At 47.0% G+C, this 133,614-nt stretch overlaps 1 protein-coding gene across 2 annotated transcripts; it reads left to right on the top strand.

Moving 5' to 3' along the window:
• Positions 1-25,897: 25,897 nt before the first annotated feature.
• BLK (BLK proto-oncogene, Src family tyrosine kinase) lies at positions 25,898-97,127 on the top strand. Of its 2 annotated transcripts, none has more exons than XM_036092353.2 (13): positions 25,898-26,265; positions 73,871-73,979; positions 76,548-76,599; positions 78,407-78,500; positions 79,459-79,557; positions 80,719-80,822; positions 85,523-85,669; positions 86,119-86,271; positions 87,541-87,720; positions 88,926-89,002; positions 91,739-91,889; positions 93,088-93,219; positions 93,907-97,127. In XM_036092353.2, exons 2-13 carry the CDS (start codon positions 73,872-73,874, stop codon positions 94,110-94,112), a joined length of 1,503 nt encoding a protein of 500 aa, XP_035948246.1. In that variant the 5' UTR covers positions 25,898-26,265; position 73,871; the 3' UTR covers positions 94,113-97,127. The 2 variants fall into 2 exon arrangements, with proteins under 2 accessions (XP_035948246.1, XP_035948247.1); XM_036092354.2 differs by lacking the exon at positions 25,898-26,265 and adding an exon at positions 69,036-69,210.
• Positions 97,128-133,614: the final 36,487 nt, after the last annotated feature.

Here is a 133,614-nt window from a genome sequence, read left to right as displayed (position 1 = left end):
GAGTGGGAGCTGGTTAGGAGAGGTTTTGGGGAGACCTGAGGTGCAGTGCAGCAAGAGAGGGAATCGTGTGTGCAGGACAGAAATGTACTTGAACAGACTACGAGAGGGCATGATGGGCCCAGAGAAGGCCTCTGGACACGATCCTGACGGCAAGGGGTTAAGAAGGGAGCGTGTCATGGCTTTTGTTTCTCAGAGAGGCCGAGTGGATGTGGGGACCAGATAGGAAGCAAGGCGACCAATAAAGAGATTGTTTCCATTTTACTGGCCCTAAAAGTCTAGACCCACGGCAGGGAGGGGCTCACTGCATTTCCCGGGTGAGGATGGGTGATGGGGAAAGTAGCACGGTGAAGAGGAACTGTCTGGAGGCAGGCAGACTCAGAATCATTATCTAAAAGATGCTGCAGAGAGTATTTCTAGGCCCAGCACCGGCACATCCTAGTGACGACTGGAAGGAGGCCTTCCTGGGCATGTGCAGCATTTGAAGGAAACCCGAAATGATTCCACTAATATGGCAGTGAAGCAGCCCTGATGGGCAGGGGAGAGCCTTCTAGATTCTTCTAAGCGTTACCTCACCCAAGAAGCCTGGTTCCTTTGAATGATGGAAAGAGCTCTGGATAGGAACCAGGAGATCCAGACTCCAGTTCTGGATCTGTAACCATGTAGACATTTGTCAAATCACTTCACACACCCCCTCCCCTCCCGCCCCGCATTGGATGGTTTCCTTCTCACCAAAATGAGGGGTTCAAGCTCTGGCATCTTCTGACCCGCCATTCCGTGATACTCCCCACCCATCTGTCATGCTGGGCAGTGGCAGGGGGCAGGGCCAGAAACTGCAAAGTGGGAGGGTCTGGCAGATACCGCATGTCTGGGCCAGCAAGGGGTCCAAGCCAGCTAGACAGAGGCTGGGATGACAGCTCGCAGGTGAGGCACTCATGAACATATCCTGAAGGAGAGCCTACTTGTTCTCTGCCCTGCTTTTAAACTGGTTGGGGGGCTGGGTGGGTGATGAGGTGGTCACAGAGCCACAGGTGGAATGAAGATGTCTAGGGCCTGCCCAAGAGCTCCGCCCCTTCAGGAAGAGAGCAGAAGGATGCCCAGCTGCTTCACAAACTGAACGTTGCGCCCAGCGGCCAAGCCAACAGCTATTGCTGATGAGTTCATTCTTTTCATTTCCACCAGCCAATGTCTGATGGTACCAGAGGCCAGGGGTGGGTGTCAGGAGGAGACATTGTCGCACACAGACATGAAGTTGGACTTAATCATTCTGTCACCAAGAAAACCTAGACCATACGCATGGGCTCTCCAGGCAGATCCAGACCTGCTCACGGAAGGTAACAGAGTGCTGGTCATCGGTCACAGAGCACGGGGGAGGGATTCTAGGGGAAACTGGTCTGTGGGTCTTCATATTCAGCCCCTTTCCAGGAATTCTAGCCGGGGGACAGAACTCCCTACCTGGGACCAGAAACCCCCTTATACTTAACTGCTTTCCAAACATCAGCTCAAATGGACTGCCCCCATAGGTGTGAAAGCAAGCCGGATACACACTTCCTCTCCCACCCCATCCTGACCGGTGAGGTTGGAAGGAAGTATATTGTGCACGGTTCAGGCTTTGGGGACCCTGGGTCTTTTCCTGGCTCTGTCACTTGCTGTTGGGCTGCTTGGGGCCAATATTTAACCCTTCGGAGCCTCAGTTTCTCATCTACACTTTGGGGGTACCAGTATCTTCCACCGTGGGTTATCGCGAAGATTAGAATTAATACCTATAAAATGCCTGACATAATGCTAGGCACAGAGTCCGCACCCAGGAAATGACGTTTCTTGTGTTGTCTGTGTGCCAGCGGATACTTCCATGGTGTCCCGTCTGAGGTGAGGCGTGCCCGTAGCTCTTTCTAGTCTAATGCACAGCGTGAGCCAACGGTAAACAATCAAGCCGGCCATCCTCCTGAATATCTTAGCTGCCTTGTTTGTCTTCTTTGGACATGAGCTAGCTCTGTTTGGAATCTGACATCAGGAAAACAGGACGGAGCTCGGGGCAGACAAACATGCCCCATGGCTGGACCACAGTTTTCAGGCCCAGACTCAGAGCGCTTTCTGGTGGGGGATGTAGCAAGCCACCTCAGCAGGGTCGGCTGCCATTCTAGTGACTGGCGTGTCATGACGAGGACTGTTCCTGGTTCACAGAGAGAAGCGGGTGGGAGACAGAGAGAGAATAGAGGCAGGCACACAGAGAGGGGCTTGCTTACTGCCCTCCAGGATGGGAGAACCCAAGGTGCAAATGGCAGATTGATGAACACAGAGAAATCACTTCTGCGGGGTCCCCCTGATAAATCATTTTCAGGCTCATGTTTCATGATCGGCTCAAAATGTTCAGCAAACCGAATCAGCCCTCCTTGAAAATGGTTGTTTGTGATGATGTCATAAGCCTCTAAGAAGGAAGGGGAGAGTAAGAGAGAGACAGAGAAACAAAGGTGGAGAGAGGGGGATGGAGGGAGGGAGGGGAGAGGGGGAGAAAGAGAGGGAGAGGGAGAAAGGGAGGGAAAGCGGGGGAGAGAAGAAGAAGGAGAAAGGAAGAAAAGGAAAGTGTTCAGAATGGTGCTATGGTCTGCATGTGTCCCCGCAAAATTGAAACCTGCCCCACAATGTGATGGTATTCGGAGGTGGGGCCTTGGGAGGGAATTAGGTCATAAGAGTGGAGCCCTCATGAATGGGATTAGAGCCCTTATAAAGAGACCCCTGAGAGCTCGCTCCCCCCTCCTCCCATGTGAGGACACAACGGGAAGACAGTCAGCCATGACCCCGGAAGTGGGCTCCCACCAGACACTCAATCTACTGCTGCCTTGATCTTGGACTCCCAGCCTTCAAAACCGTGAGAAATGCATTTCTGTCGTTTACCAGCCACCCACCTTGTGGTATTTTGTTAGAGCAGCCCAAAAAACTAAGACAGTGGGGTACATTCTTCCTCAGTGGCCTGGTCTCCCGGAGTCAGGAGCCTCTGTAAGTGAACACGACACAGCCAGAATGGGCTAATAACCTCCTCCTGATTCTTCCCACTGCCCCTCTGATGAAGGCCTTGGTCCATGTAGGCCCGGGTGGTCTAACTGTTGTAGGAAGGGCTGAGTCAGCCCCGGGGCTAAGGGTTGTGCCGCTAAGCCTTAGCCACAGTATACGCCCACCTCAAGACAGCCTCACCACGCCTTCTCTCTGTAGGACCCACTCTGTTCTCCTTGAATCTGATCTCCATTTCAAGAGCCAATTCCCCACATGGGCCATTTCTGCATCCTTGCAAGTTGGGGCTCATGGGGCTGAAGAGGTTGGGTTCTCTTAGAATTTTACCAATGGGATGGGGATGACTTGTTGGCAGTAGGGATAGAAGAGCTGCTTAGAGCGACTATACAAAATCCTCTCAAACCAGCCCCCCCACCCTCCCCCACTGGCCCTTCTTACCCTGAAGTCCAGCTGTGCAAAAGACCCAAACCTGTGCAATCTCAGTGGCTAAAAGAAATCAGATGGAGCCCAAAAGGAAGTAGTCAGAGACCAAGTTTAAAATAAGACCCAAACTTTAAACATCATCGTCCTTCTGAACAATGTCTTTACAAAAGACTTCTTGCCATCAGAAGAACGATGAGATTTTTAAAACCCGCTCACATAAAACGTGCCCATGCAAATATATCTTGTACCTGCAAAATACGAGGTTCTAGGCTATCTATACTTGTGTCATCTACCTTAAGTGTTAGAAGGGAATAGAGATGTTTGTTTAATAAATCTGGTCAGTGCACCTATTTGCAGATCCCAGAATACATAGATTCTCCAGTCTCTCTCTAAATGTATTAATTCTGCTTCTCTCTTCCCCCAAGATCCGCCCCTCTAACTGGAATTGGTGCCCCTCATCTATGCTTCCCTGTCACCCAAGGCAAACAGCTACCCTAAGACTTCATCCTGAGGACACGGGTCTCTTGTGCATAACTCCTGTAGATCCCAAGCCCTGTGAGGTGAAGGATGGTGTCTTACTTCTGTTCCCAGTGCCTGGGACTGGGCTGGCACTTGGTGGGCCCCTAATCAGTGATGCTTGTGTAAGTGAACAAATGAATGAATGAATGAATGAATGAGCGTGTGTTCTTATAAAGCCTTGTGCTTAGTCTCCTCTACAAAGAAGGAATGGGAGGGAAATGAGCTAAGTCATGGATGCCAGGAATGTTCTAGATGGGCAGCTGGCTATGGGATGGGTGGTTGGAGGGCTAGGCCATTTGTCCTCTCCCACCTAGGAATGAGCTTTCTGGGACTCCCTTAGTTCATCTCAGATGTGGTCTGGCCACCACCGGCCTCACCCACTCTGACTCAGGGAAAGACAGGGAGGGGTCTCTTCCCTGTTATTAATGGACCTGTGTGATTGCTTCTCTTCCTAAGGAGCTACAAGGAGGTAGTAGATTACTTCATTTCCTTTTCCAGGAAATCAGCAAGAGGCAAACTTTGCCATGTCCTTTCTGCAGATGGAGAGGCTGAGGCTAGAGAGAGGTCACTTCCCAAAGTGAAGGGAAGCTGGCCCTTCTCTAGTCCTGCCGCTGGTCCGGGACTTACTTCCCCTCCAGCCTTGAGTTCGAGTAAGACCCGACCCCGGCAATGTTTTCCATTCAGGAGTCACCACCTGGGAAAATTCCACAGCTTGCCCCACCTTCCCCCCAGGCCCAGGCAGCTGAGGTATTTGCACCTGGGTATCTGAATGTTCCTGAGCCAAACAGGGGGCTGAGCAAGGGAAAGCGGCCCCAGTGTGTTTCGGGCCTCGAATTTATTCCTGTGATGGTTGTCCCGCCTGATGGCTTGAGCCAGGCAGTGGGAATTTAGGCACCCTCAGGCTTTAGGCCCTTGTAGGCCGGAAACTCTCCTGTGTGTTTGGGACACTGTTTGGGGCTGGAGTGTGGGGCCCAGGGCTGAGGCCAGGCCAGAGTTGGTGGGAAAGAAACAGGCTAGGTTGGACGGTGCAGTGAGGGCAAAACAGTGGCGATCCGCTTCTTGAGAGGCCCGAGGGGAGAAGAAGTGAGGTCCAAAGGCCAAGGCAGCCTGGGTCTTCCTGCTGCTCACTCTGGGCCCAGTCCTACCAGACCCTGACCTGCTGGGGTCACCACAGAGACACCCCCGTTCCTGGGGTAGTCCAGGGACAGAGGTTTTGGGGACTTCGGTTTTAGTTTTGGCCCCATTTCTTTGCAGATGTGGGAAATTTTAGAAATAAGGAAATCAAAGGGTTCAAAAAGAAAAGAACAATTGTATGTATTTCCACTACTCATAATTATTATCAATATTTCAGCATGTTTGCTTCTACATTTCTTCCATAGTATATATTATCTTAACAAGTATACTAGTTGTAAGTAGGTCGATTCTTTCTTTTAAAAAATTGGAACATTACAGGTAAGGCTAAGTCCCTTTTGACCAGCTTCTGCCACTTGCCTCTCCCCAGGACTATTTCTCTCCCCTCCTCCCCAAAATAACCACTGCCATGAGTTTGGGGTACATTTTCCTTATTCATGGTTTTACTTTTGTACACATATGTATACAAAGCACACACACACAGTTTCATTTTGTTTGTTTTTTCCCCAATGGCATAATCCTGTAGGTATTGCTCTGCAATTTGCCTTTCGCCTCCCCAGTAGGGTTTGGTGATAATACACATGGATCTGAGCCACTTGGATCCACTCCCTTCCTGATGGATATTTCCATTGTTCCCCATCACAAGAGTGCGGTATCATCCTCATCTACCTGTGCTGCTCCAAAATAGGTCCTTGGGGGTAACATTGTGGGTGACTAGGCCTTTTCCTTTTTGCTAGTCTACGCACAGATTCTCCTCCATATAGGGATGTAACCATTTACATCCCAACCAGTAGGACCCATTTACCCATTAACTAAGCCAACCCCTGGTATGGTCTGACATTTTTGTGTGTGATGTGAGAAAATGGTATCCTGCTGTTAGTTTTTGTTTCTCTGGTTACCACTGAGATTGAACATACAGTTTTTTTTTTTTTCCCCTACCTGGATGCCCAAATACTCTAACACTATTTATTGAATCATTTATCCTTTTCCCACTGGTTTAAAAGGCCAACATTTTAGTATAGTTTATGTTCATATATACACAGATCATTCTAGTCAGTTCTACGGATCAGGTTGTCTAATCCCAAATCAATCATTGTCACACTGTTTTAATTATAGCTTTATTATATTCCGGTATCTGTCTCAGTCACTCCGGGCTGCTGTAACAGAACACCATAAATTGGATGGTTTAACAATAAAAATTTACTTCTCACAGTTCTAGAGGCTGGGAAGTCCAAGGACAAAGTGCAGTAGATCTGGTGTCTATTGGGAGTCCTCTGCCTGGTTTGCAGATGACCACCTTCTCGTGGTGCATGATGGAGAGAGAAATAATCTCATGTTTCTTCTTATAAGGGCACAAAACCCATTCATGAGGGCTCCACTCATGACTAAGCCCCTCCTCCCAAAGGCCGCATCTCCTAATACCGTCACATTGTCGGTTAGGGTTTCAACATATGAATTTGGTGGGGGATGCAAACATTTAGTCCATAACAGTGCCAACATTAGTTTGCTAATCCTCACAGAAATTCTGTGAGGGTCATTATTTTTCTCTTTTTATAGATGAGGAATTGAAGCCCAGAGAGTTAACATGATTTGTCCATGGTCTGTCTCATGGCTGACATGGGCTTCAAATGGGTTTCTGTTGATTCCTCGGCCTGTTTTCTTTTCCTCAGGCTTTACCACCCTTTGGTGTGACCTGAACTGACCACAGTGCACAACAGAAAACAGCCTCATCCCTGAGCTTTTGTGAGGAGCACTGAGGAGTTATGTCCTACATTATATAGTGTTCTGCACCCCACTCATCCCAAGAGGACCCACCAGACAACTCAGACAACTCTGGAGCATTGGGTGGACTTTTTTGTGACCTCAGCCTCAGAAGAACTGAGCTTCTTTGAGCCGCTGGTTTGGTTTTCTCTTTTGGACATTGTGATTCTTGAGTTGTAGTGCTGTGTTCTTCACTCTGGGTTCTAGAAGACTCAGAGCCAAGTGTGTGGCCCTCCTCAGCAAGTGGGGAGGACTTCATAGTAGGCTTTGGGCCTACTGTCCTCATTCCTGGCTCCATCTTACTTTTCTACTCATTCACTCCTTTGACCCATTCTTCCCCATCTACTTTTAAAATGTTTTATTTTAGTATATTGTTGATGTGTATCTTTTTAGTTAGATTGCAGTCCCTTCTGGAACAAAGTAGTAAGGTGATCTATAAATGAAAAGTTAAAGTAATTCAGATAGAAGTGGGAGCTATTTGGGACCTGATCCCAGTGAGTCAGAAGTTTCCAAAGTTGTGTCAGGCCTCTTCCACCTCAATGGGGAAAATTTTCCAGATTCCAACCCCTGCAGCCACTGAGTCTCCCCAGCCTTGGCCCCAGAGCTGGCCTGTCCAAGGCTTGGTCTGTGTTCCACTGAGTTGTCCGTCTCTGTCTCAGCTTCTGCTTACTGCCCTGTGAGAGGCCAGGGCCCTCTTGGGCACTCATCCCTGAAACAGCTTCCACTGACTCAGCCATGACTCACCAGCAGCAGGACCCCAGCAGGCCTGGGGGCCCCTGGGGGGTGGTTTGGGAGGGCCAAGAGTTGCCAAGCTGCAGACGTTGCTGACCTCTCTTTAAACTACTGAGAAAGTCTGATTTGTGGAAGCTCAGCCTTCGGGGTTTGAAGCCCCTGGAACATCTCCTCTCAACTCAAACCAGTCATTAGTGGGATTGTGGAATGGAAGTCTGGGAAGAGTTTTCTAAGCAACCAAGTGTTGGACAGAAAAGAGGACTGGACTGTGGGTCATGAGACCTGGAGTCCAGTCCTGGTGTTACTGCTTGCCAGCTTGCAGCCTCGAGCAGATATCTTTCCTTCTCTTAACCCTGTAAAATGGGGATGATAAGACCCTGATGAGGATTCCTTCAATTATTCAATAACCATGACCAAGCACCTTCAGTGTGCTAAGGACTGTTCAAAGGGCTATGGATACAGCAATGGATGAGAAGGTAAGACCCCTTCTTGTGGGGCTTACCTATACCCTAGTAAGTGAAGACATGCAGTAGCAACCAAACAAACCAATGAACAAGGCAACTTGGGCTATTGCTAAGTACCATCAAGAAAATAAAGTGGTGGCTCAAAGGAGAATCCTGGGGAGAGGGGAGTTTAAAGTGCTCAAAGCACAGTTTAAAGTGCCAGAGAAGGCCACTGATGCTTTGTACTGGAGTGATAGCCATGGGGGTGAAGATAAATGGGCAGATTCTAGATCACATTGGAGGTAGTGCCCATAGGATTTGCTGATTCGGATCAAGAGGATGACTAATAGACATTTTAGATTGAGTAACAGAGTCAGTGATGGTATTGATTCATCGAATGGGAGAAGTGGGTCTGGAAGGGAAGATTAAGAGATTGGTCATGGACATGTTAAGTTGACACCCAAGTGGGGATAAGATAAAGGTAGTCAAGCACCCTATTTCAGAGTGTGGTGGAGAGATGCAGAGCAGATTCAAAGGGCTCACACATGGTGAAGGGCTAGCAGAAGTGTGGGTGCAGGTTTCTAGGGCTCTTTACATATGTCCCACCCATTCCATCCCCTTTCAAATGTCCTCTCACTGGCCCCCTCTCCCAGTGCCTCAGGCATCCCAGTGCTGGCCCCAAACTTCTTCCGTAGGTGGCTCAGGGGCTGTTCTCACTTCTAAGCACAAGATCCACACCTGTTACATCCTGGGCCCATAGGCCCAGTTAGCTGACAAGTAGGAAAGCAGCTACTGACTACCTTTTGCTGAAGATCAGTGACATTGGGCATCTTTTTCTCTGGTAGGGTATTTTTTCCCTCTCCTTTTAGGGGTGTCGGGGGAGGGTTCATGTAGGGGCAAAAGAACAACGCCCCAATCCAAAGGTATTATTGATGAAGTTGTTAGGATGTTTTAGGTCGGGGCCTGGCTTTGAGCAGTTCAGTACCCTCTGAGACCTTAGGATCTCCATATGAGGAGCTTTCTGGGGCAGGGGAAGGCTCTCTTCCCTGAGAGAACTTTAGAAAACAAAAAGGCTGCTGGCTCCTGGTAAAGGGGTGTCCCAAAGACCCCACATGGCAGCTCTCATCCTTGCATCAGGCATGGAAATTATAGGTCTGGTTTCTGGTGATACAGTTAAGTCAGTGAACTCTGGGATAAAGAAACATCTTAGCAACTCTACAGCTAATAAGCTCCATTGTTTCCAGGTTATACTAAAGTGATAGGGGTGCCCAATGAGCATCTGCTCCTTGCCCAATATGAGATCCTCTTCCCTGTCAGTTCTTTTTAAACCCTATAATCAGTCTGTTCAGTAGATATTGGCATCTCTATTTACAGCTGAGGGGCAGGATGGCTGATTAGGAAGAGACCTGGGGCTGTTGACTAGTTGGAATCTTTACCTCATCCAGAGGGCAAGGCCTGGGATCTTTGCAAGAGGGCAGGTGAGCTTTGACCTGCCCAAGGGTCCAGTAGAGAACAGTTCATGCTCGGGGACTGAGATGGGACTCGGGGGCCAGCCCCATCTCAGTGCTGCCAAAGGAGGCCAATGGAGAGTAGGGGATGCCAGTGTTATTCCATGGAGGGTGATTTTCAAGTACAGTGCATCTGCTGCCTCATCCTTTGGGCACTATCACGCTGAATGACCCAGCTTCTTTGTCCTCTGCCTGGTGGGGAAAACACCCACCCAGCATCCCTAGCTAAGTGTCCTCTGCAGACAGCATGGGTGTTAGAGCCAGACTCTCTGGGTATCTATTTAGCTCAGCCTTTTGCTAATCTTGTGACTTTGGGTAAGTCACTTAACCTCTCAGGGAATAGTGAAAGAAACCATCCTATAGAGCTATTTGAGAACTAAAAGAGATAATATCCATATAGGGCTTAAAACAAGAAGTGGACATAGTAAGGTGCAATCAAAGTTAGCTGTCATTACTGTTATCTCTACAGCAATCAAGGGGCTCTTGTTGGCCATGTTGGCATCTAAGACCAGTCCTTGTTATCAGAGAGGTAGGGTATTAGGGCTGGTCAGGCCCTGGGTCGTTGCCCTCCTCTGTGACCAAGGAGCATGTCTCCTACCAGAAGTAGAGGGATGGGAAATTTTGAGAGGCAGATAGAAAAAGCCAACAGAACAAAACAAAAACCAAAGCAAAACAGAAAACAACAACTTCTACAATCTTCCACAGATTGCCCCAAACTGTTTTGCCTGCTGTCTTAGAGAACAGTAGTTAACTTAAATGGACTTTTCAGCAGCACTTAGCCTGTGGCTGTCGGTCCAGAGTTAAGTGTCATGGAACTCTGTATTGGTTGTCTAGGGCTGCCATATCAAAATACCACAAACTAGATTGTTTATACAACAGACATTTATCTCAGTTCTGGAGGCTGGAAGTCCAAGATTAAGGTGTTAGCAGGTTTTGGTTCCAAGGCCTCTCTCTTTGGCTTGCAGATGGCCACTTTCACATGACCTTTCCTTTGTTCATTTGCATGTCCTGTGTCTCTTTTGTGTGTTCAAATTTCTTTTTTTAAAAAATATTTATTTATTTGTTTTAGAGACAGAGAGAGAGCATGAGCATGTGCAAGCGGGGAGAGGGGCAGAGGGAGAGGGAGAGAGAGAATCTCCAGCAGACTCCCAGTTGAACATGGAGCCCAATGGAGGCTTGATCCCAGGACCCTGATATCATGACCTGAGTCAAATGGATACCCAAGCGATTGAGCCACCCAGCTGTCCCTGTGTGTTCCAGTTTCCATTTCTTATAAGGATACCAGTCAGATTGGATTAGGGCCCACCTCAGTGGCATCATCTTAACTTAATCAGCTCTTTAAAGGCCCTGTCTCCAAATACAGTCACATTCTGAAATGCTGGATATTTGGGTTTCAACATATGAATTTAGAGGGGGGCACAATTCAGCGCAGAACTAACTCCATCCACAGAATTCTGAGATGTACAAACTTTAGGAAGTCTTCAGAAATCACCAGCAGGAACTCAGGAACAGCCAGATGGAAGAGATGCATAGGACAAAGTATGGTGAAAGGGGTTGGAGCTTCCATGCCTCTCCTGACGCAATACTCTCCCCAAATCTCCATGTGTTCATTTACGGAGAAAGACTCAGAAGTATGTCCTTTTGTTTTTTAAAAGAGATTTCCTTACATAGACATGAATGATTAAATCATTGGCTATTGGTGATTGAACTCAATCTTCAGCCCCTCTCCACACCACAGAGTTTGGATGGTGGGACTGGAAGTTCCAACCCTGTAATCACGTGGTTGGTTTCCCCGGCAACCAGCTCCCATCCTTTGGCTATCTAGGGGCTTTCCAAAAGCCACCTTATTAACATAACTAAAGACACCTTTGTCATCGCACCACTTAAGAAATTCTAAGGATTTTAGGAGCCCCATGCCAGAAACTGGGATGAAGACCAAATATATATTTCACAATATCACATGAAGTCTTGAACATCTGCCAGCCATCTTTATCCTGTGTCCACCCCCAGCCCCCCACCACCCCTGGTTTGTTTTGTTTTTCAGTCAAGACTTTCTGCTGCAAATAACTGAAAACTCAACTGGAGGAAATTTACAATCTCACAAAACGGGAAAGTCTAGAAGTAGGACAGACTTCAGGCTTGGTTTAATCCAGCAAGCCAACAACATTGCAAAGGACTGGTTCCTTTACACTTTTCTGCTCTTCCAGCTGCAGTGTTGGCTTTTTTTTAATCTTGCTCCTCTGTGATCTGAGGGTAGCTACCATTAGCTCCCTGACCACATCACAGAGAGAGAGAGGGATAATTAGAGAAAGTAGGAAGTTCAAATCAAGCTCTCCTATCTTATAATTCCAGACGAGAGCTCTCTTATTTACCCTGGTTGGAACCACTTAGAACAACTTCTGCCATTTAACCAATGGCTATGGTCTCAGGGATGGGATATACTGATCAGTACTTGGGTAGTTTGGGGCCAGATTTCTTCAAATCACTTGGACTTGAAAAAGAGAGGAGACGATCCCTGAAAAGCTGAGTTTTATGAAAAGGGGGAAGCAGAGTGGATATTAGCTAGGCAACCACAGATCTTATGACATTTTCCAACTCTCTCAGCCGCTCACTCCTGGTAGTCTGGCAATGATGGGAGTCCTCACCCCTGTCTTTTGGGTGTGAGAAACGTACAAGTGCAAAATTTGCTCCAAACCCTTCTCGGTTCTCCCTAGCAGACATCTTTGATGAATGTCTTGTATCTACACCTGCCACTCATTTCTTGCCTGGTTCTGATGCTTGAGTGGGCCAACTGCCCAAATCCATACTGTAGTTCGGATCCTAGGACATTCTGAGTGCTCCGAAAATCCTAAACAACCACATCAAGGCTCTGCCCAGCCTTGTTTTTGCATATTACCCCAAGTTGGGTTCTACCTCATGTTCAGCTCTCACCTCTGTAGCAGGGAGGGCCAGTCTGAGGGTGTTAAGAGGTCATTCTGAGCGAATAGGTACAAGTACAGTGCTTTTAAAAGATTTAACACCAACAAGTCAATATAGAGTTTGGCTGCAAACCTTCAGTGCAGCTGTGCATGGATGTGCCAAACGTTTAGTGCTCCCTGCCCCCCTTGGGGAAACTTGGATCCACCCTCAGTGTCACTTATTTCATAAGTCCAGCCAACAAAATTACAGTGATGATGGTCAACTTCTATACAACCTTCAAGTGTTGTTACCATGGTGATGATAAATGTCTACACAGTATTCATGTATCGTTACAGTGATGATGGTCAATGTCTATACGGCATCCATACGTCAGGAATCATTCTAAGTACTCTGTACTATCAGCTCATTGAATCCTCACAAAACCCTCAGAGACCCTAAGGCATTCTAAGGCAAAGAAACTAATCCCCACTAGGTTAGACACTTGCCCAAGTTCTCAGGGCTGTTAAGTATCTATGGCAGGGTTTGACCCAGGTAGTCTTGCTCCAGACCCCAAGGTCTTAACCACTAAGCTATTTTAGGGATCTATGAGACTCACTTGTAAGGGCCCACATTCTTGGGGCATTGTGCCTTCGATTTAAAACAAAAGATAATGAATGTTTTCTAAGTGCTTTTTGAGGGCTAGGTACTTTGCATATCTGCACCTCAAGAACCCTCAGGGTTGGGTTTTGTTAGTTTAGTATTCGAGATGGCAAAGTTGATGCTGGGCGCAGTTAGGTGACACGATAGATTCTCACAGCCAGTGAGTTTATAAAACTGGGATTTCACCTCCAAGCTGTGCAGTGGTGAAGCTTGTGCTCTTCACTCTGGATCCAGTTGCTTCCTAGGCTCCCAAAAGTCCCTTCGAGGTGCTTTATGCCAGTGTTTTGGCTCTGTGGGGCTTGATGACTAAATGGTAGTGAAAATCAATTTAGTACGTCAAAACCAGCATTTAAAAAACTGAAATAGGGGCGCCTGGGTGGATCAGTTGGTTAAGCGTCTGCCTTCAGCTTAGGTCATGATCCCAGGGTCCTGGGATTGAGACCTGCGTTGGGCTCCCTGCTCAGTGGGGCCCCTGCTTGAGGATTTCTCTTCTTTTCCCTCTGTTCCTCCCCCGATTCATGTGAGTACACACTCACGTACTCTATCTCAAATAAATAAATCTTACAACAAACAAACAAACAAACAAATAAACCACCTTTACTTGCTGCCGCTCCCATCCAGCACTCTGAGATTTTTCTCAGAGCCACAGTCCCAGAATCTCCTTCGTATCTGGGCTCTATTCCACCTGTGGGCAGAGAATGTTTCCTCCCCATATCCTGGGTCATCCCGTTCTCTCTCTCAATTCTTCTTTTAAAAAGATCTAGTTTTAGGGTCTATCAAGGTCATACATGTATGTGGTTTAAAGACTCAGAGACGCTTGCTATGAAAACAAAGGGCTTTCTTTGCCTCTGCCAACTGCCTGCCCTTTTCTGCTTCCCAGGGCCTTAACATTTCCAACTGATACCTGTGACATTTACCTCCATTTCACCAAATAACACGCTTAGATTGCTTCTTCTTGATTTTTCAGTTTTAGACAAGATCTCTTTCCTTCTTACTATAAAATAAATTTAGCTCTCTTTCAGTCTCTCTGAGACACCCTACTTATCTTTCCTGTATAGCTATACAATAATTTTTATTAGATATATGTTCATTGTTTGTATTATGATTATAAAATCTACCATAGCTGAAAGATATATTATACTATGTTTATTTTTTCAAACACATATTAAGTTTTCCCTGGATATAATTGACTTGATTTTTCATTTGCTTAATTATCTGTATTTATCACTAATTCACCCCCCTGTCCTAAACCAGTTGTCCCTAGCTGTGTAAATCTCTTCTCAACACATTTAGATACAACAAGCAATGTGGTAATACCACCTTACTGAGGACATCCCCCAGAGGCTCTGACCTGCTCCAAAGTGTATGGGTTGCTTCCTAAGCATGCTTCACAGCTGCGCCTCTCCTAAGAATCAATATTTTAGGATGTTGCATGCCCCTTAAATGTCTTTATTCTACTCTCACCCTAATTAATAGTTTGGCTTAAGACAGAATTCTAAGTTGGAAATAAGTTTCCCTTAGAATTTTCAAGACATTATGACATTACTTTCTAGCTTCTAGCATTCCTTTGAGGAGTCTGAAGCTGTTTTGGCCATTGGTCCTCTGTTCACTGGCTTTCTCTCTGGAAGTGTGTGGATATTCCTTTTACTTCATTGTTCTGAGATTTTATGCTGCAGCGGCTTGGTGTAGGTTTATCTTTATCCATCGTGCTGACCATTCAACGGGCCTCTTCAATTTGGAAACTTACATCTTTCAACTCAGACATTTTCTTTAACTAGTTCTTGGATAATTTCCTCCTTTCTGTTTTATTTTTCTATCTATGTGAGGTTTTTGTTCTTGTTTTATTTAAAGGTTGGAACTTTTTGATGGTTAATTTTCATTTCTTTTCTCTATCTCCTTTCTCTTTTTCTCTATTTCTTTGAGATTTCTTCAATTTTATTTTTCAGTCCTTCCATTTCTTTGTTGATCCCTAAGACTCTTTTTATTTTTAAAGTCTCTGTTTCTTCTTTCTTAAACATCCTGTTTTTCTTGTTTCATAGTTCAATATTATCTGCTAACTCTAAGAATATCAGTAATAGTCTTTTTGAACTTGTCCTTTCCTGTATAGGTTCTATTTCTTCCGAGTTGTTTTTCTCCCGCTTCCTGTTTGCTGTAGTAGAGGCTTTTTTTCAAATACTTATTCTTGACTGGTTGCTCATATTTCAGAGTGGTGTACTCAAAAACCTTTTTGGAAACTCTGAGCCCCTGGGTGGGGACTGTCAACTGTTCTCCTTAGAGAGTGATACCACGTGAACTGTTTCCATGGAAACTCTCATGCTCGCATCTTTAGACTCTGGGCTAGTCAGAGTGCCCACAGAAGAGTTTTCTACTCTCCAGCTTGGAACCACAGGCCTGGATGCCTGTGCTTTGGATGCAGAGTTGGAAAGAAAGCTGAGGTTGGCAGTTCTCAATCCTTCGTAAACAAATTTTCACTTGCTCCTTCTGAGATGGGTAGAGAGCTGCATCTTCTGTTGTGCCTGGAGTCTCCCGGTACAGATCCCTCTGTTGTAACCTCGACCGCGAATAAACCTCCAGGCTTCTGCTGGGATAAGGAGGGGCAAATGTCAAGACGTGCTGAGTAGGACACAAAAAGCAAGGGGGTGGAGTCTAACTGCTATTTAAGTAAACTTTCATCAATTATTCTGTTTTTACCATCCTTTTACCCTCATTTTAAATTCCTGAATCTTCTGGAGATTTCTGTGTTGAAAATGGGTTGAAAATGGGGTCTTCTCTTTTCTTTATTGATTGGTTTAGCTAAAGGTTTATCAAAAGTATCTTTTTGGTTTCATTGATTTTCTCTTTTTATTAGTTAGTTTGCCTTCTATTTCTTAGATTCCTACTCTGATCTTTATTATTTCCTTTCTTCTACTTACATCAGATTTGATTTGCTCTTCTTTTTCATTGATTTTAGATATTTCTTTTGTTCTTTTCTTATGTTGACATTTAAAGCTATAAATTACCCTCTAAGCACTATTTTTGCTGCTGCCATAAAATTTGATGTGCTTTTTTAAAATTTTGATTTAGGTCAAGATATTTCCTAATTTCCCTTCTAATTTCTCTTTTTTGAGGTTATTTAGAAATGTGTTGTTCAATTTTCACATATTTGGAGATTTACCAGATTTATTTCTATTATTGATTTCTAATGTAATATCCCTCATGGTTGGAGAATGTACTTGTATAATTTCATTCTTTGCACAGTCATTGGGGCTTCTTTTAAGGCCTACCATAGGGTCTATTCTGGTAAATGTCCCATGCAGACTTGAAAAGAATGGGTATTCTGATGTTGCTGGGTGGAGTGTTTATATGTCAGTTAAATTGATAGCATTTCTCAGATCTTAAAACTTACTGATTTTCTTTCTACTTATTCTATCAGTTCTTGAAAGAAGACTATCAAAATCCTCAACTATAATTTTTGGATTATAAACCACACTTTTTAAAAAGATTTATTTATTTATTTGAGAGACAGAGAGAGAGAGAGAGAGCATGTGAGTGGGGGAAGGGGCAGGGGGAGAGGGAGAGAGAGAATCCTCAAGCAGACTCCCCACTGAGCATGGACCCTGACGCAGGGCTCTATCCCAGGACCCTGAGATCATGACCTGAGCAGAAATCAAGAGTCAGCTGTTTAACCAACTGAGTTACCCAGGTGCCCCTAAACTACACTTTTTAATGCTATCAGCTTTTACTTCATAAGCTTCAGGGGTTCTGTTGTTGTTTTAGTGCATACACGTTTATAATTTTTTACATCTTCTAGCTTTATTGACCTTTTGTTACTGTGAGATAATCCTCTTTTCTCAGTGCTAAAGTCTATTTTGTCTGATGTTAATATAGATACTCCAGTTATATTTATTGTTAGCATCATATACATTTTTCTATCTTTCACTTTAATTTATTTGTTGGTCTAGCTTTAATGTTGGTCTGAATTTATTTATTTTTAAAGATTTTATTTATTTATTTGAGGGGGGGATGTGGGAGGAGCAGAGGGAAAAGGAGAGAATTTCTAGCAGACTCTATGCTGAGTGCGGAGCCCGATGTGGGGCTCAATGTCATGGCCCTGAAATCATGACTTGAACCGAAAACAAGAGGCAGATGCTCAACCCACTGAGCCACCCAGGTGCCCCTAATGTTGGTCTCAATTTAAAGTGTATGTTTTGTACCCAGAATGAGGTTGGATTTTGCTTTTTTTTTTTCAGTCTGAGACCATCTTTGCCTTCTGATTGGAGTGTTTAATCCATTTATATTTGATGTAATTATTTATGTTTATATTTAGATCTTTGACTTTACTATTTGTTTTCTACATGTCTCATCTCTATTTTGTTCTTCTGTTCATCCTTCATTACCTGCTTTTGTATTAAAAAATATTTTTGGGTATACCATTTTAATTTTTTAAATGTTTACTTTTTCCATCAGCTTTATTTAGCTGTTTATTTATTTATTGCTATGTTGTCACAAATGGCAGGATTTCCTTCTTCTTATAGATGGAATATTATATATATACACACACATATATATAATATCCCGTCTCTATATATATATATATTTTTTTTCTTTATCCATTCTTCAGTTCAACAAACACATTGTTTCCATATCCTAGCTATTGTGAATAATGCTGAAATCAACATGGGAGAGAAGATCTCTTTGAGATACCAATTTCATTTCCTTTAGATATATGCCCAGAAGTGGGATCATAATGTAATTTCATTTTTTTATTCTTTGAGGGAACTCCACACTGTTTTACATATTGCCTGTACCAATTTACTGTCTCACCAACAATGTACAAAGATTCATTTTTGGGAGCACCTGGGTGGTTCAGACAGTTGAGAGGCCAGCTCTTGATTTTGGCTCAGGTCATGATCTCAGGGTCCTGGGATCGAGCCCTGAGTCGGCTCTATGCTCATTGGGGAGTCTGCTTGAGGATTCCCTCTCTCCCTGTCCCTCTGCCCCCCCCCACTCACTCTCTCTCTCTAAAATAAATAAATAAATAAATAAATAAATAAGTAAATAAATATCTCTTAAAAAAAGATTCCTTTTTCACCACATCCTTGACAACTTGTTATCTTTAGTCTCTCTGATAATAATCAGTTTAACAGATGTGAAGTAATACTTCATTTTCTTGATGACTAGTGAAGTTGAGCACATTTTCATGTATCTGTTGGCCATTTGTATGTCTTCTTTTGAGAAATGTCTTTTCAGATCTTTTGCTCATTTGTTTTTTGTTTTCTTGTTTTGTTTTGTTATTGAGTTGTATGAGTTCCTTATATACTTTGGATATTATTCCCTTTTCAGACACAGTTTGTGAATATTTTCATCCATTCCATAGGTTGCCTTTTCATTTCACTGATTTTGTTCTTTGCTATGCAGAAACTTTTTTCATTTGATGCCATCCTATTTAGCATGTGTTCTTCCATTCTGAAGAGTTGGAGCATTCCTATAAGTCATGTCTAGTGGTGATGAACTCTCTCAGTTTTTGTTTGTCTGGGGAAAACTTTAACTCTCCTTCACTTTTAATGGTTACTTTTGCTGGTTATAGTATTCTTGGTCCACAGATTTTTCTTTCAATACTTTAAATATATTATTCCAGTCTCTCTGGAGAAGAGAGAGACTACTCCAGAGTTATGGGAATGCAAGGTTTCTGCTGAGAAATCCACTGATAGTCTTATGGGGATTTCCTTATATGTGGTGAGTCTCTTCTTCTGTTGCTGCTTTCAAAGTTCTCTTTGTCCTCGATTTTTGACAGTTTGATTATACTATGTCTTGATGTAGTCCTTTTTAAGCTAATCCTATTTAGGAACTTTTGAGCTTCATCAATCTGGATGTCCTTTTTTGTCCCAAGATTTGAGAATTTTCAGCCATTATTTTTTAAAATAAGTTCTCTCTCTCCTCCTTCCAGAAATCCCATTATCCATAAATTGATTAATTTGCTAGTTTCCCATAAATTGTGTAAGGTTTCTTCACTCTTTCTCATTCCTTTTTCTTCTCTAATTAGATAATTTCGAATTGTTGAGTCTTTGAGTTTGCAAATTATTCTGCTTGGTCAAGTCTGCTGTTGAAGCTGTCTATAGCATTTTTCATTTTATTAATTATATTCTTCAGCTTTTCAGTGTTTTTCAATGATTTCTCTCTCTTTGTTAAACTTCTCATTTTATTTATGTGTTGTTTTCCTGATTTTACTGAGTTATCTACCTGTATTCTCTTATGGCTTCCTCAAAACAATTATTTCATTATCATAGACTCATAGATTTCCATTTCTTTGAGGTCGGTTATTGAGAAATTTTTGTGTTCCTTTCATAATGTCATGTTTCCTTGATAGTTCATTTTCCTTGTAGCCTTGTGTTGTTGTCTGTGCATTTAAGGAAGCCACAACCTCTTCCAGCCTTTACAAACTGGCTTTAGTGGGGAAAGAGCTTCACCTGTGGGTGGATTCTAGGGCACTGGCTAGGTAAGGGTCTGTGGCTCCAGCTCCGGGAGGCATAGCTTTAGCTTAGATCTGGGGAAGGCACAGTGGTATAGTGTCTGTGCAGCTCGAGCAGCTGAGGTCAGCCGTCAGCAAAGACTGTGGAGGTTCTTGGCAGCCAAGGCTGCAGGTGTTCCCAGTGATGGTGTTGTGTCCTTATGTGTTGAGGTCCCTGTTGGCAAAGGTTGTTGGGATCCTCCTGTTTCTCTTTATTCCCCACCGGGGAATGTTGTGACCAAGATCTTTCTTGGTGCTGGATTTGGCACGTGGTCGTGCTCACTCTAGTGGTAGCACCAGTTTCTGAGTGCAGTGAAGTGGTCATACTGCCGGGTCTGGGGCACAAGCATGTGTAGGGCAACTGTAGCTCCAGAGCCGGGGCTGCAGACGTGCTTGGTGCAGCAGGAGCACTTGTGTCTAAGATGTAGGCAAATGTCAAGTGACCATAGCTCTGGGATCAACACAGAGGTGCACTTGTGGTGGTGGTCATGCCATTGTCTGGGGCATGACTGTACACAGAGAAGCTGCTGAGCTAAGGTATGAGGCATGTGTGCTGTGGCTGGGGAGGGCGAGTGGCGGAGGTAGGGCTGCTCCAGCCCTGGGGGATGCAGCAGCCGCTCCTTCTCAGGGCAGGGAGCATGGCAGTGGTCTTGGGGCAGGAGGAGGGCATAGCAGTGGCTTCTTTGGGTGGGGGGCACAGCAGCATCAACTCCAGGGAGCTTCATCATCTGAAGTCAGCACCAGTAAACACTGTGGGAGTCTTTGGTGGTGAGAGCTTTTGGGTATCTACCAGAGGGGTGAGGGCTGCTGGGATCCTCTTGATCTCCTTTTTCCCCATGTGGGGAGGTCATGATGAGGGAATCTCTCTTGGTACCAAGTTATATCAGACTGGGGCATAGGGTAGTCTAGATAAGATACTTTCTATGCTTTTCTATGCAGCCATTCTTGGTTTGGGGCTCTACTGAGTTGCTGCAAGTTCGTCATTTTATTCCAGAGCTCTCTCGGTGCTATTTTCATCTGTTCATAGTCTTTATTCATTACTTTTTTTTTTAATAGGAGGGACAAGCACTAGGACCTCCTAGTCTGCTAACTTGCTAAGATCATTTCTCATCTTTACTTTTCAACTAAGTTCCCTTGAGGGATGCCTGGGTGGCTCAATCAGTTAAATATCTGCCTTTAGCTCAGGTCATGATCCCAGGGTCCTGGGATGAAGCCCCGCATCAGGTTCCCTGTTCAGTGAGGAGGCTGCTTCTCCCTCACCCTCTGCCTGCCCCTCCCCCCAATTCATCCTCGCTCTCTCTCTCTCTTAAATAAATAAATAAAATTTTAAAAAACTAAGTTCCTTTGAATTTTTTTTCTTTAGTTGTTGCCTTGAGGATTACAATATGTATCTTCAATTTATCACAATCTACTTCAAATTAAAACTGATTTTTTTTGTGAAAAAAGAAACTTTGCACTAGTATAGCTCCATTTCTCATCCCCCCCACCATGTTATTATTATCATATACATTTATATGTGTTATAAACCCCCAGTGTGATGTTATCATTCTCGCTTTGAACAATCCTATGTGTTTTTAAAAAGTTAAGAGAAGAAAAGATAATATATATTTATATTATTATATATGTATTTTTTATTTACCTTCATGCTTGCCATTCCCAGTGATTTTCATCCCCTTTTATTAACTGGTTACCATCTGGTGCCATTTTCTTTCAGCTAGAAGAATTTCTTTTCTTTCTTTCTTTCTTTCTTGTGGTTTAAGTCAGATAAAAACAAATTCTCTCAGTTTTCTTTATCTGGAAAAGGATTCATTTCACCTCCATTTTTAAAGATAGTTTTATTGGATAATAAATTCTTAGGTGACAATTTTTCAGGTTTTTTTTCTTTTAGCACTTTAAACATGCATTCCACTCCCCTCCAGCCTCCATTGTTCCCAATAAGAAGTCAATCTTATTGCTGTTGCCATATATGTGATGCATTATTTCTCCTCTCGCTGCTTGCAAGATTATCTCTCTTCTTTGGTTTTCTGTATTTTGACCATGATGTCTAGCTGTGGTTCTCTTTGTTTTATGTTACCATAGACTCGGTGGCTTATAACAATATAAATTTACTTCCCATTGTTCTAGAGGCTACAAAGTCCAAGATCAAGGTGCCAGCAGATTTGGTGTCTAGTGAGGGCCCACTTCATAGGTGGTTATGTTTTCACTGTAACCTCACATGGTGGAAGGGAGGAGGGGGCTCTCTTGCGCCTGTTTTATTCTTGGGCACTAATTTTCATTCTTTTCCAGATAAACACTACTGAGAGAATTTGATTCTATCCAACTTACATGAGGCTCCACTCTCATGACCTAATCACCCCCCAAAGGCCCCATCTCTTAATATCATCATTCTGGGCATTAGGTTTTACCATATGAGTTTTGGGGAGACACATTCAGATGATAGCATTGACTCTTTAAGCTAATGTTATTTACTATTGATGGAGAATTTTCAACTATGTTTTCTTCAAATTATTTTTCTGTGCCTTTTCTTTTTCCTCTCCTTTGGGGCTCCTATTATATTTATACTTGAATACTTTACATTGTCTGGCAGATCTCTAAAGCTCTGTTCATTTTTCTTAGCTTTTTTTTTTTTTTTTTTTTTGCTATCCTTTGGATTGGATTACTATATATTGCTCTATCTTCAAATTCATAGCTTCTTTCTTCTGCTGTTGAACCCATCTAGTGAATTTTCAATGTTAGTTTTGTAGTTTTCAGCTCTAGAAAATCCATTTGATTCTTTTTTTTAGAATTTCCATTTCTCTGTTGAGATTCTGTTCTTGTTGGCTCATTAACGTAATTTCCTTTCTTTTTTTGAGCATATTGTCCTTTAATTCCTTGAACATAACTGTAATATTTGCTTTGAAGTCTGTCTGCTAAATCCAACATCTGGGCCCATTTGGAATCAGAATCTAGTGACTTTTTTTTTTCTGGTCACAGTTTCTTGTCTTTGCATGTATGATAATTTTTTAGTTGAAAATTGGATATTGTAGTGACTCTGAATTCTGTTTTATTTTCCTGAAAGTTGTTGATTTTTGTTTGTTTGTTTTGTTTTACTAACTGATCTGCACCTAGATTGTTTTCCTCCATGGTGTGCAGCCACTGATATGACTGTGCAGTTTCTATCTTTTAGTATTCTGCTTTGTGTTTTAGTCTGGCTTTCTAAGGGCACCCCTGTTTCTGTATTGTTTAATGGTCAGGCAATTATTTAACAGAAGTTATGCTCAGACACCTTGAATAAGTAAACCTTCCACCTTCTGCTGCCCCAGCTTTATGTGGTTGGAGGAAAATATTCAAATCTACAGTAAGCCTTTAGGTTTCCCTTGGTTTTCACTTTGTGCTTCACTCTCTCAGTTCTTCCCAACTCATGCATATTATATCAGTCAAAGAGGTATGGGGTGTTTATTAGCTCAGCCCTTGCATGGTTCTCTTACTTCCAGGATTTCCCCCATTACCTTTCTGGGTGATTTTCTGCCCACTCTGAACAGAGGCTAAAACCTGAAGCTAGTAAAGCTGCAGATTTTCGCTTCCTATCTAGAACTGATTCCATGACCTTTAACTCATAAAACTGCAGATTTTCATCTCCCCATCACAGACCATATCTGTCACCACTAGCTGGTAAGGCTACCGGTTTTTACTAACTAACAGCTCTCAAACCAAGCCCACTACTCATTCCCACTGGAAAAGCTGTGATTCTCACCACTCAAGCTAAGGGATGGGAGGTGGGGGGTAGAACCTGTAAGCAAGAACACCACAAACTCATGGTCATTCTAATGCAGTAGCAGTTTTTCAAGATTAAACACTTCTTAATTTGTTGTTCGTCTTTGGTCATTTTCTAGTGCCCTGAAATGGTTGGTTTTGACATCTTTGTCTAGTTTTATGATTGTTTTCTTCAAAGGGAGATTGCCCAGATTCTCACACCACCATTCCTGCAGTGAATTTTTGACTGGATTATTTTAATGTTTCTTCTACTCAAATATTTTATTGCCCGCAGGTTTTGATTTTGATCAGAAATGTACTGGTGTCAGGAGGTTGGTGTAGATACATGGAAGGAGAGCTCCAAATTTTGCATAAGTCATCTCAAAAGTGCAAAAATAAATGGGGGAGCCAATGAGGCTGAACACTAAACTGGGGGTTTCAGAGTCCAATCTCAGTGCAGCCATAAGAGCCCTCTCTGAGGTTCTCTAACAAACATGTCTAAAAAGGATACTCCTAGTCTCACCTAACATGTTTCACTGCTTCCTATCTTCTCCCTTGGGTCCTGCCCCCATCTCCCCTCTGCCTTTCTCATGGATTCTATGACTCTTTGAGGGTGAAAATGGCTGAAATTAACTTTCACTTCTGCTCAGACAAGTGAAACCCAAGAGCAAGGTCATTTCCTCGTTCTTTTCTGAGTGGCTGCTAGGATCCATTTTTGTTTTTTTTCCGACCCCTGTCTATTGGAGGTGATAGAAAGGTGACATTTTTTTTCCAAACCACAAAAAGGTCAGCTTACCCTCCCCTCCCTGCAGACACTCACCTCCCCTTGCACTCCAATTTTAAACAGATGAGCCAGAGTCAGAGGAAAATAGATTTTCTCCTTAGGAAGGTAGATTTCCTGCTCCCCACTACACTTTTGATATCCTCAGGTGCCAGTATATAAAATTTGTCTAAAAGTCATATATTTAGTCATTTAATTAACTAGACATAATGGGACATAACTCAGGCAGCATCATTTGGATGTTTGTTCAGTAAAAGATTCAACCTAAGTATCTGCCTCTGAGAGTTTGAAGGATTCTTAGGCACAAATCATGTTCAAAGCCATCTGCTTGGTAACTTCCTCCAATAATCCCTGATGTTCCTATTGCTCCTGCCTCTGTTCTAATACTGTGCCTTGCTGGGCTTCTCTGGCCACATTTCCCACACCCCATTATATAATGTCTATCTACCAGACACCCTTCCCAAATTCCGTAGGCTGACTCCTTCAAAGGTCATGCTTATTTATACCTCTACCCTGAGCCTCTGGTGTGTGCTTACCACAGAGCAAACATTCACAAAAATTTGTTGTGTTAATTGAATTGAAATAACAAGGCTAATCTCATCTCAAGTCAGCAAGTCTTTAAGTCATAACTTTAAGGAGTTTGGGATTCTTTCAACTTGTATTTAATGCTTAGATCCAACTCTCAGGTGCCAGGAGATAAATATAATAATAAATTAATAAGAGCTATGATTCGATGAGCACAACTGGTTCAGGACACTGTTCTGGGCTCTTCACTAACAAGGCTAGAAGAAGACAAAGGAGTGTTAAGGATTAGATTTGGGACTTAGATTTGGCGTATTCACATTAGCTACCTGTTATTTGGAGTTTATTATGTACTAAACACTGTAATACATATTTTTAATGCATTAATCCATTTACTGTCACAAAAACCTTTTGGGGAAATCAGACAGATTGTTTTCAAGGAGGCTTAGAACCCAAAAACTCCATGTTGCTGATGCTATTGCTATGAACATCTGCAGAAAGCTCTTTCTTACCCCAAACTCACAGCAAATTATTGTCTTAGTCCTAAAATCCATGAGGAAACTGAGATTCTGGACAGTGGTTCCAGGCCAGGAGTAGAAGCAAGCCTGTCTGAACTCCATCCCTGCCAAGGTTCCCAGACATAAAGGCAGGACAGGAGAGTGCCCATGGGTTCCCTTTGGTCCCTGGATCAGAAAGCAGGTGACCAGTGGCTTACCATATCTGGTTGGACCAGCAGGTCTCCTGAGGTTGTCTCAGCAACCTTCTTGGTCCTGTTGATCCCTCGGCTGGTGTAGTACAGGACTGCACCTCACCACTCCAGATGATAGGGTCCTTTCCCCATCCACTTCTATCCCTGAGTTTTCAGAGCCAAGTGAAGCAGGACAATGGAAGAGGCTCTGTGATCAGAATCAATGACTGGCTAGAGTGTTATTTTTTTAAAAAAAATGAGAATTAGCATTTATCAAGAGCCAATTCTGTGCTCGTCACTCACACCCATTCTATCATTCGTGCCCATAGTATCTCTGGCTAGGTATTACTGGCACTATTTGGAAGACAAGACAAAACCAACAAGGCTGAGAGAACAGCTGCCCAGTCTCACACAGATGGCACAAGGCAGCAGAGACCAAGCTCTTTCTTGTCTTGCACATAAATGCTGCAAGGCAGAGTGAAATACCTTGCAGAGTTAGCTTGGAGGTTTACTAACTCTGCCAAGTTTGGTGCAGGAAAACACCACCCATGTTATTAAACCAAAACCCCATGAGAAAACTTTCTAGTGGCAGAGGGTCATTGGAACCAGTGTGGCCCAGGGCCTGAGAAAGACCAGCTAGCTGCTTGTGGTCTTTCCTCCCAGGCTTTTCTGGGTCAGCGGTGCCCACTGGACCCAGTGAACCCACAGAAGCCTTCAAAGTGCTCCGTGGGAGGGGCGGGGCTCCTTGGGGGAAGCTGCTGAAGCTCTGACCACAGATCGGGGAGCCTGCCACCTCTGCCTGGTGCTTGCCACCAGCAGGAAGCCACGAGCTCCGGGAACCAACTGAAACAACCAGAATGGGCTTTTTCTTTGGGATTCTATCAGGAGTTGCTGGTTATCGCTAGAAGGCGGCTGCATCACAAGGGCGCTGGGATTGAAAAAGCTATGGTGACAAGCTGCTGAGCATTATCAAGGTAAGGCTCTGCATCTTTGTTTTGTTTTTGATTTATAAAAGCTCATCCATCCAGGGAGATTCTGCTTCTTGGGCTTTCTAAGCTGGAAAAGCCAATGACTGCGCCACAGAGGAAAGATAGGAGAAGACTGTGGGGTGCGAATGGGGGTGGGCACACGCATGCCGGCTGTGGGGCTCCAGGCAAGTTACTCAGCCTCTCTATAAACAAGGGTAATTGTCCCTAAGGGGCAGACAGGGCAGAGGTTAGCAGTGATGTATGGGGAGTGTCTGGCTCAGGGCAAATGATTGGTTGTTGCCCTTTTAAAATTTTGTTTGTTTTTAAGTAAGGTTTTCCACTTTTCAGACATCAGGGGGGAGGGCGATGGAATAGGTTTAATGATAACTTTTGGGGCTAAGAGATCAGTTTCTGAAAAGGAATGAACAGTTGATAACATATTTTGAGAGGAGTTTTAAAATTCTAGGGTTTTGGCAACAGTTCCAGTCGTTTGCTAATTGGCCATTACTTTCACCCTCAACTATCTACATTACGAAGGAACTAAAGAATTGTTATCATCGTGCTGCCATAGTTAGAGAGAAAAATTGTGCATGATATATATAGATACTTCTCCTTCCTGGATGAGCTTGATTCCCCTCACCTTCAGTGCCGGAGGGACTTAGAATGAAGTATGGAAAGGGAAGAACAGTAACTCCATAGTGGAGAATGCTGGCAGACACCACCTCAAGCAGGTGAATCAAGGTTAATGTCTCGAGGGATAAGTCGTGTTGTATTATATAACTTTCGCTATGGTGCAAGGAGAAAGGACTTCCCCTCTGTGCTGTTCTTCCCCCAAACCCTTAACCCCAGTCTCATCATGAGAAAACATCAGACAAACCCAAAGTGAGGGACAATCTGCAGAATACTTGACCTTTGCAACTGTCAAGGTCACAGAAAATGAGGAAAGATGGGGAAACTGTTACACATCAGAGGAGAGTAAGGAGACGTGACAACTAAACTCGGAACTCACATCCTGGATTGGAGTGGGTCTTAGGGGGAAAAAGGATTTAATGAAGAATAGGTGAAATCTAAATAAAGTCTGGAGTTAAATTAATACCATTGTGCCAATGTGGATTTCTTCGTTCTGGCACATGTACCATAGTTAGGTAAGACGGTAATATTAGGGGGAGCTGAGTGCAGGGTATATAAGAAGTCTCTAGACTATCTTTGTAACTTTTCTGTAAACCTAAAATTATTCCAAAATAAAAAGCTAAAAAAGATTATACTCATCCTGCCTTAGAGCAGACATGGTCAAAAGGTGAGCCTGCTTGGGAAAACTGGAATCCATGGCGCAGTGGTCCCTGCCCTCTCTTTGAACTTTCTGGAACACAGGAGGCGTTTTGCATTTTTTTTTTTTTTAACCATTTGTCTCTCTCAACCCCCACCTTAGTCCCAGAAAGTTCTGTATTTCTCTCTCTTTTTTAAAGATTTTATTTATTTATTCGGAAAAGAGAGAGAGCACAGAGGGAGAGGGAGAAGCAGACTTCCCGCTGAGCAGAGAGCCCGACGTGGGGCTCGATCCCAGGACCTTAAGATCATGACCTGAGCCAAACGCAGAGGCTTAACCGACTGAGCCACCCAGGCGCCCCTATATTTCTCTCTCTTTGTGGCATTTTTCATCATTCATTTATTCTTTTATTCAGCACACATTTTTTTGAGCTCTGTGTCAGGGGCTTTAGGGCTAAGTACCCCAGCCTCTGTCTGCCCAGCAGCGCTCACTGTGCTGGTTCAGGCTCGCAGGCCTCCAGGTGCATGCCCAGAGCCCCAAACCTGACCCTCTCCCTGGTGAGGAAGCGGAAGGCCCGAACAGAGACAAGTGAGGGCCCTGACCCTGCATGGAATACCAGGATGGAATCTGCCATCGTCCGGGCCCAACTATCCCCACAGAATCTGTGGACAACCAAGTGGCTGTGAGCCGTGCTGGGAACCAATTCCCTCGGAGCCCCGCTGTGGCCTGAGGAGTGTGGCCTGGGAGCCCATTGGGCCGCCCTCCCTCGAGTCTGCACCAGCCAGACGGAGCCACCAGGGGCCAGCATCCTTGCTTGTAAGGGTCGGGTGTGTGGGGAGGTAACAGGGGAGCTGGAGTGACCTGACCCCACCCGCCCCAACACGTGCACACACACATACACGCCCCCCCCTGCCCCCGCACGCCTCCACCCCCTGCCCAGGCCCAACAGAGCGGGTGTGCCCTGGTTGGAGGGTGAAGTCCCAGCCAGATTAGAGAAAGAAGAAAGAATCGTGAAGCTGTAGGAAGACAGCACTTAGATGAAAATCACAACAGTTAGATGAAGATCAGAAGTGAGAGCAGCGATTACCACTGGGCCTCGAGTCCTTTTCCTGTCACAGCTCGAGCTTCCCCCACTGCCAACCCGCCTGCTTGGACTAAGCCAGCCCCATGCTGCTGTGGAACGCTCTAGGCCATGCCCCTGCTGCTCCCTCAACCTGGGCCCCCACCCCACCCTCCCATCCAGGCGAGTCCCACCTGTTCTAACTCCTGGACCAGGGTCATTGCCTTCTCTTCTGTCCCCAGGGCCCAAATCCATCCCCATGTCCCCGTGAACCTCCAACACATGCCGAGGGCTCCCAGTTTGCAGGAGTTCGGGATCTGAGCTCCCCCGGGATGGGGAGCTGGCCCCCTTACATCCCTCTCTGGGTCTCAGCACTCAGGATGGTGTCTGGAGCAGGGTGGGTGTCCTGTGAAATGGTTCTTGAGGGAAAGGAACAAGGGCAAGTTCTGGAATGCCAGTGAAGATTAAGACAGGAGGAAGAAAGCTTGAAGGCAGGAACGCACATAAGATTTAATGACCTCCCTTAGCCACAGCGAGCTTCGCTGCCGTCGCCACGCCCGGGGTTTTAATGGGGGCCCTTGTGGAAGAAGGTGGTTGTCACTAGGTCTCTGGTGTGTTCTGCTCGCTGCAAGGTGCAGTATCATCCAGAGGAAGATGCTGAGCCTTGGGGCCAGCCCGTTCTGCCCTAGGACCTGGTTCTGCCACTTCCAGCTGGACAAGTATGAGCGAAGGACCCAGGTCTCTGTAAGATGGGAGCAGGTACACCCAGCTTCAAGCCTGGATATGAGAACTAGATTGAGCAGGGTGATTGGAACATAGGAGAAGCTGTGCCATGGTCCCTGCTGACCCTGCAGGACCTCTGTTCAACGCAGGACGCTGTGTGCTTTCTCACCAGAGGGCTGATGTTTCCAAAACCATGTCGTAGAAAGAGGTTCTCTTGGGTGCCTTGTCCTTACCTCTCTCTGCTGGCCTCCTCGCATACCTTGATACCTGAGTTGCTAGGCTAGGACCAGGGTGAGGCGAGCGAGTCACCTGGGGTGCAGAGTTTAAGGAGGCCCTCACTCTCAGGTAATGTTTGCACAGGTTTCTGTGGTGTCTACAAGGATATGAGGTGGTCTGTGTTTAATGGATGAAGCCAGGCATTCCGACCTCCGAGACTGCAGACCCTTGATGAGTTTCATGGGGTCTAGGAGCTCTCTGAACTTGTCTGCAAGCTTTTGTGAATGTGCATACTCCCACACCGAGCGCTCTTGGCTTCTATCACATTCCCAAAAGGATCAGCCAACCGCAAATATTTGGAATCACCAAGTCCAATATTTAGTAATGATATTTAATTGTATCTCTGTGTTGTGGATCCCAGGAATTAGAAAGAACGTGGGCACAGGAGTACAGCAAAGCGGCTGTGGCTGAGAGGTTCTCTAGCATAGAGGTTGGATGGCCAGCCTGTGGACCAGAGGGCTTGAGTTTAAGGTGTAGCCCTGCAGCTTTCTGACTATGTGACCTTGGGCAAATCACCAAATGTCCTTGTGAAATAACAGTAGTTTGACCTCAGTCTATACTGACATAACTCAGGTAGGTTACTTTTACCCTGGAGTCTTACTTCTTTATTTGCTAGTAACAGCACATCACGGCGTTATAAAAATTAAACCCCAAAGCCCTAATTCTTAGGTGGGTTGCAACTGAGAAGTATACAATATTTCCACCTAGATTCTACCCAGTTCTCCATGTGAGAATCACCAGAGGAGTCCCTGTAATTTGCAAAAAGCACATTACATATTGTAACTTTTTTAAAAAAAGATTTTATTTATTTGACAGAGAGATATAGCGAGAGAGGGAACACAAGCAGGGGGAGTGGGAGAGAGAGAAGCAGACTGCCGGCCGAGCAGGGAGCCCCATGCAGGGCTCCATCCCAGGACCCTGGGACCATGACCTGAGCTGAAGGCAGACGCTTAAGGACTGAGCCACCCAGGCGCCCCTGCATATTGTAACTTTTTAAATTTGTTTTTATGCACAATATTTATTTTGAAGTCTCAAGAGGAAGACCATGGTTTTGTTATGTTTCTCAAAGAGGAAATGCGTTTAATAGGACTGAGAAAAATGAATCCAGATATTTTGGGTGTGCTCCCTCCCACCTTCGCCACCAAGCTAGTCAGTCTACATGCTGTGTGTCTGGATCTTGATGCTTGGGGTGTTCAAGGGATTGCATTCCAGAGTCAGGTTCGGGCACCCTTTCCTCGTGAGGGCATGTCATCCTACGCTCGAGCTGAAGGTTGCTATAAAAAATAAGGTCATCATTACTGTGATGCCACTGAGACTGATGTCCACCATTCCACTCAGGACCACCCTAGGAGTCGCAGGAGAATTCCTGTCCGGGTCCAGACCTGGGAAATCCATGCTTCTCTGGAGCAATGGATGTCCTAAAGACCCTGATTCTATAAACCGATAATTTCCCATGTCCAGGACGCTTAGAGCCTACTTTGCATCTACCCACTAGGAATTGGGGAGCCCTATCTCATGGTCTGTATTTCTGTGTAACCAGCTTTACCTTCAAATTTGTTTTTCTACCCTAATCTACCTTTGGTTTTGATTTCTTCGTCTCTTTTTCTCTCCTATTTATTTCATGTTTGCTTTTATAAGTAGCTTCAAATCTTTTTGGAAGCCCCAGAAAATAAATAAGTAAATAAACCAAAACAGAACAGCATTTTTGAAAGAGCTTGGTGTATGGTGTGGGTGCTCAGTAAGAGTTAATTCCCTTTCTGTGTACAAAACAGAGACCAATTCTTTGTGTTTGTTTTACCAAGGGGGCCACCCTATGGTGAAATGCTCAGCTGTGAGTCTGTTATAGGTACATAAACAGCTTGTTTCACTGCCTATTTTTAGATATTCCACCTTGTATTGTTGCAAAGATCATATATAGTTATTTCATGTTAAGTTTCCCTTTATTCCCACCATATCTATAGTACAATCAGATTTTTTAAAAGAAATTTATTTATTTATTTATTTATTTATTTATTTATTTATTTAGAGAGCACACAATCGGGTTGGGGTGGGCACACAAGTTGGGGAGGGGTGAGGTGGGGAAGGGGCAAAAGGGGAGGGAGAGAGAATCTTAAGGAGCCTCCATGCGCAGTGTGGGGCTGACATGGGGCTTGATCTCAAGACCCTGAGATCATGACCTGAGCAGAAATCAAGAGTCGGATGCTTAACCGACTGAGCCACCCAGGCGCCCCCAAATAAATTTATTTTTTTTAAGTATTGCATTTGGAGATGGGATCAAAAGTAATAATCCGTTTCATGATTTTGTTTGGGCGGCTTTATGGGAAAGGCTCAAATCTCTTTTCCCTATGCATTCATGTGCAAAGGAATCATTTCCATATTGTGCTATCTGTCTGTCTGTCTGATGGACTCCCTGGCACCTGTCAGTGCAGCAGGGAGGGGGAGGGCGGGGACGGGGGCAGGGGTGGGGGAGGTTAGGTTAAGATAGGTATCTTCTAGACTGACAGCAGTGGGGGTAAATGTTCAACAACCAGCTTTCCGGGAAACACATGTACACACATATACACACGTAAGTTTATTATAAACTGTACTGGTATAAAGAATATGTAACACATAATTTACAAATAATAACAAAATATGTAATATTCTTTATTATAAGTAGATAGCCATAGAGGCATCGATTCTCCATAGAGTGCTTTTGTGGACTTTTGCCAAGTTCTTGTGTCCACGGTCAAGCTATGGCCGTGGACTGACACACGAGTGTAGGGGTGACACGGACATCGTTGATGTCTTCATTTATGTTAACAAGACCAAAGTGACAGAGACGTACCGGCCCCGCACGCTGCGCGTAGGCAGTGACGTCACTGACTTCTTTGCTAAATTGGCTAATAGTTTTTAATTACTCAAAAAACTTTTCTCAATTTTTTGTGCTATTAACGGCTATAAACAGGACACATTTTGAAGTTGAACCTACATTATTAACATTTCCTCCATCACTGTATTAAGTCCAGAAAATCAACAAAGAGGCAAATCGGCCCCAGGTTTGAAGCCCTCGCCTATTCCCGTGGTGTAAACACCCCTAGAGAGCCAGCTTCAAGCTGCCCACGTGACCCGGCTGCACACAGGGCTGGGAAGAAACGAGCAATAGCGGACGATTAGATAGCATTTCCACCACACAGATAACCTCAAGAACAGAGATAGTAGTGAAATGTGGTGAAATAACTAGGGAATGATGACATTTGAGTGTTTATTACCTTCATTTTTAATTCATTTAATTATATTTTATATAATTTAATTTTTATTTTATATAATTTTAATTTTGTATGGTTTAATTTTGAATAGTGATGTGCTTAGCAAATAGCTCACAAAATTCCCCCAAATTTAACAATTGACTCCCACAAACCTGTACAAGTTGGGCCCGGCACACTGCTGATGAGAAGCAGAATATCTCAGTTTCAAACCACAGATCAGCGTCCTGTCTGCATCTGGCTTTGCAAAGCAGGGACAAGGGGAGCATAGCCTGTCTCCTGGGATTTCCTGAGTCCTGAGCCTTGCAAAGGAGGCCTAGGTACCCAGGGGGTCCTGCTGTGTGCTTGGTGGCAGGAGGGGTGTGCGTGGTCCTGGGTAGAGACCCTCTCTGCACCAGTTCCTGCTGCTGGTGACCTAACTTTCGGAGACCATAGACCTCTGATGAGTTTCCTGGAGCTTATGAGCTTCTTAAACTTGCAGGCAAGCAGGGTGCCTGAGTGGCTCAGTTGGTTAAGCGTCTGCCTTCAGCTCAGGTCATGATCCCAGGATCCTGGGATTGAGCCCTGCTTTGGGCTCCCTCTCCGTCTGTCGCTACACCTGTTTGTGCTCCCTTGTGCTCTCAAGTAAATAAATAAAATCTTAAAAAAAAAAAAAAAACCAAACTTGCATGAGCGCTTTTGTGGAGGACATGGGCAACCCTCTGCAAAGATCATTTCTGGCTTTCGTCAGATTTCAACAATTCAGGGGGGGTTGGGACTGCTAGCACAAGAAGGATTGGCTTCTGATTAACTGCCAAGGGGTGAACGTGGCTTTTCCATGTCATGGGAACATGGGTCAACATGGGATTCTCTTCCTGCTCCAAGAATCACTCCTGGGAGGCCTTCGCCACCAGTGTCAGCTAGATGTACAAAGCAGAGATGTTTTCTCAAGTGGATTAGGGCTCAGTGAAGTACGGAGTGCTCGTTGTTGGCAACCGTCTGAGGCTGAGATTGGCAGGGCAACACCTGCTCCCGTCGGTCATGACAACCAGGCCTGGAGACTCTATCACAGGTGTGGAGGAGGTAAAGTGGGGTGTCCCTTGTGCCCATATTTCTGCCAGAGCCTTATCTTAGCTGAAGCTGCTTGCCTCCCGGGCCGTCCGAGAAAATAGCCAGCTTCCCCCTTGTCTTCAGGGTCAAATAAATCTTCCCAGGTTCCTTTGCTCCACCCTGTCAACCAAGACAAGTGGCCTCTGAGAACCAGCAAATGGGAAGTGAAAATAATACCCCAGAGGGTATTCTGGCTCAGACATCACAGGGGACGGGCCCTGTGACTGACGCCTTCCTCCGAGCTAGCACCCTGGCCTTCAGAAAGATCTCATTGGCTTGAACGACAGTTTCCTTGCAGAAAGGTCACACTCCTTTGTGGCATAGGAGAAGGGTTTAAAAACTTCCTCCAGGAGGCCTTCGGTGAGGCTGAGCATGGCATACAGGGAATGCAATGTCACATTCCCTGGGTTCCTGACAAATGACACTGCAACATTCATCCCAGTGGGCTTGGAGCCTTCTGCTTTCAAATCAGCTTCCTCTAATTGCTGCCTGCACGTAAAGCCACTCTCATGATGTGCACTCCACTATCCTCCCCATTCATTCCCCTCCTCTGATTCATTTGTGGGTTGTCAAGCCCGCCACGGAAAGCCAGCCTGCGTGTAAGCCAATTGACACCTCTGTGTTTGCTCCTTCTCTTCCTGTTGATCGGAAAGCCCCTTGACAATCGAATGAAGAAAAGGCATGAACAGAGTGGGGAAGAACTACGAGCCCTTGGAAGCTGGTTTTGTCCATATATAATGTCATAGTTTGCTATTTAAGATCCTCTATGAATCTTCATGGTTACATACCTTCAGCTCCTTGCTGCCAGCCGGTCTCCACCAAGCATGTGCTTGAAAAGGTCTCCAGTGTGGGGGTTTGCTGTCGGAGGTCGGCCTGAGTGACTAAGGGTGTCCTGCTCCCCACCCCGTGAGGTTTGGCCTGAGAAGGGAGTTTTTGTGGTTTTTGCCTTGGCTATCCTGGAGCTCTCTGGCATGTGCTCTTTGGGGGAAGCTGGTCCATTTTGGACTCCATTTTAAGGATTTTATAACTAGAAGGACAAAAGGAAATCTCTTCAGGGAAGGAGGTTATGGGTGTAGGATATGTTCTCTGTCTGTCTCTCACACGCACGGACACACAGACACACAGGCTTATGCACACACGTGGACACACACACACACTCACACATGCACGGACAGACGCAGGCACACACACATACCTATCAACAACAAAACATCACAAAACCCACCATCACAAATGCCACTGCAACAAAGTGAAGGAATAAAGTCTGCCCCATAAAGAGATTCCCAAGTTTCATCCATGCTGCAGAAATCCAGTTGCTAAAGCACCATCCTCCCTAAAGTTCTTCTCGTTCATTCTTTTCATTGTACAAAGTTTTTTGCTGTCAAATGGCAAGCAATGTCTGTCTTCTAGTCTGAGCAGGTCCTGAGAAGGGAGGGAGCATCCCCATCCTACTCCCCTCACCTCAGAGCTCAGACTGGTGTGTTGGTGGTCAGCAGCTCCACAGGGCCACTGGGTGGGGGCGAGGGGTGTCACAAGAGGGGCCACAGAGCAGTAGAGGAAGGAGATGAAGGAGGCTCCAGGTCTGCCTCTTTCCCTGGGAGTGGCCTTCCTTTGCCTGACTTCACACTGCAGAGGGAGGCTCTGAAATCCTCAGGATCTCTGCCTGGTCTTTCACCATCCTGCGAAGGGTGACTAAGTCCCCTGGCATCTCTAGGAGGAGGCTCTGCTCCCCTCAGAAGAGACCTAAAGCTTGGGGAAAGTAGGAGTCTTAGCAAAGGCCAGAGGGTGAGCTAGAACATGCACTAGTTTCCCTGAGTGAGGGCAGCACTGTGGTAACATCTGTCCCCTCCTTTCTCAGTTCTGTCCCCATATCTCCACTGCTTTAGTTCAGGTCCTTCCTGCCTTTAGACTCGATGACTGCCACGTCCTTAGAGCTCCTGTCTCTGCCTGCAGTGACCCACATCGCAGTCCGTCCTCTGTGTGGCCGGCAAGATGTGTCTGAAGCTCAAATGTGGCCCTATCACCCCCAGGGTAAAAATCTTCATTGACTCCTCAGTGCCTGAGAAAAAAGCCCAGGCCTCACGGGACCAGATATCTGGTCTCCCATCCCAATTTCCCTCCCGTCATCCTTCTTCAGGCTCGTGGGTCCCAGTAGTCCTGTCCCCTATGACTCCCTGTTGCCCATTACACCTCAGAGCTTGTGCCGAGCCCTCTTCTCTGCTTGAAATGCCCATCTCCCCGAGGAGAGATCCTGGGCATCCTTAAAGTTCTAATCCCAAGGTCTCAGCCTCCACGAGTCTTCTGTGGCCCGGCCACTTTGACCCAGACACCAGCAGGCATGGCTGACCACTTCTGCCACTGAGCCCAGCAGGGGGCTAGGGTAGCAAGGGTCTTGAGCTTCATACCAGGTGAACACAGCTCTCTACCCTTGTTCTCCAGGTGCACCACCCGGTTGTATCCCCAGTTCCCAGTGGCACACCCAGAAGGCACAGTCCATTGTCTGTGGTCACACCGAGAAGCAGCAACCACCTGGCTCTCAGGCTGGACCTCCTAGCTCCTCACTCTGCTTGGCCACACCATGGGGTGTCTCTCTAAGGCAGTTGTGAAACTATCTTAAAGGTCTCCCATGACCCCTTTGCAAACTTAACGGTAGACAACACACTGCTGAATTTATCCCTTGGCTTTATTCTCTTTTACCTTCCCAAGGTCACACTCAGGAATATGTATTTGGCTCATTTATCATTCATTAAAAAAAAAAAGAAGAATGTTCTATTTGTGAAAACAAAGAGGCTGTTGAAAAGGACGCCAGCTTCATAGAAGGTAGAAGAGTGGGTTGAGGGAGTTTATTACAAAGGTGGTCTTAGCCTCTGGAAGAACATCTGGAGGGCTCAGGGAAGTCATGACAGAGTAGATTCATGTGGGGTGAATATGAATCTCGGTCCACACTCAGTGTGCAAAAATAGAATATCTAGTCTGAGCATCTTGATTTCTGCTGGATGTTGGGAAATAACCCCAGCGAACTCAAAGCTCTCCCCCCTTCTCCAGGGTTGGGCCCCAGTTCGGGGGAGTGGGGTGGGGCTCATGGGGTTTAGGACTTTGGGGCAGCCCATCTGGTCTTCATCAGCAATCCACACAGGCTGCTGCCAGCATGCCTTGTGCCAGCCTCTGACCTGGGTCAAGCCTTACCCCAGAACTTCTGTGCCACATCATGGGGTGGGGGAGTCATGACACCACTCCCATGTGACTCTGTACTGAGAGACTCTCTGTGAGACCCCCTGGGCTCCTGTCTGCCCAGACTGACTCACCGCATTTCTCTCAATCTGAGCCAAGAGACTTCTCTTGTTTCTACTTTATTTCCCTGTGGCAATGGCTTCAACATGGGTGAGGAACAAAATAATAAGTGAATAGAAGAAGAAAAAAAATCCATTCACATCTCAAAAAACATGTATCTGCTCTACCTGCTGACAGAAACCTTGGCAAAGGAACACTGGACTTGTTGCTTTGATTTTTTTTTTCAACACAGAGTACAGATGTAAACCATGTTTCCAAACTGTGTCTACAAACCTGGGGAGCTGTGAGAGCTCCCACGGATCGGGAAAAACAAGGGGAAAGGAATTGAGGCAGGCAGAGGGAGGAAGGACGGCTTGCCAACCAGTTCCAGCTGTGGGAGGAATGGACACAGGAACTTAGAGAGAAGAAAGCAGAGCGCCCTGCCTTCCTACCTGTGGCAGACCACCTCACCCCTGGGAATGATCCAAGATCTGTTGAGTGTGGCCTAGACCGCAGGAGGATGTCGAGATGCAGGTGGGTGCTGATGGATCCCACCACGGTGGGGCCTGTCGCTGTCTCTGAGAAGGGCAGATTGCCCTGATTGGAGGGGAAGACAGCACCCACGACTCGGCTGCTGGGCTCCGTCAGAGGAAGGGAAATCAACACTCTAAAGAAACTTTAAAGGGACAGAAGCCTGGTGACTCCAGGGGAGATAAAGGATCCAGCTCAAGGGGCCAGCTAGTACTTGGAATCTAGAAGTGGCCAATCAGGGAATTCCAGTGGGCAGACTTGAGAGTTTGGGGAGGGGACACAAGGATTCATGTGAAGACAAAGGTGAAAGGGTGCCAGAGTTTCCAGGCATTGGGGAGTGGGGTGCAGATGACTTTTGTAAGACAGGACGGTGACCTCAGGTGAGGACTGGAGGAGGAGCCTGAGACCAAGAGGGGAAAGAAACCAGGAGAGATGAGAAGAGAAAGGCCATGAGTACCAGCCTGTACCAAGCTAGTTCTGTCCCTGAGACTGCGTTTCTATAACTGGGCACTGGCCTCGCCATCTTGGCTGTGGGACTTCTTCTCTCTGGGCTTCAGGTTCTGACTCTGCCAAACGAGGGGGTAGGCTAAGTGGGCTCTGAGCTTTCCTTCTAGTCAACCCTTTGCTTGTCTACTTGCCTATCAGTCAAACGTGGAAGAGCTGCCGATACTTGAGTGCTAAGAAATGTGTCGGGGGCTTTGTGCCATGATCTCACTTAATTCCCCGCAAAAAGCCCTGTGACGTCATCAGGAACTCATCAAGGGCCCCGGGGGCGGGGGGCTCAAAGGCCAAAGCCCAGATCCAGACTCAGGTCTGTGCGACTCCAAAACCAGGGCTCTTAGCTCTTCATTATTTGGTCTATCAGCTGCCCACTGTGAGCAGAGCCCTGACCCAAGCTTACAGTAAGGACAGGAGGAGCTTAGCACCCGCGTCAAGGCAAAGGCTAAATGCAGGCTGTCAAATTGCAGCTTGCAGACCCACACACAGCAACTGAGCAGAAATGGACAGCCAAGGATGAAGGAGCACAAGGTGGCGCTCCCCTAGCATCCGGGAAACCTCTGCCTGAGGAGACATCTAGCATCAGCTTGCCTGAAGAAATGGCCCTCCCGAGATGCCTCTCTTGTCCTATGGGCCGGGTCAGCACCTGCCAACTTGCCTTTTCCCCCCATCTGGGTCAGCATCACCCCTGTCCACCCAGTAGCTCAAGCCTCCTTGACATCACCCTTCATTTCTCTGTTGCTCCCCACATCTGTCCGCCCTTGGGATCCGCCCTCTCCTGAAACTCCCCCCGCCCCATTGTCTCTCTGCCCTGGAACTGTCAGTTGCCCAGCGTTACTTATAGTGACATGTGCTAAGTCAGCCAGACACGTGCTAGGCCCCAAGGACACAAATGAGAGTTGCTCAAGTCAGACACGTACAGCCATCCTCCCTGCCCCAGTCTGTCTGTGACGGGGCTGTCACTGAGGTCCTGCCACGCGCTTTGGGGCCACCCGATGAGGGAGCCACTCATTGATCCACGGGCCAGAGAGCCATGGAGGAGCTTCAGGAAGAAGGGTTTCACAGGGCCCAAGAGACCAGGCCCCAGCTGAGTGCTTTGAGAAGGAAATGCTGGGTGTGCAGCGCGGGGGGGCGGATTGCTGCACCTACTGCTCACGTCCCCCAGCTGCGGGCGCCTACACGGCAGAGAAGCAGTTAGACACTTGACCTAGGAGAAGTGAGCCAGAGCACGCGTGCTGCTTTTACTTGGGAGGCTCGGTCCTAATGAGCAGTGTGTGCTGACTGTGACCTTTAAGAAGGTCGAGTGGCCTCCTGATGGCTGGAGCTGCGGCCCCTCCAGCAAGCTGCACTGCGGGAAGCTTTTCTTTCCTTTCCTTCCCTTTTCTTTCTTTTTTTAAGATTTTATTTATTTATTTGAGAGAGAGAGCGAGAGCACAAGCAGGGGGAGTGGGAGAGGGAGAAGCAGGCCTCCCACAGAGCAGGGAGCCCGATGTGGGACTGGATCCCAGGACCCTGAGATCATGACCTGAGCTGAAGGCAGACGCTTAACCGACTAAGCCACCCAGGCGCCCCCAGGAAGCTTTTCTATAATCGTCTCTTCATGTCTGTTGTGAGAACAGCCAACCTCCCAGCACCCATGGGGACCCCGTGTCTGTTTCCAGCGCCAGCAAGCATCAGACACGTCATTTACCTCTGACTCTGTGGGTCAGCCCACTTGCGCATGGCATGAATTGGAACACCAGAGGCTCACATGGATTTAGACACGAATGTCCTCGGGCTGCATGCATGAACCTGTCTCCCCATTGGTTAGACTCAGATGCCGAGGACCTACACCTTGGAGGGCCCACCAGCGTGGTGCTGCGGGGTGGGAACAACGAATGTGCCCTCTCTGCTCTTTCAGTGGCAGGCTTGATTGTGCAGGGGAGCCTGGGGGAGCTCTGACCCAGTCTGCCCGCCCTGCCTGCCTTCTCAGCCTGCTCTGGAGGGAAGCCACAGAACGAGCCGCTGCCTGGGGGCAGGACAGGGCCACAGCCATTTGGAAGAACAGGCTGATTTTGTACAGATTTATCATTTATCTCCTTACTTGACAACTGTAAACATTAGATAATACCCCCAAAATTTGAAAACAGATACAAACCATCAATAATTCTACTAACCTCACATTTTTACCCAAAAGCTACTTATCTTGTTCATATGATACAGTTTTTAATGTCTGGAATCATAAGGGGCATAGCAGTTGGGATTCTGCTTTTCTTCCTTCCTTCCTTTTTTTTTTTCATCGCAATGTAAGCGTCTTTTCTGTGGTGACATGTCTTCACAATGATCATTTTTGTGGCTCCGTAACATTTCATCGTGTTAACTCTACTTCACCATTTCAGCTGGACATTTGGTTTGCTTCTTCTTCTTCTTTTTTTTTTTACATTATAGAGGGCTATGATTAAAAACAATATAACATGTAGTTTGCAAAGCCATGCTGAGCCCACGACGCAGCTGAAGGCTATTCTTTCCTAATCCCTCCAAGGAACGCCAATCATCCAGGGAGCCGAAATGCTCATTTTGAGGGTGGAGTCGGGTGGACTTTGAACTGCATTTTACGTCATGGTGATAGTGGCCTGAGTGCTTCATCCCCTCCCATCCAGCTCCTTGTGGTGACCGATGTGGTCTTTGGCCAGAGAACAGGCTTTCCCCTCTGTGAAAGGAAGTGACTCATGAAGAAACAAAACCGGGGTGCCTGGATGGCTCAGTTGCTTAAGCTTTGGACTCTTGATTTCGGGTCAGGTCACTATCTTGGCTCAGGTCATGATCTCAGGGTTGTGAGACGGAGCCTCCTGTCGGGCTCTGTGCTCAGCGGGGAGTCTTGTTTCTCTCCCTCTCCCTCTGTCCGTACTCCCTCCCCCACTCTCTCTCGCTCAAATAAATAAATAAATCTTAAAAAAAAAATGAAGAAACAAAACCCAAGGCTTTGGTCTCATCTGTCCCAAGGTTCTTAATTAGAGGTCCGTGAATTGCTGTGGGGGCTTTCAGGGGGAAGGGTGCTGGAACTGGGCACATGTATGTACAAAAGTGTATTTTCTGGGGAAAATCTGTATTCACCAGATTCTCAAAGAAGGCTGTGACCCCAACATTGTTTTAAAAGACAACTGATCTCTCTCTCTCTTTTTCCCCCCACCCCACACACTCCCTATAGCTCCTTTTGGGAGGCTGGGATTAAAATGAAAGAATCCTAAAGATCTGTGTCTATATACAGAGGTCCAGTCATGGGATGGAGAACATATTATCCCCATTTTAAGGATGAGAAAACCTAAGCTCAGAAATACTTCTATGGGTTCCCCACAGCTAGCATGTGGGGGAGCCTTGGATTCGAGCCCATGTCTGTTTTAGCAGCAAGTCTGTATGTGCATACCCATTAAGCTAAGGTGCCTTATGGTTAAGAGAATCGTTTCTATTTTTATTTCTTTAACCAAAGCTAATTGCTAATGTGTTAAAGTGAGAGATTCTGCTATGATTGTAGGCCATCCATGGTGCTTAACTAAAGGAAATATTTTGGCATTTTTTAAAGCCTTGCATTTTTCTCCAGGGAATCAGGCTGGTACAGAAATATTTGTGGTTGGTTAATTGTTCTTTCCTGCTACAAGCATTAACCATAGGAGGTGAGCTGTGTTTATCAAACTGAAATGTTGTCACTCAAGGCTTAAGGAGCCAAAGAAACTTTGAAATCCAAGAGACCAAATCTGACAGTTCAACCCAACGGGTGGGACCCACGATTCCCTGAATATCACTGGGCCCTTTTCAAACAGATGTTTTTATTAACAACAAACTATTTGGCACCAATAAGTGACTTTGGCTTCCTAAATGTGTTTGATTTCCTTTCTCTTAGTATTCCTGTGCTAAATCTCCTTAAACTCTGGTGCATACCTTGAGGCAAAGGAGATGGAGCATAATCCAATTTCACTCTCCTTGCTTCCTCTGGCAATCTCTGCTAAATTAGCCACTTATTATTACTGAAAACTGGCCGCCCTTAAAGGGGAAAGACTTCCTCAATGATGTTGTAATAGCATTGCATGGTGGCAGACGGGAGCTACACTGCTGGTGAGCACGGCAGAGCACAGAGTTGTCTAGTCACTGTGTTGTACACCTGAAACTAATGTAACATTGTGTGTCAACTATACTTCAATTTAAAAAAAAAGAGGTGGGGGCGCCTGGGTGGCTCAGTCAGTTAAGCGTCTGCCTTCGGCTCAGGTCATGATCCCAGGGTCCTGGGATCAAGCCCCGTATTGGGCTCCCTGCTCAGCGGGAAGCCTGCTTCTCCCTCTCCCACTCCCCCTGCTTGTGTTCCCTCTCTCGCTGTGTCTCTCTCTGTCGAATAAATAAATAAAATCTTTAAAAATAAATAAATAAAGAGGTGAGGAGGAGACTTCCTGAAATACGGGAAATAATTATGCAATAAAAGAAAGGAAATTATAATTTAATTTCGGGCATCTTAGATGTAATACATTAAACATTAGATCAGTGTGCTTTCTTGGTCCCAAAGTGTTGGTTAATGATCAATAATCGGTATTTAGAATAACACTGGCTTTGGTATAAATGACACCTTTCTATCATTGTCCTGGTAAATTGAACTGTTTACTCTTCATGGCAATGGGGTACTGCGTGGGGGATAGATAAAAAGGCATTTTCTGATGTTTGGGTTTCTCTGATTAATTAGTTAATTCATCCATTCATTCAAAAACAAGAGAAAGACTTACTGCATATCTCATATGTTCCAAATGCTGAGAATGGCCCTGAAGATACAAAGATAAAAAAAAATACTCCCTGGGGCACCTGAGTGGCTCAGTTGTTGAGTGTCTGCCTTCGGCTCGGGTTATGATCCCGGAGTTCTGGGATTGAGCCCCGCATCGGGCTCCCTGCTCGGCCGGAAGCCTGCTTCTCCCCCTGCTTGTGTTCCCTCTCTCGCTGTCTCTCTCTGTCAAATAAATGAATAAAATCTTTAAAAAAAAAAAAATGCTCCCTTCCCTTGAGGTACTCACAAGGAGTCTCATTTAGAAGATGGGCATTAAACTGAGGGCCAAGTATACTGTGGTTGGTGCTGTAAGGAGTGCTGTGGGCGCAGGGGAGGGGTGAGGGGACAGAGTGCCAGGAAAGGCTCCCCAGAGCTGGTGATGCCTGGATTAAGTCTTAAACGAAGACTCGTTCTTCAATCAGACCCAGGGAATGACACCCAAGAAAATCGTGGTGGTGTTCTTTAGCTCTTTTCCAGAACCTATTATCATTTCTTAATGTGGTCTAATCAAGATCATTAGCATGAAATCCTCATTCTAAACACTGCACTGAAATCAACCTGCCAACACGTCAGTTACCCGACAGGGATGTGGATAGTCCAAAAACTGACGGTTCTGATCTTTTAGGCTTTGTAACTGTGGTCTCAGCAGAGATTTTTCTATGGTACTTTATAGTGTACAAATTACTTAATGATTTCATTTTATCCTTTAAGGCAAGCGGGGAAACCTAGTCCTAGCCCCATTGTATAGATAAAGCAATCTCTGAGGCTCAGGGAGATTTAAAGATCTCTTCCCAGGGGTGCCTGATTGGCTTGGTTAAGCTTCCGACTCTAGATTTCATGATCTCAGCATCACGAGATCAAGCTCCACATGCGGCTTGTGCTGGGTACGGAGCCTGCTTAAGATTCTCTCTCTCTCTCTCTCTCCATCCCTCCCTCGCCCCCACTCATGCTCTCTTAAAAAATAAAAAAAAAATCTTGTCCCAAATCACACAGACTTCTAAATAAATAAATATGATAATTTCTTGATGGTTTGGAGTCACTACTATTATTGTGCCATACAAAAATAATAATAATAATAATAATAACTGACATTTATTTAGTGCTTACTATGTGGCAAGGTACTATTCTAAGTACCCTACATGTTTCATCTTATTTAATATAAAGTCATTCAGGAACTTCCCTTCATAAAAGCATTTTTGGCTTTTTTCCCTTTGCCTTATCTTACAAATGAATCCAGATTATTCACTTTCAAGGTTTTTCTGGGCAACATAACATGATTGCCTTTCTAAAAAATTATTTATTCAAGGAAGGCTGAAGCGAGTTTCTCTCAAAATTTTTTGGCCCTCAATAGAGTATTTCTTTTCATGTTTTATCACAATCTGCCTCATCTTTACCTCCACACCCACCGCCTGGATTAGCCCCTGATGTCCACACCCTGGGCCTGGCTGAGGCTGCTGATGACACTGTGTGGCTGGTCCAGGAACCAGGACTCCAAATCTTAGAGTGAGTGTCAACAGGTTGGAAGGTGAAGCTGCCCAAGGCAGGGGAGCGAGCCGGAGGGCAGCAGAAATGAAGACCGTGTGATTCGTGCACCGTGATGGGGGCAGTGGGAGTTGAGAGGGGAAGAGAAACCAGAGAACCATTTCCAGTGAGATCTCTGAGTCACCACCTTGGGCTCCAATGGGCGATGAGAACGCAGGGGCTGGACCATCTCTGTATTCCAGCCTTGTTCTTGGGAGCTCTTAGCAGAGCCCGGGTTCCCCCCAGCCCCCCTGTTTCTCTGCACCTCCAGAAATCTGCAGTGGAATTACAGGCCCATCACATGTTAGGGCTGAGGGCCACGTGGTGATCATCCTTCTAAAGCCCTCGTCATACGGATGAGGAGGTGGAAGCAAAGAGGTGAGGTGACTAGCCGGAGACTGCGCCATGAGTCACTAAATGGATACTGAATGACCCAGAGATGCTCTGAAGGCATTATAAGATGCTAAAGTGCCTTCTGAATACTCAGAAAGAGGTAGGACATGCTTGGAACAGGTTGGGAGCATTTATTAAATTCCACGTTATTTAAACTTGGTCAGTTGGTAGACCGAGTATCTTATATTATATGTGGAAGCTGTGTGTGAGCCCAAGCTGGGTCTCAGAGGTTACCAAAATGGAGAAGCCTATGCCTTGGAGGGTATTTAACTCGTTGGCATTCTGTGAGGGAAATATTCAGGATTTTTAGGAAGATTTTATTCATGTATTTATGTATGTATTTATTTACTTATTTAGAGAGTGCAAGTGGTGGGAGGGGCAGAGGGAGAGAGAGAATCTCAAGCAAACTCCCTTCTGATGTGGGGCTCGATCTCACAACCCTGAGATCACGACCCAAGCCGAAATCAAAAGTTGGACACTTAACTGACCTCACCACCCGGCGCCCTTAGCATTTTTTTTTTTATTGGTCATAGTGGCTGTGACATTTTACTATATTGAACCTGATGAAACCTGGTCTGTTGAGCTATCTGGACTTTTCCCATCTGGTATAAGGGACCATTTTGTTTCAGCAGCTCAGGAATTTTAAGGAAAATCCTCTCTTTACATGAATAGGGTCTGGACACATTCTCTGTCCCTGATCACCTTCACTGTGAGCTGCTAGTTGCTGAGTCAAGCGGTCATTCCAGCTCAGCTGAAAAACACAAATAATAGGGCCACAGTCTGTCCACAGGGTTATCCCATCACTGCTGAGTTCACTTTGAGAAAAGTCAGTTGTCCTTTTGTGAAGGGTGCATTCATGTCTCGGTCCCACTCTGAAGCCATAGTCATAAGCAGAACTAAATGTCGGGACAAAGGTGTCTGAGTGCCATAGGTAGGAGACCTGCAGTGGCCTCCCTCAGGGTGTCCCCAGTTCTTGCAAGTTCTCGCAAGCCCTGAAGAGCAGAGTGAGGGCCCTTCCTGAATGCTGAGCTCTGAGGGGTGGGAGGCGGAGAGAGGATAAGGGTGTGGGAGGTGCGGGGGGTGGGGAGCAAGCAAGCCTGAGCAGAGACACTCCTGGCTGCCCTGCCCTGGGGGCCTTCTCTGCCCCCCTCAACCCCTGCAACCTTCCCACCCGCCCACCTCTGGGCTTGAGTAGCCCCAGGGCCACTGAGTCCCGGCAGCTTTGCTGGTGAATGCGCCTGCACAGCTGGACGCACACAGGGCTGGGGGACTGGGGGACTCGGTGGCGGGTGCTTTAAAAATACAGATTCTTGGCCCCACCTCAGACTCTCTGCATCATGTGGCGAGCCCAGGAATCTGTTACGGTCCCAGACGGCACCTAACACAACCAGCCAGGACGCTCTGCCTGCACAGGAATGGGGACCCACTGACCTCACCTCTGCGCCACCTGTTCTGGCCGCCTCCCATTCCAGGGTCACTCACACGTGGCCTCAGCCTCCTTGGGAATCTTCCCACCGCTCGTCCATCAAGTGTCTTTTCTGGGCATCCTTCCCCTGTTTGCCCCCTATGGGCCCAGCAGTCACCACAAACACCCACAATGCTCAGGCATGTGTCTTCAGGGTTTTACCATCTTGTCAGTAGGCACCATGAGGAAGAGCTCCCTCCCTGGGCCGGCAGCGGAGGTGACCACAGCAGAGGAACGAAGGTGGACAAGCCCCAGTTTGCAGCCCTGCCGGACTCCACACCTGGCTGAGGGATCGCAGGCAAATTTTGCCTCTGTCATCCCCCTTTTTTAAAAATTTATAAAGTGGGGTCATCAATGCCTGCTATGCAGGGGCGAGCGAGGGGGTGTGTGGGTGAGGATTAAATGGAAGCTGGAACGTAGTGTGAACCAGGGAGCTTGCCGGTGGCTTAACACCACGTCCCCAGGGCCTGGATGAGTGCCCAGAACAAGTAGGTCCCAGGCACCCATGGGTTCTCCCCTTGCTCCTTTTAACTTGGCATCTTTCTCACAACATGACTTTCCTCTCTGTTGCTTCTTTGTTTCCTGTTGCCCTAATCTGTGCATTTTGTTTTCTCCTCCCATTTTCTTTGACTTCATTCTTTTCCTTCTTACCTCGTTCATCTGCAGGTCCTTGCTTTTTCTAATAGTAGTGTATGCATTTAAAATATAATTTTTCCTTAGAAGGACAGTTTTAGCCCTGACACTCCTTTCTACCTTGTACTCTATACGGTCATGTTGTAAGAGGCAGGGAGCTGGTGGGACATCAACTCCCGGAGCTGCTTCGTTCACCTCTCTTTTCTTCAGAGCAGCGGTTTCAAACAAGGAATCAAGCCCTTTAGTTGTTCGTAAAATCAATTCAGTGGATTGTCACAAGCCTTTAAAACATGAAATATACAGAGACTAGGAGAAATTATTTACAAATCATCTTTCTGGTAAGGGATTAATATACAGAGTATTTAAAGAACTCCCACAACTCAACAACTAAAAAAACCAACCTGATTTAAAAATGGGCAGGGGTCCCTGGGTGGCTCAGTCATTAAGTGTCTGCCTTCGGCTCAGTTCATGATCCCAGGGTCCTGGGATCGAGCCCCGCATCAGGCTCCGTGCTCCAGGGGAGGCCTGCTTCTCCCTCTCCCACTCCCCCCACTTGTGTTCCTGCTCTAGCTGTCTCTCTCTCGCTGTCAAATAAATAAATAAAAAATCTTAAAAAAAATAAAATAAAAATAAAAATGGGCAAAGGACTTAAATAGATGTGTTCCCAAAGAAGATATACAAATGGCCAGCCAGCAAATAAAAGATGCTCAACATTACTAATCATCGGGGGAAATGCAAATCAACAGCATAATAAGATATCACCTCCCACTATTTAGGATGGCCCCTAACAAAAAAATAGAAAACACGTGTTGGTGAGGATGCGGAGAAGGGGAACACTTGTGCACTGTTGGTGGGAATGAAAAGGGGTGCAGCCACTCTGGAGAATAGTATGGCAGTTCCTCAAAAATTAAAAATAGAACGACCCTATGATGCAGCAATTGCATGTCTAGGTATATGCCCACAAGGATTGAAAGTGGGGTCTCAAAAAATGTTTGCATATTCATTTTCATAGAGGCATTGTTCATAGTAGCCATGTTTGAAGGGATGAACAATGGGTAAGCAAATTGTTGCATATTTGTACAGTACATATTTGTACAATTATTCAGCCTTAAAGGGAAGGAAATTTAAACACATGCCGCAACCTGGATTAACCTTGAGAACCTTATGCTAAATGAAATGAGCCAGTCAGAAAAGGACAAATTCTGAATGATTCCACTTACGTGAAGTATCTACTGTAGTCAAATTCATCAAGACCGAAAGTAGAGTGGTGGTTGCTGGGGGTTGGTGGAGGGGGAATGGGGAGTTGCTCTTTAATGGATATAGAGTTTCAATACTGCAAGATGAAAAAGTTCTGGAACTGGTTCCACAGCAATGTGAATCTACTTAACATTGCTGAACTTCACACTTAAAACTTAAGATTGTAAATTTTATGTTATGTGTATTTTACCACAATTAAAACTTAAAAAAAAATAAAGTAGAATAGACTAGAAAATGTCCAAGTACACAGCTTGAAGTAAGGGTAAAAAATGTTTCCTGAACTTTTGTTTCATGGTGCTGGTGGGGAGTGTGCGTATGTTCTAGCTTACAGATGTACAGCGTTTCTTACTGATGATCACGGTGAAAACGGAAAAGAATTTGGACAAACACTGCCAGGGACACCCTCAGACCACACAGCGCGGGGAGGGCACCAGCAGTCTGTGGGGGGAGATCTCCCCTCCCTGTGTGGTGCAGCAGAGAGTCCTCAGAAGAGGGGCTGCTGGTGACCTTTTGTCACTTTCCAGGGGCTTCCTGATCTGCTCAAGAAACACTTGTTGATGTCTGTTGAGAAAGAGACAATCTAGTAGGTCTTATACATTCTTCATTTTCTTCCATTTTTCCCAATAACTAAAATCAGAACACTCAATGGGTGTGCAAGGGAAAAAAAATGACAGGTATTTAGCAAGCTCAGTAACGGTGGAAGGAGGGAGGGAGGGAGGCATCACAGAAGGAAGGAAACAGGTGGGAATAAAGATGGATTGGTCTAGATGTCCCAGGCTTGCAGATTTTGTGTAAAACCCTCTGTACCCTCAGGAAGCTAAGAGTCTCATTGGATGCCGTCCCAGGGGGAAGGGGAAACAGGGGTCCGGAAATCTCAGGTCTGGTCTGTAGAAGCGACAGGGAGAAGCACTCCATGCTGCTGGGTCTTCAAGACACTAGGTCTCCTCTTGGCAAAGGAAGAGTGGCTAAGAACTGCCCTACCAGTGTGCCCAAAGGGAGACATTCTTTCTCTCTAGCAATTATGGAGGGCAGCCTATTGAAAGTGTAAGTGTGGAGCGTGTGTTTAATAAGGGAGCTACCGTCAGCACGTGGTTTATAACTTCTGTAGCATGCTGCACACAGAAGATGCCGGAAGCTCTCCGAGTGGCTCCCAGATGAGCAGAGCACAGTCTTGCAAAGACGCAGAGCTGTGGCTGAAATGCATTCGTTGTGATTTACAATCCCTACTCTTCCTGCTACGGCGGGAAAAGTGACAACAGTGGTCTGGGCCATGAGGTGAAGAGAAAAGGCAAGGACTAGAGTGAGGGGGTGGGATTCCTGATGCATCGTCACATCACCCCAAGCTCAGCACCCTCCCTTCCAAAACCTCACAAGGCTGCTACGAAAACCAAATTTGATGACACGTTTGATTGCCACCATAGATATTAGGATGGGTGCCATGTTTGAAGAGGGGCCGTCCATTCATTCACTCAGAAACATCTGTGCATGGATACTGTGTGCAGGGAATGGAGTTACGTCCATGGGCAAAACAAAGGCCTACCCTCATGGGGCTTACTTTCCAGTGGGGGAAGAGAATACTGAACAAATTAGTAAATACACAGTGTCAAGGGGCGATCGGGACTATGGAGCAAAATAAATCTGAGTGAAGCGCCTGGGTTGGGAGTGGATGGGGCTTGTGTTATCTTCAGAGGGCAGGGAAGGTCCCGCTGCTACTCAGGGCTTTTTGAGCAGAGCCAGAAGGAGGTGAAGGAGCCAGCAATGTCTGGGGAAGGATGTCATAGGCCCAGGGAGAACGAGTGCAAGGACCCAAAGGTGGGAGTGTGTGGGCTTGTTGAATGCCCAGGAGGGAAGCCAGTGTGCTGGGAGCAGAGTGGCACAGGGAGAGTGGAAGGAGACCGGGAGGGAGAAGAGAAGGGTGTGGATCATGGGCTTTGTCTGACATCGTAAGGACTTTGGGGTGTGTGTGTGTGTGTTTGTGTGTGTGCGCACACGCACAGTAAAATATACATCATATAAAATTGACCATTTTAAGTGCACAGTTCAATGACACTAAGTACATTCCCATTGCTGTGTGACCCATGATGATCATGGACCTCCCAGCCTCCAAGCACACCCGGACCTTCCAGACACCTCTAAAGTCTGGAGAGCCTCCTGCTGTCGAAGCTTGTGCCTTGCTCTTCTGTGCCTCACCTACTTTCAGAGTATATTTGAAAGAGAGTTTTTCTTGGGCCTGTGGGAGTGAGTGGCCCCTTGTGGGGGCAGAAGCTTGCCGCCCAGCTCCTGAAGACCATGCTCCTTGCCCGGCCGAGCTGGCAGCCCAGGAGTCTCTGCCTGTCATCGGGGGCAGCCTGGTTCTGCAGTCAGAGCTCTTGGCCCGGCAACATGGTGGGGTCCTGTTCCCCAATGCCCCAAGAATTGGACCCTGAGTCAGGGCCCCCCCTCTCAGAGCTGAGAGTGACTCCTGAAAAGCCAGAGAAGTACCTTTTCCCTGCATTTCTCCATAGAAGCAGTAGCCAGAGCAGCCCAGCCTGGTGCCCACAGTGGAGGTTGGGGGGCTAGGAAGGGAGCCCCAGGAAGGGTCATCAGAAAGATGTGGGAGCCAGGCATCCTCGGATGGCTGACTGTCAGTGAGTGCCATGGATGCCAGGCTCTCAGAGCTCACTTCACAGAAGGGGAAACAGAGGCCAGGGGAGGGCCAGGGAATGTGCAGGGTCCATAGCCCTTTGAAGGTGGCGTCAGGTCTAGGACCTGGTTCTCCTAGGTGCCGCGGAGCTGGCAGCCCCCCACTGAGCAGCCCTGTGGCTTCACGCAGGCACCGGGGGGCCCTTGAGCCACAAGATGCAGACCAACTTTCAAATTCAGGCTCCAGCTAAGGCTTTAGATCGGCTTCCCAGATCAAGTACCCACTTTCCCGTGTGTTTATTCAGGGCGTTCAGTGCTTAAAAATGGACCTGTCAAATCCCTGCTGGACACTGGGTTCTGCTTCTGAATGCAGACGCCCCACAGCAGGGGGCAGGGGTGCAGCAGAAGGTTCTAATTCTTCAGGAGGTTGGAGGGGTATCTCTTTCCTCTCCCCTCCCCACCACATCTGAAGGTCCTCACCTTGTCATTAGCACCTCACCGTTTCTATGCACTCCCCCCATTTCCACTGACAATACCCCTGTCCCACTACTTGTCACCATACCTCCTGGGTGGCCTCCTCCCTAGCGACCCTGCTTCCGGGCTTCCACCCCACAATGTCCTCCACACAGCAGCCGCAGTGATCTTTCTAAAAGGTAAGTCAGCCTTGCTTAAAATACTTTAATGTGGCATTTTGAAAGAAAGCCCAACTCCTTCTTCCTCTGCCCCCCTTCTTTGCCTTCACCTCCCTGGCCTTCCTGTTCGCCCTGTTCCAAGCACACAGACCCTCTCCCTCCCTCCCGCTCCTAGAATATGCCAAGTGCACGCCCTTCTCAGGGCCTTCCCCGCTGCTGTTCCAACTGCCCTTCCCGACCTTTGCAGAGCGGCTGCCTCAGTTTAAAAATGTCACTCCCTGGGAGAGGCCTTTCCTCATCGTCTGAATAGCCCAGTGCCTCTGAGGTAATTCTGTCACACCGTCGTCTACTTTCTGCCCAGCGCTTACCTCTTTTGGAAATGATTGGCCATTTACTTATTTGTTCTCTGGCTTCCCCTTTACCGGCCACCTGTCAACTAGAAAGTGAGCTCCGGAGGGGGAACCCGGACTGTCTTGTTCCCACTCTGTGTCTGGCGCTCACCCCACAGCGTGGCCCAGGGTCTGTGAGGAAAGGTATTTACTGGGGGGGCAGAATGAGGTCCTCACAGGGAGGAGAGATGGTTCTGGGCTGCCATGAGTGCCAGAGGTGGGCTCATTCTCACACGCAGCTGCTGGGAACCCACATCGTCACAGTCTTTCTGGAAAGCAATTTGACAGTTTGGTTCAGGAATCCTGAAACAGTTCCACACAGTGTTGGTCCAAAATAGTTTTCCTTTTGAGAGCCTAAACCAAGGGGGAAAAAATCTGACATGTAGGCAGCAATTTATGCACAAATATTAGATAAAGCTATGTATGTATGTATGTGTGCACACACATGCACTAGGGGGAGATTTTAAAATTGTGTTTATTGTAAGTTTGAATGATGAGAAAAGCCTATGGTGTAGTATTCAGTGATAAGAGGAATACAAAAGTCTATGTACAGCTGGATCATGGCTAATACGTATTTAGAGGCTATTTGTGCCAGGCACCGAGGACTTTACTTCTATCTCCTGCCTCCCTCCTCTCTCCCCGTGAGGCTGTTATTATTTTACTGCCTGGGAAAATGAGATTTCAAAAGATCAAGGATATTGATGAATGTGGTGTAGTTTATAAATCATAAAGTCAGGATTTAAATCCATTTCAAAGATTCCATTTTCAACCATGCTGCATACTGATTTCAGCTTTGGAAAAGCTCCCTCCCCCACACCCACAAAAGACTAAGATGAAATACACCAAAATATTAACAGAGGTTGCTTCTGCATATTGGGATTATAGGAAATTTTCTTCTTTGTAACTTTTTATATTTAAATTCATTGCTATAATGAGTACATACTATTTTCATACAACGTTTTTAGTTTTATTAAAAAATAAGTTGTCACATACAAAGCTATAGATAAATTTGGCTTATCAATATAGAAGCAAAAATATTTTTTAAAAAAGCGATTTGAGTCAAATATGATATTTAATATATTGTGACTAAGTGGAGTTCATTCCATTGTGAAAGGAGAATTCAACATTAGGAAAAATATTAATCTGTCACATCAGCAATCAAAATAGAAACGTAATTGTTGATAATTGTCCTGATAGGTATTTTGAAAGACATTAAACAGAATTCAGTGACATTCCTGTGAAAGCTTCTTGTAACCTAGGGGAAAGGAAAACTTTCCAGATATCTATTGAAAGCCAACAGCCAAATTCAAGATAAATGAGACATGCCTAACGTTGATATTATTTAGCTTTGTTTTGGGAATTTTAGCCTGTGTAATATAATAAGACAAAGCAGTAAAACTATGTATTTAAGGAAAAGACATAACAGATGATATATTTGCCTTCCTGAGAAATCTAAGACAAGTAATTGAAAAACTATCAGAACTAATATAATAACTCAAATATACAATATACACCAATAGCTTTCTTTTTTCAATAATAACATTAGCAAACTCATTTTCCAAAAAATAATGCATGGATTTAAATGTAACACCAACAAAATTATTCTTAAATTATTCTTAAATTATATTAGAAAAGTGAGTGAGAAAGAATAATAAGGTCTTCAAAGAAAAACTTGAACTGCATTATTAAACTGGAGTAATTAATATGTGTGGTTCTACGCAGAACAACTGGAGTCCAGAAATAGGTCCATGAATATGTGGAAATTGAATATTGGACAAGCAAGCATTTCAAATCATTGAGAAAGATGGGTTCTTAAAAGTATTTATTTATTTATTTATTTATTTATTTATTTATTTATTTGGAGAGAGATAGAATGAGAATGCAGGAGCAGGGGGTGGGTGCAGAGGAAGAGGTAGAAAAAGAATCCCAAGCAGACTTTGCACTGAGCCTGATGTGGGGCCTGATCCCACCACCCTGAGATCATGACCTGAGCTGAAATCAAGAGTCAGGCACTTAATGGACTGAGCCACCCAGGTGCCCCGAGAAAGATGTATTTTTTTTAATTTATCATATAGTATTTGATTTGTTAAGAAAAATATTTCTCTTCATTCCTGAAATATTCTATATATTTTTCAAAAAAGTTTCAATTTTTGTCCTTGACATTTAATTCTTCCATCAGTTTGAATTGGATAGTTGAGAGCAATTGTAAGGTAAGGATATAATTTCATGTTTTTTCTATATGGAAAACCAGTTGTCCTAGCATCATGCATTGAATGGCTCGTCATTTTCTTGGTGATCTTCTGTGTCTCTTCTGGAATGTACTATTTTCCACGTGGGTGAGGGTCTGGTTGGGTCTCTCTATTCCATTTCCCTGTTCTGTCTGTGCACCTCCACTCTTAATTGCTATAGCTTTTAATAAGCATTGGTATCTCATAGGGGTCTCCTATCTTATTCTTTTCCTTCAGGGATATATTTTCTGTTCTTGGGCCTTTGCTCATGGGTAAAATTTTATGTATTTATTTATTTTAAGATTTTATTTATTTATTTGAGAGAGAGAGAGAGAGCACAAGCAGGGGGAGCAGCAGAGGGAGAGAGAGAAGCAGGCTCCCCGCTGAGCAGGGAGCCCAATATGGGGATTGATCTCAGGATGCTGGGATCATAACCCGAGCCGAAGGCAGATGCTTAACCGGCTGAGCCACCCAGGCACCCCAATCATGTGTAAAATTTTAGAACCAGCTTATAAAGTTCCTCAAAAACAATAGTTAGAATATTGACTGAAAACACATTCAATTTTCAAATGATTCGGGAAGAATGTACATCTTCAAGATATGAGTCTTCTTCATCATGATCAATGTGTAGCTCTCCCTTTCTTTAGGATACTTCTTTAATGTCTTCCAATAAAGTTTATATCATCATACAAATTTGCCCATTTTTGTTAGATATATTTCTAGGCAATTATATTTTTAGTTGTTATTAGAAATGAGTTCTTTTTTTAAAAAAAAAAACCTGTCTTTTTCTAAATGGTCAAAGGATATGAAGACCATACACAGAGGGAAGACCCATAAACGAAAAACATCTCAAAAGTAATCAGGGAAAAAGAAATTAAAACAAAAAGATTCCATTTATCACCCATACAATTATGAAAAGTAATGCCTGATAATAGGTTTGAGAATATGGAAGAAATGGGAACTCTTAGGTATTGCTGATGGGCATACAAATTGGTACTCTGGAGACCATTTTGGAAATTCACAGTAGAGCTGATGGAGCTTGCCTTACTGCCCTGTAAGTCCACAAAGTCAATTAAAGCTACGTTGTTGAGAGAAATTCTCACAGATGGGCATGAAGGGACATGCTCATCACAGTGCGATTTGTCATTATGAAAAAGTGGAGACAACCGCTCTTTAGTAAAAAATGAATAAATGGATATATAAAATGAGGTTTATTCACTTAATGGAATAAGATAAAAAAAATAAAAGACCTAGAGATCTATGTAGCAAAATGAACAAATCTTAAAAACACAATTTTGGGTAAAAAAAAAAAGCGCAAGTTGCAAACAGGTGACATGCATTATGAAGTCATTTTTGCAAAACACACCAAGCAAAAATATATATTGTTTGTGGCTCTTTATTCATATGTCACAAACGTACAAACTCATACATGGTAATAGCACTCACTAACTTCAAGATAATGATTAGTTTTGGAAACAGAGGAAGGGGAAAATAATGATCAAGCTTTAGTTTTATCTGTGACATAAAGAGAAAGGAGAAAGAAAAGGGAACTGAAGTAAATGTACATCATATAAGTATCTGTTTGATATTATTGCTGTTACATTAGTGTGATTTTCATATATGTAAAATATTCCTAATTAATAGTGAAAAAATTTTAAACTAGTTGTATATTTCTATCATCTTGGGTGGGGAAGACATTTCTAAGTGTGAACACCAAAGGTAAAGATTGGTAAGAAAGATTAATAAATGGGCTAGATAAAGATGATACCCTTCTATGTACAATAAATACCATAAATAAAAAAGCAAAAGATAAGTCGAGAAAAATATTTACAATATATATGACAAATTAATGTATGAATTAAATATATTTATCATAGAAAGGGGTCCTGTATATCATTAAGAACATAATAAACATCTCAATGTAAAAATGAGGAGAGGATATGGACAGCCATTCATCACATGAGAAATACAACTGGTTGATAAATACAGGTTAAATATTATTAGAAAATGAAATTCAAACTATGTTATCACTGTGAGTTGAGCAGGTTGACAAAGATTTCTTTAAAATTTGATAGAAGCCACTGACGAAGGGCTAGACAAATGGGCTTCCTTCATCGCTGTGAGAATGTAAATGAGCATTACCTTTGTAGAGCTCAATCCAGCATCAGAAATGAAGATCCTTACATATGTGCATCTTCTTTGACTTAGTAATTCCACTTATAGAAAAACAGCTTTAAAAATATTGGACCAATGACTAAATATATATTTTACCAAGATGTTTATTACAGGTTTATTTGTAATGGTCAAAGGTTGCAAATAACTTATTTGACCAATAGTGGTTAAATAAATTAATGTTGAGTCTGTACGATGGCATAAAGTTAATAATATTGGCTCCAAAATTGTATTTACTTATATATAGTTTACTGTACTCTTTATTGAAATAAATATAATACTGTATATACTGTTTGGCCTCATTTTTTTTACAAGATTTACTTATTTATTTTTAAGAGAGAGAGAGCGAGTGCAAGAGCATGCAAGCAGTGGGAGGAGCAGAGGGAGAGAATCTTCAAGCAGACTCCCCGCTGAGCACGGAGCCCCACATGGGGCTCAATCTCACGACCCTGCAAAATCATGACCTGAGCAGAGACCAAGAGTCAGATGCTTAACCAACTGAGCCACCCAGGTGCCCCGATCCCAGTTTTAAAAAAGTGTATATGCATCTATAAAAACTCTGGAAATTCATCACTAAGGTGTTCATAGTGGTTCTCTGTATGTGGTGGGATTACAGGTGATTTTTATTTTGTTCTTTGCATGGATCTGAATTTTTCTGACTTTCAACATGCATGTATTACCCGCTTATGAAAAATTAGGTTAAAAAGTAAAAGAGAACTTTTTAAAAATAAATTAACTTAGTATAAACAGAATAATAACCTTTATCAGAGAAAGTACAGGGAAATACATACTCATATACTGTGGTATGAAATGCCTGAAGGCTGATTTGGCAAAATAGATCAGAAGACTTCAAAGAGTTATGGTCTTGCGCCTAGCAGTTCCACTTCTAGGACTTTTAATCTCGGCCAAGATTAATGGGGAACACGAACAAGGATAAGTACATGAGCAAAGGGCCTCCCTGCAGCATTCCTTCTGATACTAAAAGATGGAAACAGCTTGGGTGCACACCCAAAAGGAATGGGTAAAATAAGTATGGTACAACTTACTGATAAGATGCCTTGCAGCCTTGCAATCTGTGCTACAGGCAAAATGGGTAATGCCAGGAGCAGATGGCCATGATACATTCTTTTTAAAGCAGGTCACCAACAGGATGTAGATAATGATCCCAGCTTTGCTTTTTTTTTTAAATGGCAATGGAAAATTACGTACCAGAATGTTAACAGTGGTTATCTCTCTAGATGACGGTGTTGTAGGTAATTTTTGTCTTCCTCTCTACTTTCTGTATTTCCTGTAACAGAAGCAGACTACTTTTATAAAGAGGAAAGCATATTTGATGTGATTCATAAGAGGAGGCCGAGTCCTCCAAGCTTGGATGGAGCACATAAAGGATAGAATTCCGTCACCTCGTTCATCCTTTCCAATGTTGCTCAAGGGTACATGTCCCCATTGGCTAGTTTCTTCTTTTTTTTGACTTTACATTTTATTTTAAAATGATATTTTAATTTTAAATTTAATTTTAATTTTAAAATGATATTTAATGGTATTATGTATTTAAGTGTATTGCTTTGTGTTTAATCCAAACTGCACTGAGGTATGTAGAGCAAAAATGTAGTCTGGGGCACCTGGGTGGTGCAGTCAGTTAAGCCTGGGACTCTTGGTTTTCGGTCCTGAGATCGAGCTCCCTCTGGGCCCTGCACTGGGCTCCATGCTTAGCGGAGTCTGTTTGAGATTCTCTCTCCCTCTGCCCCTCCTGCTCATGCTGTCTCTCTAGAATAGATAAATAAACCTTAAAAGGAAAAAAAAAAACCTCAAAAAAAAAAAAAAAAAAGTAAAGTCTTCCAATCTTTTGGCTTGTGAATTTCATTCTCAAGAAGTGGCTCTGTTAGCAGTTTCATTTATATGAAGGACTTCCAGACATTTTCTTTTCATTTGCAAGTATATTTATACACTGAACAAGGAGCCTGATGCAGGACTCAATCCCACGACTCTGGGATCATAACCTGAGCCGAAAGCAGATGCTTAACTGACTGACCCACCCAAGCACCCCTAAAGTGTATGGTTTTATATTCTAAAAGATTTTTTACCTAAGCCAAAATCACAAAGATTTTCTGCTGTGATCTTTTTCTAGAAATATAATGTATCTATTTTTTTAGCAGCTTTTAGGATTTTTTTTCCTTTATGATTGGGTTTCAGCAATTTGATTATAAGATAACTTGATGTCATTTTCTTCATACACGAGGTTGATTGACTTTCTTGAATCTTTGGGTTTACGGTTTTCACACATTTGGAATTTCCATCTTTCATATCTTCAAACATTTCTTTTTCTCTTCCAGCCCCTTTCTGATAGTCCAATTATGTTTTTTGACCACTTAATACTGTCTCATTGCTCACTATAGCCCAGTTCCTTTTCCCCAGTTTTGTATCTCTCTGTGCTTCACTGTGGATAGTTTCTATTGCTATGTCCACAAGCTCACTGATCTTTTTTCTACAGGGTCTAATGTGCTATTATCCCTTTCTAGAGGCCATTTTTTGTCTGTTTTACAGATCACATTTTTCATCTCTAGAAGGTTGATTTAAGTCTTTTAAATCTTTTTTTCTCTTCCTATTCTATTTCATGATTTTCAATTATACACTTGAGTCTATTTATATATGTAATGGTTGTCTTAAGGTTCTTGTTGACTAATTATACAGGCTGTAATTTCTGGTTCTGTTCCTGTTGATTCACGTTTCTCCTGGTTACAAGTAATGTTTTTCTGTTTCTTTGTATGCCTAGTAATTTTTTTCTTTTTTTTAATTGTATAATTAACATACAGTGTTATATTAGTTTCAAGTGTACAATATAATGATTCAACAATTCTATACATTACTCAGTGCTCATCAAGAAAAGTGTACCCTTAATCCTCATTACCTATTTCACCCATCCCCCACCCACCTCCCCTCTGGTAACCACCAGTTTGTTCTCTGTATTTAAGAATCTGTTTTTTGTCTCTTTTTCCCTTGGTTCATTTGTTTTGTTTCTTAAATTCCACATATGAGTGAAATCATATGGTATTTGTCTTTTCCTGACTAATTTATTTCACATAGCATTATACCCCCTAGGTCCATCCATGTTGTTGCAGATGGTGTGCCTACTAATTTTTATTGGATGCCAGGCACTGATTTTTATAGTGAATGTTGAATGTTGTTGTTTCTTTAAAGAGTGTTAGGCTTCATTATGGCACACTATTAAGTCTCTTGTGGATCAATCTGATCATTTCAAGGCTTGTTTTTTTTTTCTTTTTAATTCTTGGAAATCATATCCATGTACATCAGTCTGTTTTGGACTCCTCAGCTAGCATTAAAGATAGAAATAAAATCATTAATTTGAACCAAAAAAAAAGAGTCATCACCAAGCCCAAGGTCAACTGGATTTTCTTCTATAGTATTTTCTAGGAGTTTATAATTTCATGTTTTATATTTAGGTCATGATCCATTTTTAGCTAATTATAGTGAAACATATAAGGTCTGTGTATAATTTTTTTTGGCATGTGGCTGTCCATTTGTTCCAGCACTGTTTGTGGAAGAGGATATAATTTGTTCATTGAATTGCCTGTGCTCCTTTGTCAATGACTAGTTAGCTGTATTTGTGGCAGTCTATTTCTCAGCCCTCTGTTCTGTTCCATTGATCTATGTATCTACTTATTCACCAATACCACAGTATCTTGATCACTCTATTTTTATAGTAAGTCTTAAAGTTGAGTAGTGTCAGTCCCCTGACTGTTCTTCTCCTTCAATTTTGTATTGGTTATCCTGGGTCTTTTGCTCTCGAAATAAACTTTATTTTTTATCTTAATTTTTAAATTTAAATTCAGTTAATTAACATATAATGTATTATTAGTTTCAGAGGTAGAGGTCAGTGATTCATCAGTCTTATATAATACCCAGTGCTCATTACATCATGCCTCTCTAAATAAATTTTAGAATCAGTTTCTTAATATTCACAAAATAACTTGCTGGGATTTTAATTGATATTGTCTTAAAGCTATAGATCAAGTTGGAAAGAACTGACCTGGTTATAATATTGAGTCTTCCTGTAATTGTGCATGGAACATATCTTTATTTATTTAGGTCTTCTTTGATTTCTTTCATCAGAATTTTGTAGTTTTCCTCATATAAATCTTGGTCACATTTTGCTCAATTTATACTTTAGTCTTTCATTTGTTTGGGATAAATGGTATTGTGTTTTTAATTTCAAATTTCAATGCTTTATTGCTGTTATATAAGAAAGCAATTGACTTCTGTATATTAACCTTTATCCTGCAACCTTGCTGTAATCACTTATTAGTTTCAGGAGGGTTTTTTTGTTGTTGATTCTTTCGGATTTTCTACACAGACAGTCACGTCATTTGTGAACAGTTGCCTTTCTTCCTTCCCAATGTGTAAACCTTTTATTTCCTTTTCTTGTCTTATTGCATTAGCTCAGACTTACAGTATGGTATTGAATAGGAATGGTGGCAGTGAACATTCTTGACTGTTCCTGATATTATATATTAGTCTTTTAATGCTATTTTCTAGGATATCAACATATTCCTTTTAAACTTATACAATATCCTGTATAATCTCTCTGAGGACACTAATTAAAGGTTTTCTTACAAGTTAGTTTCTGCACTCTATCTCTGCTTTCTCCTGAATTATTCTATTTGTTTATTTTTAATCCTCTCTTTAATATTGCTCATTTTCTTCTGATTCTTTTGACACTTGGTTGACTGTTTATATTTATGCATAAAGGACATAGTTCTGTATGGATAGCTGATACAGATTTCCTCTGCAGCTATGTGAGACTGTTTCCCCATTGACCCCTTCCCTAAATAGAATGACAGACTGTTCATTTTGAGTAAGTTGTGTGGGCTCTTCTGAAGGTGTGAGAAATAAGTAAGAAGGTAATAAGATTGGCTTCCTAAAAAAGTGATACAGGTTCATAAAGCTAATTGTAGTGCCTGGCACCAATAATCATGTTAGTTGCTATTATTGGCCATAGTGGTCATGATGGTGGTTGTATCCAGATTTGTGAACTTAATACCTACTGGCACATCTAAGTCTTTTCCAGGCAAAAATTGCTACTTTTATGAACCACAGTCTACATGCCAACCTCTTATATACTCTATTTATTCCTTATAGTAATTATGCAAGGTAAGCATACTATTTCCATTATGCAGATGAGAAAACAGAGGTTTGGAGTAAATAAATCACATTGCCTATCAAACAGCTATTAAGCAGTAAAGATAGGATTCCACACATTTCTGTGAGTTCCCGAAGTCAGGAAGTGCTCTCTCCATCACACCCACTGTGTTGTCCCTCACACACTATTACTGAGTCAGGCCTCTTTGCTATGGTGCCTCACTGGTTGATTTTTTTAGCCTTAATTGCATGCTTTTTTACTTATTTTAATTCAACTTGTTAGTTTCAGGCTCTCATTGCTGAGGGATTTTTCTTTTAATCTGGCTCTAAAGAACAGCATACAAATTGCTGATGAAATATTTACTAAGAAAGGCTGAAGACAGAACCCTGAAGCAAGCCACTACAGTCCTTCCTCAATGTGAGATTAATCTATTATTTAGCACTACTCAGTAAGGTGACTCACTCAGACAAATTTGCCTGGCCCTGGAATAACAAAACTTGTCCAGAATGAGACTTACAACAGTAATTATAAATAAATGAATAACTTGAAAATCTCCAAGATGCTCGTCCTATTCTAAAATCCTACCAAAATCCACCTTTACTTGTCTATCACTCACACATAATCGAATCAGTTTCACATTCTTCACAGATATCATCACAAGTGTCTTATTTTCATTACTTCCCATACTTTGGAACAGAGTGGGATCAGTCAGACTTCAAAACCAGGTAGAATTGGTTTTTAAATATGTGGTTCCCTGTATGGTCTTGAGCAAGTCCTTAGAGCTCACTGAACCTCAGTTTCTTTGTATGTAAAATGGGAGGGAATATGTCTGCTGTCAGGCCTACATATACTATATATAAAGCACACAGCATCAAGCTGTCTAGCCTTGAGGAAGAAGGAGTACTAGACACTGCACTAGTAATCATTAGCATTCATATTTTCATGTAATAGACAAATCCTACAACAAAGAGTTTTATACATTAATTTTAAATCTCTGTCTCTGGACATCTGTGTCTCTAGATTCACTCAATAATCACAATTAACCCCAAAATGTCAGGGGCCTGAGACCTTTTTCTTCATTTCTTTTTCTGTCTTTAATCTTTTCCAGCTTCATCTTTGAAAGCATAAAATAGAGCCAATTTTTCCAGTTCAATTGTGTGTCCCCTGCCCCCTGAAACCTGGTAGATAAAGGTGCTTCTCTGCACAGGCTCCCTTCTGTTTACACATTCCATCTCTGGGTTGTGTTTAATAAACGTTGGAGAGGTGGCTAGAAAAGACTGAATGATGGATAGTGTCTTTTTTTTTAGAGAGAGAGAGTGTGTGTACACGCATGCTTGTAAATGGGGTGGGGGGGTTGGGAAGGGCAGAGGGAGAGGGAGAGAATCTTAAGCAGACTCCACACTTAGCACAGAGCCCAACACGGGGCTCAATCTCACAACCCTGAGATCATGACCTGAGCGGAAATCAAGAGTCCGACGCTTAACCGACTGAGCCACCCAGGAGGCCCCAGATAGTGTCTTTTTGAAGAAGTCCAAGTCGTGAACAGACAGACCTAGGAAGATACCTGTGAGCTCAGTAAGAGAGAACAAGGCTTTGAAGACAGATGAGACTCAAATCCTAGTTCTGCACCTCAATTTCTTTACCCCTCTGCCTTCAGTGTCCTCTCTGAGGATGAGGAGGATGATGGCAAATCTGTTTAGCTCATAGGGTCATTTTGAAGTTTCTAAGACACAGTGTGTGTGAAAATGCTTTGTGAACTGGCAAGTACCATAGGGATGCTAGCTGTTATTACAGAAAGGGAAGTTATTTCCCCCATGTCAAAAACTTGCAGAAATATATTAATATGTAAGGAATGTATGTAGGGAGGACAGAAAAAATTCATTTCATTTATTTTTTTATTTTTATTTTTTTTTAAAGATTTTATTTATTTATTTGAGAGAGAGAATGAGAGACAGAGAGCCCGAGAGGGAAGAGAGTCAGAGGGAGAAGCAGAACCCCCGCTGAGCAGGGAGCCCGATATGGGACTCAATCCCGGGGCTCCAGGATCATAACCTGAGCTGAAGAAAATTCATTTCATTTAAAAACAAGAGGATTACCGGCAGGAAAACTACAAGCATTATTTATGAGGGGCTCATATGAAGAAATACCCAAGGTCTATAGGCCTGTCTTTTTAATCTTTTTTACGAGTGATATTCCAAAATTGCAGCCAAATTAAGAAAGGGTCTTTGTGAAGTGGGGTTGGTGAACCTGTCTGCATCACTATCACTGGAGACACTTGTTAAAAATGGAGACCCTGGAGCCCCACCCTAGCCCAAATATCAGAACTGCTAGGGCTGGGCCTCAGGAATTTGCAAACTCCCAGTTTGGTTGTATTGCAAACGGAGGTTGGAGACCAATTGTGCTGAGGAAGCATGATTGACTCCATCGGGCAGTAGTGAACTCATGATTTGATCTTCTGTTCAATTTTTTTAAATGAAAACAATGCTGGGTGCCTGGGTGGCTCAGTCAGTTAAGTGTCTGCCTTCAGCTCAGGTCATGATCCCAGGGTCCTGGGATCGAGTCCAGCATCGGGATCCTTGCTCAGCGGGGAGCCTGCTTCTCCCTCTCTCTCTGCCTGCCACTCCCCCTGCTTGTGCTCACTCTTGCTCTCTCTGTCAAATAAATAAAAACCTTTAAAAAAAAATGAAAACAATGCCAAAAAATTTTAGAAATCAAAAAGTAGATTAAGGTCCATAGTCCCATCAATACAAAGTACAACAGTGATGGTATTTATGTTTTGGCATATAAGTGGCATGTTTTAATTATCACTATTGTGGGTTTTTTGAAAATATAAATTTGCATGTTGTCTCCAAATAAAGGGATTTTATTCACAAGCTAGTAATTATAATAAGAACTTAGATACCAACATGGTGCCACTTTCCCTCATAAATGCCTACCAAATTTCAAGCTTCTGTATGTCAGCAGAATCAAATGTGGGTGACTCAGTCAACATGTGTCTATATTTTACTTAACACAGATTCACAAGAATGCTGTCTTCCTTCCTGAAGCTTGCTCAGCACCCTCAAACATTTTACCACTCAAAAATCTTTTCTATTAACTTTACCATGGTGGGGAGTTAATTTCCGCTGTGGAAATATTTTCACTCTACAAAGTTGAAATAGCCACATGTGTGTCTCCTCCTCACTGTGCCTAAATTGGCAGCCACTTTGACCAAGAAGCACAACCATGTCGCAAGTCATCACTGCTAGTTTGCCCCCTGGCAGGGGTTTGTACATGCCCCAGGAGCTCCACATGCTCAGCCAGGAGTTATAACTCTATATCTATTCCTATATCAGTACTGGACAAATATGCTACTAGTATTTAAAAGTATCGCCCAAGGTGGTAACTGAGGTTTCTTGAATAATTCTGAGATACACTCTACAATCCAGCCAATGGAAAAAACTCTGTTTCCTGAGCAAGGTTCCTATCTCCATGTCTCCAGAAAAGCACTATTTCTCTATATCCAAATACTACTCAACCCTGGTAGAATTATGCATGGTATTTTTTTCTTTCTGATCCTTTACTTTCTCAACTCCCCACTAACAAATGTGGAAGGAATGTTGGAATTAGAGCATCAGTATTTAGTAATATTTAGTAACCCCTAATGAAAACATCAGTTGAAGTGTTGATGAGGAGCTTGTCAATGGAGAGATCAGACCAGCATCACCTGAACCCAGATCTATGTTAGCATCACCAAAGTGGTATAGCCAGACAGTGTAAGCCTCCTTATAGTATATGATGTGGAGCACATGGTCCTTCCATAAGGCATCCCTACGAGAAAAAGATGAACCTGGATCTAATGGAACCCATTGAGTTAACTCTATGTAAAAGGAATAGGGAGATAGAGAAACAAATCATAAGGAAGCAAAATCCAAAATGCAGAACATTCTATAGGACCACCAACCTGGTTTTTACAAACTAATGGCATGAAATTAACCAAAGTGGGGGTGTGGGCTACTCCAGTAGAAGAAGAGATAGAATAGTCATATGTGATGTATGAAGCTTGTTTGAATTCTGAATAGGACAAACCAACAGCAAGAAGCCATTTTTGAGAGAGTTGGGGAAATCTGAATACAGATTGGCTGTTAGACAATACCATGGAATTATTGCTAGCTTTGTTTGGTGTGATAACAACGTTGCGGTTATGTGAGAAATGTCTCCACATTTTAGTGATGCATGCAAAGTATGTGGAAGTGACATAGCATGTTTCAAGCCATTTGTTTCATTTCATTTCAGAAGGTTTCAATCCTTTATTTATAAAGTGAGTTGTCTTAATATCAGGAAAGTAATGTACAATTATTGAATGTGGGTGATGGGTATGTGGGTGTTCATTATACTCCTTTTTATACTTTTAAATGTTTCATTGAAATTGTTTTAATCTTAAAATATTACATCTGAATTGTCCTTTAAGGTCTAGCTAGTGTTTTCTTCCAGGCGGAAGTGATTTCTTCTCACTGAGCTCACAAAACCTCTTTTCCAGTATGTAATTCTGTCCACCTTGAATTGTTGTCACTTGGGTATATGTCTCACCTCTTTATCCTACCACAGGGCAGACTCCTGCTTTGTTTTCTCTCTCTGTCTGCCTGACATAGTACATTGTTGACAGTGACTGAATGAACACAAGAATATAGAGCTCTAAGAGCCCACACTACTACTATTTCATGTTCGCATGTGGAGGGAAATGTGAAGTAGCCTCATTCAAGTTCAGTTATCTTGAAGTTGAGACTCAAAAAATGGGTTTCAATTCAAATTCTTTGGCTTCTTCTCTGATTCAGAGTGACAGGGCCATTACTATACTTTTCTTATCTAGGAAATGGGTGAGGCACTAATGACTTCATGGGGGCAGGACTTGGAATGCCTGGATGTTGGCAAACGCTCCATGAGGGAAGAGAGGACTCACTGAAGGGAAGCCAGTATCTCATCATGGCGGTGAACACCTGGGCTGAGCCCTGGCTTTGCAGATAGGCTCACCTGTTCTACCTCGATGCTGCCCACCCATGCCTGACAGGTCAAGTCAGAAAGGTAAAGTTTTTAGCAAATAACAAGGCAAGATTTCCAGACTGCAGACCTAGAAGCCAGTCAGAACTGGATGTAAGGCTGGCCCCACAGCTTACTAGCTGCTTGACCTGGAGAGACACTTTATGTCCCAAGTTCATCTCTCTGTAGAAAGAAAGTAGTAATGCCTATCTCACACCGTTACTGATGAGATTACTATTGATAATTTGTATATGCGGAAAAATAGTAAATCATTTATTAAACAATGACTTCAGGCCAGGCACTGTTCCAAGATGGCCCAATAGCCTGTAATAACTAATTTAATCCTTGCAACACTCTATTGTAAACAGTTATTATCCCCAAATTAAGAGACAGAAATGTTAAGCAACTTGCCCAAGGATACACAAGTAGAAAATCGCTAAACCAGGATTCAGAGCTCAGTATTCTTGTCTCCCGTGCTGCGTGGTCTCTCTCAAACACGACAGTGTACTTAAGACGTTATAGTACCTGCTATTTAAAAAAGTAAACCAGAGTCAAGCTGAGTTTTCTGTCATGAAACTATATGCATTCCATAACTTCATGCATGAAACTTTTTTTCAGCCAAATCATCCCCCTGCCTCTAAAATAACGTGCCTGGTCTTCTGGAGCAGTGAGGACAGGTGGAGGGATCCAGAGCCATCAACAGTTTTCTGGGCCACACGGCAGCCCCATTTACATTGGCCTTTGTGCCCCTGCCCACCACCACCACCACCAAACACCCTGGCTTCTAACACCAGGCCCTCAGAACCCCCTCCTAAAAAAAAGGTGGGAATCCCAGTGGATCCCAGGGCCATCTTTGGGCATCATAAAACTCTGGAGAGGGAAAGTGTCACCCAAGTTGCTCTGGGCATCTTCTAGTTAATATTTATTTAGTGCTCTCTATCTTCTGTTCTTTTCCTGCCCTCATCTTGTTGGTTCGCATGACAACCATGAGAATTATATACAAGCTGTTGGTCTTGACCTTTAGAAAACCTACATATTTGTGTGTCAATATTCCAAAACATTTTCCATATGTTGCATTTGAACTTGAGCACGTCAGCTGGTGAATGAACTTTCTCAGCATCACGGGCGCCTGCGACCGCCTGCCAACAGCTCGGTCTTGGCAGGACAACCATTTTTGCCTGGGTATTTGTGTTTGCACAATTGGTTTAATATTTTGGTGCATTTTCCTCTAATTTAACACAGATAGTCAAATAGTCATTGAAATTATGCCCATAATGATGGGTGAGTGCATAATTTAAAAACATCTGTGAGAGGCTAAAAATAGATGAAGATTTGCCAAATAGACAAGACTTAATTGAGAATTTCATAACATGGCTTAATTCCGTAGAAAACTGCTCTCTCCCCACAAAACAGCAAAATCCCTTGTTTAACTTTTTTCAGCATTCACCATTGAGTATGCTTTTTCAGGAAGGCTTTATGTATAAAACGAAGAAAAGTTTCAAACTTCCCCATTTTATAGGTAAGGAGACTGAGACTCAGATTAAGGGATTTGCCCAAGTTCACACGGCCAATACTTAGCTTGCTTTTGAGTCCAGGTTCCTTGAACCCCTGACTCCCTGCACTGCACCAGGGGTAGGGAGAAATCTGCCTGAGCGTGCCCAAACTCCAGAGGGGCACACAGCCCCCAGACCTCCCCGCTCCAGCAGCAAACCCGGAGGTTTCTCCTCTCGATGGACAGCTTCCGAGGCAGGTGGCAGCCCTCATGGAGGAGAGGATAGGGTATCTGAACCTGAACCTGGACTGTGGGTCAAGGGGGATGGAGCCGCTGGCAGGGCCACCTGTGCGCCTACTTCAGGCAGTGAGTTCCAGGCAGTACTCACGCTCCTGGCTCTGCCACCTCAGTGTAACCTTAGCAAGCCACCTCGCCGCTCTTATCTTCAGCCATGAAATGAGAATAATTGTAACCAAGCTATCGATGCTTCCATGAATATCAAATAAATCATATATGCCAAGTGCTTTTCTACCTGTGAACTGCTGGGCAACTGTAAATAAAGGGTTTCTAGTTCCTCTATTTTTAGTTGCTGCCTCCACCACATCCCTTGTCAGGCTGCAGCTGTGTGTCAGGCTTCGAGCATCTCCCCTGGGGCAAACACGGACCTCCCTGCTCTGGTCAAAGTCTACGCAGGTGGGTAGAATCCATTCCAAATAAACAAACAGAAGCCCCTTGCCTCACCTTCCCGTCCTCTTGCTGGCTGCCCCCCACTACATGCGCACGCACGCACACGCGACACGGATACATGCACGGGTTCACGTGTGTACGCCCTCTCTCCTTCCCTCCCTACTCCGTCTCTCTCTCTCTCTCTCACACACAGACTCACACCTCTCTTCCACCCGTCCTTCCCTCCTTCACCACTGGAAGGAGGCCAGTGTCTTCTCGGTGCAGCAAAGCCACCTGAGCCACCCAGGAGCTGCACGTGTTACACTTGGGTTTGGCATGGACTTCTGCGTTTCCTGGCTCCGCCCAGCCTGAAACTGTTAAAGTATCACAGCAGGGCGGCAGCGCCAGCACCCAGACACAGCTCTGGTCGTCACATGGCCTCCTGGGTAACTCTAGTCTCCAGTCAGAGCTATTGGGGTGGAGGGACCCATAGAGAACCTATGTATGTATAGAAACCATGAAAAGTCATCTGTATATACACTGCTAAGGCGTCGAAGGACAAAGAAGTGTAAGTAGTGGGTGATTTGATTTCAGGAATTTTACTTTTTGTCAAGTTATTTAAATGTTCGGTTATGTTAAGTGGACATAAACATTTGCTCAGGAAGTTTAAAATTGGTGGCAATATGGCTGACCGGATATGGCTGATCATTTGGGCAGTGGCAGGAGCAGGAGCCCAAGTTGGGAAAATTCTAGAAGCTGCTGTTTGCTGACCCTTCATTGAGCCAGAGGTCAGGAAAGGGGTGAGGCTCAGGCAGCCCTGGTGGTTGCTCAGTGGCTGTTCTTTCTTTTTTTTTTTTTTTTAGATTTCATTTATGTATTTGACACAGAGAGACACAGCGAGAGAGGGAACACAAGCAGGGGGAGTGGGAGAGGGAGAAGCAGGCTTCCTGCAGAGCAGGGAGCCTGATGCGGGGCTCGATCCCAGGACCCTGGGATCATGACTTGAGCCGAAGGCAGACGCTTAACTACTGAGCTACCCAGGTGCCCCTGCTCAGGGGCTGGTCCTGGCTCCAGGCCTTGTGCCCCTCTGTTGCTGGACAAGTCACTGGTATTCTCTTTTTCTGCTTGTACCAATAATACATGCTTCCTATTAAAGAATTCAAGGAACATGTAAAATTATACGAAAGAAGGTAAAAGTCACATGAAGTCCTCTCACCTGAGGTAAACAACATTAACATTTTAGGAAATATCTTTTTGAGGCACTGCTTCCCAGTAACACCTACAATATGCACACACACACACACACACACACACGATTTTTACAATTTGCTTTTGTTTTGTTTTTTTGTTTTCCACCTCCCTTGTCTGTCTCTACCTCCACCACCAATAGTGAAAGTAAATAACTTCGTGTTCATCCTCCCAAAACTCTCTTCATGTAACATAAAAATGTATGCACGTGTCTGCATAGAGGTTTCTTTTCTCATTCTTTGGTATTTCCAAATATGGGATAACTTCATGCACCTCTGTGCATCTTGCTTTTCTCATGTAACAGCATGTTCTAGAAGTTCCTCTCAGCTTCACTTGTAAAGATCTAGTACATTCTTTTTAAGACTTGTGTAATATATTAGAGACTTTTAGGGTGCATATTTATTCAATAATTCCCCAAATGGTGAGCAGTTACAGGGGTTTTTTTTGTTTTGCTTTTGTAGCTACAAAGATTGCTGTAATAAACATTTTTATACCTTATATATTCCTATATAATGATGTTTGATTAGTCTCTGAGATTCCCAGAAGTGGGATTGTAAATTTAAAGATGTATGTATTTTTTAATTTTAATAAAACTGAAAGAATTTCTACACAGTCAGTAATATTTCATATTTTATTTGTCCGATTATTAAGTCCTTACTCCTTGCCAGGCAATTTGGATTCAACAATGAGTAAGACAAAGATCCCAGACCTCACTGAGTGTTGATCCTAGAAATACAATGGGGAAGGAGAGATGAAAGAACAGTAATTATAATAAATACTTTTGTACCAAAAATGTATGAAAACATAATTCTCCCGTGCTTTACCATCAACAATTGGTATTATCATTCCTTTTATTTTTTTCCCAATCCTATTGATGTAATGTGATTATTTTATTATCTTAGTTTGCATTTCCCCATCAGTAAGTAATTTCAACATTTTTCACATGTTTATTTAGCTAGTGGGATTTGTGTTGGATAAACTGACATTTACAATCTTTACTCATTTTTCTATTGAGTGGGTTGTATGCTAGACCCATATTCTTGTTAATTTTCATGAGCTCTGTGTATATTATAAATACACATTTATCTGCGGTATGCCTTGCAAATCTTTTTCCCAATCTGTTGCTCAGGTACTGACTTCATAATGGTTTCTTTTACCATATAATACCTTTCACGTTTATAAATTTGTCTTTTTGCTATCAATATATCTTTTTGTCCTTTCAGCTTCTGGCTATTCTATCCTTGTTCATTGTTATCTCCAAACTCTGGGTCATATATATAGTCTCCTAAATTTTCTTTCAATTAAATTTTTTAAAATTTTTAATTTTTTTTTCAGTACACATGGAATTTATTTTTAATATGGTGTGAGGTAGCAGTCCAATTGCCTTTTCTTCTAAGTAGACAGCCATTTTCCTAATACCATTTATTAAAATAAACCATCAGTTCTCCATTGAAGTAAAATGCTACCTTTTTCATATATGCAGTTCCAAATGTACTGGAATCTGTTTGCATGCTCATTATTCTGCTCCACTGATGATATGTCTATTCTTACTCCAATTTTATGCTGTTTTGATTATAGTCTTCTTTTTCATCATTTTAAAGCTAGATAAAACTTTATTTGGTCATAGAAAACTTCAGATAAATTTTATCATATTAAAAATTGTAATTATTATTGAAAGTTCATTTAATTAACATTAGGAGCTAGAAAGAGGACATAAGAAAGAGAAGAGGTTAAAATAATTACAAGACAATACTACATAAAACTTTATGGCAACAAACTGGAAAATGTGGAGGAAATCAAATTTCTACTAATAAATCATATAAATCATCAAAATGGTGCGAGGAGGAGAAAAAATGGGAACTGACAAATTCCTATAAAAGAAATTGGAAATTTACTTAAATATCTACTTTTTAAAAAGACCCCAAGAACAGATGACTTATTGGCCAAGTTCTAGTTAGCCTTTAAAGAACAGAGAGTCCCAGGGTTATTAAACAATTCAAGGCCAAAAAAATAAAAAATAAAAAAAACATTCAAGGCCATAGGAAAAAAGGTGGACAGCTCTCCTGTATGTTATGAAGCCAGCATCATCTTAGTGTTAACTCCTTATACACAGAACCCATTCAGGAATATTGATTCTCATTTGAAATAAAATATTGGCAAATAGGATCCATCCATGTATCAAAAAGACTGATGAATTGTAACCAAACAGCTTTTATTTCAGAATGGAAGGAAGTTTCAGTAGCAGAAAATTTATCAACATAATTCATCACAGCAACAAATTAAATTATCATATGAAGAGATACTCAATAAGTACCTGATAAAATTCAGTATCAAGTCTTTTTTTTTCCCCCCTCTAAAGATTTTATTTATTTATTTGAGGGGCGGGGAGAGTACAGAGCTAGAGTGAGAGGGAGAAGCAGATCATCTGCTGAGCAGAGAGCCCGACATGACACGGGGCTCAGTATCAATTCTTAATAGAAACCCATGATCCCTTATGCAAAATTCTGATACTAAAAAATCTCTGAAAACTGAAATGTTTCACTTTGGCACCAAATTTCATTTGCTGCTAAGGTTTATCTGAACTGACATAAAGAAAGTACTTAAAAACAAAAAACGTCCTGTTCTTTTACAAATGTGAGGTATTGCATGCTCTGTACGTAAGGCGTACTCCAACAAAGTACTTATGGATTATTTGTTATTGTGGCTCTCTGTCTTATATTTAAAATTATTATAGTTCTTCCTTTTCTTCAAGGTGAGTTTGAGGGGAGGTAATATGAAACATGTGCTTTCAACTTTCTGGAAGAAAAGTCCCACTGTGTTTCATTAAATCTAAGACACCGCTGTTTGGAAGGCTAGCATTTATTTTATGTATCACTAACATAGGGGAAAGAGATGCTGCTAATTACTTTATGAACCATCATCAATTGTAAAACACATCATGGTTTCAGAGATACTGAAATGTGAAAAAAGGTACATCTTGGAATCAAAGAAATGCTGTGAACATATCCGAAAGCAGTCAGGAACTCTCCATCAACCGCACAGCCCTTCAGACAAGAGCAGGAACTGAATGTCTGCATCTTGGGGATGGGCCAGGTGTGAGGTGGAGTATGGTGGTGTGGGGTCAGCCAGGGCCCAGAGTTGGCTCTTCAAAGGTTAAGTGACCGTGAACCAGCTATTGAACATGTCAAACCTCAGTCTGGGACAGTGATAACATCTACTTATGTTTACTTTAGAGTGAAAAGGATGACGGGAGACAGGGTTTGTGAAGTTTCCGGTCAAGAGTAAGCCCTTCCTAAATAACCACCCCTGGAATGGAGGTGGTGCTGACGTTGTGGTGATGTTGGCTGTGGTCTCTAGCATCTTCCCCACTTCTGTCATTCTAGGATCTTTTACCCAAGAAAAATCTTGGCTATATTTCTCTCACCTCTAAGGAAGTTTCCCTGAGATTACTGAAAAGAGGCAGTTGGCCTCAGATGCCTGAACCATCACTGTGCCCTGAATTTATAGCCTCTCACCTGAAAATCTGAGTGGGGAAGAACCTCAGACATGTCCTTACATGGGCCGAGAGAGGAAGGTGAACTTCCCATGTAATGCCTCCCGTGGCAAAGTGAAGACTAGAACCCAGACCACCAGACAGGTTGTCAGACTCTTTCTGGATGCCAGGGCTCCTGTCCCCAGGGCATAGGGGTCCACCCCACCAGTTTCTGGCAGTTTGCTCAGACCAGATGATCTCTGTGACCTAAACCTCGTCATTCCTCCTCTCTGGACCACTTCTTCCTGCTCTGGGGAAAAAAAGACGATGCAAGCTTAGCCTGCCAGACCCCCTACTGACTCCATGTTCTTACTTTGACCTTCATTGCCCCCCCCCACTTCCCTCCCTCCTCCCTTTCTTTCTAATTGGCCATCCGGAAGGGGTTGGGGGAGTTCTTCTGTACTGAGAACCTAGTCACATCACCAATCTGCTGTGTGCTCTCTGCCAGGATGGGAGTGGTGAGCAGCAAAAAGCAGGTGAAGGAGAAGAGTAAGGGCCAGTGGAGTCCTATGAAGGTCAGCACCCAGAGCAAAGATGCCCCACCACTGCCACCCCTGGTGAGTGATGGCTGTTCCCAGATGGAGGGGGGTTGGGGGGAGAAGAGCAGAGAGCACATGTGGCTCCCTGGAGGCTGCTGTTGTTTCCAGCCAGCTCCGGGGCCATCTCTAACTAATTCAGGGCTCTGACAAATCGGCTCCTTGCCACTGCCACCAAACGTGGCACCACCTCATGTTGGTGTGGCAGTTTAGTAGAATGCTTAGCAGTCGGATTGCTGGTGTTTACATCGAACAGCTGTGTGCCTTGAAGCGGGTTACTTAACTCCCCTATGCCTCAGTTTCTGCATCTGCAAAATGGGTATAGTGAAATTGCCTTTCTGATAGGGCTGTAACAATATGTGATGTATATACAACCATGCAATTCTGTACGTACTACCCTTAGCACAGGACCGGGCATGGGCAGTCCCCAATAATTCTTAACCAGTTCTCATTTCGCAAGTGCAGCCTTGAAGAGAAAAAGAAATCAAAAAGGTCAGCTCGAGAAGAGGGTGTGGTGGGAAAGGGTCTGAGGCATTTAGCAACATCTGCTGCCCCCACCCCCACCCAGAAGCTCCTGGACATCAGTGCCCCCTTCACGGCACCGCTGTCAGCATTCTAAGGAGCTTACTCTCCAGGGATGAGGAATCCTAAAACTATTCACACCTCCCCAGCAAACCCTCAGGTTCCTGTGGAACCTGAGATGCAGTTCTGACTTGTTTACAGAGCATGTAGCACCCTTCCACTGAGGTTATTGCATTCCAGAGAGGCATTTTTAGATGATTGTTTGTGACCCTGGCCACCTCTCTTTGGGGCAGTTGGGAGTCATGCCTGGAACCCGCTCTCTTGCTCTCTACCTCCAGGGGCACATTCAACTGGTCATCACTTTAGTCCAACAGTGACCTGATGGGTTGTGGGGATTGCTAATCCCGTTTCTTAGACAAACGAGGCATTTTATCTGTGTCCCAGTTTAGTTCAGGGCTTGGCACAGAACGATGAGATGTTTGTTGAATGAGTGAATGATGGCCGGGGTACACTCAGACTTAGACTTAGTAATTTCCCCAAAGTTACATGCTAATAAGTTATAGAGCCTGGAATGTTTTTAACTTTATTTTTTTTTAAAGATTTTTGTTTATTTATTTGAGAGAGAGAGAGAGAGCACGAGCAGGGGCAAGGGGCAGAGGGAGAGGGAGAAGCAGACTCCCCGTTGAGCAGGGTGTCCAACGCCGGACTCGATCCCAGGACTCTGGGATCATGACCGGAGCCGAAGGCAGACGCTCAACTGACTGAGCCACCCAGGTGCCTCAATGTTTTTACTTTAAAAAAATTACATAATATACTAATTATGGGAAAAATTATAAATACTCATTATTCCAATAGCCAGCGATACCCAGAGTTAGCACTTCAGAGCTCCTGCCCCCAGACCCTATTCTCGATGTTATTCTACATCAAAAACTAATGATGTAATGTATGGTGACTAACATAACATAATAATTTTTAAAAATTGCCTATTCTCGATGTTATTTATATTATGTGTTTATATTTTCAGTGGAGCCAGACTGTACATACAATTTGGCAAAATGCTACTTCAAAATTGTGCTCAATAAAGAGGGAAGACAAACAAAGAATATTCATAACACATCCATCAGATTAAAAGAATAATGAAATGAACACCCAGCACAGCCCCTCTGACCTTCAGGAGAAGTGACCATTGTCCCCCCAAGTCCATCCCTCACCGCAGGTCCCTACCCTGAACGTGTTTATCATTCCTGAGCTTCGCTTTTTTGTATCATCATATGTGTACACTCCTAAAGACTGTTTACTTTAATTTTGCCCATTATGAACTTTCAATCAATCGAATCAAACAGCATGTATTCTTCTGACGCTTGGTTGTCAGATCTCTGTTATGTCTGTGACCTTCATCAACATCGATGCACGTAGCTAGAGCTCAGGAGCTCCCACAGTGGCGTACGTGGCATTTCCTTGCATGACTGTGCCCCAGTTTGCCTATTTTTCTGTCATTAGTCGTAAGGATGACTTCCACCCTTTACAATACTTATGTATTATTGTAATTATTGCTGGGAGCATTCCCATACATGTTTCTGGGTACACACATGCAAAAGTTTCTCTATAGGGTATATACCTAGGGATAGGTTTGTTGAGTTTTAAGGAAATGTGCTTTTAAAATGATTTTCCCTAAGAACAAATACCCTTTTGCAGCTTCATCATTTAATGGTGGAGCCAGCATTTGAATCCAGGTGATCTGACTTTCCAAACCCCCCCCCCCCCACCGATTCCATAGCTGCCTCTTACATCGCTGGGGCATCCCCACACCCCCCTCCTCTGACCCCGTATATGGTCCAGGGGTCGTGTGAGATGACATTGGTCCCTGAGGAGTTGTGACACCACGTGTACAATTTACCTGTGCAACCTCCTGTTGACAGAGCCGCTCCCTACAAGGCACCCAGCTGACAGGTGCAACAGGTTCCCTGCCCAGCAACACTGAACTAATGCAGCGTGTGTGTGTGTGCGTGTGCATGTGCGTGTGTGTGTGTGCATGTGCTTGTGTGTATGTGTGTGTTTCTGCTGCAGGTCCTATTTAACCACCTGGCTCCTGCACCTCCGGACACGTGCCTGGACCAAGGTAAGAAGGGGCTGCTTTTGAAGCTGAGGCTCTACAGGCCATCTGCTCTGGGCCCGGGCTGCGTGCAGGCAGAATAGGGGCCCAGTTGGGAGCAGCTTCCTGGAGAGGACAGGGCAGCCCCTTTAGGGTCAGAGAGGAAGAGGCTGTGGGGGCAGGGGGCTGAACCAGGCACAGTGCGGGGTGTGGCCCAGCTCTGCCCCAGGCTTCACCTGCCCCTGCCCATGGGGGCCCCTCCAGGAACCAAGCCCCAGTTCCTGTATCTGAGCCTGGGTGGCTTTCTGGGTTTTGTTTTTCAGAAAAAGGACCTTACAAACTGTAAATGAGACAAAAAGAAAAATATTACAGTAAATACAAACAGCATAAAAACAAACCCAAGTTTTCAAAGATTCTAACTCCCAACCTCAAAGGGCGAGGGCCGATGGGTCTGCATCTTCCCTCCTGCCCTGAGTCTGTTCCGTGTATGGAAGCACCATCTTTCTGCCCACTTCCCCACTTTCAAAAGCTGCTACTGACCTTCTGACTACTCAGGACACCCTCCCTCACCCCCAGTCTCTACTGCCACTCTGGTGGGTAGGACAGTGGGGGATCGCATAATGAGTGATCCTGGCCCTCCTGGGTCAGGGCTTTGGACCTTGGGGTGTGGGGGGGTGCTCACAGGATGATAGCTTCCTTCAGAACTGGCTTGCAGGAGCACCAGGAGCTCTGCCAGAGCCTGCGTCCCTCATTCCCCCACCCAGCAAGCACTGAGCAAACAGTACCCAGAGCCAAATACTGGGGAGGCTGCAAAATTGAATAAGACATGGCTCCTCAACCTGAAAGAGCTCAGAGTCTGTCAAACACCCTAGCAAGATGCTGAAACCAGATGAGCTATCTTACCTGGTGTTTCTCATCCTGCTGGGGATGCGGTTAATTACCATAGGGCTTGTCCATCACTTCCTACAAGGGGGATTCATGGCCCCAGCAAGGACGCCCTGGGGAAAACAATAAACTAACTGCCTTTGGTGCAATAACTTGAGTCTCAAAACTGGAGGGGGGGGGCTGTCATCTATTCTAATCCCCCTTCCCCCCCATGGGGAGGTGACTAGCCGTCCCACCACACATAGGTGACAAAGCTGAGTCATCTACTCCCAGGTAAGCTGGGTGGTCTCCAAGTGACTTTTCCAGTGGCTCTCGGCTCCCCAGAGCTGTTCAGAAAGGCCTTCCTCACTGGCCGTGGCCGTCCAGATGTCCACTCCCAGGACCAGCAGCAAGTCAGGGGTACCGCCCGCCAGGCGCACTGTGACAGGGCCTTGGGCACAGTTACAGGGCAAGGTTATGGCGGCCACGTTCCAAGACCACTAGCCCCTTTGGAATAGATGTGAAGGGGCAGCTGGGGAAGGGGAAGAGAAGGGAAGCTCATGTGCCTTCGAGGCAATAAGGAATCAGCCAACACTTGTTCCCAAACTTGGGACGGCAGCCATCAGCCCAACGCAGCCAATCTCCCTAGATCTTCGGGCTAGCCACTCCTGGAGAGCGTGGTGCTGGCCAGGCCTTAGAGCTTCGATGTGGAGACCAGAGGGGAAGACAGGATGGGCTTTGTGGGGCAGCCCATCCTTGTTCCCGGCAGCAAGATCAGGAAGTCCCTCTGCTAGACAGGAGTGTCTTCTGCTGCATCGGTGAGCAAGAAAGCACACCACAGCTTCCCCTCTGTCCCTGCGTCCTCCTGACCTCATGGCAACCAGAGATGGCCCACAGCACAGACTTATCCAGCCCCTGCCCTCACTCTGCTGGGCCTGAGCAGTGCCCGTCTCTTCCTTGTTCGCTCTAGAGGAGCATTTCGTGGTGGCCCTGTACGACTACAGCTCGGTGAATGACAGGGACCTACAGATGCTGAAGGGGGAGAAGCTGCAGATACTGAAGGAGTAAGTTTCTGGAATGCGGCTCTGTGGTCAGAGGCCTCTGTGGCTCCCTATCACAGCAGCACAGCCACCCAGCCGTCCACCTCCTCACCTCACCCCATCCCCACCCTCCATGAGTATCTCCTCCATCACTCCACCCCCAGCCCAGTCACCGCCATTTCTTCTTACCTTGACCCAGTCATCTTCCTTCTATCTACCATTCCAAAGTCTTTCTCACAAGGTGGTTCCCATTCACTATCTCCTGCCCCACTGTCAAAATCCTACTCCTCCTTCAAAACCCACCTCGAACATCACCTCCTCCATGAAGCCCTCTTGATGGGGACAGCGCTTGCCTGGCGGCCCCGCCACAACTTTGTGCATCCCCTTTGCCAGACCAGACCTCGCACAGGATTCTACTCGTGAAATCAACTTTACTTGATTTCCAGTGCTCCCTCTCAGAAACTCCTTCAAAGTCTGCTCTCTCTCAAACATCCGGCTTGTTCTGTGGAGCCCTGAGGTTCTGCATTTGTTCTTGAAGTTCTGTGATGACCTTGAGCCAAAAGCACGAAAGCCCTGACCTTCTGGGCATACGTGGGCTACCCGGCTCCTCCTTTGGGCAACAGCTCTCCTCCTGTCCGGTCCCAACTCACTCACTGAACTCTTGATCTGTCCCATTAATCAAGAGGAAGGCTACTCACAGAAGACAGGGGCCCTCTGGGGTGGTCAGGCTGTCTGGACAAACTCTTCCCCTGGAGGCTGCATCATCCCCTTCCTACCTAGACCAGGGGCAACTCGGGCTGTGAGATGCTCAGCAAGTTAGCACCCCCCTCACTGAGCAACTTGTACACGTTCCCTCTCATCTGCCCTCCGTGACTGCTCTGCCTCAGGGATGCGATCGAGTGGGGGGAGGGCTGTGAGCGGCCCCCCGAGAGAGGCCCACAGGAGCCACTCTGCCATTTTGGTTTTCCCTCCTCCTCCGTAGAGTTGGAGACTGGTGGTTGGCCAGGTCTCTCATCACTGGAAGAGAAGGCTACGTGCCCAGCAACTTTGTGGCCCGAGTGGAGACCTTGGAAGTGGAAAAGTAGGTGGACACACGGAAGGCCCTTCAAAGCAGAGGCACTCTTGCTGCTTCTGCTCTGGGGTCTGCTGGGCAGGGAGGGGTCAGAAGGCTGAAAGCTGAGCCTCTGTGAGCCCAGCATGGAAGGAACAGGAAAGGGGCACCAACTGGAACTGAGGGGGTGGGCTTATCCACCGTCCCAGACAACCTGGTGCTCAGGGAGCCACCCCTCCATGCTCACTTCACTCTTCCCATCTGTGAAATGGAGCTGCCCCGCCCCGGCTCACTTGGAGGGAAACGTCCCTCCTGGCCCATGGCCTTGCAAGCTAACATCGAGGCCTGGTGATCAGCTCCCTCTCCTCCTGTGCCTCCAGTGGGCAGGCCTCAGGGGCGCAGACCTCAGGGGGACTCACAGCATGGTGGCTTCATCCAGAATTGGCCTCCAGAGAGCACTACTCCCCAGCATCCTCATAACCCACTTCCACACAGCACCAGTCACTTATTCCCTCCCACAGCACACGCTGAGCAAACAGGACCCAGACTCTGACTCTGTCCTCATACTGAGAAAGCTGTAAGAATGAGTAGGATGTGGCTTTTCCCCTGAAAGAGCTCAGAGTCTACCAAACTCATGAGCAAAGTGCTGGAACCGGGTTAGTGGCCTCACCTGGTATCCCCCATCCAGCGATGGTCGCCCTTGGAAGGGTTCTCTGTCTGGCACTCCCAGCCCTGTGCCTCTCCCTGGAACAGCATGTGGGGCCATGGGTTCTTACTTCCACACTGACTGGTCCATGCTTGAGAGGAACATGGCGGGAATCTGCGCTCTGAGAGTCACAGTACTTTGTGGAATTCAGACTCCACCTTAAGGAGGGGGGTGCTCTGAGAGAAAGTGGGTGCCTTTTCCCAGGGTAGAATTAACAAAGGGCACCCCAAAAATGTTCTCGGTTCAAGAAAGCAGTAAGTCCATCTGCTGATGGGAAGTGAAAAGAAAAGGGGGCCCAGGGGCCAAAGGGCATTTCATGAATCAGGGTATGAGGAGTGTTGTTAGTTCAGGGTTAACCTGAAAACAGGAAAACGCTATTTTATTTTTTTGGGGGGGGGCATACAGCTTAGAAGGGAGGTACAGATAAGAATATTCTGAGAAGCATAGCCAGCCTCTGAGGTTTGCCTGCCTTTGCCCTTTTCCAGATGGTTCTTTAGATCAATTAGCCGGAAAGATGCTGAGAGGCAGCTTCTGGCTCCAATCAATAAGGCGGGCTCCTTTCTTATCAGAGAGAGTGAAACCAACAAAGGTAAGCATGGCCCCCAGCACACCCTTCCTGTGCAGGCCCCAGGAAGCCCCCCAAGACTGCTTCTGGGAGGGGAATGCCAGCCAGGGGAACCCTGGTGGCTTCCGGGTCTCCTGTCTCCCTCTCAATTCAGGACCTGCCTGGACAGCCCGTCTAGTGCCCAGTAGCTGAGTGTGAGGCTGTGGCGCTAACAGGTCTCCACTGGCCAGGTTGGAAATGTACAGGGCGCAGGGAGGAGAGGCAGTTGGAGGGCTGCTCCCGCCCAGGCCACCGTGCATCATCTCTGGATCAATGGGGACACTGAGGCTGGCGGGGTCGGAAGAGGGGGCGCGACCCAGAGCCACGTTTTGGAATCAAAGGATTTGGGAGCCAGTAGACTCCTTAGAGATCATCTCAGCCAGAGGCAATTACAGGAGCCTGGAATGTGACAGAAGTTTGGAGAATGGCCCATAGCTGGATATGAAAGAAGGGGGGTGGCCGTTGTGGAGAACTGGGAGCACTCATGGATTCAAACCCTCTGACTGAGCGAAACATTTCTGCCGCCGCCGCCCACAGGCCACCGGGCTTTCTCTTTCTCTTTCATTTGATTTTCTCTCCTTCTTTCCTTCTTAAAGTTCCTTTGTTTTGACATATAAAACTTATAAAAGCTGCATAAATTATAAGTGAGGGTATAATCATAGAGTCATAATAGGTAAACACCTGTGCAGCCACAAGAGAGCGAACATTCCAGACGTCCACAGCCCCTCTCACTGCTCACTTGTGCCCCTCTCTGACTCAACCTACCCACCCCCCAGAGAGGTCACTGCTATCTCAACATTTAGGGAAATCCTCTTTTCTTTGTTTTAAAGATTTTGTTTATTTATTTGAGACGAGAGAGACAGCAAGAGAGGGAACACAAGCAGGAGGAGTGGCAGAGGGAGAAGCAGACTCCCCGCTGAGCAGGGAGCCTGATGCGGGACTTGATCCCAGGATTCTGGGATCAAGATCTGAGCCAAAGGCAGACGCTTAACCGCCTGAGCCACCCAGGCACCCCAACTTTTAGGGAAATCCTTCCTTGCCACCCATGTTTTATATATTCTTTTTTTTTTTTTTTTTAAAGATTTTATTTATTTATTTGACAGAAAGAGACACAGCGAGAGAGGGAACACAAGCAGGGGGAGTGGGAGAGGGAGAAGCAGGCTTCCCGCGGAGCAGGGAGCCCGATGCAGGGCTGGATCCCAGGACCCTGGGATCATGACCTGAGCCGAAGGCAGAAGCTTAATGACTGAGCCACCCAGGCGCCCCTGTTTTATACATTCTTTAGCTTTATGCAAGTGGAATCATACCATTTTTATTTTTGTATGTCTTGTCCCTCCCACTCGACATTGTTTGTGACATTCTATATTAATCTGGTAGACTTGCTGTAATAAAGTACCAGAAACTGGGGGGCTTCACAGAAATGTACTGTGTCACGGTGCTGGAGGCTGGCAGTCCAAGATTGAGGTGGCGGCAGGGTTGGTTTCTTCTGAGGCTTCTCTCCTTGGCTTGCAGATGGCCGCCTTCTCCCTGTGTCCTCACCTGGTCTGTCCTCAGTCTGCGTCCTAATCTCCTCTTCTAACAAGGACACGAGTCATATTGGATTAGGCCCCCCCGCCCCCGATGACTTCAGTAGTTACCTCTTTAAAGCTCTCATCTCCAAATAGAGTCGCATTCTGAGGTACTGGAGGTGAGGGCTCCAACACAGGAATTTGGGAAGGACACAGTCCAGCCCGTAACAGGTCCCCTCATGTTGTTGGGGAGGACAGTAGTCCGTTCACTTTCACTGCTGTACAGAACCCAGCATATGAATATTCTGTAAGCTGTTTCTCCTTTCTAATGTTGGGAGACAGGGGCTGTTTCCAGCTTGGGGCTGTTATGAACATGCTGCTCCAAACCTTATTATATATGGTACATATTTGCCGTCTTTGGGATGCTGAGCCAATATCCCCATTTGAAAGGTGAGGAAACTGAGTCCCCAAGGGAGGAAGTGACTCCCGTGAGGCCAACAGTGAACAGGGGTTGGAGGGTCAGAGCCCACATCATCTAAGAGGCTGCACAAGCTCTACCGTGTGTCCAACTAGCCTGTCGTGGGCTGGTGGAAGGGAATTTCCCAAGCAATGTGAAGAAAGCCTTTGTTCAACAGGACATGGCCCATAAAGACTTCTTACATCCTTGTGGCCAATTTTTAACTGGAGAAGAGGTGGCGACCGTGACATCAGAGGAGGACGGGCAGAGACGGTGGCTGGGCTGCAAGTTGGTTCCCTGTGGTTGGGGCAATGAGAGGAGACAGAGGTTCTGCTTAGTGGGAGCACCCCGCCGGCCTTGTCCCTCAGCTCCATCACGGCTTGATAACTGCAGTGAGTAGAAGCACTAGAACAGCAAAAGTGGGACAAAGAGAGCTGCTCATTACACCCTGGGAGGCTCAGGGGAGATCCCGACGCCTCCCTGCCCTTTAAAGGGTCAGGGTCAGGTAGAGGAGTAGGAGGGGTGCCTTGGGAAGTTGGGTGCTCTGTACAGAATTTCTGGAAATGCACCAGTGGATGAATTAAATCTATCTATATGTACATATATATATATGGATATTGCCATATTGCTACTATTCCATTTTAACGGCAAAGCACCTATGACCAAGAAATGATATGGGAATCACTGGAGGTGACATACTTGTTTTGTTTTTATAGAATATTTCAAACATGTACAGAAGTAGAATAGTATCATGGAACCCCTTGTACCCAACACTCCGCTTTGACGATGATCGCTCAGCCGATCTTGTTTCCTGTGTATCCCCACCCCTACTATATTGACGCAAGTCCCAGAATCATGTGATTTCCCCCTGCACATAATGTCTTAGTCATTGTCTATTGCTAAGGTGCCCTCTGGAGAGAAAGGGACCCCCAACCTGAGGATGGAGGAAGGGGTTCTCTAAAGGTGGGGCTACCTCTCCTGTCCTTGCCCACCCTGGGGAAGCTAGTCCATGCTGGAAATTGGCCAGGTGGAGCCGGGGCTGCAGGACTGCCCCAGCATCACCAAGCCCACATACGCACATAGACACCTTTGCACGCGTGCTCCTCACAACTCCGAAGCAAGTGCCCTCCATCCGCATCTGCAAACCACAGCCAGCGGATGTAAGACAGGGAAGGAACGCTGCCCTCAGAAGCAGGGGAAATGAATTCTCACCCCGTGTTGCCTCCAGGACGTCACTTAGCCTCTCAAGCCTCCCTTTACTGGTATCTGTGTGAGGACCAACTAGTTTCCCAGTCCTAAAGCAGACAGTTCTGCGGGTTTTAAATCTCAATCTCTGGGAGCCCTGAACCTGCAGCTGATAGGATTTGGAGGTGTCCTTTAAGAAGAATATTAAACTGTGAAAAGAAATGGGGGACAGGCCCTTGGATGAGCCCCTGCGAGCGGGAGGCCCTAAATCATGAGCTCCCGTAGCAGCATCGTGGGGAGGAGAGCAGGGTCTCCCAGGCTTCTTATGATGCCTCCTACACAGGGTACAGTTGGAAAAAAAAAAAAAAAGGAGGGGAGGGGGAAGAAAGGCCCTCTTCCTCACTACCGGGGTGGTGTGAGGTTGAATGAACCCACTAGAGCCACTCTCCGGTTTCTTAGATACTGGGACACGGTTGCACTTAACCGGGGCGAGGTGGGGGAGACAGTTTGCAGCGTGCAGGGTGGAGCTGGGATCGCGGGCGTGGGATGGGCCTGGCGACGGCAAGGTGCACACACTTCTTGCATCGTTTTGCAAGTAGGTGATGAGAGGCGCAATAGCTAAGGGAGATGAGAGGGAAAGGTGGTTTGCGATGGAGACGAACGGCACCTCGGAAAAACCAGGCGTGGGCACCCAGATGAAGAGGCGTCCGAGCCTGACACCTAGCGGGGGAGCGTGGTATTATCGTTTACCGCAAATGCGTCCTCGGGGAGGATCGGGAGCCTTCAAGCCTGCCGCTAACCAGCCGGGTGACCCAGAGCAAGGGACGTTCCCCTTCCTGGCCTCAGTTTCCTCATCTTCTAATTAAGAGTGGCGGGCGTGATACGCAGAGATCTGGACAGAGGCATTTTATAAAAACATCAAGTTTGTGGAAAGACTTTTCTCGGGTGGAAACTCTTGCTTCCTAAATTGCTCTTAACCTTTAGCTTCTGCTACCTACGCCTTGTCTGCAGGCAGACAGTGATATACATGACAAGGTGCGTAGATGTGTATGAATTTGGGAAATAAGTTATTCTGTTCTCCTCCATGGACATGAGTGCTTAAATTTGGGATTTGCTATTCCTTGTGGGGGCAGGGCAGCCTTTTCAGTTAGAATGAATGGGTGAATGAATCCATGAATCAGTCAATCCTCTAGTTCCTCCAATAACTCTACATTTCTCAATAGTCCATGGCAAAGGGGGTCCCCGAATGACCAGGTCCCCAAGTGGGGGACAGCATGTTTGCTACGAGAACATCCTGCCCCTGCTCCAGAGTTCTGGGATTCCCTGGCTGAACTTTGGGAGAAACATCAAGGTCTGAGTCGGGTGGAGAGGAATAGGGAAGGCTTTCTGGAGGGTTGAGGTTGAGATGAAAGAAAGGTAACTTATGGTGGAAAGGGTCAAAATGGGGAGCAGAATTTGGGGAGGCTTTGAAATGAAGCCCAAATCCCAATCCTGATTTTCCCTTCATACACCTTGTGTTTTTATTACTCCTGTAGGTGCCTTTTCCTTGACTGTGAAGGATGTGACCACCCAGGGGGAGATGATCAAACACTACAAGATCCGCTCCCTGGATGAAGGGGGCTATTACATCTCTCCCCGCATCACCTTCCCTACTCTCCAGGCTTTGGTGCAGCATTATTCTCGTAAGAGCGGAGGATGTGTTGGGGGGCGGGGGGGAGAGGAGCCCTTGGATCTATCACTAAGATCTCAAGATCATGTGACTCACTGGTGCCATCTTGGGGGGGGGGATTATCCCAAGGTTGGGCAAATATCAACATAATGATTCAAAGTTTATGTCCTTAGTCCCTTCTACTGGCTCACTCAGCATGTGACTACTTGGAGAATAACAAGGATTTTCAATCTTAGAGAGAGCAGGTCAATGGACAGCATGCCTTGCTTTATACAAAATGAATACAAATGGCAGAGAGTGTGTGTGGTATGTGTGTACCCGGGCATACGTGTACTTGGACATGGGAGTGTGGTCGGCAAAAACGAGAAGGGGACACAGCTGGGAAGGATATGGTTCCCAAGGGAGAGCTGTGATCCAGTTGCTCTGGTAACCTCCAGCCCCATCTCTTCTTCCCTAATGCAGAGAAAGGGGACGGTTTATGCCAGCGGCTGACCCACCCCTGTGTGAGCCTGGTTCCTCCAAACCCCTGGGCCCAGGATGAATGGGAAATCCCCCGGCAGTCTCTCAAGCTGGTCAGGAAACTCGGGTCTGGGCAGTTTGGCGAAGTCTGGATGGGTGAGTACATGGCGGCCAGGAGCCTTTCTCTCCCTGCCCTGCGTCCTGAAGCACAGAAGGCTCGGGATATGCACAGTGCGTTGTGCTTCCCCGGAGAGCTTATTCGGGAGAAGGACCAGAGGCGATGGTACCCATTTTACAGATGAGGTAATGAAGGCAAGCCTAGAACATTGAAGTGACTTGCCCTCACTTGTTAGGACACCACGGTGGTGCAGTAGGAGTAGACTCCAGCTCTCCCAACACCTTAGTTGGTTCCCTCCCTCACTCTTCACCGCCCAGGGCTAGCCTGCCATGGACTGGTGTGTGAACTTGAACATCTGACTAACTCCTCTTAGCTTTGGTTTGCCAGATGAAATGACCTGTTAAACATGGTCAACAGTGACCCGGGAGCTCTAGGACTCTAATAATAGACCAAGCCCCTGCTTGTAGAGGGGTGACTAGCCAAGTCATTTAACTCCCAGGTCCCTGTACGTGTAGCTGACGACCACTCTCCTGCTCACCAAGGGCACTATCAGACTATAAAAGGCAGTGCTCTATTTTATCCCTGGAACGGTCCATATCTCTGGGGCATGATATCAAAGTCGGATCCTGCTGCATCCCCAAACCCTCCAGCACCCGGGACTGATGCCCGAAGCACCTGTAGCAGGAGCCCTACGTAGGTCCTTGCGAAGCTCCCCTGAGAAGGGCGAGTCCAATTATGATTTATCTTTTACCTTTCATGTGGGTGGGGGACTTGATGGAGGGAAGGGAGAATGTGGAGGTACAGTGGGAAAGGAACACTGCAGGGCACAGAAAGGAGGGAAGGAGGTCTGCAAGCCACCTCTGCCTCCAAGTGTTGCCACGGGCTGGGATGCTCATTTCCAGACTGAAGCTATCATGTGGTAGAAAAGACTCATGTCGGGAAAGGGGGCAGGCTATAGGGAGGACAGAAGGGACACGACATAGACCCGGTGCAGGGGTGAGGAGGTAAAACGGCCCCCCTCCAGGCAAGGAAGTTCCTCAACTTCCTGAGGCTCCAGACGAGCACAGGAGGCTGAGACAGGCTGGCATCCTGCAAGGGAGGCCAGCTCATCTGTTACCTGCAGGAGCTGTACGTTTGAGCCCAGAGCTCCTTCTTGCGGGGGCGGGGGACAGCTCTGGCCTCAGTCCTCCACCTATAGAATAAGGATGGCTTCTGCAAGCTGATATACATTGTAGTGAAGAGATCACCTTCTGCAGCGTCTGGGTCTTCTGAATGGCTTCTGTATTCTCTCCCCGACCCGGGCTCAGGTTATTACAAGAACAACGTGAAAGTGGCCATCAAGACCTTAAAGGAGGGAACCATGTCTCCGGAGGCCTTCCTGGCAGAGGCCAACCTGATGAAAACTCTCCAGCATGAGAGGCTAGTTCGTCTCTATGCCGTGGTCACCAAGGAACCCATTTACATCGTGACGGAGTACATGGCCAGAGGTGGTGCCCTGAGTGGGGTTGCATCGTCAGACGGGGCAGGGAGGGGCGGGGTCCAGGCTTGGGGGGCCCAGAAGACTGAGGCTGATCTGCTGCAGTGGGTCTGCCGGTCAGGGGACCTCCATGGGGGCATCACTGGGCCATGGGCTGCGTCAATTAGCCAACGTCTTATAGATCTAAGGTATTCCCCGTGCTGGGGGGCAGGCAGGAAGGATGGTGAGAAACAAGATGGGCCCATGGTTCTTACAGAGCTGTGTCCCCCATTCAGACACACTTCAGGCAACATTTTTGGAGGGCATCTCCTGAGCCCAGAACTGTTGGATGCCCACTAGGGAGGGCAGAGCATTGCCAAGAGTGGTCGACCGGGCGTCCAGAGATGGGTTCTGGTCCCAGTTCTGCCACTCACTAGCCGTGGACCTCTGACAACCATAACTGACAGCATGGGTGAAAGAGAGGGCAGGCCAGCTGGCTGTGGAGGTCCACGGGGGCTGGGGAGGGGGGGCAAGGTCTCATGGGGCAGTGGGCCGGGGGTCAGCCTGTGACCTCCTTCCCACCCCTCCTGTGACTCTGATTGCCCACTCCTTCCTGTAGGAGCCTAACCTGCCATGTTAACCTAGCTCCTTAGAAATCATCCTGAAGGGGCCCCCCATTGAGCTGGGAGCACAGTAGCTCCCCTGCTTACCTCAGCCCCACCTCAGGTGACCATCCCTCCCAGCCCTTAGATGCCATGGCGGAGCTGCATTTGTCCCCGGCACCAAACCCCAGGAGGCAGATCTCTCCATTCTGGCATTTTCTTGCACCCTTGGTCCTCAGAGGCAGAATCTCTGCCAACAAAGGGTGAAGGGGACAAGAAGACCCTTTGGAACGTCATGCCAGGAATGGGCACTAAACTTATGGTCAGAAGAGCTGGTTCTGCTCCTGGCTCCCTGGCTGGGTGGCTCTGAACGTGGCTGGAACAGACCTTCCTCTGAGCAGCTGGGAGCACAGTACCTGCCTCCTGGGATGCTCTGACTCCCGAGACTAGAATTTCTGTAAAGCAGAAAGCGCTCTGCAGCTGTGGGGGGTTTTATTCTCTGTGTGCAAGAGATCTGACAGGGTGCCCCATGCTTCCTGATGCCAGGTGGGGAGCAGCCCCCACTTGGGAGAGACGGGCACAGCCAGGCTTGGATCATTTTGCAGAAGAGCAGATGGAACTTCTCTTTCCTTAGGATGCTTACTGGATTTCCTGAAGACGGATGAAGGTAGCAGATTGTCCCTTCCCAGACTGATCGATATGTCAGCCCAGGTTTGTGAGCTATTAAGTATAGCGGAGCCCCAGAGTAATGACCCCAGGCCCTCTCCTCTGTGCCCTGTGGCTTCACAAAATTGGCTATTCAGAGGTTGTATCCATTCAATTTAGGTTGGGCTGGGAAGGACAGAAACCCCAAAGTAATAATGGTTTAAATTTGTAAACATCCAGAGGTGGTCTATGTGGGGGCAGGTAGGTGGGTCTTTCCCTCAAAGACACAGGGACCCACATTTCTTGCACCTGCTGGGCACTTAGCATGTCATCTTCTTGCCCAAGATGTCTGCTCACACTTTACCATCTTGTCCTCTTCTCAACTGGCAGGAAGTAAGAGAGAAGAAAGCCCACCTTCTTCCCTCTAGAGACATGTCCCTGAAGTCACCTACTATCCTTGCTTTAACATTTCTCCCCCCCCCCACCCCCAACCATGTCACCTGGCCAAACCTAGCCCGCAAGGGAGGTTAGGAAATGTAGTCTTTATTCTGGGCCGTCGGGATGGAATGAGGTGAGTCCTAGTACTCAGGAAGAGAAGGAGAACGGACGGTGTGGGAAACCCAGAGAGTTCACTTGAATTCCATGCAACAGTGTGGACGGGTGTTCTGTTGTGACCATCTTTCTTCCTCAGATTGTGCCCAGAAATGCCTTCTCTAGCAGGTGAATTGCAATCCAGACTTCATGAGGTGAAGAGCGAAATGGAGAGGGGGGATCGTTCCTCCCCGGGGATGTTAGCTGAGGGTTCTAACTGGCAGGAAAACACATCTGGTGGCCCTGAGTGTGTGTGTCTGTTAGGACTGGGACTCTCAGCAGAAAAGCTCTGGTCTGTGGTCAGCCGGTGAGGCAGAGAAAGACACACACATCCGCCTGTGGAGAGGAAACCTCCCCTCAGCCCACACCACCCCATCCCCACCTTGGCTGGTATTATCTGTCATTAGTATCCGTGCAGGAACTGATGTCATGATGCCCTTTTTCCACTGAGGTAAGCGCACATGGGTTTGAGCAGGCTGCTGAGTGGTCTCGGAAAATTAACGCTGGTAACCAGTTTCAAACCACGTAACAGTGATAAGCGTGTCCACCCCTTCTTTCTTTCTTTCTTTGCCTTTTCTCACTCTCCTCTGTCTCTTTCTGCGTCCCTGGGGCGAAGGATGTGAAAAGCCACCGGCATTTACACCTAGACGTGGCCAAGAATCTAAGGGTTAGGAAACCAGAAAATCAGAACCTTCCAAGTGAACAGCTTCTAAACCACATTCTAATCATGCGAGGGTCTCACCATGCACACGTGTGGACACGCAGTACCATTCTGGGCGCTCCCTTTCCTGCTTTGCAGGATGAGATGCAAATCTCCCCTACAACCATAACCCGTGTGCCCTACTTTGCAGCCCCACAGCAGCCCCCAAATGTCCTGTCACACCCGTGAGCCCTCGCTCAGGCTTGCCCTCTCCATCCAGAACGCCTGGGCAAAATCCTGGCATTTCATCTGGCAAAATCCTCATCAACCTTCAAGACCCAAGATAAACTCAATTCAAATTTCCCTGGATGGGAAAGTGGCTGAGAGCACTTAGTACACGAGTTTCTGTTAGCATTGTGCGTGGTGTAGTCTTCTTGAAAGCACATCGGGGTCCCTCGCAACTTTTTTTTTCTTTCTTTTTGGTGGTATTTCTAGTACTGCTCAGTACATATTTGTTAATGGGAGGAGTACTAGTAAATGCTATCCAGATCCAAGATATTTGGTATTCAGCTTTCTAGTCCCCACAGTAGCATACCAATAAATGTATATTGATGCAATGATTTAGCAAAGGAATAACTAAATGACCAAGTGAATGGACTCATGAATAAACCAGTGCAGATGGACACATACAGAGAAGTGGGATGAATTTCAGTGCTGCCTTCTTGCCATTGCTGGTCTGAGGAGGTACATTAGCATTCTATTCTCTGCCTCAATTTCTGCATCCATCAACCGGGAGTGCCGTGAATAAAGCCCGATGCTGGCGATCGGGGACAGAAACAGAAACGGCCTCTGGGCCACAGGGATTCTGCGCATGCCCTCTGAGTGCCTGCCTCAGGCAGCGCTGGGTCAGGCCCTCGGCCTCCCGTAGGGTATAACGCCCACCTCAACTCCGCACCCTGGAGACCCCTTTCTTCATGTTGCAGGTCAGGACAGGGACCCCTCCGGGAGCTTAAGCAGCTCCGATCCAAGGCTCCCTGCTCCAGAACAGTGCTTCCGACTGGGCGAGGAGTTAAAATCCTTCCCTTCCCTCCTTCCCTGCCCTCCTTTTCCCCTGCCCCTTGAGAGACCTTCTTCTCCTGCTTTCATTCTGCTGCCTTCCTCCCGGGCACACACTTGGAAGGAGACAGAGGTGGGTGAGGAGGGGTTCAGGCAGCTCTGGCCCTGACACCAGTGTCTCTGCTTTTCTGGGCTCTTCGAGGGCTGGGGTGCATGGCTTGTTCAGCTGAGGAGCAGTGGAAGCTGGTTTTCCTCTCTACTCAGGAACCTGCTCCTTCCCCAGCAGCACCCTCCACCCGCCATGCACCTGCCAACGAACACGAGCATAAACACAAACACAGACCCCCAAATGTTCCTGCCCTTTCCGGGCTGTGAGGGGGTGAAGCCTGGCCCCCCCAGATAGGTGGGCAGCTTCCTTCCTCTCCTCACTGGGGCTGTGCAAGGAACGCTGGGTGGGTTCCATCCTTGCTTGGAGGTCCCTACGCTGTCCTTCACTGTGTGGCCTCTTCCCTCAGATTGCCGAAGGAATGGCGTATATTGAGCAAATGAATTCAATCCACCGCGACCTGAGGGCAGCCAACATCTTGGTGTCTGAGACCTTGTGCTGTAAGATTGCTGACTTCGGCTTGGCCCGCATCATTGACAGTGAATACACCGCCCAAGAAGGTGAGCGGAGACCTTGGGCCTTACGTTCCCCAACTCCTCAAACCCCCTTGGACTTCTCCTTGCCGGTCCAGAGCAGAGCCCTGTGTGAAGAGATCTGAGAGCTTTGTGGTTTTCCCAATTCTGGCCTTACTCCCAGGTAGACCAGCATTTCCCTAAAGGTGCTCTGCAGAGTACTAGTGCCCGATGAGGAATGGCTTTGTGATGGAGTAGGTTTGGAGATGCTGCATAGTCTGTTCAGGCCCCCTTTGGAGATTCCTGGTGCATGCCAACATACTAAAGGCACTGAGAAGTCCTGCAGCAAAGAAACAGTGTACATTTGCTTCACCTGGTCTCTCCCAAACTAATTTGAGCCCAAGATACTTTTTCTACTTAGCTTCTATTAGCCTCCCATGGAACTAGGGTTTCACAGAACACACTTTGGAAAACACTTCTGAAGCATGAGCAGCAAAAGCTTATACCCGAATTAGGGTTTCCACAGAGCACTCTGCTTTCCTGTGTTGGTATAACTGACGTAAAAAAAATCCTCTTCACGAGAGGATTTGAAATGGCAAATACATGTCTCAAGTAAGCTAGCCAGCAATATTAGCTGAGCATATTAATCAGTTGGTACAGGAGAAGGATCCGTGGGGCTTGTGCCCTGAGGAAAGTTCAGGCTGGCTGGGGAGATCAAGAAAGCAGGGCAAGGAAGGAGGTAATCCAGGGCTGAGCTGTATGCCGTCTACTCTGAATGCTGACCAGGGCTGCAGGCATCCACGGGGCTTCATGGGACAGCGGCATTGGAATTCCCTCCTCACTGTGACCCTAGATGGTCCATGAGTCCTATGTCATCATTTCTATCTTGCAGGTAGGGATTAACTGAGACAGGGACAAGTTAAGGTGACTTGCTCAAGCCATGGATTCCTGTTGTTAAACACACGTGAGGTGGAACATGACCCTTCTGTCCCAGGTGGAAACACATGTGGGTTGCCCTGTGACGCCCACCGAGCCAGGACCCAAACAGGGTGACAGAGGTTGTGTCTTGTGCTGTGGACCCCTAGTGTCTAAACATGCCTGCTCCCGTGCCCTAGTGGGTCTCAGTGGGTCTCTGGGAGCATCTCTGTTGTGTAGAGTGGTCCAAGCCCTGCAAAAGGGGGGAGGGACTGGTGCATAGGGACAGGCAGTCATGGCCTCACAACGCTGCTCTTGGCTTTTCTCACAGGAGCCAAGTTCCCCATCAAGTGGACTGCCCCAGAGGCCATCCATTTTGGGGTGTTCACCATCAAAGCAGACGTGTGGTCATTTGGAATCCTCCTGATGGAAATCGTCACTTATGGGCGTGTACCCTACCCAGGTAGGTGGCTAGATGGGCTCCCTGCCTTCCAGAAATGGCTGCGATGACAGATAGCCCATCCTTGGTGCCTGGGGCTGTCCACATCCATGCCAGAATGGGGTCCCCGCAGTCAGAACAGAGACCCATGTATGCCACTCTGGGGACAGAGGCTCCGCCCCCTTCCTCAACATTGCTTTTGGCAACAGGGCTGTGCCCCCTTCATTCAGCAGAGGTCAGTAAACCCCCAAACCAGGAATTAAGTGAAGGTCAGTGTCTGAACTCAAGTTTATTCCAAGCTGGTTTGTTCTCACTTGAGGACAGGTTGTCTCTCCCTTGGCCTTCCACCTGGGGTGTACTCCGGGAAGCCCTATCCTGACTGTGCAGTTTCCCAGCCCCCCGGCCCAGCCCCCGAAGGGCTTGGGCAGCTCAGCAGCCTGCAGCGAGCGGTGTCCCTCCGCTGGCTGGTGCGTCTTCACGGAGCACCTGCCCAGTGAGGGACGGGCTTCGGCTGTGTGCCCATCGCCAATAAGCAAGACAGGGTCCCACACATGGAGGAACTGCCCCGCACTAAGGAGACCATCGCCAGCCTCAGGGATGTTTCTCTGGCACAGCCAGGCAGCGCGGTGACCTGCGAGGGAGGAGGCTGCGGTCTGTGCCTCACGGGCCCGGCCGCCCCTCAGCCGCGCTCTGCGTCCCCTCGGCCTGCAGGAATGAGCAACCCCGAGGTCATCCGCAGCGTGGAGCGCGGCTACCGCATGCCGCGCCCCGACTCGTGCCCGCCCGAGCTGTACCGCGGTGTCATCGCCGAGTGCTGGCGGAACCGGCCGGAGGAGCGGCCCACCTTCGAGTTCCTGCAGTCGGTGCTCGAGGACTTCCACACAGCCACCGAGCAGCAGTACGAGCTGCAACCCTAGGCCCTGGCGCGGGGACACGGATCTGGCACCCCTGGGGCCCGGGGATGGCTCGCACCTGCGGCCCAACCTGTAGAACGGACCAGGCGTGTTCACCTCGCAGCTTTTATTCCAGCCCCAGCCAGCCTGGAAAGGCACGGAGGAATTGGTACACCCATTTCTCAGATGAGGAAAGTAGAGGTAGAGGCGGCCTGAGAGGTCGCTCACACAGCATGGACTCCGGACATCCAATTGCAGCCCCACCCTTCTCTGGCTGTGTGACCTTGGGTGAGTCAGTTGTCCTCTGTGTTCCTCCGCTGTCTCATTTGTACAGTGGGGAAGAACCATAATAGTACCTACCTCGTATGTTCCTCAAGAGGATTATATTAGTTAACCCCAGTAAGATGTGCAGAACAGCGCCTGGCACACTGTTAAATGTTTGGCATCCTGTAAGACTCCCCTGTGCTGGCGCCAAAAGCGAGAAGAGAAGTCAGCTACCGGTGGCTGGGAGTCCCGCTGCTCCGACCTGCGCCGTCGCACCCCTTTCTGCCAGCCCAGAAGCAGGACTGGGTCCTCCGAGACCTCCGCCCAGAGAAGCGTCCACCTGCCCTCATCTTGATTGCGCTCCAACACGTTGGGGACTTTTCCGTAATAAAGTCACGAGATGTCGTTACTGGTGACAAGCCTGGACCTCGCTACGTGACACAGGTGGTTTGCATGAGTGGCACAGCGAGGGACTCGCGGATCGGTGGAAACCGAGACTCCCACCCCGAGGACAACGCGGCAGACCGAACGGTCATTGCCTTTTAGGGGAGGCTTGAGCAGGGCCAGCAGGTGGCGCCCTCACCTCAGAAATCCTTGGGTTCCAGGTCTGAGTCGGGGACTCTTTGCTCAGCAAAACGCCCAAACTGTCGGTGGGAGCCGTGCTTGTTGGGGGTGCGAGCACAAGGGAGCAAGTGCCCTGGGCTCCCAGTCTTGCGACCATGCTCATCAACGATGTGTGGACAATGATGAGATGGTAACACCAAAAAAACGTTCAAGCCTTTGCACTGTTCAGGAGGCTCGCTATTTGTCACAGGTTTTTTTGTTTGTTTTATTTATAATAGATTTATTATAATAGATTATTATTAAATAGATTTATTATAATAGATTTTTCTGAGCATTTAGGTTTACGAAAAACAAGCGGAAAGTACAAAGAATGTCCATTTACCCCCACCCCCACCCCTCAATTTCCCCTTTTATTAACATCTTGCAATAGTGTGGTACATTTGTTACAATTGATGAGCCAAATTGACACATTATTGTTAGCTAAAGACTGTAGTTTACATTAGGCTTCGCTCTTTGTGTTATGTTGTATAGGTTTGGACAAATATATAATGACTTGCCTCCAGCATTACACTATCATACAGAAGAGTTTTGATGCCCTAAAGATCCCTTGTGCTTCAATTCATCCCTCCTTCCCTCCCTTTGAACCCCTGGCCATCAACTTGCCATGTTTTGACTCCTTTGATCCTGGTAACCCAAGGAGGCAGGAATATTACAATGCTGTGTACAGAGGAAGAAAGACAGGCACAAAGAGTTTGGGTAGTATTCCTAAGTCACACTGCTCATTAATGGGGGGCTGGGGATGTGGACCCAAGCACAGCTGCTAGACTGGCAGCAGAGTAATAGCGGGGAGCTGCTGGGCTGGGAGAAGCTCACAGCCGGGGCTGCCTCTGCAGGGGAACAGGAGTGACTGGGCAAAGAAAAATACATGTCCGTATAGTCCTTGTGATTTCCGGAGCACATTCCCATACTATCTATAGATTCACAAACAGCTCTGGGAAGGCATCACCATTGTTATTATGCCTCTACTCCTTTCCATACAAGAAGTAAATGGCAAAGACTCCACATCACAAAGCTTGTCCAGAGGCTCTCAGCGGGCCAGGGCTAGACCCCAGATTTGAACCCATTCTTTGCCGCCAGCCCCTTGCCATAAACAGCTATGTAGGCGAGCAGGACACTCTCACGAGCAGGGGGTGCTGGCTCAGGTCAGGCAGGCTCACCGAGCAAGTCTCAGGTGGAGCTGTGTGTGTGTGTGTGTGTGTGTGTGTGTGTAGCGGGCAACGTGGTCAGATTGGGGCTTGGACAGATCTCCCCTAGGCAGTCCAGGGTTCAGGAGGTAGAGGGCTCTAGGGACAGGGAACCCTGTCCTCGGGGCAGTGAGGGTCCCCAGAGAATTGCCTCTGACCTCCCCAGGAACCTAGGGCTCTTTGGGGGAGTTGGCTGCTGAGTCTTTCAGAATAAAATTTGCAGCTCAGCCTCCCCCACTCTGGAGGAGGCCTAGTGCCCACACCCCATCTCCCCAGAATCTCTGGGGATTGGGGCTGTCAGGCCCAGACCCTGGGATGAGGGGGCATGGCTGGAGGGAACTAAGCTGGAATTCAGGGCACCAGAGAGTGGACAGCCCCTGTAAAGGGGAGGGCACCAGACAGAGACAGATCTGAGCCCATAGGGCCCACAGAGGAACAGGGCGCTGAGAGGACCTAAGGATGCCTTTGGAGGTAGGACTGGAAGGAGCTCGTATAAGCAGGATAGGAAATGAGTCCCTCCTTCCCGCCTAACAGCCTGGACCTACGGCCTGGCACCACCTCCCTGCCTCTCATGGCCCCTCTGAACTGGTTTCCAGCGACTTGGGCCCCAGCTGTCCACGAGCTGCAAGGCCTGGGGCTGGGTCATCACCTCCCTGGACCCCACTGCCTTCCCATAAAGATGAAGGGGGGGGCGTCTCCCAGTGCTTTGTAACTGCACTGTTTCTAAAAATCACTTCAGCTCCTTGTTTTGAAAGACAGGTTTCTTGGGGTGCCTGGGTGGCTCAATTGGTTAAGCGCCCGACTCTTGGTTTCAGCTTAGGTCATGATCTCATGGGTTATGGGATCCAGCCCTGCGTTGGGCTCCATGCTCAGCAGGGAGTCTGCTTGAGATTCTCTCCCCCGCCCCCCTCCCACGTGCTCTCTCTCTCACTCTCAAATCAATAAATCCTTGAAAAAATAAATAAAAGACAGGCTTCTAGTCTCTCTCTGAGATTCTGATCCAGCAGTTCGAAGGTAGGATCTGGAAACCCCATCTTTCCTATAGTTTCAACCCTGGCTACAGTTCAAAGGATGGCGGGTGGACGTAGGGCCATGACAGGGAGGTGGGCACATCTAAAAATACCAGTGCCAGGACTCCAGGCGGGGCCCGACCATCGGCACATTTTAGATGTCCCCAGCTGGTACTAGAGTTCAGCCAGGATTGGGACCCACGGGGCTGGGCTGCGTGGGGTCCGGAAGTACCTCTCCCAGGAGGGCAGGTTGCAGGGCATCTGGGCTTCCAAGCCTGATGCTCACGTCCTGCACTTGCAGGACGAGCTCATGTCTGTGGCTTTTCCCAGTTCTCTGTGCAAGCTCTAACCTGCAGAAACTAGAAAAGAAGCCCGCAAGCCTAGCACCTTCTCCGACGCACATTGTCAGGCGCACAGAGGTCTCCTGGGGGTGAGGCTGGAGCCGGACCTTGAGGGACCAGGGAGACTTTTCCCCACCAGGAGGTGCACTTGCCTCAGGGGTGCCAGGAACTGAGCCTGAGTGCCCCCGGGTGGGGGGGGTTCGTTAGGAATGGAGATCCTTTTATAAAGGACAGGAAGCCTTTCAATTCCCAGCCAGAAAGTGAAGCGTGAGAGGATGTGGAGAGAGATACAGCATGACCGAGGACAGAGATAGAGACAGAGAGAGACAAGACAGAGAGAATCAGAGACACAGAGAGAGCATGAACGGCAAAGGCGACATTTCCTGCTCTGGGAATTTGTCTTCCGAGTGGGAAGGCAGCTCACTCAGGGCTGTGGAGGCCATATTCTCCCGCCAGGATCTGCACGTGGGAGGAGATGAGAGGGAGGGCCCGGGCCCTAGACATCTGATGGCTGCCCTCCACCCAGAGCTCTGCTGAGGAGCACACCCAGCCTTGAACCCAGACGTCTTCCCACCTGTGATGGAGACCGTGTCTTCCCTTCCCTCTCCCTGCACAGAGCCAAGACACATGTGCAGCGCTGTTGCAAAAAGAAGAACGGCTAGATCTTTGGGGTTACAGAGACCTGGGTTCAAATCCAAGCACTTCCTTTCCCAGGATGTGTGACCTTGGACCCTTGGCTTGATTTCTCTGAGCCTCAGTTTCTTCATCTATAAAATAGACATGAAATAAAAACACCCAAAATAGGGGCGCTTGGGTGGTTCCGTGGATTGAGCTTCGGACTCTTGATTTTGGCTCAGGTCGTGATTAGGTTGTGGGATGGAGCCTGGCATTGGACTCCGCAAGCTTAGCGCAGAATCTGCTTGAGAATCTCCTTCCCTCTCCCTCTTTCCCTCCCCGCTCCCAGCTCACATTCTAAATAAATAAATAAATAATCTTTTTTTTTTTTTAAGATTTTATTTATTTATTTGACAGAGAGAGAGACAGCGAGAGAGGGAACATAAGCAGGGGGAGTGGGAGAGGGAGAAGCAGGCTTCCCGCTGAGCAGGGAGCCCAATGCAGGGCTCGATCCCAGGACCCTGGGATCATGACCTGAGCCCAAGGCAGACGCTTAACCGACTGAGCCACCCAGGTGCCCCAATAAATAATCTTTTTAAAAAAACACCTAAAATATAGGCTTGTTTCGAGGTTTAGACAAAATAGAACAAGCGAGGCATTTATCCCAGTGCCTGTCTTCCGGTAAACGCGCAGAAATGTTAGCTCTTATTATTATTCGGATAGCTCCCCGAAGAAAGGCCTTTAAAGATGCTGACAGACAACCTCCAGCACCCCTTACCTGGGTGTTTCCCCTGTCCTCTGTGATCTGTCTCCAGGCTTGGGCTTCTACTACCACCAGTGTTTTGTTTTCCATTTGTTGCTGTGGTTTTTCTTCATCTACTTTCATACCCCTCCCACCCTCGAGGCAGCACTGCAAAAAGAGCACCCAGAATTTGAAGTCAAGGACTTAGGTATCGCTGCACTTTCCAGCAGTGCAACCTTGGGTAAATAACTCAAGTTCTCTGAGCTTCAACTTCCTTGTCTGTGAACAGGGAAGAACAATGACTCCCTTGCAGGGTTGTTTTAAGGATTTAAAGAGTACTTTAAAAATGGAAGGGTAGATCCGGCTGCCGTAACAAGTACTGCAGACTGGGGGACTTCAACCACAGAAATGTATTTTCTCATAGCTTTGGAGACAGGAACTCCCAGATCAAGGTGTCAGCAGGATTGTTTCTCCTGAGGCCTCTCTCCTCGGCTCACAGATGGCCACCATCTCCCTGTGTCTTCACATGGCCTTCCCTGTGTGTGTCTGTGTCCTAATCTCCCCTTCTTCTAGGGACAGCAGTGAGATTAGAGTCCACCCCAATGAACATATTTAATTTAATTACTTCTTTAGAGGCCCTATCCCCAAATACAGTCACATCCTAAAGTACCGGGGGTTCGGGCTTCAGCATAGGAATTTGGGGGAAACACAGTCCAACCCATCACAAATAGTAACACATAAAGGTAATAATTATTTCTTCTTTCGAATCTTCTGCTACCCCTACCCAGTAGTAGGCACAAAGTAGGTGTTAGTGTATTCTTATGACTGACTGGTTTCAGAAACAAGAATATTTGGTGTGCTACAAATAAGTAAGATCCACAGCTAAGCTGGAATACCAGTGGGCCAGCTTTGTTTTTTTAAGGTTTTATTTTTCAGTAATCTCTCCACACAACATGGGGCTCAAACTCACAACCCGAGATCAAGAGTCTCTCGCTCTACTGACTGAGCCAGCCAGGCGCCCCAGCAGAGGACCAGCTTCCAGCAAACTCATCTATGATGGTCCAGATGTACACAAAATATAAAGCTGTCTTTAATGATTTATTTTATAAAAGTTTCCACCGCATTTTCCTTTAAGTACTTTAAAAATAGTATTCGAGGTTCCTGAGGCCTCATGTTGTCGTTGGTTTTAGTTTTAACTGTGGTTAAATACCCATAGCATAAAGTGTACCTACCACCCTTGGCACTTTTTAAGTGTATTGTTTGGCCGTGTCCAGTACACTGGCATTGCTGTGCAAACATCCGTACCATCCATCTCCAGAACTCGTTCATCTTCCAAACTGAAACTCTGTCCCCCCTGAACGCCAATTCCCCACTCCCCCTCCCCCAGCCCCTGGCAGCCCCCATTCTACTTCCTGTCTCTGGGGATTTGCCTGCTCTAAATACCTCATGTAAGTGGACTCATACAGGATGTGTCCTTTTGTGCCCTCCAGGTTCATCCGTACTGTAGCCTGTGTCAGAATTCCCTCCTTTTTTAAGGCTGAATAAGATTCCACAATGTGTTGTCTATATTGCATGTTGTTTATCCATTCATCTGTTGAGAGACACTTGGGTTGTTTCTACCTTTTGGCTGTGATGAATAATGCTGTTATGAACATGGGTGTACAAATATCTCTTCAAGATTCAAGCCTGGGGGCGCCTGGGTGTCTCAGTCAGCGTCTGCCTTCGGCTCAGGTCATGATCCTAGAGTGCTGGGATCGAGCCCTGCGACAGGCTCCCTGCTCAGCGGGGAGTCTGCTTCTCCCTCTGAGCCTCTCCCATCTCATGCTCTCTCTCTCTTACTCTTTCTCAAATAAATAAATAAAATCTTTAAAAAAAAAAAAAAAGATTCAAGCCTGGACCATAGAGTAGTTCTATTTTCATTTTCTTTCTTTTTTTTTTTTAGAGAGAGAGCACATGTGCACAAGCTGGGGGCGGGGGGGGGGGCAGAGGGAGAGAGAGTCTTAAGCAGACTCCCCACTGAGCATGGAGCCCCATGTGGGGCTCCGTCCCAGGACCCTGAGATCACGACCTGAGCCAAAATCAAGAGCCAGATGCTTAAATGAGTGAGCCACCCAGGCGCCCCCATTTTTAATTTTTTAAGGAACCGCCATACTGTTTGCTCAGCAGTGGCCCTGTTGTGCATCCCCAGCAGCAGTGCCCAAGGGTTCCGATTCTGGCACACTGGTATCTTCTGCTTGCTTTGACCTAGCCCTCCTACTGGTGTGAGGTGGATAGTGTCATTTAACAGCAATAACCCAACTTCCTTCGACTCTGGGCCCCACAGAACCTCAGTCCTCTCTGACATACCCTCAGGTGACTCTGAGTTTCTTAGGGGTAGGTTGTTCCTTCATGTGTGCTCAGGACAAACCGCTCCAGGCCGAGGCCTCTGCTGTCTCCCACGGGGCACTGGGGCTCAGGGGCCTTCGTGGGCCCGGCTGAGAGGTCCCAGCTGGGCGGAGGTCCCGGGGCGGGGAACGGGACTCTATTCTGAGGAAAGAGCCTCTCGGCTTCCCCCGCCAAGGAGTCCACCCAGCACCACCTCAGGGTGGCCTGGACTTGCCCAGGGCTCTCACCAGCCATCCCCAGGTGGGCCTGCACCCTGGCGGACACATGCTCAGGTGTTCACAGGGCTTTGTGGGATGCACAGCATCTCTGTCATCACTGGAAAGAACCACGTCCAGTTTGGGGCACTCGGCTGTAGGGGAGAGAGAGCAAAAGGCAGCGGCCACCATGACCCCAGGCAGATCAGGGGAGGCGACAGACACCTGGACCTCCAACAGGCTTGCGGTGAACCCTGTGGCCAAGCTGAGCTCTTCAATTCTTCTGGAATAGACAGCCAACCTTGGTACCATGTTTAGAATCTTAGAGAGGTGAACAAAAGCTTCATGATCAGTCAACATTTATTGATTCTAAAGCGCCATCACAACCTGAAAAGGTAGGTCCTATGATCCTCATTTTATACATGACAGAACTGGGCACAGAGAGGTAAGTAACTGGCCCGAGGACACACAGCTGTTAAGTGGTGGAGTGAGGACTCAGTACTTAACCATCCTTCCAGAAAGAATCTGGTAAAGATGTTCCAAGCTGGGCTCCTAGGAGCCTTGGGGATCTATGGTGGGATGACGGGAGTAGGAAGCTCACAGTAGGATGGAGATGGGAGTTGAGAAGGCCCCACCCACCCACTTTGGGCACCGAGGCCCCTCTTAACATCTGTTTCACACTTTCAGCTGCCCCACAAGAGTTATTTAAACACAGTGTGGCTTTAAAATTGTTTTTGAAAATCAGTCACCTAGTTGGATGCTCTGTCCATATCTCCATCTCACAAATGGGAAACTGAGGGCACATGGGGCCCACACACTAGGGCCCAACCCTCCAGACACTTGGCCAGGTCCTTTCTCTGTCCACCCCAACACACTCAGTTTCCTGGGGGACAGATGTTCGTTGACTCTAGGTTTTTCTGAAAATAGAAATCCTTATATACGAACACTCTCCAAATCAGGTTAGTTGATTCCCTAGAAAACCCCATTCTGTAGCCATGCCAGAAGACCTATTTATTTCTTGGAACAGAGCATAGAGACTTTAACTCAGTTACTCCTCAGAATGGATGCAGCACTTGCCATTTACAAAGGGGTGTCCTAGCTTTGTGTTGCCTGGCATGTTTGCCTTGGTTTCTCTTCGTTTGGGCCAGGAGGAGGGTAGCGATGCTGGCACCTCCCCCGCCATCACATCATAGAGAGTGGAGGGGCCAGAACCCAAATCCTGGGCTCCTGGTTCCACGCCCGGCACTTGAAGCACCGGGCAAGTGCACAGAGATTAAACGTGCTCTTGAGAAGTGAGGAGCAGGGCGGACACAGCCCGCACAGGGACCGTTGAGTGGCCCTCGCGGGGCAATCCTTTTAATAAGGTTAAGCAAACTGTTCCAAGAGGATGACAGGGAGGTTTTGTGAATGCCTGGTGGAAAAGAAGCAGGGAAGAGAAACATCCGGCACCGACGAGGCCACCAGGCTTAATGGATTCTCATCCTTGAGACGGTAACGCAGCCCCTGGAGAGGTGAGGTGGCCAGAGTCCCCAGGCATGAGGTCAGGAGCTGGGCTGATGATTCATAGAGTAACAACTCCGCCTGACATCAGCCAGAGACCTAAAAATAGCCACCAGGGAATGTCCAGAAGATAATGGGGGAAAGTTAAAATTTGTGGGCAGAACGGTGGGTGCACATGGAAAATATCCCACTGGCAACTCTAGGGACCTCTCAGGTCCTCTCTTGACCTTGAAGGGATACAGCAATGGGTAGGACAAGAACCTACACCCAAAGAACTCTTAAGTATGCCCTCATCCACGGAAGCTTAAATCTCATACCACGCATGCTCACAATCGAGGATGCTAGTGGCAATGTCATCTACTGGCATTATGTGTCAGGCGCTCTCTTTAAGCTTTATTTATGCACACAAACTCTTTTAGCCCGCAAAACAACCCTCAGAAGTAGGTTCTGTTACTAGCCCCCTTTTGTAGATGAGAAAACCAAGGCTCCCAGGCTCTCAGGGTTGAGGTCATCTGCCAAGCTCAAGTAGCTAAGACTCAAGCCCAAGATCAGCCTCTGTGCAGAGCCTCCCCCAGTGAGAATTCCCTAGGAGAGGGCAGGAGCTAAGGCTTTGAGGCTGCCCACCACACAGCAAGCTGGAGGCAGAGCTGGAGCTGACCCCAGAACCCACTGGTGGGGGCTTTGCCCATAACGCTTTGACCTCTCTCCCTTGCCAGTCGCAAATCATGTTGTGGACAGAGAAGCTTTGGAGGAATCGGGCAGTGTGCACACTTTATCTCTTGGCTCTGCCTCTTAATGGCTCTGGAATCCCTGACAAATTATTTCAACTCTCTGAAACTCAGTTTCGCCATCTTTAAAATGGGCACAAACATACCTCACAGGGAAGCTGGGGATGAACTGACGTAACGTACATGAAGCTTTGAGTCAGGGTTGTGCCTGCACTAGGATGTCAATACATGCACACTCCCTTCCCCCATCAAAGCTCAGGCCAGACAGCGTCTTCCCTGGGGGCACCTGGGAGCCAGTGTGCGAGCCCAGCCTGCCCACCCCCATCCCATCTGCCTCCATCTCCAATCAGCAATTTGGCCCCGAGGCTACCATGTCCCTGTGGGCAGCAGAGGCTGACAGGGGCTGATGGGAGCCAGTCCCAAGGGGTCTGAAGGCAGATTACTGAGGACTGATGAGGTGAAAAGGGACAGCTGCCTCTGAGCTGACAGCGTTGCCTGGGAAGATGGAAGGCAAGAGGGTAAGGGGGTTCCCTAATCTCAGCCTGATGTCTTCTGGAAGGGTGAGGGTACCATCTGGGGGCATCTCTGCTGGAACCTTTCCTTCTGTGCCAAGGTCATTCTGCATCTCTTGGTTAAAATTAGCTTCCTGCTCATTGCTCTGGACTGGTCTTTTCCCATGAACCACCAGGACTTGGCCTTGCACAGACAGGGGCTGGGCTGTGCCCTGTGCTCTCCAGAGAGCAAACAGGATACATGCTTCCATTCAGGAGACTGGACAAGAGGGTAGGGTGTGTGCATGAGCGTGTTCACACATGTGTGCATATGCCTGCACGCACAACCAGCCAAACCAGGGCACCCAGGAAGAAGTCTAAATCATAGTTGTGCAAGCTTCTCATCGTTGGCATCATTTTTTTTTTTTTTTGAGAGAAAGAGAGTAGGGGGAGGGGCAGAGGAGAAGGAGAGAGAGAATCTTCAAGCAGATTTCCCACTGAGTGCAGAGCCCGACACAGGGCTCAATCCCAAGACCCTGAGACCTTGACCTGAGCTGAAATCAAGAGTGGGACGCTTAACCGACTGAGCTACCCAGGCGGCCCTGGCATCATTCTTTGATTGTGTTGTTTCTGTCTTACTTCCAAGGCTCCCATGTGATGTCTGGTGACATTATCTTACTCCTGCCTAGTTCCTAGCTTTAAACAGTAGGCCCAATCCACCCCCATGCACCACACCTGAATTCCAGGATTTTCGTAGATACTTATTAAGTGAGGGAGCAAATAACAGAGCAAAATGAAGAATGGTTTGGCCAGACTGTCCCCTCTGTTGAGCTGGGCTGTGTCTTTTCCCACCATGTCCCCAGCTCCTCGCACAAGAAAGTACATGGGGCACATGGGAAGTGCACAGTGGATATTTGTCAAATATATGAATGAATGGGGACAAACTGCAATTTTGCTCTTTGTCTATATCCCATAGATAGTAACATACGAGCCAAAACATGCTCTATGAGGGCCTGGCAAGGATGGTTTGCACCACATTAGAGGCTGAGACTGGGAAGAAAGGATCACAGGGCTCGAGGCTCCAGAGGCTCAAATCCTGCTCAGCTGAGTGGCTGATTCCTCACCCATCAAGTGCATCCAACAGTCAGAGCCCCTGCCTGGAGTGGATGAGATGGTGTCTCTCCAGCCCTCTACACAATGGACAGTCAGCATAAGGGTAACTGCAAATATTCTTACCAGATTTCCATAGGAGAAATGTGGGTTAAACATCCAGAAACAAAGGATACAGAGGAGAACTTCATGAAGGACATGCGAACAAGTAAAAAGTAAGTATTAGATGGGAGAAAACATTTGTGGTACTTATATCAAAAGCATTACTGCACAGAAAACCTAGGGAGCTCTTCCCATTCTCAACAACCTAATACAAATGGACAAATGATAAGACATAGGAACTACACAGAAAGAGAACTCCAAACAGCTAATAAACATAGGAAAATGTGCCCAACCACAACAGTAAATGGAAAAAAGCAAATTAAACAGCAATGCAATATTTTTTTTGCCATCAGAATGGCAAAATGGCAATACTGCTAATATCCAATCACATTGGGGATGGTGTGGGAGAATGGTTACCCTCATCAAGTGTTGCTGGAAGTGTAATTTGATAAAGTCTTTTGGGGGAGGATTTTGGGCAGCACCACCCCAAATTGGAGATGCATATACTTAGTGATAGAGCAGTTGCCCTTCTAGAAGTTTATCCTACCCTAAAACATGCCCCAAAGATAGATGTACAATACCCTTCACAGCAACATGTTCACCACACCAAACAGCAAACACTGAGAACAACTTAAAGGCACAGCAGTGGGGAAGATATAAGTCAATGAGGACACATTTATTTCGTGAACTACTGTTCTGTCATTAAAATGAACAGAGCACTTCTCTAGGTACTGATATGGAAACATGGCCAAGACATGTCAAGGAGGGGAGAAAGGTGGAGGAAAACACATACGGCATGATTTTACACACACACAATTTTATATTTATCGCACATGCACATTTATGTGTCTATAAATATGCAGCAAAGGGATCCAAGTGATACCCACCCAGGAGAGCCCTGCATGACCTCCAGGGGTGGGGTGTGCTAATGGGACAAAAGCGGATAAGGGAGGGCACTCATGTTTTATTCTGTTCTTCCGAATTGCTCCAGACTTTTAGTATGAGAATGCATTAATGCATTCGGAGAAACAAAAAAGACAGGCAGAGGTCAGTGATGGATTGCTCGGTGCAATTGTGCCTGGTGGCAGAGAATGGATGACATGACCCCTGGGGTTGGGTCCGCCCCTGGGGCTGTAAGCAGCCTCCTGATGTTGGACCTCCCTTACCTACCCGCCCCCCACCCAGTTCCAGCCTATTTCCTCTCCAGATAGCGCCCTCCACCAGGTTATCATCCGCCTCTGAGCCCTGCACCACGCCTTTAATGTGCCATCACATGGTTTATCGGCTTATCGTCCAGCCCTGAGTAGGGCCGGTGGGAGGTCCGGAGACTGCGCCTCACCCGAGGTAGACTGCTAGATGGTGAGGAGCCCCTACCCCTCAGCACAGGTCAGCGTGCTAATGCGGTGGGGTAGGGGAATAACTCCCCACCACCAGTGTCTCCTCTCTCTACTACTGTGACATCCCTGTGACATTCCTCAGACAACCCTCTCTTCCTATTATAGCACCTAACATGGATTGCATGCCTACTATGGGCCAGCCACTGTGTTAGGCAGTGAGCATGCTTTTCTTCTTAATATCGACATCATACTAACAGATAGGTACTGGGATACCCACATCACAGATGAGGAAACACTCAGAGATATTAAGCGACCAACGCCACCAGCAAACATGGGACAGAACCAGGATTTCGACGTGGGCCACTGCATGGACTTTTGCCTGGAAAACAGAAGGTCCCAGTGGGCCTCATCAGTTCCAGACCTGGGTCGCTGCCAGGTGCCCCTCACCCCAGCAGCGACTCATTCGGTCCTCTTATCGTTGGTAGTTGGCGAGGGACCCTCTCCACTGGGGGTGGCTCACAGAAATGTCATTAAACATAGCCCAGCTAATTAAGAATTTGTGTCTCCTGGCATTTTGAGGGAGTGAGTGGGGTGAAAAGAGCACTTCACAGGATTAGAGACCTGGCAGGCCTCCCAGAACCTTAGCCGTACCATTTGCCAGCCTCACTTTTCCTATCTGTAAAATGGGTATAATAAAAGTACCCGGGAGGGTGGTAAAGGAGGTATTAATGTATATCACACCCTTGGGTGTCAAGTAAATGGGTGTCAAGAGGAAAGGTTAGATGGTCTTTTAGGTCTCTGCCAACTCTATTTATAATCATGACTGGCCAAGGTGAAGCTTCCTTTGAGAAAATAGGATTGGCCAAACCAGAGGAAGTGAGACTGCAGGGAAAAGACTTCTGAGCTGGGGAAACAACTTGCACAAGGCTTCCAAGAACCTCTGGAAACCTACAGAACGCGCTCACCATGGATATTCTCCTCTGAAGCAATTCCCTGGCAACTCCATTAGCCTGCCTACCTCAAGTAACTTCATATCCCTGAAATTATCAGGACAATCTTACTTTCAAAATCTTCAACTTTCCACCACAGAGCTTTTATGAGTCTGGTTTACCTTTACCCCACTGGAAAGGGTTGGCGCAATGGGACGGGAGAAGGACCCCGCTGTGTGGCATCTCAGGGAAGAGTGAGGGAGCCTGGGAGCTGGGGAGCTTTGGGAAAGTGTTGGAAAATTCTGGACAAATTCTGGAGTTTAGGGGGCAGGCATTTCTGGTCTTTGGAGAGGCTACCCAGACTTTCAGAGACTGGACACCTGTTCCTAGCTCCATCCCTACATGGTTATGAAACCGCAGCTCACAGCTCAAGACGCCATTTGAAAGGGGGGAGAGCTATTGCAGGCCCCAGCATAGAAGGGACCCTTAGACTGTCAGAGCTGGAAAGGCTCAGAGCTCAGAGCTCCCCTAATCTCTTCTGCCTGGGCCCAACCTCCAAGTAATTGCTGGCAAGTTACCTAGATTCTCTGTGCCTCAGTTTTCTCTTGTGCCATTTATAGCAGCCCCATCTCCTGAGGTTACTGAGAATGCTGAGTGCAGGACTGGCATGGGGAAAACCCTCATCCAGCATCCCCAACCCTTGAGGATGATGATCAAGACTTAGAGGAACGGATTGGGGAAATATCACCACCTCCTTGGTTCTCCCAGAGGCTTTTGGTGACTGTGCACCATTCTGCCAGGATCATTTCCCAGGGTGGCTGAAAGTGCTGGGGACCCTGTCCCAGGGTGCAGGAAGGTCGAAGAGTGGTGGGTGTGTCATGGGCATGGTGGGCTTTGGGGAGTGGAGTTTCATGGAAGGATAGGTGTGTTGGGTGTGGGGGTGTCATGGTGTAAAGATGTTTTGGGGGTGGTTAGGGAAGGATGGGTGGGTCCTGGGGGTGTGTCTTAGAGGACATCAGCCTCCTCAACTGGGAGCCCCCACCAGCAGGTCAGACATGTTCGTGAGGCCTCTGGCAAGACAACATCCAGGGGGGCTGCTGGAAGAGATGGAGTAAGCAAAGGAGATGGATGGAGAGAGGCCAGAGTGGACACAGGCAGTAGCCAGCAATGGTTTCAGGCACCTGCAGGGAGCCTCCAGCTGTGGAGTTAGGGTGGGGGAGATTGATGCCACTGGGTCCACTCTGGGGATGCATCTTCTGAGCTGAACATTGTTCTTGGTGACTCAGATTCACCCAACACACCCTTAACGACTGGGCGCCTGGCATGGAGCCAGATGCTTCCCATGTATCATTGTGTATCAGGGTCTAGACACCCTGTGACAAGGCACAGAGGAAGAGACTGAGGTTCAGGAATATTGGGTGAATTGCCCAACATGGCTCTAGACTTCCAGTCCAGTACCCTTTGCAGGACTGCTCCCCAGCTACTTGCAACACAATTGGCTCTGGAGAACACAGTGCCAAGAACAATCAGTTGGGTGAGCAAGGACTCGGAGTAAAATATAATTTCAGAGCTCCAATCAGGGGCTTTCCAGCAAATTCTTTTGGGTCAGCGTGACCCTTTCAAGTATTAGGATGGACCATATGAAACTGCCATTTTTCTTGGTCAAAAATAATTGAATATTACCAATTTCATGGTGTTCAACTTAATAGTATTTGGAAAAATCTTTTTAAAAAAAATGGATGGAGACAGGGACTGGAAAGAAAGACCTCTGTCCAGCTCAAGGATTCTATGACTTGTCCCTTGAGTTTAGTCACAACTATGATCAACCTTACTAAGATGATGGCTGAGACTCAAGAGATATTACAACCCCCACTACCGCCATCACCCAGAGGAGGTGAGACGCAGTCTTGGGCAAGTTCCTTCCCCTGTGGCTGGAAGAGCCCTAATGTTGGCGTGTTGTGGGTCAATGGTGAGATTCACTGGGGTGTGGGGCTGGAGTGGGACCACTGGTGGGCAATCTACTCACCACCACTGAAAACCCTCAATCCTTACCTCCCCTGTCGCTCTGAGTTCCTTGTGTCCCATGAGGATTCCTGACCCCAGACACTGATAAAAATAAAGTCTTGGTGGGAATTTGGGTGCGCTTCAGTCCAGGGCAGTAGATCGAGGTGAGCCCTGTGAAGGCCAACACACCTGGATTACAGTCCTGGCACTGTCACTTCCCAGGTGGGGAGTGACCCCACGCGAGCATTCACTGTCTCACTGCTGCATGCCTGGCTAATAAAGGTAAGCAACTACCTCAAGGACTGTTGAGAGCATAAGTGGAGAAATGTTTGTCAAGTGCTCAGTAGATGGTAGCCAGTGTCCGGGTTAGTGTGCATTAAAGCAGTGGACAGTTATTAAGCGCTCATGTGGAGCCAGGACTGGGTCCATGGGCCTGAGGGATCCTCCCTTAGCTTCCCCCTTTGCTCCATCACCGCCCTTGTCTTGGCCGCATTGTTGGTGGTCCTGGGCCCACCGCAGGACTGTCTCCCTGTGATAACTCTGGGGTCATGGGGGTCAGCCTGGGGCCAGCAGCTGGTCAGGCATCTTCGATCTCTCCCTGCTCCCTGCTGCTGGGGGACCGTGCGGGAGGCTTGAGGCTCTCATCTCGGAGACAGTGATGTAAACACTGAGATGGACCGGCAGCACCCGCAGCAAATCTGGATGAGCCAGGAAGCACCTCTCCCTCTGCTGGAAGGCTTGGGCCCTGGGGGAGGAGGGCCGGGCCAAGAATGGCAGCATCCCAGCAAAAGAGGGCCTGTGCCAAGGACCAGTGTCCCTCAGGTGTGCCCAAGGTGGGCTAAGGATGTTCTCTGAGGACTCCTTCCCCAAAACACTGCCCCTCTGATTTACTTACTCCTGGAATTCCCCCTTATACTCGTTTGAATTCTAGGGGACCACTGTGAACGTCAGTCTCCTCCTCTGCAAATGGGGAATAATACACCCTCGGTACTTAGCCTGGAATGATTGTAAGCAGTGGATTGTGTGGTGCCCGGCACAGAGAAGAAGTCAGTGCCAGTCAGCATCTTCCTGCGAGGGATTCTGCCTTCTCCAAAGGTCCTTTCCCAAGATGTTAGGATGCCTGGGATGGGCCACAGAGGCAGCCTTGTCTGTGGCATCTCTCAGTGAAGAGAACATGATAGAATTACGGAACTTTGGAGCTGAGAGGCCCCTGCAGAGCTGGCCTGGCCCAGCCACATTTCTCTACCTTATAAAGGCTACGTAGCTAGCGGTCCACTGGCTCAGGTCCGATCTGCAATTATGAGTCGTGTGGACTTGAAGCAGGCCCTCAGCCTCCGAGCCTCACTGTCCAGGTCTCAACGTGGAGCATAATGACAATGTCCGCACCACCGATCTCACACAAATGAGATGAGGTACGAGAAAAAGGTTCATAAATTTGAAGTTCCTACTAGTTATTTGCATTGTTTTCAGAGGTTCGAGTAGTTAAGTGTTTCCCAACTTAGCTTGGGATGGGACTCACCCCAGCCTGACCTTCAGGCCTCCTCCCTTCCCTGGTCCACAGAAGGGGGTGAGGTGGCCAGTCCAGGCATCAGGGATCGTGCAGCCCTGGGGCTGAAGGCAGATTCCATCACTGCCACTCCTAATTCAGTATTAATAGCTGATATGTGGGGACCGCATCCTGCATGCTAGACCCTGCACATGCTTGGCTTACTAATCCTCCTCCTGCCATCAGCAAGACGCAGACGCCCTGACTTCCCTTTCCAGTCTTCCCGTGTGCCGCACACGCTGGGCGTTAGGCTCTGCTAAGGGACACACACACACACAGTCAGGCAGGACCCTGCCCACCAGGGGAGGATGACTTAATTATAATCGTGACACAAAAATGATGATGGCTGCCACTTACCGAGTACTTACTACTCCCTTGAAGTTTGGTTCTATTACCTAATTCTGCCCTTTTGCAGTGGGGCGTATTCCTATCCCCATTTTATAGACAAGAAAACTCAGGACTAATTAGACCAACAATCAGCTGAGATTGGACCACGATGTGGGCCTATCTGACATCAGAATTCTTGCCCTTTTTCTACCATTCTTCTAAATACTCTTCTCATCGCCTTCATCCTGTGGATTAAACCTCTGCTCCATGGACATCTTCCAGCTTCTTGTAATTATAAAAATTTGAGCCATTCTTTTTGGCCCACTGTGTAATCCTGCCCTGTTTCCTTTTAAACCACCAACACTGAGCAGTCAGTCTTTCGGAGTAAGGTTGCTTCAGTTTTCTGCTGAACGATCCTGTCGACTTCTGAGCTCTGGTGTCAGCCGGGCCCCACATGACCCAGCTCAGAGTCATGGCAGCGACAAAGAGGTTCAACCTTACAGCCCCCACTGAGCATCTCCCCCAAAGACGGTGTCTCCTCGATTCTAGCCTCTCCCTCCCATTCCCACATGAAATCAATGATGGCGAGGAGGAAATCAAGATCTGAAACCTTCCACTTCTCCACCTACTTAACAACCCCACAATTAATTAGTTTACAGTTAATGAAAGAGAAGAAAGAGGAGGGAGAAATAAAGATTCTGACCCATTAGGTCTGAGGGAACCCACCTTGGCTTCTAGAAATCGTTACACATTTTCTAGACATTTGCAAACTACCTGAATGGAAGCTCCATGAAAGCAGCTGGTTTTGTTCCCTAGAACAGGGCTTGGCATATAGTAAGTTCTCAGCAAATACTTGTTCAATGAATGCATTCGAAGCTCTTTATGCCTGTTTCCCTCCACCATGTTTGTTCTGGGTCCTGGTGGCTCAAGGACTTTCTCCAGGTTTGTCTTCTCCTCTCTCCCCATCACCTCGCTTGCTTTCCCAGGCTTCTTCATGCTGCCTTGGCCCTGTCCCCTGCCTCAGAACTTCCCCTCTACCAGACCCAGGATCCCAGGCTCTTTGACCCAGATTCCTCCTGTTTGAGAAGGTGGAGAGTCAGGAAATAATTGCCTAGTGATTGATTAATAAACCAAAAGCTTCAGATGCTTAATTCAATCTCCTTGATTTCAATCTCTTCACCTTGGTCAGAACTGTTCATAAGAATCCCTGTGAAACGATTTACATTTCCTCTCATGTATTTTCCTCTGCACATGTCTTAGAGTAAGCAGCAAAGAGGTGGCAAGAGACACTAGGAAGGGAAAATAAGAGGTCTGGGAAATCCCCAACTAAGCACCAGGACTGAATTTCCTGTGCTCACAGTGGCTAGTCTAGCAGGTTTGCAGACTGTAGTACATAAGAATGTTGGAACCAGGTGAGACCTGATCTTCAGTGGTCTCTAAGGGTGGTCTTGCACCTGCCCATGGGCTCCTAGTCTTTATTGTGCTCATCTGGCCTCACCCACCTTGAGGGAAGATGGGGAGCCTCAAGCTAATTTCATGTCCTACTTCCTGTTTCCTTCCTTAGGCCACCTGTTCCCCTGAACTTGCAAGACCTACTTCAGAGGAGTTGGGAATCTGCCTTGGAGTCTCTTGCCTTCTATTTCCCGTCTGTCAGTCCTGCTGGCATAAGGCTGAACCTTTGATGCATGACATCCTAACAGTATGCTAAGTGAAAGAAGTGAGTCACGAAAGGGCAGAAAATATGTAATTCCACCTGTAAAGAGTCAAATTCACAGAGACAGAAAGTACACGGTGATTTCCAGGGGCTGGGGAGGGGGGTGGACAGGGAGTTATTATTTAATGGGGACAGAGTTTCGGTTTGGGACGGTGAAGCGTTCTGGAGATGGACAGTTGTACAGCAACATTAATGCCACCGAACTGTGCACTTAACAATGGTTAAAAGGGAAAATTTTACATTATGTATGTTTTGCCACCAAAAAAAAAACTAAAGAAAATCAAAGTTGGCACCTTACTTGGTAAGTAGTAGCCCTAAAAAGTTTTGTTGGACAAGTTATCTTTGTTTCAGAATTTGGAACAGCTTTCCAGATGTTTGGAGTGAGCCAGCCACATTGCTCACTGGGCATATGACGGCCCTCAGCAAATAGTGAATGAGTGAATGAATGAATGAATGAATGCCATAGTGGAAACCCTGTGTGCCCTCATTCCTACCTCCCACTCCACCCACCATCTTCTCTTCCCCATCCTCGTCAGAGAGCGGCAGTCAGCCGCCTTGGTTTTGATGGCCCATGTGGAAGGGACCACCGGAAGTCATTTGTTCATGCTCCTTCCTCTAGGAAGAAACGTTTCAGGCAATCAACGTCTATGTTCTTGAAGGCCGCCAAGGAAGAGATCTCACTAATCCCCAGGGTCACGTTTTCAACGCTCTTTGATTGATGGGGCATTCTTCCACATTTTAGTCTGCTCTGAGTTAAACCTCCCACACCCACCCACCCAATTCTTCTCCCCTGAGAGATGTGAGAGGCAGCTGGGAGAAACAGGTGGGGAGTGCCACACTCGGCTAAGGGAGGAGAATGGGTAAGAATAGGACTCAGCCACCTTTTAAGTACTATCAGCCCAGACAAAACATTAGGAGGACTGACGAGGTCTCCCCTGAGGCTGGAGATGGATCGTGTGCCCTTAGGAAGTCCCTTTTCCAAGTCATGGAATTCTCAGAGTCTGTGAAGCCAAATGAAGATGGCCCTGAAGAGCCCAGGCTGTGTGAGCTGCCATTTTGGAGCCTCTCTCTGATGAGCATGTGTGTTTCCAGGAGTCAAAGGGAGGCCAATTAGTGACTGCTAAGACTTATTGAAAACCCAGAGAAATAATTGTGCAGCAAAAGGGCACCATGGGAAAATATGAACAAATAATGTCAAAATTCACAAATTAAGCAAATGAATTCTATCTGGCAACAAGAAGGAAGAGGGTCCCTGACTGAGGGGATGGTTTGGTTGAAATTATAAGCAAATGCTGAGATGGCCTGATCTCCTAATATTCTGTTGCCTTATTTGAAGTTTAATCTGTTCTCCATAGATCTTAAAGATTATGAATAACTGGTATTATAAGAAGACAGTATGTGTAGTGGATACATGGTTAATTAAACATATTGGCAGAATGTATGTCACTATGGCCAGGTGATTTATTCCCACAAAAGTAATCACACCGCTATCTTCCAGTCAGTATGTTTCATGTGAGAATTGATACAGGAATTATATCAGATATTCCCAAATGATGTGCTCTACAGTCCTATAGAATCAGAGACTTCTTGAGAGAGTAATACATATTAGCATATTAAAAAATGTGAAAAATACTTCAATAGAGAAGTCTGTTTCACCTTGCCATATAGCATTTCTCCAAACTAATTTTCTACAAAAGCCCCTGTCCATCAGTATCTATCATTCTATGGAAACAGAATTTCATGGAATATACTTAGGAAAATGCTGAAGTATGTCATTCAGATATCCTTGACTCACACCTTGATTCATTAAACAGTTGATGTCCATTCATAAAGCCGGACTCTGCTGTCCAGGCACCAGGAGATACAGTCCCTGTCCACGGGAAACTCACACTGCATAGGAGATGTTATGGGCAGCTGGCTCAGCAGGGGCTGTGTAAGTCCCCAAAACAATTCAATAGGAGTTGGAATAAAGAAAGCATAGGGTGCTGGAGACACACAGGAGGGCACCTACCCCAAGTAGGCAATTAGGGAAGGCTTGCCATGGAGGAACTAGCCAGATTCATATGGGGAGAAGAATGTTCTAGAAAGAAAGAAACGCTTTTGAGGGACTCAGAAACACAAGCAAAAAGAACCTACCCCGGAGACAGAAAGGAGTTTCTGTATGACTAGAGAAAAGGGTGTGCACAAAGGAATGGGGAGAGGGATAGCTGGAGGAGAAGGTGGGGAAAGATCATAGAATCTACCATCTTAAGGAGTGTGGGCTTCATCCTAAAGACAATGCAACACCAACGAGGTTCTAAGCATGTGATTGTCATGCCTCGTGGTCTTGCCAGCACAAGATGTTTATCTGCACGGGGACAGATCAGGAAGAGCAGGTGCTGAAGAGACAATTCCAGCACAGGGGATGGGAGGGACTTCAGACAAGACCCACCATCTCGGGCAAAGGCAGCATCCAGGCAAGCAGTTTTTATCAGAGAAGTCAACAGGCCCACAAAGGATACCATTCTCTACATAGGCAGCGATGATTGGAAAGTTCTGGCACCGGGTGTGAGGCCTATGGCATGAGAGTGGGGGACAAGACTCCAACCCTGAGGGTAGGGAGGAGAGATGACATGGAGATACAACAGTAACCTAGGGAACCTTTTTTAAAAAGAGGAAGTAGTGGTGAAGAGGTAAGAAAGGGTAGCGGGATCTGGGGTACAAGTGTGAACTTCATGTCAAGGACAAAAATTAAAAGCTTTGGTGATACCGTAATAACATCAGCAGATAAGCATGGAAACCAGAGCTCCTTAAAACTCTGGCAACTAAGATCAATATTGGTTTTGAAGCTTGGGGTGCAGGGGGTGATTAGGTGGCCTTTGCTGTGAGGTGCAGGAGATTCATGAATGCTGGAGACCAGGTAGGTCCTGACCGGATTGGCGCCTTGGCCTCCACAGGTTGATGAGAAAGCAACAAAACTGTTCTGGTCTATGCTGCCATCTGGTGACTGACAATATAAACTGGGAGACCCAGCTCTCCAGCCTGCCATCTCCCGTTTCTCTCTCTCTCTCTCTCTCTTTTTTTTTTTTATTTTTTATTTTATTGATTTGTCAGAGAGAGAGAGAAAACAAGCATGGGAAGCTGCAGGCAGAGGGAGAAGCAGGCTCCCCACTGAGCAAGGAGCCTGATGCGGACCTCGATCCCAACACCCCGGGATCACGACCTGAGCTGAAGGCAGACACTTAACTGACTGAGCCACCCAGGCCTCCCTCCTGTCTCTCTTTTGAAGGAAGTATGTACACTGTGCCCTCACCTCTTTGCAACATTCTTTGGGTCTCCATCCAAAGCTCAGCGCACTCCACATCAGACACTCACGCACATTTACACACGTCCTCTGTCCTCTCTTAACTCCTGCATCTCAGCCTGAGCGCTTACCCAGTTATCTCAGAGGAAAGCTTCCTCCCCCGTTTCTGATCTTGTTTTCTCTTGTTCTTTTCTGCATTTTGTTTTGGGACAGAAGGAGATTTTCTTAAATGACCACAATCATAATTGAGAAAAGACAGCAAAGGGTCTGTATTAATGGAAGGAAAATGTATGAGGTTTGAAGCTAAGGACAATTTTATAAAACAGAACGATGTCATCCATCTTCAGAGGACAGCACTAATTGGTGCTCAGGAGCCCCGTCGGATGAATGCAAAAGTCTCCATCTATCTATCCACCTCTGATTAAATCCATCTCTCCTTAGGAACTAGCATTTGAGGAAGGAAAAGACTGTTTTATCACATTAGTCATTTTGTTCCTTTAAGTTATGAGTTTGCAATAGCATTTACTTTTCATTACAAATCTATGGCATTTTAGGCACTGGGTTTAATAGATTTGGGGGTTTGGGAGGATTAGAAGTATTACTGTGTTTTTACAGGGACATGTGTTACAATTTCCAGATGAAGCTATCCGTAAGCAGCGGCTGCCTGTGTTATCACTTCCTTAGCTTTAAGATTGAGACAAGGTCTACGGGGACAGATGGAGGTACGGTGGGGACGGCAGATCCCACCCGCTTCACATGGAGAAGGCAGAGAACTCCCTGACTGCATTTGTCTTCCTAGGAATACTACCAGGAGACCTGTTCCAGACAGAGGAAGCCCAGGGCCGAGGGCAAAGCCGGAGCACTGTGAAAACCAGTGACTCCTAGCGACTGTGCTGTCTTCACACCCTGGGCAGAGCACCTTCCCAACTAAAGGCAAGGCGTCCCTGACAGGTCCACAGGTGGGACTTCCACGTAAGACCTGCAGCCTGAAGCCAGGGCTGCTTAGCCAGAAGAGACCGGGCAGTTACCATGAGGCTCCCCTAGATTGCACACGAGTTACGAAACCAGAAGAATATTTGCAGGCACCGGGAGAGCTCCGCAGCTCCAACTGCAGGTTCATAAACCTATGAATGACGCCTTCCGTGCTCCTGGTCCTGGGAGAATAGGAGCGGCTCTGGCTCCTGGATGCCAATCTCTGCCTGTCTGTCCCTGCCTGTGTCTGTCTCTCTCTCACACACACACATGCGTGCACGCACGCATACACGTACGCACGCACATCCACACACGCATATGCACACATGCACGTGCGCGCGCACACACATGCACGTATGCATGAGTGCATGCACGCGCACACACACGCATGCATGGAAGCACATTCTCACCTAAGACCTCTCCTTATTTGGGGCTGAACCGTGGCCTGTGTTCTCCCAAAGGCCAGAAGAGCCACAAGCCCCCGCAGGGACACTCTGTTCTTTGTAGAGTGACCTCCCAGAAAGCCAAAGCAAACTGACGAATTTCACTTGAGCAGAAACTGCCGGAAGGCTCTTCTCCTCAGCAGGGCTGCAGAGAGCACACCCTTGCCCCACTGCGGAAAAGCCAGGGTACAAGACCACAGCTGCGACAGTGACTTACGGGACCACGGGGGAACCACACGCTCTTGTGATTTGTAAAAGACAGTATCGATGACATTAAGGTTTGGGTTTTTTTCTTGTCTTTTCTTTCTTGTTTCTTTTCTCTACCCTCTCTTCTTTCAGGATTCCCCATTCCTATTCCATGCCGTTGATTCTGGAAGGTCCACATAGAAGGGTCTCTGGGCTTTTCCACACAGCGCTTTTCATAAGGCTGCTTGGAAGACTGGGGGTGCCCGTGGAGGTTGGGGGGGTCTGGGCCCCCATGCGCACCCTGGCACGGCCAGGCTCTGGTCCTCCTCTCCGCCCCCTCCCCCCCACCCCGTCTCCTGGTCCCTGTCCCACCCCTGCAGGCTGCCGTCCTCCGCTGTACTCCTTGTGGCGCTCCTGTCCCGCAGGGTGGCCTTCTGGCTGCCCATCGGCTGGACAAAGCATTTGTCAGCTTTAATGGATGTACAGCTCCCAGCCCTGACATGTTTTATGCATCCCCGGGGGGCTTTGATCTCCTTGTCTGCATACATAAATGAGAGGATTACTGAGACATCCAGAACAGGGCACCAAAAATGTCTTTCACTGAGGTGCTTTGGCCTCCGGCAGATAAGAGTAATAAGCCGCAATCCCCGGGGGCCATTAGGGCCCAGAGTTAGAGGGTAACTTCACTCAGGGAGAAATGGCGTAGGGAGACTGGCCTAGAAGGATCTCCCTGTCATGATTCCCCGATATTGTTTATATCTGGGCGATGTGGATAAAGAAACCGATCACTTCTGGCACCGCCTTACCTCCCTGAAGATTACAGGCAACTGCGGCTGACATTTGCCAAGGTTGCTTTGACTGACTCGGTGCTGGCATATGGTTACTGTCAGGATTTCTGGACGTGGGGGCTGGGATAGGACACGGGGCTGGGACTGGTATTTTTAGGACACTTGGAGTCCTCGGCTGGATTCAGGCCAACTCTCCAGACCGTTCTGAAGCCTCAATGTCACTCCTGCTTTACCCCATCTCCTGAGAGAGAAAGGGAGAGCAAAAAAGAGTTTTGGGGACTGTTGCCCTGATCATCTTATGTCCCGTGGGTGCTGCCGGCCAGTGTTTGGGGGTGGGGGTTCTTTGAATGCACACCCAAAGTTTCAAGATGGCAACGGAGAAAGGGTAACTAAGCAGCAGAGAGACGGGGAGGACATAAGCAGCAGGGAGGTGGGAAGGGGGAAGGGGGAGGAGGGAAGGGGCTCATTAACCATCAGCCAGGTGACCGAGGGCCTCACAAGTTGCTCAGCTGAGCAAGAAACAGCTCCGAACCCGATTCTCTGGCCCTCATTTGTTGAATAAGGCCACTGTATCTACTGACATATTTATCATACGTGCCTATATGTTCTAGGGACACTGAGTCAATGAGAAGTAAGGCATCTTCCTTTCCTCAATAAGTTCAAGGCTTTGCCATCATTTTCCTCTTAGTGAAATAACTTGAGAAGCTGGGTTGGAAGGGATCCTGAAGGACCATCTGACCCAACCTCATCTAAAGTTTGAGGATCTTCTACAATATCATTAAGAAAGAATCATCTGCCTAAGCTCGAATATTTCTGGCGATGGGTACCTCATTACCACAGTCGTTGACACCTTTGATTGTTGTAAAGCTCTTCCTGTGTTGGACCAAAATTTGCTTTCCCTTACCATCTACTCCCTGGTCTTCCTCCTTATCTCCGGGGCTGAGTAGAAAGAGTGTGACCTACCTCCACCGATCCTGTGTGGAGTAGTCTCTAACTCACTGGCAGGTCATACTCCACATCTGTCAAATAGCAAAGTTAAATCAGGTAATGTTTAAGTCCTGCCCTTCACCCAACCCCAGGCCACCCGCCAACCCATACAGGGCTTGTGTGTGAGTTAGAAAATGGCGTCTTTCTCCCAGACTCATTACCGCCACCTGCTGGAAGACTGCACAATGCTCCCATGTGGCCGACAGACTGCACGAACTCCCTGGGGACCTCCACCCTCCCAGCTCCCAGCACTGTGGCGCTCCGTTTTCTTCGATTCGCTCCGGCATGTGAGAAGAGAGAAAGTTCAGGAGTCTCTACATAGGAAGGGGGTTGGTGATGTGTCTTCTAAAGCCAAAGTAATTTCTTATATTTATTTTATAAGAACAAACAAAAAATTATTAAGCGTCTAGACAAATCCTCCTAAATTTCAGAAAGCATCTCACAGTTCCAGATGCTTTTAGCGTCTGTTCTTACCCCCTTTTTCTTTCTTTGCTCTGCCTTTTTCCTCTTCTTTCCTATGTTGGTGCCTCATTCCCAGGGCCTCAACTCCTGCTGCCTCATTCAGGATTGGATGGAGGGGGTCTGAGGTAATGAATTATGGACACCTGCTAAAGAATAAGCCAGTTTTACCATTTTCCCACCTGCAACCACCAGAAGCAAGCAGGGGAGGCAAGCCCAGTCTTCCTCACTCCCTCAGGCTCTGAGTGCTGAGCTGGGGACCCATGTGGGGGCAAGAGGCCCAGTCCCACCCTCCAGTAGCTTCCAACCCAGTAGAGTATCTGACTTGGACTGGAGACAGACATTTCCTTCTTGGGAGAAAAGGCCATTCTGATTTGTTTAGTTACTTCCAACAAATGATGTTCAGTGGCAGGAATACAATACAAAGCCCCAGTTTGGCAGAAGCTTTGAGCAACATGCAGACCTCTGCTGTCTATCCCATTTTAGGCCACCTGGGGATGCTGGGTGGGCGAGATCCTGTCTCCCCAGTGCAAGTTCCTGGGCAGTTCTCATCCTCTAGTCGCGGACACATTCAGCAACTATGTGTAGTGCGGGGTTCGTAGAGGAGGTGACAGCTGAGCTGGGCCTTGAAAAGTAGGTAGATCTGGGAAAGTGAAAACAGCCCAAGTCACCATGGATAGGTGAACAGATAAATAAAATGTGGTCTATCCATACAACGGAATATTATTCAGCCTTCAAAAGGAGGGGAATTCTGACTCGCACTACAACATGGATGAACTTTGAGGCCATTGGTGAAGTAAAAGAAGCCAGGCACCAAAGAACAAATACTTCATGATTCCCTCCTAGTAATCGAATTCATAGAGACAGGAAGTGGGACGGGGGTCGCCAGGGGCTGAGGGGCAGACAGGGGAGTGAGCGTTTAATGGGTGCAGAATTTCAGTTCAGGACGATGGGATCGTTCGGGAGACGGATGGTGGTGATGGGTGTACAACATTGTGGGTGTACTTACTGCCACTGAATTGTACACTCAAGAGGAGACGAGACGGTAAATTTTATGTTGTGTATGTTTTGCCACAATTTCTTTTAGGGGCGCCTGGGTGGCTCAGGCGTTAAGCGTCTGCCTTCAGCTCAGGTCATGATCTCAGGGTCCTGGGATCGCCCCGCATCGGGCTCCCTGCTCGGGGGGAAGCCTGTTTCTCCCTCACCCACTCCCTCTGCTTGTGTTCCCTCTCTCGCTGTGTCTCTCTCGGTTAGATAAATAAATAAATAAATCTTAAAAAGAAAAAAAAACACAATTTCTTTTAAAAGTTAGTCTTCTTTGGAGGTTGAAGGCGGGTGGGGACAGCATTCAGGAGGCGGAGAGAAGGCATGCAGGGTCTCTCTGTTCATGACCCGGAAGCAGAGTTTGAATTCCTCGGTACAATCGTTTGTCTAGGGAGAGTCATCCCAAGGGTCTAAGCCTCAGCCTTGTTCTCGGTGGAGTGTGCCATTCTCTCCCATAAAGGGGCGATGAGGAGCAAGGGGAACGGCCTCCGTTAGAGTGCTTTAGAAACCACAGGAGCCTGAGCAGGTGGCGGTGAGGACAAGGACTTGGGCTGCAGACTCGCCACATCCAGGTCCAAATCCCAATTTGTCCACAGCTGGTTGTGTGACTTCCATCAAGTCACTCGACGCCTCAGTTTCGGTTAGTGTCATCTGTAAAATGGGATCACATTAACTGACCTCGGGAGATGCGTCAGTCAGGGTCCAACCTGGAAAAAGAAATCTGTTCTGAGACTTAAAGGCGTGGGATTTTTAAACTGAGGAGTCGGTTCCTCAGATGATGCCATTGCTGCCAAGCCTGACCAAGGGCAGGGAGGCGACCCCCCCCCCGGAGTGGGCAGCGCAGGAAGACGCCACCCTGGGCCTGGGGGCACGAGGAGGAGGCTGTGTTCCTAAAGCCCAGGCACCAGAAAGATCCAGAGGAGATGGGAACGGGGTAGGCCTGTTCGGAGGGAGCAAAGGCATGGGTCTGAGGGTAAAGAAGACAGGACAGAAGTTGAGTCCGCTCAGCACCCATCTTGCCCTTGTACTGGTATTGAACTCTCAAACAACTTTGCCTGACAGGGGCAACTTTCCCTCGTAACCCAAACCCAGCAGAAGCCTGAGGGCACGGAGGCAGCCGAAGTCCAAGCAGGTCGGCTCCTAGAGAGGGCCAGGTAGAGAGAGGAGGAGTAGGGGGATGGGGGGGACAAGGAGGTGCCTTGCCCGTCGTGTCTGGGAGAGAGCCCTGGGCCCTTGAAACCTGCAGTGGGGGCTGGAATCCTCTAGGTTCTCTGTCTCCACCTGGGTCTGCACTGGTCAGGTCCTGCCCCGGACTGGAGAGCTGATCTGGGGCTGACACATGGACGATCCCTTCTTGGGCCTGGCCAGGCTTGCTGGGGCCCCACCTCTGCCCTGGCTGGGAGTCTGACTCCCTCAGCCTGGCCACCTCCACGGAGGCTCACCCACCCCGCAGGGCTCTCAGCTAGCCCCCTCATCTGGGTCCCTTCCAGAGCACGCAGGACTAACCCAGAGCCTCTCCACAGCTAAGTGTTCCTGCCAGAGGCTTTTCTCTGCCGTGCCTTCCACACACTGGCTCCTCGGTCAGTCACCCCGAGAGGCGGTCCCTCCCGCGGCCACACCAGAGCAGAGCAAAGGCCTTTATGCCGTCCCTGCCTAACTCGCCAGCCCCTCTAAGAGCCGCGTGGGCAACAAGAGGCGGGGGTGCACCATCCCACCACCCGCTTCCTTCCACATCTCACTCCCTCTTCTTCCAGCCTCTGGAAGCCCGGGAGCAGAAGGCATTCACTGCCCCTCTCTTGGGATGAGGGGTCCCCTCCTGAGATGACAGCTGCCCCCCCCTTTCCCCGGGCCCAGTGCTCTGGAGGGTGAGGAACAGGAGCAGGAAACCAGCTGACCAGTAAGGGAACAGAAGTCAGGAGGAGTTCCGTTGAGGTCACAGCAAACCAGCCAAGCCCAGGATCGGAGGGTGAAGGCATAGGGCCTCCCAGTCGGCCAGAAGCTGCCTGCTCACCAGTTGGAGAATTCTGAAGCTCAGCTACCTTTTGACAAGGGTGTGGGAGGCCTTGCGAAAGTAAAAGTGTCTTCTTTGCTTTGGATTCAGAGATTTGAATTTGGTGCTTTGGGCCTAAATGTATTGAGGCAATGGATCTATGCATTAGCCAGAGACGGAGTGGAGAGTCCTTGAAGGAAGATCTTGAAGGACCCAGTATCACGGGCAGGCTTCACCTTCCTGAGGGCCCTTGCCCACAAACACCCACTCAGGCCCAGCTAAATCTGCTTTCTTGGCTCTCTGAATACCCTGATCCTAACTAGAACCACATCATCTTCCCCCTCCTCTCCCTGTCCCTGTCTCTCCCTCTCTGGACCCATCATGCTCCTGGAAACCCTTCCCTCCTTGCACCGGGCGGGGGGGGCGGGGAGGTGGCATCCTTCCTTCTGCCACAATGCCTGGCAGGCTGAGATGTGCTCCGAGTGGAAACTTGAACTGAGCCATCTGTCCCTAGAAGCTGTACCAACCACCACTGTTGGGGACTGTCACAACACACCAGGCATCCACCTATGTAGCTCCTCTGGATGGGGGGGGGGGCAGCCTTGAGGAGCCAGCCCACAGGTGCAGAATTACAAGACCTGTATTTGAGTCCCAACTGCAATGCTGGGTGTCCTTGCATATGTCACCTAGTCACTCGGAGCTCTGGTCCCCTCAACCATGACACAAGGACACAAGACAGCTATACCCGTCCTGCATTTCTCACCAGACTGTGGCAGAGACGTGGATGGGGTAATAAATGTAGCAGGGCACGGCAAGTGTAAGTCAGCTGGCAAAGATGAGGGAGTACTATTATTATCCTGGGTACTCTAACAGTGTCACAGTGGTAGGGACAGAAAGCTCTAAGTTCTAAGCCGCTCCCAAACTCTCTGTCCCTGGAGACACCTCTAGGCCTAGCTCGCTGGTTGACAGGCTCCATCCACAGGCAGAGGAATGAATTAGGAGGGGCCTTCAGATGCCACAGATTCTTTAAAATACGTCTATTTCAGTCCCTGAATTACTGTTTTAAATTTCTGAAATGCCGGAGAAGCAAAAGCTGCCTCTGACCACGTGTTGCTGCCTCCCACCCTGTCTCCTGAGCCGTCCTCCTGAGGGGCCCATCCCGGGTGAAGGGCAGATCGGGGCCTCCCTCTGCAGCTCCCCACTGCGCCGGCCCAAAGCCTGGCGCTTGGACCCGGTCCAGCCCCAGAGCAGGATAACAACGCGGCTCTCCTCCCAGCATTTGAGCCAATTAAAAAGACAAATGACCACCGGCTTATCTTCCCTCCTTCTCAGCCCCTCTCTCCATTTCCACTCCCACACTTTGGGCCCTCCCCTCCAGGGAAATGGGGCTAGGGACCTCCAGGCTGTGATTCCCTTCTGGAACAACTAGGTTCCCCCTGACCCTCTCTCCTGCCCCGCAAACCTGCCCTGGGGCCTTTCAAAGTCTTGATGGATGGAGCTTCTCCAGCCTCCTCTTGGAGCTTCTGAGTGTTTCTGAGCCCTTGCGCTGGTGGGAGGACAGTGGGGTTGCGGGGAGGGAAGGAGAGGACTGGGAGAAATCACAGCAGAAAGGCCACAGGCTCACATTGTTTTTAATTGAAAATGTCTTAGAGTTTATTTTCCAGATCTGGCCTTGGGGCCCTAGAGCTTTAAGACAAAGCTCTAATTCTGGAGGGGCATTTAATATATTCAGTTCACGGTTAAGATGACCAGGTCCTCTGCCTTGAAGGAGGTCCCGCCTTCCCAGGAAAGAACAAGAGTTTTGGAGGTGCAAAGCCCTAGGTCTAATCCAGCCTCCAGCCCTAGTGAGCTCTGAGACCTTGCATATGTCATCTAGTCACTCAGAGCTCTGGTTCCCTCAACCATTTAGCAAGTTACTAAAGCCCTCCGAGCCTGCGCTCCCATTTGTCAAATGCCCATCTCATGGGAGGGTTAGAAGGAATAAGTAAGATATCATGCATTAAGTGTCTAGCATAGCACTGAGCACATCCAAGTCATGCTATTAATATCCCTTCCCTAGTTATTCTAATTTCTCTATGGCTCACACCTTTACCTCCTATCATAACTTTAAGGGTCTCATAAGTATCATCAATAGAAAGTTTATCATGAAATCTAACTGAAAAGAAAAAAAAAACCTTTGTTGTTACCTTTACTCCCTGATGATCTCCTATTCATCCTTCAAAACCCACAATTGTCTCCTCTCTGGCTTTTACCTTCTCCACTATTCTCCCAGAACCTTGATCACACTTTCATTCTTACTCTGTAATATTGTCATTGTTCCATTAAGTTCATCAATATCTATTGTATGCCTGCCACGTGCAAAGCTCACTGCCAGGTCCAGGGAGTACTTTGGTGAACAGGATGCAGGAAGTTGCCGCTCTCCTGCAGCGATTATTCGAGTTGGAGGAAACAGACATGGAAAAAAAAAAATTCTAAAAAATAAGCAACTTGTCTGTCTCCTAGACAGTAGACTCCTTGTCTTCTTCCTCGTTGTATTATGAGAAACCACATAGTGCCGACAGAGTGGAAGCTCAGCAGATGTGAATTCTCCTCTCTAGACCACGCTTCGTTTTCCATGTTTCTCTCCTCTGGGAAGATGACCAAGGCCTGTTCACAGGCCTTTTGGCGGTCAGCGTCCATGGCTCCTTCGGTCTGAACAGCTCTGAGCACCATGTTTCACGGACACACCGGTAGACTCAAGAGCCCGCCCTGATACCAACAAAGTTCCACCAGACTCTTGCCACCTCTGAGGTGGAAAGCACAGCTAGGAGTCTCACCTGCTGCTCGCCACTGGGCTGGGACGCCGGACCCGGGGTAATGGCTCCCTCCAGGCTTGTGTGTGCAGACTGGAAGGGGGTCCTGCTGACAATCAGGAACTGCCTCCTGAGTCGTGGAGCTGCTTCCCAGAGGACCCCGAGAGGCAGGAGCCAGGCAGGAGCGGTTTCCTTCCTGTTCCCGGCTGTGGCCAACTTTTTGTAGAGGAGCATTTGGGGTAATGTTTGGCTCAGCCAAAGCACAGAGTCACTGGGGTCCTACAATGATGGAACCAAAAAGGAATTCAGATGTCGGCCAGCTCAACTCCCTCCTTCCCTTGATAGAGAAGACAACTGAGACCCAATGTAGGGAAGAGCCACATTTTAGACGAACAGGATCTTGCAGATCACCTCCGTCAGGAAAGGAAAACTCAGGGATTTCATGCTCCGAACACACTTTTAGCACACATCACCGATCAATGACGGCACCCTCCCAGCCAAACCGACACAAGGCCCCCAGTCCTCTGGGTGTGACACCGGGACAGACTACTGAATTAGCAATAATGAGGATCATGATGGTTCACATGTGTATAGGAAGCTTGTTCTGTGTCAAGTCCCTACATGCATGGCCTCATTCGATTCCCACAACTCTGTGGAGCAGATACTTTCATCATTCCCATCTTGCAGATGAGAGGAAGGAGACAGAGAAGTGAGGAACTCGCCCCAGGTCCCACAGCTCGTAACCAGGGCTCGCACAGCCTTTGGGCCTTGGTCAGCAAGGGGGGAGGACGGGTGTGCAGAGAGTCACACACATCAAGCCGAGAGCTCATTCTGGGCCACAGGCACCAGCACTTTTCTCAGGACTGTACATCAGGGGCTCAGCCCCCACCATGCTAATCAACGTATTATCAGTTGCCATTTACTAAGCTTCGACTACACAGCAGGTGTAGTGCTGGATAATTGATATATACATGATCCCACTTTCATCCCCAAAGCAGGCCTACAAAGTAGGCATCATTGCCTTCATTTTACAGGGGGGAAAACTGAGGCTCGGAGAGATTAACTACTGCCCTCAAGGTGAAGCAGCTCATCTGTGGCAGCAGACGGTATTTGCCACGTGCTCTGTAAATAGGCACCGCCTGACAGAACAAGCCCTTATTTCCAAAGTAGCAATGTTCATGGCACAAAACCAGCAGTTGCAAAATGTCGCCAGCTTCCCCTGGTCCTGCAAACGTCCTCGTGCGTTCCCGGGGTCCTAGACGACTGCACCCTCGGGATCGGGGCTCTCGGGCCCTTCCTCGGACTGGGCTGTTTGTCAGGACCGTCCCCTTCAGTGCACAACAAGCAAGGAGAGCCTTCTGGCTCTTCCTGGGCGGCTGCAGCTGCTGCCTGAGACATCTCCTTGCCCTTGAGAAGGTAGCTTGCCAATGCAAGTTTAGTCTGAAATTCCATTCCGGGGCCTCCCCCTGCCCCAGAGCGCGAGGCCTTGAAGATGTTGCGTGCTGTGTGGGCCGGACCAGGCAAAAGTAACAGTGCGAGAGAAAGGGGAGCAAGAGAGGGAGACTGTGAGCACGATAGCCAAGGGGTCAAGGCCAGAAAGCACAGTGCAGACTGGAGCCTTCCAGGATCACTCTTCTGGCTGAAGCCATTGTTAGTGGTGATAAATAAAAACAAGCCTCTTCCATAGCTCCTTCAGCTCACGACCTCGGATGGTTTTCCCAATACAAGCCCCTCTCTCATCCTGTGTCCTGGAATAGCAGCAATGCCCTCGGGACCCCGGCTGAGCCATGTTAGGTCTTTGCCCACGTTTCACCTGCGTCTTTTCAATGGTGGACACTTGAGGTCCTTCCCCAACACCTTCCAACCCCACAGCCTGCTCTGGTTTAGTTATGGACTGAGAGTGTCCCGTCCAAATCCCTGCATTGAAATCCTAACCCCCAGTACCTCAGACTACAACTGCATTTGAAGATAGGGTCTTCAAAGAGGTAACTGAAGTTAAGTGACGTCATGGGGATGGCCCTAATTTGATATGACTAGTGTCTTGATAAGAAGAGGAGATTAGGGACACCTGGGTGGCTCAGTTGGTTAAGCGCCTGCCTTCGGCTCAGGTAATGATCCCAGGGTCCTGGGATCGAGTCCTGCATCGGGCTCCTCGCTCAGAGGGGAGCCTGCTTCTCCCTCTGCCTGACGCTCTCCCTGCTTGCACTCTCTCTCTCTCTGGCAAATAAATAAATAAAATCTTTAAAAAAAAAAAAGAAGAAGAAGAAGAGGAGGAGGCTAGAGCTCGGACGTGTACACAGAGAAGGCCATGCGAGGACCCAGGCAGAAGATGACCACCTGCAAGCCATGAGAGAGAAGCTTCGGAAGAAACCAACCCTGCTGACACCTCCTTCTCAGGCTTCCAGCCTCCAGAACTATGAGAAAATAAATTTCTGTTGTTTGAGTGCCCCCAGTCTCTAGTAATTTGTTATGGCAGCCTGAGCAAACTAATAATGCTTTCATATTAGCTTCATTCAATTCAAGAGCTGCAGACTGCCTAGCCACTATTTGCCAGGTACTGGGCCAGACAGTGTAGATTTGAAGATGAAAAAGATACGGCCCCTGCCTTCATGTTGCTCACAGTCCAATGCAGGGGCAGATAATTTCGAGGAAAGAATTCATTGGCAGGGGGTGGAGGGGTTGCGGTCAGAAGGAGCCACAGAGTATGGGATGATTAATTACATGAGAACATTAAGGATGACTTCTCAGAGGAAGTGAAAATTGAGAAAGTTTTATTTATTTATTTTAGATTTTATTTATTTATTTGAGGGGGGAAGTAGCAGGGAGAGGAGCAGAGGGAGAGGGATGAGCAGACTGGATCCCATGCATGACCCAGAGATCATGACCTGAGCCAAAACCAAGAGTCGGATGTCCAACCGACTGAGCCACCCAGGCACCCCACCTGAGGAAATTTTAAAAGGATGGAAAAGGCTGGGCCATTTACCAGGCAGAGAAGAAGAAGGACTGAGTGCTTGGCAGACACCGACACACAAAGGGATGTGGCAAATTTGGGAAATCACCCAGACTATAGGAGCAGACAAAGGGCAAACTGGGGCAGATGGTGGGAAACCATGTAACCTCTCTGAGCTTGGTTTCTCCATCTGTAAGTTGGGAATAATATTTCACACAGTTGATAGGAGTTAACTACAACAACGGAGAAAGAATATTTAGGACAAAGCACTCAAAACTTATGTCAGATAAACTCATCATAAACCCCTTAAATTTCCAATTATACTCACCTCCCCCCGCTACCATCTGCAATCTTCATTTGGTGTGGGCATCCATTAAACCAGGCCAGGCGTGATTTAAAAAAAAAAAAAAAAAAAGATTTTATTTATTTATTTATGAGAGAGAGAGCACAAGCAGGGAAGAGAGGCAGAGGGAGAGGAAGAAGCAGATTCCCAGCTGAGCAGGGAGCCTGATTCAGGACTCGATCCCAGGACCCTGAGATTATGACCTGAGCCAAAGGCAGACCCTTAACTGACTGAGCCACATAGGCGGCCAGGCTTGATTTTTTAAATAAAAAATTTAATTAAAAATTTAGAATAGATTTAGATTTGCAGAGAAATTGCAAAGACCGTAGAGTTTCCATAACTCCTTTCTGTAACCCATAACCCCATACCCAGTTTCCCTCATTGTTAACATTTTGCATTAATATGATACACTTGGTACCATTAAAGAACTGATATTGATACATTATTATTAACTGAAGTCCATAGTTTATTCAGATTTCCTTAGTTTTTACATAATGTCCTTCTTCTGTCCCAGCATCCCAGTCCAAGATACCACATTACATGTAGTTGTCATTCTCCTTAGACTGCTCTTGGCTGTGACGATTCTGGCCTGATTCTTTTATTCTAGACATATAACATTTGCTCAGAAAAGTACCAATGCACAGAAGTAGGGAGTGGGGGTAAGAGTTGGGGGATTTTTCTGGGAAAAATGTGATCTTTTTCATTATTGTATCATTTGGCTTATCAGCAACGGACATTGGTTACAAATGAGACTTCTCTGTTCACTGAAGGAGCCCGTTTGCCGTATTCCCAGCTCATTTTATCCTTCGTGCCAAAATATAATAACTTATATTAGTCAATGCACAATTTTAGAATTCTCCCCCAGGGACAGCCTGAGTCTTTTCTGCCTTCCCAGCAGCGTTTCTGTGGTCCAGGTGTCCTGTGATCCTCGGACCACCTGAGCCCTCAGGCCCGCATCTGATGGAGAGGTGAAGAGCTACCTTGGTGCCTGGGGTCTGGAGCCCCAGTGGACTGGATGGAGAAGATAAGAGCCGCGCATGCCCAGTGGCATCCATTCTCTCTGTGGTCCTCCACTGTAGCCCCCGGGGTCCACGCCCAATGCCGCATGGTTGGATGAGATGTTTCCACTCTAAACCTACCTGGGTAGCCTCAGGAGTGGAGTGGGCTGGGGTGGGACTGTGACTGGCTGTTCTTCATAAACAGGGTGGAGGAATGTGACTGCAAGCGTGGGCTCCTAGCTGCTGCAGGAAGCCCCCCCCCCCCCAACCCTTGCCTACGAGAGCAAGAGCGAGGATGAAGGGAAAGTGCCCCACTGGCTTACAAGGACAGCCTAAGTGCTAGGACTCTGTCCATTCACAGGTTTCACGTCAAGTCCCCATCGGAATGACGAGGAACCAGAGAAGAACTTGCTGTAGCGGCCAAATGTATGAGCCCGCAGCGTCAGAGAGCAGCAAACCCCGCCTCCCACCCCACTCACCGGCGCTGGCTACAAGGCCCAAGTCATCACAACATCGTGCTCTCAGCTGGGCTCATTTCTTTTCATCTTTGTGGTTGTTGTTGAAATAAAAGAACTTTTTAAATGGCTTGAATCATTGTAAAAAGATTCAAACAAGCAGATGAAGGGAAAAATGCCTCTTGAGCTCTGCTCCATCTGAGTCCCTTCCCAAGGGTGGCGGATGTTATCAGCTGAGCATGTGTCCTTACAGACCTTTTTCAAGAGATTTACATGCGTGTGGGGGTACATTTAGAAATAGAATGTAGTTCTAATATACTATACTAATATGCTAGATAGCTATTCTAATATACTATTCTCATCTACTAGAAATACAGACTTTTGCATAGGATTTTTTTTTCAAAGACTATTTATTTTAGAGCAGGGGGGACATAAGGAGAGGGAGAGAGAATCTTTTTTTTTTAAGATTTTATTTACTTTTGCGAGAGAGAGAGCTAGAGCGCGCATGAACAGAGAGAGAGGTAGAGGGAGAGGGAGAAGCAGACCCCCTGCTGAGCAGGGAGCCTGACGACATGGGGCTCAGTCCCAGGACCCTGGGATCATGACCGTAGCCAAAGGCAGATGCTTAACCGACTGAGCCACCCAGGTGCCCAGGAGAGAGAGAATCTTAATTAGACTCCACACCCAGTGTGGAGCCTGACACGGGGGTCAATCTCAGGACCCTGAGATGGTGACCTCAGCCAAAACCAAGAGTCGGACCCTTAACCAAATGAACCACCCAGGTGCCCTTGCATAGGATCTCCAAAGTAAGAATGGTGTATGGTTTATATAACTATTTGCTTATAGAAATTTGGGGGAGGGGTTTCATTTTTTTTTTTTTCTGTATAAACCATGCTGTAATTAAAGTGTCCCTTTTTAAATCTGTACGCAAGGCTGGTGGGTGTCCATGTCCCCACTAGGGCCAGATGACCATGTATCCTTCTCTTCATCCTGGGAACAGCAAGAGACCACCACTTGCTATGCATATTTGCCCTTTACGGCTCATGCAGGTGGCCAACAGCACCCAATGCCTTCCCCAAATTGTGTCTACTTCCATAAATACAGTTGATGAATCATTTAAAAGATTGGTGTTGTTGAATGGCATTCCCCATTGAACTATTTAGGCTTCAGGCTGTTTAGCCTGAAGATGATCGTAGAGATAATATATATAGACATTGCATTCCTGTGCAGTGACTGTCATAATAAATGATCACAAACCTGGTGACTTAAACAACAGAAACTTACTCTCTCACAGTTATGAAGGTCAGAGTCTGAAGTCAAGATTTCTGCAGAGCCGTGCTGTCTCTGAAGGCTCTAGAAGAGAACCCCTCCTAGCTTTTTCGAGCTTCTGGTGGCTCCAGATATTCCTTGGCTGGCGCCTGTATCACTCTATTCTCTGCTTCTTTCTCCATGTGTCTTTCTCTTCTGTGTGTCCATGCCTTCTCTTCTGCCTTTCATAAGGATACTTGTCATTAGATTTAGGGTCCACCCAGCTAATCCAGGATGATTAAGATCCTTAACTCAAGATCCTTAACTTAAGTACATCTGCAAAGACCCTTTTTCCAAATAAGGGAAGTCACAAGTTCTGGAGGATAAGACATGGACATATCTTTTAGGGGCCACCATTCAACCCACTACAGGAATCATTGGCTCAGTCTTCCACTTCACAGATGAGAGCACCTTTTCCTGTCAGAGGATGATAAATGCTGTGGAGAAAAATAAAGCAGAAGAGAGATGCAGGGAGGTGCCAGGCTTAGGGTGGGTTTCCTCTTTCAAATAGGGTGGTCAGGGAAGGCCTCTCTGATAACATGACACTGACCAAAGAACTACAGAAGTGAGGATGTGAGTCATACTCATGTCTGGGGGAAAGCCTTTCAAGCAGAGGGGACAGCAAGTGCAGATCTGGCCTGTGTGTTCCCTTAGCACATTGTTCCTACTTTGTAATAATTTACCACATTCCTTTTCCTTTAACCATTTACATATTGGTCTGCAGGATTAGACTGTGGGTTCTTTGAAGACAAAAACTACTTGTAGCATCCCCAGCACCTAGCCTAGTGCATAATGCATGATACATGGTCAGTAAATATTTGATGAGAAAGCAAATGAATGACAGAAAGTATAAAGAGATGCATGGCTTAAATGGCTTGCCTGAGGTCACACAGCTGGTCAGGGGCAATGCCAAGACTAGAACTCCAGAGCTCTGGTTCTCATGAGAAAGCAAGGTGGTGTATTTCAATGGAAGCTCATTTTTTTAGCTGATCTTCCTTAAAAAATCAATTGTAGAAATATGCATTGAGGCACACAGAGTAGATGTGACCATATGATGGGCCAGAGCCACAAGCCTCCTCAAGTTATGGGCCTTATTGTGTAAGAATATTCCCACTACTCTAACTCCAGGAAATATTTCATAAATGGCTAGTTATGGGGCCAAGAAAGAAGAATGGGCAAAAATCAATAAATTGGATGTCTCTTGGAAGTCAATCAGATTGCAATGAATAACCACCCAAGAAACCAGGTGGCTTTGGGAGAAGGTAGGGGATAGAAGATCGTGCAGTGCTGGGCAGTTGGGTCAGCTGATTATCAGCAGGGAAAGTGGTAGTTAAGGGTAAGACCTGGACTGGCTTGGAGGCTGGGAGTCAAGGCCATCATG

This window comes from Halichoerus grypus, chromosome 3, assembly GCF_964656455.1.
Source record: "Halichoerus grypus chromosome 3, mHalGry1.hap1.1, whole genome shotgun sequence".
NCBI classification, from domain to species: Eukaryota; Metazoa; Chordata; class Mammalia; order Carnivora; family Phocidae; genus Halichoerus; species Halichoerus grypus.
The sequence above is the reverse complement of the archived record's forward strand: the minus strand, read 5'-3'. Positions and strand labels throughout refer to the sequence as shown.

Bases quoted from the DNA above. Each gene is read 5' to 3' on its own strand.
- BLK (XM_036092353.2), top strand. From the start codon at position 73,872: ATGGGAGTGGTGAGCAGCAAAAAGCAGGTGAAGGAGAAGAGTAAGGGC. The intron at 73,980-76,547 runs GTGAGTGATGGC...TTTCTGCTGCAG, and splicing joins CCCCACCACTGCCACCCCTG to GTCCTATTTAACCACCTGGC. The intron at 78,501-79,458 runs GTAAGTTTCTGG...CCTCCTCCGTAG, and splicing joins AAGCTGCAGATACTGAAGGA to AGTTGGAGACTGGTGGTTGG.